Raw genomic sequence first — 142,924 nt, 5'->3', positions numbered from 1 at the left:
CGGGCACACAGTAGGTGCACACAGCAGGCTCTCACACAGCAGCCCAGGGCCGGGCACACAGTAGGTGCACACAGCAGGCTCTCACACAGCAGCCCAGGGCCGGGCACACAGTAGGTGCACACAGAGTACATGTCCACACAACAATCCAGGTCACCACCAGCGTTTCAGCGCCAGGCACACAGCAGGTGCTCACACAAAAACCCAGGCCCTGGCACACAGAGCATGCCCACGGCCTGGCACACAGCTGGTGCTCCCAGAAATCCAAGGAGGTGCCCACACAGCAGCCAGTCCCCAGCGCGCGACAGACAGCAGGTGCTCAGTAAGGAATGTGGTACAGAGGCTGCCCCAGAGCTGACCCGAAGTCACACCTGCATAAGGGGCCAGGGGGAGTGGCGGGTCGAGACGCTGGGAAGGAGACGGAAGGCTCTCGGCACCACAGTGCCTGGCCTGGGCCCCTGACCCCCCCCCCCCCGGAGGGCAGAGGCTGGACGGAGACTAGAGCCAGGATGGCGGCCCCTCAGACTGCGGGGCGCTGGGGGCAGGGCGAGCCGGAGGCCCGGGGAGGCACTCACTATTCCCGCGGCCTTGGCCAGGTCCGGGTTGTTGGGGGCGAAGCTCCCGCTGTGGCTGGTGGACACGGTGTTGGGCTTCTTGTTGCTGAGTCCCATGGCGTCCATGGACTGGCTGCGGCTCCGGATGACCCGCTGTGAGGGTGGGGTGGGGGTGGAGGAGGCACAGGTTTCTTAAACCCCGGAACCCGGGCCCCTGGTTCCTCCCCACCACTGCCACTCTGAGTGCCAGAAGTCCTTCCCCAGGAGGCCACGCAAGAGCCAGGCCCACATGGTGCCAAGGGGAGTTTGGGCCTTGGCTCTGCCACCAACTCACTGGGTGACCTAGTTCAAGCCACTCACCCCCTGAGCCTGGGAGCCTCTCGTGTGGCTGTGGTGAGCCTTAAAGAAAATGCTGCGGCCAAAACCGGTTTGGCTCAGTAGAGAAAGCGTCAGTCAGCCTGTGGACTGAAGGGTCCCGGGTTCGATGCCAGTCAAGGGCATATACCTTGGTTGCGAGCACAACCCCAGTGGGGGGTGTGCATGAGGCAGCAATGAGAGTTTCTCTCTCATCGATGTTTCTAACTCTTTCTCTCTCCCTTCCTCTCTGTAATAAAAACAATAAAAATATTTTTTTATTAAAAAAAAAAAAAAGAAAGAAAATACTGGGTCATGGCCCAGAGTGTGTAGAGAGCCCTCCCAAAACAGCTCTCTCCTGTTAGGAAGCCTTCCTAAAGCTTTTTAAAAAAAAAAATATATATATATATATATATATATATATGTGTGTGTGTGTGTGTGTGTGTGTGTGTGTGTGTGTGAGTGTGTGTGTGTATATGTATATATATATATATATATATATATATACATATATTATTGATTTTTTTTACAGAGAGGAAGGGAGAGGGATAGAGAGTTAAAAACATCGATCAGCTGACTCCTACACACCTCCTACTGGGGTTGTGCCCGCAACCAAGGTACATGCCCTTGACTGGAATCGAACCTGGGACCTTTCAGTCCACAGGCCAACACTCTATCCACTGAGCCAAACCAGTTAGGGCCTTCCTAAAGCTTCTGATCCTCCCTCCCTGCTCCTCTCAGCCAGTGCGTACCGAATGCTTACTGGGGGCCAGGCACTCGGCACTGGCTCTCTCACGCCATCGCCCTGCGAGGCAGGCACCACTCCCACGCTCACTTTCCACAGGCTGACAAGCGAGCCTGGAGCCCGTGTCAAACCCAAATCCTTACCTGTGGGCTCGGACCAGTCCAGGTCCGCCAGCTAACGCCCACAGGAGGTGGGGTCCCTGGAGGCCCCTCTCAGAGGAGACACTCACCCCACCCAGCCCCGTGTCCAGTGGGCAGAGGCAGGCTTTCTCCTGAGGCCTCTTTCTCAAAGACAGCCTGTTCCCGTCAGGCCAGGGCAGGCCTGGGCAGCGGGGCTCAGGCCCTAGGCGAGCCCAGGGCTCCAGCTTTGTGGCCTGCAGGGATGAGCTGGGGCCCGGCACGTGGGAGGATGGCATCCTCCTCCTGAGGGGGCAGGAGACAAGGGCAAGGAAGCCACCAGCTGGGGACCTGCAGCTGGCAGAGGGGAGAGCATGGGGGGTGGGGGGGTCCGGGCACTATCCAAGGAGAAAAGGAACTCCCTCTGCCTCTCCCTTTGGACAACAGTTGCTGAGGTAGCTGGACAGAATTCTGCATTCTGCTCATTAACATTTATTGTACTGATCTAACTGCTTTACAAATGTCAACAACTGTATAAGCTGTCATTACCCTAGCGGACAAAGGAACGGAGGCTCAGAGAAGGACCAAGCTAGCGACAGAGCTGGGGTCTTAACACGGAGCCTGCGCTCTTAACACGGACCGAAACCAGAGACAGCCAGGGTGGGTCACACAAGCTGAAGGTCACCCAGGCCAGGTTCCTCTCTGATGGCCCCTTGGCTCACGCCCCATTGCCGCCCAGACACTCCAGCCTTCAGCCTAACCCTCAGGGAGCCTGGGCCACCACGCCTGGGCCCCGCCTCCAACCATGAATTCCTCCCTGGGCTGCGCGCCCGCCCGCCCGGCTTTACTGTCCCAACTGCAAATTCCACCTCACTAATCTGGGCCCACCCTCAAGCCCAAATCCACCGAGAACCACTCCCCCACCCAACTGCACCCCTGGGTGAGCCCGCCTCTAGCCACGCCCCCCAGGCGTCCATACCCCCAGAACCATGCCCCTCGGTGGGCCCGCCTCTAGCCACTCCACATAGGTGTCCATAACCCCCAAACCACGCCTCCACAGGTGTCCATACCCCAGAACCACGCCCCCTCGGTTCTAGCCACACCCACACACGTGTCCATATCCCCGACCACGCCCCCACCAACTCTGCCCCCAAGATGACCAGATCGTCCTGCTTTTGGCGGGACAGTCCAGATTTCTTTTTTCTTCTTTTTTTTCATAATGATATTGTTTATTTAAAAAAATTTTGTATTTTGTTTCTGAATGATAAGAGAAAAGAAAGAAGATTTGATCCATTTTCTTTGATAGTAACACATTGCAAGTACGAATAGCCCTATTTCCCACAAAATATGGATATAATTAGTCATAATATTACTAAAAGCAATAACAATTTAAAACTGGGTGTCACAATTCACACAGCAGTTATATTCTTCAGGATGATTGAGTATGGTTTTCTGATCTCCGTTAACTGCCAAGCATATCAGTCTTAGTGCATTTGCAGGCTCTCATAGTATTCTGTTTCTAAAAGAAACATATTACATTTTTTAGCTTTTAAGCCTATTTTAACCTCAATGTGTTTTGTTTTTGTTTTTTGTTTTTCAGATGGTACTTTTTTTTTTTGCCATTTTTTTTTTTTAACAACAGACTTCTAACAATTTTTCCCCGCATCCCGCGGCGTTTGAAAAAAAGTCCTGATCGGGACGCGGGACAAATTTTGAAAATCGGGACTGTCCCGCCAAACGCGGGACGTCTGGTCACCTTACTGGAGCCACGTGTCCATACCCCGGGTCACACCCGCCCGGTCCCCGGCCCCGGGAGCGCCGGCAGACCCGCCTTCACCTTGAAAGACTCGAAGAAGCCGCCGCCGCCGCCGCCGCCGTTCTCCAGCTTGTCGTCGTCGCCGCCCAGGCCCAGCATGGACTGGCTGTGCACGTGCAGCTCCTCGTGCAGCGTCTCCAGGAGGGCGGCGCGCGTGCGCTCCTGGGGGCCGGCCGGTCAGGAGGGGCCAAGGGCTGGTCACCTTCTCTGGGAGCGTGGGGAGTGGGCCTGCGCCCCCCGCAAGCCTAAGCTCCGCTCCGCTGCCCTCAGGCCCCAACATCTGGCCGCCTGTCCCCGCCCCCACGGAGCCCTCTGCCGGCCTGCCCCCTCCCAGCCCCGCCTGCCAGGGCATTCCCCTCGCATCCCCAGAAATGCCCCGCATCCTCTCCCCTGACCCAGCCGTGCACAGCCCTTCCTCCTGCTCCCCCTGGCAGCCATCCCCAAGGCCAAGATTGCCGAGGCGGGAGGGGCAGGTCTGAAATTTCAAGCTGCGGGGAGGGACTCGGACCCAGCAGCCCATCCTCACCTCCAGCTTGGCAAACTTCTCTGCCTTGTAGCAGGCATATTCCGCATTGATCAGTTTTGTCAGCAGAAATTCCTGGAACTCGGGCCCCTGAGAGCCCCCAGAGTGGAGAAAAGAAAGGGGGGGGGGGGATTCAGGGGAACAGAAACAGAAGCTGTGCCCTGTGTCCCGGGCTGGAGTCCCCTGAGCCCCCAACTGCTGGAGCCCAGAAGTTGCCCTCTTCACTCCAGGGCCCCTCCCTGGCTCAGCTCCCCAGCCCAGGGCCCTTCATGGCTGCCCGCCCCTCAGGAGAGCAAACCCACAGAAGTGAGGGGCTGGCTGGATCCGGGTTTCTGACTGCCGCAGCCTGCGGGGGACTGAAGCCAGGGCTCCAAGGGTGGAGGAGAGAGAGCTGTGCCCCTCCCGCCCCTCCCCCCCGCCCTCCGCAAGACATTTTAGACGAAAGAAGACTGTCAGGAAGATAACAGAAATGAGGAAGGCCCACAGAGTCTGACATGAAACATGTGAAAAATGTAAAACCATGACATTAGTCTGCTCTGTGACTTGGTAAAGAAAGGCCAGTTTTTATCAAGATGATCGGAAAAGCCAGGCCCCAGGCGCACGGGGAGGGGAGGCCCGCTGCCCTGGCACCCAGTGGGGCTTCGGGACCTAGTGTGGCAGAATGTGGGTCCCCCGCTCGGCCCCCACCAATGTGGTCCTGCCCGTGACGGGGCTGGGCAGCCTCTCACCTTCCGGAACACGGCAGGGTCCGGCAGCGGGGGCCCAAAGAAGGGCACGTCGTCTCTGGCCGTGACGGAGACCTGCGAGGGCGGGAGGGACCGGTCCCTGTGGGGCCCCACGCCCCGTCCCATCCCGCGCTGGGCACAGGCCTGCTCCCGGGTGGGGGGTGTTCAGTGGCTGAACCCCCGGATCCAGCACCACCGTGCTGGGCCCTGGATCTGAGTGGCGGGAAGGGGTCTCGGAGCCATCGGGGATGATGAAGGGGGAAGAGGCTCACGGGTCTCTCTGAGAGGGGAACTATGGGGAGCAGAGAGGGCAGGAGGGGAAGCCTCCATCACTGGAGCAAGAGCGGGACTGAGAGCCCTCAGGACAGTCCCCCTATTTACAGCTGGGAAAACCGAGGCCTCATCCCGGCAGGCTCTGCGGTCACTCACCTTATAGAGGGGGCCGTCGGGGCCCCCACCCTCGGCCTGCACCACCACGTAGGCGTGCAGGAAGTTGGACGCGATCATGTCGGGCACGAAGGGCGTGTTCTCGTCCTGGAAGACCACGGCGACAATGTCGTTCCCGATGTGCCGCTTTCGCTGCAACTGAGCACAGGGCACGGCCTTCAGCACCTGGCCAGCAGGGGGGGGCGGGGGGCGGGCCACGGGGCGAGGGGGTGCAGGGGTGTGGGATAGGCAGGGGACACGGCTAAGGATTCGCTTCTCCCTCCCAAAAACGTGGTGAGGAACTTGTCTTCAAATTATTTTCCTTTTTCTTAGAATCTCTGTGACAGATGAGGAAACCGAGGCCAAGAGAGACAGGACTTGCAAGGCCCTACAGTGAGTGAGGGGACTCGAACCCAGGGCTCCTGGTCCCTAGGCCCTACCTCTCAGCCCTTCTTCTTCTAAATGCCCCAAACCTGGCCCCCCCACCCACCCCGAACAAACAAGTTCCACCCATAAATTCATGTGGCTAAAATGGACAGAAAATCTTCTTAAAAGAAAAGAGAATGAGAGTAAAAGTAATAAATAAATGTTTTCATTTGTTTCTCACATGACCGTTTTCTCCCCCTGGGCTGGGGGTGGAGTGGGGGAAGGCAGAGAGTCCTGCAGGCTGCTCAGGGCAGAGTGACAAATCTTTAAATTCAGCTCCCAGACCGCGCCCTGCCCTCCTCAGCTCCGGGCCTCACAGAAGCTGCTCTCTCCACCTGGAACGGGGACCCCCTCACTGCTCCTGGCTGCTTCACAGCCTAAAAGGCACTTTATCTGGAAAGCTTTTCCTGACTCTCACCTCTGCCAAGTCTAACTCCCACATGACCCCGCAATGCCCTTCACTCCCAGGAAAAATACTCCGATTTGCTGAGCTTTTGCTATGCCAGACACTCTTCTAGCCATTGTATGTGTATCCTTCATGTACGCTCACCTATGAGGTAAGTGTCATTACTACCCCATTTCACAGATGGGGAAACTGAGCCCCTAAGGAGGGGGGACTGGATCACTTCCATCTTCTACATCCCAGGGCCCCCTGAGCCGGATGTGGTGGACACCGGACAGACAGGGAGTGGGGGACAGGAGGACAGGGGGGGGAAGCGGGTGGGCGGGTGCCCAGGCTACCTGCTGGGCGTCCCCTTCGGTGTAGGGCAGCTTGGTGGACACGTGGAACATGATCTCCTTGTTGCGGAAGTTGCAGTACACGGACTCGGTCCCCGTCTGCCCGTGGGTCACGTCCAGGCCTCCGCGGAACCTGCCCGGGCCCCCCAGGCCACGGCTCAGTCTCCAGCCCAGCCAGGCCTCCTGGGGGCCAGGGCAGAGGCTCCCTCCCTGCCCCAGAGTATAGCCTGCTTATCCCCCCTAATGCTCACCCCTTAAAGTCCTGCAGCTTGACCTTCTGGCCAAGAAACTCGAGGAACTCCACGAAGGCAGGGCTTTCCTCGTTGGTGCTGAAGAGCTCCTCCTCGGAGGTCTGGGGACACAGAGGGCAGAGGTCATGGGGCTGCAACACCTGGGCCGCCCCCACCGCCCCCACCCCCACCCCCACCCCCACCCCCACCCCGGAGAAGGCTGGAAGGAGGACCTCTGGCAGCCCCGGGAAACTGAGTCCCTGGGCAGGTGCTCTCCCCGCAAAGGGCTGAGGTCCCAGGTACAGGGCCAGGTGGGTGGGGGAGCAGGGATGAGGAGGAGAAAGAAGAGGAGGAGGAGGAGGAGGGGGAAGAGGAGGAGGAGGAGCAGGAGGAAGAGGAGGAGGAGCAGGAGGAAGAGGAGGAGGAGCAGGAGGAGGAGGAAGAGGAGAACGCACCTGCCCAAGCTTCTGATAAATGACTCCAAACTTGAAGTTGTTGCTGATTACGTGTTCGTCAAAGGTGACGATGAGCCGGGAAGCCTGGGGAGAGGACAGGGGGTGAGCAGCCCGCTTTTCCCAGTTGTCACTTCCTGCTCTTACTTTGTGCCAAGCCCTGTGGCTGGCACACCACGAGCATCCTCTCCTTTAATCCTCAGAACAAACTCATGAGGAAGACCTTTCTGCCGCTCCCATGTTACAGACGAAGAAACCAAGGCCCAGAGCTGGTCTAAGGCCAACAGCTTGCTGCACAGCAGAGCTGGGACTGGAACTCCGGCCTGCTGGACTCCAAAGCCCAAGCTCATTGCTCCTGAGTTTTGCCAATAACCCCCCATCCCTACTCGATGCCCCAACACCCAGCTCCCTCCTGGGCTCCTCTGTAGACCCACCTCCTCGATCTACAACAGGCCAAGACCACCCCCTCGCTGTGGGCCCTCGAGCTCCTTCGTTCCCTCCTCACTTTGGGCCTCAGTTTCCCCTGGTGTAACTGAGATAGAATCTAATTTCTGAGCCCCTTCCTTCGGGGACACTTCCTGGACCACAGGACCCCTCGGGCACCACATCTTGCTCCAGAATCCGGTCAGAGCTACAGGGTCCACCTGTCTTCCAAGGCCCGCCTCTTCCCGGAAGCCCCTGGCTCGCTGAAGACAGAAGTCCTGCCCTTTTCCCACATGTGACAGCGCCTGGGAGTGCGGCTGCTGTCTGCGAGCAGCACTGAGGACGGTGCCTGTGCTATTCTCCCTCACCAGGTGCCCCCTAAGGTCGGAAGGCAAGGCCAAGGAAGCCCCTGGCTGGGAACACCAGTTGCTCTTGGGAGGGTCCCCAAATTACACGGAGCGTTTCCAGAGAGAAGGCATGCCCCTCCCTCCCCTCCCCACCCCTCAGGCCACCAATGCTAGGTTTAAACGCAGACCTTTATTATCTGCTGTGCAGCTCTGGGTAAGACACAGAGCCTTTCTGAGCTCTAGTTCCTCTTCCATAAACTGGCTTTGCAGGGTTATTGTGAGGATTAACTGAGACACTTAAGAAGAATGCCCTGCACACTGCAGGTGCCCATGAAGGCTCAGTGCCCGTGTTACCCACCCCCCTTCAGTGAGCAGCGCCCGGGGCCCGCCGTACCTTGGGGTACAGCACAGGATAGAATCGATCCACATTCACGTCTTCGCACACCAGCTGCAGGAGGAGACATGGGGTAGAGGTAGGGACAGGCCAAGGGGGGAGGAGGGGGAAGACACGGTGCAGAAAGGAGAGAAAACAACCAAGGCGGAAGCAATACTGTGGGCTCCCTGCTGCTCGGAATGGGGCGTGGAGAACGGGGGACCCCGTTTCTGAAAGTGCTCTGAAATAGCGCCAACACCACAGGCAGGGGACGGCCCAGCATGGGGCAGGTGAGCGGCAGAACCTCAGGGACGGCCGCAGCACACGGGGCTAGGCCCTGAGCTGAAGAGGAGAGCACGCTGAGGCTTGGCCACAGCCCTCACGCTGGGTGCCCGCCCCCCAGGGGGGTGCAGAGGGGCCCCCCCCCCCGGGGGGGTGCAGAGGGGCCCCGCCCCCCAGGGGGTGCAGAGGGGACCCCGCCCCCCAGGGGGGTGCAGAGGGGGCCCCGCCCCCCCGGGGGGTGCAGAGGGGGCCCCGCCCCCCAGGGGGTGCAGAGGGGACCCCGCCCCCCCGGGGGGGTGCAGAGGGGACCTCGCCCCCCAGGGGGGTGCAGAGGGGGCCCCGCCCCCCAGGGGGGTGCAGAGGGGGCCCCGCCCCCCAGGGGGGTGCAGAGGGGGCCCCGCCCCCCAGGGGGGTGCAGAGGGGGCCCCGCCCCCCCGGGGGTGCAGAGGGGGCCCCGCCCCCCAGGGGGTGCAGAGGGGGCCCCCCTCACGGAGCAGAGGCCTCACCTTTGCCATCTGGACCACGTTGGGGAACTCGGTGAGGCAGGAGATGGGGATGACATCGTGGTATGTCCGGCACTTGGTCCTGGAGGAGAAAGCCCCTGGTGAAAGGCTGGGCTGCGGGAAGGGAGACCGGAGCCCCTCCACCCGGAGGAAGAGCCCAGGGAGGGCCAGGCCTGGCCTGGGCACTGACGTGCTGTGCCGCCTCAGGCAAATCCCTGGCCCTCTCTGGGCCTCCATTAGGAGAGTGGGTGACATGAGATGAATTCTCAGATTACAAGACCTCCGCCCACCCTGCTGCCACAGGGCCCCTCCCCTCACCCCTCTCACCGGAGCAGCAGCCGCAGGTGCTCCTGGTCCCCGATGACGTCGTATTTGAGTGAGAAGACCAGGTGGCCCAGGGCAGCGTCCAGGGAGTAGTAATTGAAATGCTCCTGTGGGGGGCGGTAGAGGCCAGGGGAGTGGGTGAGGCTGAGCGTGGATATGAACCAAACGAGAACGCCAGCTGGCTCCTAGCTGGGGTCCTTCACCAGGCAGCCGGTGACCCGGCAACAGCACCAGACGGACCTGCATTCAAGCCTCACTCGGCCACCTGCCAGCTGGGGAGCCTGAGGAGGTCACCTCACCTTCTGTGCCTCAGTTTCCCAGTCTACGAACTGGGAGAGAGGCCTCCTCCCTGTGGAATGGCGGCAGGGACTGACAGAGATAAAGTGCCTGGCACAGAGCAGCTGTTTAAGGAACACTTATAGGAACCCCTCTCTGGATTCTCACCAGTTCCAGGACCCCGTCTGGCATCTCCACAGCTGTGTCCCAGCCCTGCCTTTCTTGGCGCTGAGCACACAGTAGGGGTGCACATGAAAATACGCTGACGGACTGATTGCTCAACCTGTGGCCCCTGGAGCCAGGGCCCGTGGGAAACAGGAAGTGAAACATCTCATGAACACCCTGGGCGGCTGACCGGGCAGGTTCCCGCCCTCCTGCCTCACCGGAAGAAGCTGCAGGTGGGGAGGAATGGGAGAAATATCCCAGCGGCCACAGGGGAAGCTGCTGCAGGGACGGTTCCCCCGGAGAGGAGCCCAGGCTGGTCCCTCCGGGGGGAAGTCCCAAAGCCCTGGGCAGGGAGAGCTGGCAGATCACACCCCAGCCTGGCTGGGCTCCCCCTGGCAGCCCCGGCCCTGGGAGCCTGCAGGCTCCCCAGCCACACCCGCCCCAGGAGTCATCCTGGAAGTCAGTCCTGTTTGAACATGAACGCCTGTGCTCAGAGGGCAGGCAGAGGAGGAGGCAGGGGCCGGCGATGTGCTCAGGGAGAGTCTGAGCGCACCTGGGGCAGAGTCCCCCTCAGCCCGCCTGGGCACAGAGCGATGGAAAACCCCAAGGGCTTGGCGCCATCTGCGGAGAGGGAGCGGCAGGCACTTGGCAGGGAGGGAGGGCTGCGCCCGGTCCTCAGGGTGCGGAGTTTCCCCGAGCCTGAGCCCAAGGAGCCCCAGGGGTGCAGTGGGAAAGTGGGCTCCGGGTCCCAGAAAGTCAGTCTCCAAAGTTAACCTGACCTCCGCCCTCTGCCAGGACAGGCCCCGGTGCTTCCCCAGTCACCCACCTGGAGGCAGGAGGTGGCGCTGGCTCTCTCTCAGCCCCGGGGTCCCCTCCGCTCTGGCCATCATGCCCAACGTGTACCTCCTCAGGTCCTTCTGTGCTCAGGGCACTCGCTCTGTCCCTTGTCACTCCTTGGCAAACTTTTCCGAGTGCCAACTATGTGCTAAGCTGGCCCAGTCCCCCAGATCCCACCAGCTGCCAGACCCCGCTAAGAGCCTCCGGACAGTGGTGCCAGGATGCAGGTCTCTCGGCTGGAGGTAGAATCCCATGCCCAAGGAATCGCCCCTCCTCCAAACACACGTGTGTGCACACGTGCATACACACGCCTAGCAACAGGACCCTTCCCAAAGCATGTCCTTTTAAAAATAGGACACATAGCTATAAATTTAAGGTGTATAACGGGTTACTTTGACACGTTCGTGTACTGTGATAAGATTGTCACTGTAGCCGCATTCATCACATTACATAACTAGAGGACAATATTGTTGTCTATTTTCATAGCGTGTCTTGATGGAAGGTCAGCCAAAGCTAAGTCGATTCTTAGCCCAGTACTTGTGTGAACTTGACCACGTCACTTTCCCTCTCTGAGCCCCCGTTTCCTCTTCTGAACGACTAGGCAATCCTGATCTCACGGACTCGTTAAAATGTGATAACAACAGCTAGCATTTGCCAAGTACTCGCTGTGGGTCAGGTATGGTTTTCTATGCTTTAGTGTGCTTTTATTGCCTGGTTTTTATAGGTAAGGCAACAGGCCCAGGAAGGCCCAATAGCTTGCCCGAGGCCACCCCATTAATGAACGGAAGAGCCCAGGTTCCCGCCCAGGCCCTGAGATCCTGGAGCCACGCTACCACCTGTCACCTCAGAGACAAGCGACGCAGAGGCGGCACCTGGGCACATACAGGGTCCCAGCGAGGGACCTCCCTCCCACGCCCACAGACTGGCCCAATAACTCTGGCCTGGAACACCGCTGGGGGACCCTCTGGCAAGTTGGGACCGGGCAGGGCCCCTGCACTGGGGGCTGGTGATGGGGTGAGGGTTGCATCCACCCAGGTCACACCATGAAATGACTGTGTCTTCCCACCTCCACCTCAAGCTGCCTGAGGGCAGGACCTGGGTCTGCCGCTCCACACCATGTGCCTTGAACAGGACCAGGCACACTGGCTAGAAGCCATTCTAAACTCCACAAGCACCCTGTCAGGAAAGCCTTGCAGCAGCCTTCTGAGGCGGTACCGCCATCACCTCCGTTTCCACAGCTGAGGTCAGCCACCGGCCTGCAGTCCCAGGCAGAGAGTGGCAGAGCCGGGACGCAGGCCCCGGTAGCATCCCTGCCATTGGCCATTCCGCCCTAAGACTGCTTTTTGCAACAGTTGTTTGTTGAATGAATGAGTGAACCCACTAGGCATGCTCCCTGAGACTCCGGGCTCTGGGGCCGTGTCACCCAGCCCCCGCCCGAGGGCTCTCTCCCCCCCAGGCCCGGACCCAATCCCGGCGGGCCACCCACCTTGCCGAGAAAGTGCTTCCGGTAGATGCGGGCGGTGGGGTTGCACTCCAGCTTCACCTTGGCAGTGGGGGACTGTAGCGGCTCTGCCTCTGGGATGCTGGTGATTTCGTGGTTGGTGCCTTCAATCCAGTAGCCCCCAAACTGGGGCAGCAGGATGAGGGGGAAAGGCCCCTCTCGCCCCAGGACCTGAAGGGGGACTCGGTTGAGAGCCACCCACACTACATCCCACCGTGCCTCAGGACAACTCCCCAAGGCAGACCTCCGGACAACCCAGAGTCCACGGGGGTCCCACACCACAGGGAGCCCAAGTCCCGTTCGAAGGGTAGGAGGGGACGGGTAGAGCCAGGAGCAGGACCTTGGCAGAGGCTGAAACGTTTGGCTCAGAGGCCTGGGGTTCAGATGCGCTCAGAAGTCCTTGGCCTGTAAACGGGGTCTCTCACGGGGGTTCGACTCCTGAGAGGGAGGAGAAGGGGCCTCCCGACTCCCTGTGGGAGTGCCTTCCGGCTGGGGGTGAGGGTGGGCTCAGGGGGCTCCCGGGGGTTACCTCGTGGACACTTGGGTAGGGAATGTAGTCCTCCTCCGTCTGCAAAACACAAGCAGGGCCGAGGCTCGGCGCGTTGGGTCCATGCCCCTTCCTCCCAGCCTCCCACAATGCTCCTTGTTTGGCCAGCAGCAGGCTGGGAGCATCTCCCCATCTCACAGGTTGGGCAGGGCTGGCTTTGGGGTGACCCCATGAGGCTGGGCTGAAGCAGGCTTAGCTCACTGAGTGCTGGCGGCCTCCTCTGGGCCTGGGCCTGCTGGGGGAGGAGGCGGCTCGTTGCTCCCCCCCCCCCCCCTCCCCGCCAAGGAACCTCCAGACCAGGGATTCTCAGTGCATCAGAACAGCCTGGGGGCTCAATTAAACCCAGGTGGCTACAAGCCACCCCAGAGTTTCTGATGCCCTAGGTCTGGGGGGCGGGGGGGCCAAGAATTCACATTCTCGCAGCTCCCAGGTGGTGCTGATGGGGCTGGTCTGAGGACCACGCTTCGAAAACCCCAGCCCTGGATGAAAATCAGGCTTACGCCCATGCAGCCCCTTTAATTCTCACCCCTGCACCCTGAGCCCATGCCCCTAGGCCCAGCTGCCAGTTTCTTGGATGGTTGGAGTCCCAGATCACCAACCCCAGAACCATATGTCTACCTGGAGAGGCCACATGCAGTCCCCCTGCCCCCCAAGAAAGATGTGAGACTAAGCCAGAGCCTCCTTCCCTCCCCTTCAGTCCCCCGCTTCCCGTCTGGCTCCTCAGGGGAGGAGGGGGGGGGGGAGGGCAAGCTGGCTACCCCTCCTCAAATCCCCTCCCCCTCAGCCTTTCAGGTAAGAGCTTCAGGGAGCAGGAGTTTGAGTGAGTCTTTCCACAACTGCTTGTCATAACTGGCCTCCAGGAAAACCGTGTACGCAGGCCATCGTGTGAGGGATGGGGCTTGAACTCTGGGCAGGGCAGCCTGGAGAGGCAGGGTGAGTTTGCAGCAAGATGGCAGGGAGGAGCTGGAATGAAGGCCCCAGGCCTACAGCCCAGGAGGGGGGCTCCACGCATCTCAGAACTCCCAGAGGGCAGGATGCAGGTGGGCGCCCCAGCACCCAGCCCACAGGAGGACTACTTCATGAAAGGGGTGGGTTCTCCTGGGCTGGCTCCTGGGTGGGCAGCTGTGGTGAGACTTCCCAGGCCCACCCCGACCCGAGGGAGGGAGTCTGCACGCTCTTCCCAGCCCCGGTCCCCAAGCCCTTCGGGGCGGCCGCTGAGGAAGCCCAAGGGCGGGTAGTGGCTCAGACCTACTTTGAGGGGTGGTGGGAAGGAGCATCGCTGTTCATCCATCCTGCTTCCCTGCAAAGAGAGGGCAGCACCTCCTGTTACGCCCCTCCCACCCTCCACACCCCTCCCCTGCTTGCTGCAGGGCCCCCCCCCCCCTTCCTGTGTGGAAGGGGGAAGCCCACCCCCGGGCAGGGTGCTGCTCCCTCAGGCCTCTGCAGGCCCGGCGGGTGGCTGGTAAGTCACCTGGGCTGTGGGAGGCGGCGGCGGCAGGGAGGGGCCGGGGGCTCAGTGCGGGAATGCCTGCCGCTGGGAGTGGGGGCAGGGTGGTGAGCGCGTGCCTGTGTGAGTGTGGGGAGCCGGGAGGGAAGCTACTGCATCTACACAGATACGTGTTGTTGAGAGAGGGAGAGGGAGTGAGGGAGAGGCCGGAGAGGGGTAGGGAGAGAGGGGGAGAGAAAGAAACAGAGAGAGGAGGAGGAGGGGAGAGATGGACACAGAGGACTAAAGAAGGGAGGCAGAAAGGGGGCAGGAGAGAGGGTGTAGGGGGTGGACTGACATTAGGGAAGCTCCTGCGGTCTTTCCAGCTCATCCCAGCCCCTGACCACCTCCCAGCACAGACCCTTGAACAAATAGACAAGGGCTTGGAAGCCGGGAGCTGGGCAGGGGAGGGTGGGCAGGGGTCAGGCAGCGGGGGCGGGGCCACCTAGCTCACCGGCACCTCCCCCGCCCTGGGCACAGCGCTGGCTGCCCTGAGCCCTGGAACCCACCCTCCTCCCACTGTGCAGGAGGGTCCTGCCGAGTCTGTCATACCCCCTGCAGGACTGAAGCGGAGACCCCAGTTCTGAGAGAGGAGGGGGACGGGGGGGGGGGGGGGTAGGGAGGCACACAGGTGGAACCTGGGCCCCCAGGGTCAGACAGGGAGTTGGGCCCTACTGGTCCCCATCCTCTACTCTGGACAGAGAGCTTTGGACAACACACTGCCCCCAGCTCCGCCCGGCATGGCCTGTCTTCAGAGAGGTGTGGCCGGCCCCCCTCCCCAGCCCGGCCCCCAGGGAGGGGCAATGGGTCCAGCCTCACCTGCATCTTCTCAATCATCTCAAACAGATCTGTGTTCTGCAACAGAGAGGGGGAGAGAGCGGGTCCGGGCCTCAGGGTGGTCCGGCTGATCCTGCTGAGCCCCAAGGTGTCTGCACCGATCCATCCGGTCCCTCTAACTCTGACCAGCCCCACCCTGGGCCTGTCCACCCAGAGCCTGGGCCCCGCAGGGCAGCCCTCCCCACTCAGTCCCCTTCCCCAAAGGAGGAGGCTTTCGCCTGGACAGAGGGGCGTGACCCTTGGGGAGAGACACAGCGTCCCGGTGTCGCTACCAGGCTGGCAGTGCGAGGACAGGCCCATGCACCCGAGAAGAGCTCAGGTGCCAGCTCCAGAGAGGAGCTTTGCTGGGACCCTCAGGAGGGTCTGGGGTTCCTCCCTCACCCTCCAGCAGTGCGGACCGGGGGCTGTTGGGGGAGAGGAAGCTGGGGTGTCCCATTGGCCCGACACGCGTGTGTGCGAGTGCCCATGCAGCCCTCGCAGACTGCCTCTCCTGGCCAGGGCGCACGCAGGGTTAATCGGGCATCTGCCAGCGGCCTTGGCAGCTTCAGCCTCTCCAGCGCCAACTCCCCGTGAGCCTTCCTGGAAGGCGCACCGTGAAGGCCAGTAGGGCAGGGGCTGGGCCTGGGAAGCCCCCAGAGTCTCCGGGAGGGCGCCCCTCCCCCCAGCCCCTCCCAGCTCCTGCGGCCCCGTGAGCATCAGGCTTATGCACACATGTGCTGCGGGGCTGGGCACCAGGAAACGCATACTCCCTCTCTCTCTTCTCTCCTCTCTCTCTCTTGCTCGCTCAAACACACACGCACAGGCCTACACACCAATATTGAAACATCTCACTGTACCAAAGAAAGCAAACATCCCCCGGGGTCTCTGCACACCCACTCTGAGGCTCAGAGTTATACACTAGCCCGCAAACACCCGTGCCGGTGTCCTAAGTTACACAACAGCACACCCCCTCCTACACGGGTCTGTGTACAAGAACCACACACACACACACACACACACACATACACACATGCACGCAAACCCACCCCTGTGCAGACCTGCATGCCAGCAATGGCACACGAAGCTACACAAACACCAGGTCTGCGTGTGGAGACACAGCAACAGGCACTCACGACACAGGCGGGTACATTCATGGAAACTCCACTACAGAGCCCCACTCCCACGCACCTCCCGCCGGAGTCACACACCCTGCGGAGCGAGCATGGAGGGCCTGATCCCACCACGTTCGGTGAGTTTTGAAAAAAAGGAAAACCACATGGCAACTGCGGAGTGGTTATCACCAAGGGTGAGGGTCACGGCATGGCCCTCACACCCAGTTGAGTACACACCACTCATATTTCTCCCCCCCCCCTCTCTCTCTCACACACACACACACACACACACACACACCCCATGTGTACACCCTGAGGCCTGACCCCAGGGACAAAATCCACCCCATGTGACACTGACCCATGGCCACCTGTGGCCACACCCAGCGCTTCCGAGCTGGGACGATACAGTCCCGCAGGCTGTTCGAGCAGAGACCACACACACACCTGCAGGGCAGGTAGGCAGACACGCCTGTCCACCCAGCACCCTGTACCTACACAACTCCAGCCCAGCAGCGATGGGGTGCACTGATGTCCCCCACCTCCTGGTGACCTAACAGGGCCAGGAACAATGCAGCGGGAGTCACATCAACACTGACACATGGCGGTGTCACCAGCGTGTTCACACAGCAACAAGTGACACCCACAGCCACAGCCTCCCGGGAGCCACAGATGCCCGGACACATGGGGGGCTGTGAGCCAAGTGCCCAGCGCGCCACGCAAAGTTACACGGACACACACACCTGGAAGGGGCAGGGGATGGAGGAATGGTCCCCAAGCTGGAGCGTGCGTGCTTGCACGCACATACACACACACACACACACACACACATACACACGCACGCACACACTCACGCACACACACACTCACAGCCACGGTCCCACCACCTGCGCCTGGGCAGTGGCCGGAGAGCCCCAAGCCCGGCCCTCGGGCAGGGGTGTGCCCGCGGCCGCCGTGGCACGGAGTCAGCCCGGAGCGAGCTCACACCCCCTCCAGGACGCGCCCGGGCCGGGGCAGCGCTGCCGGCTCCAGGGAAGTCGGGCTGACCCGGCGAGAGCCCCTGGGCAGGGCCACCTCGCCCCGATCCTCACCTGCCAGCCGGCCCCAGCGGGCAGCGAGCCCCTCCGCGGGCGGCCGGGGGGCGCCGGGGGCCGCAGCTGTGCCATCCCGAGCCCGGCCCGCCCGCAGCCCCGCCCCGGGGGCGCTCCGGTTGGCCCCGCGGCTCCGGCCCGCGCGCGCCCCGGCCCGGTCCGCGGCGCCCCGCTCCGGCTCCGGCTCCGGCTCCGGCTCCGGCTCCGGCTCCAGCTCCCGGAGGCGCTGCCTGCGCTGGGCTCGCCGGGCGGCCGGGCCGGAGGGGGCGGGGCGCCAGGTACGGGCGGCGCGGGGCGGGGGCGGGGCTGCGGGGATCCGGGGCGGGGACACCGAGACCCCGCCCCCGCCCGCCCCCCTCCCCCCACAGCGGCCCGACCGCGGCCCCGGACACTGCGCCTGCGCGCACTAGCCGGAGAGTTGGAAGATTTGAGCGCACGGGGTCTCCGGCACCCCCAGGCTCGCCCGGGCGCACCCCACCCCGCCTTCTCTGTCTTCCCAGACTTTGGGCACCCGGCCTCAGGGCCTCCGGGATGGGACGCGGTTCTTGGGACTGGCTGGGAAGCCAGGCAGGTTAAGAAGGGGGTTACCTTGGAGACTTTTCTTGAGGACCTACTGAATGCTGGACCCTTAACTAATCTCATCCTCTCCCACCGCCCGGGAGCTGCGGGTGTCATTCCCACTTTACAGGAAAGAAAACTGACTCTAAAGGTGAAATGTCACGCTCAAGATCACAAAGCTAGCGCCTGGCTGGTGTGGCCCAGTGGTTGAGCATCCATCTGTGAACCAGGAGGTCACAGTTTGATTCCTATCAGGGCACATGCCCGGGTTGAGGGCTCGATCCCCAATGTGGGGCATACAGGAGGCAGCTGATTGATGATTTTTTTCTCTCTCTCTCTCCTTCTCCCTTCCTCTCTGAAGTCAATAAAATAAAATAATAAAATAAAATAAAAATATATATAGGTAATCACATAGCTAGGAAAGGCAGAACTAGAAATCCAGGGAAAGGTCTGGAGTTGCTCTCCCCTCCCTCCTCCTCTCCTCCTGTTCCCCAGTGCCAGACAGTGGCTGGCCTGTTCTCTCCCTTCCCCAGGCCCCAGACCATACCTGGCTCTAACTAGCCCCTCCTCTGCCCTAACTGCCCCTGACCCTAGGGGAGACACCACAATGCCTGGGGAGGGCCTGCCAAGGTGCCGCCATATGGAGCAGACTTCAGGACATACATACGGGTTCCATCTCTGCCCTTGCTACAACTTGCTGGGTGAACCTGAGTGAGAACCGGCCATCTCCGTAACCCTCAGTTTCCCCGCCTATAAAATAGGCTGACCCTGCATTGTGTCTCCCCTGCACCTCGGGGGCAGGGCCGGGGCCTCAGCAGCCCCTTCCCAGACAGATGCTGGGAAAGCAGCGATTCCTTCCTGAGCTGTGGTCACGTCTATACCAGCTGCTCTGGACCCTGCAGGCGCAGGGCTGCCCACCAGCTCAGGGACCAACCTGGCATCCTGAAGGAGCTGCTGGCACCTCCATCTCCAAACCACGGCCCCCTGGAAGGAAGGCACTCTGCCTTCCTTTCCCCCAGACCTGGCCCCGGGTCAGGCTGGAGCCCGGGGAGCCAGTGGGAACTCCAGAGATGTGTGTTCCAGACATGGTGTAGCTTTGTTTTTAATAATTAACAGCAGCAAATATTGATTTATGCAGGCACTTCCAGGCCTGAGCACTTCCGGGCACCCAGCAAAAAGCTACCAGAGAAACATCCATTCCCACACTGGGAGGAGGCGAGACCTGCTCCTATCGCCGCCGGAGATGCCTGTGTGCCAGGTGGAGCGGAGAGGGTGGGGGCAGGGGTGCAGCAGCTGTATATGTGTGTGTGACTGGGACAGGGTGTAACTGTGTGTGCCTGGACATCCTGGCTGTGTGTGTTTGTACACATGTATCTGTACATACTTGCATGTGTATGCATGTGAGTTTCAGCACACATGTGCAGACACGATTGTGTCCGCGTGCATACATATGTCTGTGCAGACTTCAGAATCCCCACGTGAAGAAACCCCTCTGAGGGGGCAGGGTAGGAAGGTCCTGGGTATCTCAAGGGGCTTCTCAATGAAGGGAGTCCCTCCTGGGTGTCCTGTCCTACCCCAGGGATGTAATCCTGGTAATAGTTCAGCTTCCTGATTTCTACTTTCCAAAATTACTTTCAGGATTATCTCTCAATTGCAAGCTGGCAAGATGGGTAGGGAAGCAAGTGTCCCCTCTATTTTACAGATGAGGAAACCGAGGCCCCGAGAGGGGCAGGGAGGTGCCCGCTGGCACAGGGAGACCTCCTGCCCCTCACACTGGCTCCATCACCTTACACACGTGTACAGAGTTAGGGAAGCTGGGTGAGGCGGTGGACAGTGCGTCGCAGGCCTGGTTCCCTCAGCTCCACCGCTGGCTTGCTGGGGGTCCAGCGGACTCGCTCAATCTCTCTGGCCCCTGGCTCCCTCCTGTTGAAGGAGGGTGATCCACAGACTGCGGTCCACTTGGTTCTGGGGGAGGGTGGGTTGTCTGGAGCTTCCCACCTGGGCTGTGTTGGCACAAATGGAGGTTGCTAGGCAGACTGGGTGGAGGCCAGGAGCCCAAGGGGAGGCATCTCAGAACTTATCCAGGAAGGGCAGCCTCAGGCTGGCTGGGCACCAGGACTCGGGGTGACGGGCTGGTCCAACCCTCATTCTCCGGATGGAAGACTGAGGCCAGGAAGAGAAGGGACAGTCCAAGGGCATGCAGCACTGGTGCGAACACAGGCCTCCGCCCAGATGCTCACTCACAAACCCGAGTCAATCCCTTCCTGCCGAGCCCCAGGGCTCACATGGCCCGTCTTGAGCTGATGCCCAGACACAGAAAGTAGGCCAGGATCCCCTGATCCTGTCCACAGGACCCCCACATGGGACCCCCTTGGTGGTGGTGGTCCCCCACGAGGACACCATTCCTTGGCCGTCTGCTCTCCCAGCCCAGGAGAGGACCAAGGCCTTGTTCCAGGCCAGCATGCTTAGAGAGGAGCTTGGCAGCTCCTGCCTCTGCTACATTTCTGCTGTGTGACCTTGGGAAAATCACTGCACTTCTCTGAGCATCTGCATCCTCACCTGGATAATGCCTGCCACCCAGAGTTTAATGACAGGACCAAGAGGCATGATGCGTGTGGACACGCTTTAGAACCGTACAGGGTACTGCAGTACAGGCCTGTGGTCCTTGGCATCAGAGAGGCCACCAGACCAGGCCCTCTGGGCAGACAGCTTGAGTTACAGTCCTGACGCCGTAACATCCTACTGTGTGTCTTTGAATGAGAAACTTAACCTCTCTGAGCCTTCATTTTCTCATCTGCAAAATGGGACTGATAGTAGAAGCTATTATTTAAGGATGAAATGAAATGCTGTATGTAGAGCATTAAGTGTCCACGGGGCCCACGGTAAATCTCAATCAATGCTAGCCTTTATTCCTGGCACGTGACACTCTGCAGAAGTTTAATTCTCTCTCTCTAATTTGGACTCCGGTTCCTCGAGGGCAGGGTCTGTGCCTGGCTGGTTACTGGCCACTTGGCACCAAGCACAACGTCTGTCACAAATCAGGTTCCGGGTGAACATTTGATTTCCATGATAACAAAAACAGCCTCGTTCACAGGGCTTTTCCTCCGGCCCAGGCATTGCGTGTGAAACGCGTTATTGGCACTTGTCCATGTAATCCTCACCGCAGCCCCGGGAAGCGGGAACTGCCATTACCCCCGGTTTACAGACGAGGAAACTCATGGTGGTGATGATGATGAAGGAGAAAATGAAGAATAGTTGTGCCCTGGCCAGTGTTGCTCAGTTGGTTGGAGCGTCAACCCATACACCAAAACGTGGTGGGTTCCGTTCCTGGTCAGGACACACACCCAGGCTGTGGGTTCGATCCCCCCATCGGGGCGCGCGCAGGACAGATGTTTCTCTCTCCCTTCCTCTCTCTAAAATCAATTTTTTTTTAAAAAAAAAGAATACTTGAGCCAGTTTATTCCCGGCTGTTCTCCCCCACCCCCAGCCGTGCCACAGAACCCCCCCTTTCAACCTCCTAGCCTGGGCCAGGCCCACCCAGGGGTGAGGAACATTTTACCTCTGCCCGGTGCTCATTTGGGGCATCTCCAGACCAGGGCAGCGGGGAGCGGGCACTCACCTTTGGGGAGAGGGAAGCAGCGGGTGGGGAGACTGAGTCCACTCTCGGCAGATCTAGTGCCTGAGGGAAGCGCTGGTTCTGCCCATCACTCCTCCTGGGAGAGAAAGAGTCTGAGGTCAGGGAGAGCCTCAGTGGGGAGATTTGTGAACTTGGGGAGGAAGAGTCAACCGCCCGAGTTGGGGGACGCGAGGGGACACAGATTCCACGGAGGAGTGGGTCCGGGGCTGCCCAGGAGGAGGAAGAGGAGGAGCTTGCTGAGTGGGGCCGCTAACCACGCTCTCCTTCCCCAGAGACCAGAGATGTGCACAGGGTCTCTCCTCACACGCTCCACGGGCCCTCCCTCCCGCATACTCCAGCCAAGAGGGTGTCCACAGCCCGTTTTGAAGATGGGCAGACTGAGGCAGCGAGGGTTGCTGTAGATGGCCGAGCCCAAGCCTCTGGTTTAAGCAGGATGCTCCAGCCTCTATGGACCTCTTCCTGAGCCTCAGGGAGGCAGCGGCCTTCGGACTGACAGGCCGCCGGCTGTTGTTGTTGACAATAGAATTACCCGACTCTCACTGGGCCTACTGGGTGCCGGGCTCTGTGCCAAGCCCCGCGCTCTGGCCCGAAGGCACAGACTGCTCACCACACTGGTATTCCCACCGGACAGACAAGGACCCAGAAGTATGTGGAGGTCACACAGCTGGTCAGCAGCCGAGCCAGCATCTGAGGCCCAGCCGACGGCAAGCCCGAACCCTGTGCCCACACCACGCCCTTCCCCGAGGAGAGGAAACTGGTCCGGTGAGGGTGAAGTCAACGCCGTCATCCTAGAAAGCCTGCTGAGGAGGCCACCTCCAGGGACAGTGCTTCCCGGGACCCAGGGAGCCCAGGGCTGGGGAGCAGCCTGGCTTCTGCCGGCTGCCTAGGGCCACCCTGAGGTGGCTGTATCCACGCCCACCCGCCAAGAGGCTGTGTCACTCAGCCGCCAGGTGATCCTCGGCAGCAACCGCCGCTTGAGTCAGGTGAAGCTGGCACTGCCACACCCCGGGAGGGGGCGAGCCTGCAGGAACCTGGCCCAGGAGGGAGACCCTGAGGGGCTCTGGGCCCCCCTGCTGACTCCCCTCAGCCCACCTCTGGCCCCTGCTGACTCCCCTCAGCCCACCTCTGGCCCCTGCTGACTCCCCTCAGCCCACCTCTGCCCCCTGCTGACTCCCCTCAGCCCACCTCTGACCCCTGCTGACTCCCCTCAGCCCACCTCTGCCCCCTGCTGACTCCCCTCAGCCCACCTCTGCCCCCTGCTGACTCCCCTCAGCCCACCTCTGCCCCCTGCTGACTCCCCTCAGCCCACCTCGTCTAGTAGGAGAAGCGGCCCGAGGAACCGGCCCCAGCCCTGTTGCAGCCTCCTCTTCACCTCCCGGGGTACGTCCTAAAAGGAAGGCCTTGACCCAGAAGGATGGACATGGGGACAGTGGCACCGGGTGGGGGAGGTATGTGTGACCATAATTGACACTCCTATCGGCCTCAGTTTCAAAAAAAAAATTCACATAGAGCCTGGGCAGCTACTATCCACCCAACAAATTCTTCGCTATTCATTCCTTCATGGTGACCTCTGGCTCCCCGAGTTAGGGTCTTGGATCTCATTACGTATTTGTTGAGGAGCTGAATGTCTCAATGAAGGTTGGCAATAGGGAGATACTGGAGGTTTGGGGGCGGGGAAACAGCCCAAACACAGGTTCCTATAGATTCCAAGACCCGGGGAGAGACTGGAGATGAGGAGCTAGAGCAGGGGTCTTCAAACTACGGCCCGCGGGCCACATGCGGCCCGCAGAGGAGTCTGATCCGGCCCGCCAGGTTTTTTGGGCAGTGAGCGCAGCCGAGGTGTTACAGTAGGAATTAGTATTGGGTCGGCAACTAAGTAATTGCGGGTTTTTTAAAGAAAATCAAAGACAATTTTTTCATGGAACTGATTAACAGCTGAATAGCCAACTATCAAATAACAAAATGTGTTTTACATTTGTACTACGTCTGCAAACCTAAAAATTCAACTGAAGCCATATATGTGTGATATCCGCAATTACTTAGTTGCCGACCCAATACTATAGTCCAGCCCTCCAGTTCATATAGTCCGGCCCTCCAGCTCTCTGAGGGACCGTGATCTGGCCCCCACTTTAAAAAGTTTGAGGACCCCTGGGCTAGAGAGAGGCCTATACAAATGGCCCAGGCATGTCACACTGTGGCTGCACGGGGACTCTTCATTGAGACCTACTGTGTGCAGTAACTGTGTCAAGCACATTACACCCTCACTACAGTGCCACAAGATTGGCATCATGTATCCCCATCTTTACAGATGGGGGGAAACGAGGCTCAGAGAGGTGAAGCTACTTCTCCTAGCAGGTGGGTGACAGAGCCAGCATTTAAAGCTCACGTCCTTGATGGAGCAGGGCCAGTGCCAGTGGGACAGAGAGCAGAGGGTGTGCAGGGGCCGAGCTGGCCCCCTTGGTGGTAGGGACCACCGTCTTGGCGTGGCCTGGCTGCTGGGTGGAGGCTGTTGCCCATGATGGAGCTGCTTGGGTAGTGTCCTCCGGTCTGACCCCCGCTGTGCCACTGTAGGTCAGCCTGGCAGCAGCTCCCTAACATGGTCCCCTCCCAGAACCCTCTCAGCTTCAGTTTCCCCGTGCCCGGGTGCCCATCTCAGTCAGGACTGTTCGTGTGGGCACAGGACTAGGGAGCTCTGCAAAGACAAGGGGGCTCAGGCTGCCATCCAGGGCCCAGCCTCCAGGCCCTCGGCTCTCCAGGGCTTGGCTGGCCAGAGTCCCGCTCCTCACGAGAAATGCCCAGCCCCCCTCCCCCTCCCCCAGGTAATTCCACCTAAAAGGTCATGCTTAGGCCCTAAAGGGCAGGGGAGGGAAAGGAATCCAGGATGAGGGCAGCAGGAAGTGGGAGGCCCTGGGCCCTGCCCGTGCCCACCAGCCTAGCTGAGCGCTAGCAGGGAGACAAGAACAAAAGCCACGGCTGACCTGTGTCTCCCATGACCTTATTCAATCCTCAGAGCTTCCCCAGGAGTCAGGCACTCCAAGGCGGCTGGCCTCACACGTGAGGAAACTGAGCCTGGGGAAGGGGATGCTGACTCGCCCAAGGTCACACTGTCCATGAGGCAGAGCGGGCATTGGAGCCCAGATCTGTCAGGGCAGAGCCCAGGTTCTGGACATCACAGAACGGGAGGCCGGCCCTGTGGGCCCAGCATGGCAGCCGGGAGAGGTAGTAGTCACGTGACAACAGCAATGGCAGCCAGCGCTGCTTCTCTCGTATTAACTCATCTAGTCCTCACCGTCCAGAGGCGGCAACTGAGACACAGGGAGGTTAGGCTATTTGTCCAAGGTCACGCTGTGAATGTGAGGGAGATACGGAGGATTTGAACCCCTGACCATCAGGTCTAGGTACTGTGCCTGTACACTATGCTGCCTCTTAGTAAATAGCAATTTCTTGATGCTTTTGAAGGAATGAATGCACTTAGCCTCTCGCCTCCCTCCCCACCCCTCTGGCCTCCGCTGCTGCCTCCTCCTCCTCTCAGCCTTCCTACCTCTCACCTTCTCTCCCCCACCTTTCTGGCCCTTCCCTCCCTCCCCTCCGCCTCTGGCCTTTGCAGACCTCCCCCAGTTTGGTCCATGTCCTCCCTCCTCCTGAACTAGAACCTCTCTCTCTCTCTCTCTTTATCCCACCCTTGACTCCTGGTCTCCACCATTCCATTCACATAAGGTCCCCAGGCCTCCGCCCCTCCCCACTCCTCTGACAACCTTCTTGACGCTGTGGCTTGGCCCAGCTTAAAATGCTTTGCATTCTTCCTGCACATGTAGCATCTGGAAGGTGCCTGGAGCATGCCTTCCCTGCCATGCCCATCTCCACAGCACTCTGCAGTTTCCACGGGCGTTGTCTCATGTGATCACCACAGCAGCTTAGTGAGGTTGGATTATTACCAACCTTTTTCCAAATAAGAAAACAAAACAAAACTGAGGTTCAGAGAGGCTCAGTGACAAGCCCCAGGTCATACCAAGGAAAGGGCAGTACCGAGGTCTGACTCCAGCCCAGAGTTCTTTTAAGACATGCATCACAGATGCTCTTGGCCCAGGCCCTCCGTCCTGCTGCCCAGCCCTGGCCCCCAGCGGCCTCCCGCCGCAGGTCCTGGCCCTGCAGCCACCACCAGGAATCCTGCCCTGTTTGGCCTGGACTCCTGCCTGCAGGTACACAACACCTGGACACAGAGAGGTGGCAGCCAGAGAGGAGGTGACTTGCTCAAGGTCACAGGGAAAGCTGGAGCCGTCCCGGAGTTCAGGGCAGGCACACTCCTGGGTGACCTTCAGGCCCCGCAGATACATGGCCACCAGCCAGCTGGCCCCAGCTCCCTTCCCTCTCAGAGCACCCATCTCTCCCAGCGAAAGGGTGCGACGGGGGTGTGGGGGAGAGGGGCCCAGCTCCTGAGTGGGATGGGCCGGGCCGGAAGCCGCTGCTGACAGCTCCAGGGTTTCTTGGCAACTGTCACTGCACCTCCTCCCCCTCCCTTATCTCCACATCAAGGTAACAATAATAATCTCACCGCGGTGAGTACAGCTCTTTGTACTTCTCAAATGCCCTCTTCATCTGCTCACCCCTGGGAGACTCCCCGGAACTGGATCCGGAGATAAGGCGGTCGCTAGAATCCCCAATTCCCAGGAGGTAAACTGAGGCTCGGAGAAGTTAAAGCACCATGTCAAGGCCGCCCGGCAAGGTGGGGGCAGACTGGGGGCCAGAACCCAGGCCTTCCATCAGCCCAGGGCTTCACAGGCCACACTGGGGTGGGGGGCACCGTCACTCTGCAAAACGCAGGTCAGACCCAGATTGGGTGGGGAGATATGGGAGAGGGAGGACAGGTAACCAGAGGCCTCCCTGGGCGGCTTCCTACCTGCTGACCTGGAGGAGGAAGGGGAGGAGGACAGTGGGTAGGAAGGTCCTCTCACCTGCAAAAGGAGAGGTGAGGTGCCCACCCTTGGGCTGCTGTGAGCCATGGAGTAGAGTGAGCGCTGTTATTGTGAGCCATTCTCCTGGAGACCCCCCGAGGGGGGACTGGACTGTCCTGGGGGTAGGACTTGGCCCTTTGCCCATCCACAATTTGCTGCCCGATGGAGGCCCCAGGTGGGCCTGGCTGCTGCTGGCTCTCCCAGCCTCACCCCCACACACACCAGCCCCTCTCTGTGCCGCCCCAGTCGCCTTGCCGGGCTGCAGGCCATTTCCAACCAAAGCACGTGTCTCACACAGCAGGCCCCTCCCTGCACAGGCTGCTGCCCGGTGACCTATTCCGTGCTTGAAAACCCAACTTACACAGGTGAGATGGTGCCAGAGCAGGTGACACAGGACCCCTGAGGCCAGGAGCCTGTGATGGGGAGCAGGGGAGCCGGACAGCACCCATGCATGCTGGGAAACCAGACCTGGGTGGTCGGGGGCGGTGAAAGTAGGGGTGAGAAGGACGTGGGGGGACCAGCCCAGGACAGGGGCCTGAGGGGCCCAGCCCAGCCCAGCGCTCCTCACCAGAGGCCACGAGACCAGCTGGTTCTGTGGTGATTCCCGTCAGGGGCGGGGCAGGGACCACCAAGTGAGAAGAGCAGGCGAAGGGCTACTCCTGTCGCCCCTGAGCGAAGCCCCTTTGGGTGGGGCCTGGGCGCTCCCCGTCTCCCCGTCCTGGTGCCAGGTCTGAGGGAACGCTAATCTCCTGAAACCAGAGACAGACACTGCCCGGGAACGGCCCCTTGCCCAGGGGCCACAGAGGCCCATTGTCTCCGGAGCTTAACCGTCGGGCACTGCCCCCCTGCTTGCCCCCAGCCTTGCCAAGGTGTCAGGATGGTAGCCAGGGGCAGCCCGGTGAGGGAATTTTTGAAGTGAGGCCAGAGAGCCTGACCCCCTCCTACAGAGCCTATGGGGAGGGGCTGAGGGTGGACCACAGGCATGGCGGCCCCTGACTCTCTTTGTCCAGGCACCTTTGACCTCTGCCAGGACTGAAGGGGGAGCGTGGGGTCGAGGGGTGGGGGGGAGTCAAGCACCGTGATATCCTGTAATCCTTACAACCACCACCCTGACTGAGGGCGCTGCCACCTTCACCCCGCTTCCGAGATAAGGAGGTGGAGGCTCGTGGAGGCTGCAAGATGGGCCCTCAGTCTCACAGCCACTTGAGGGGGACAGCTGGCAGGGTCCCCCGCAGGTGGGGGGAGAGGGCCTCAGGGCTCCAGGCCGGGCAGAGGGGTGAGCTGGGAGGTGACACGCGGGGGCCGCCACCCTCACCCCGCCCTGGCTGTGCGCCGAGACACCCGGATCCCGGAGCTGGGCCAGGCAGCAGCCTCCTGAGCAAACAACAGGTTGGCAGCCCTGAGCGGAGGTCATGGGACCGGCCCCCACCCGGGGACACGGCACCTGGGGCCTCCCTCCACCTGCTCCTGCCCAGGTGGCCTGGGCCCCGCGGTGGCACCAGCCTCCCCTCCCTGCCTCCCAGGGATGGCCTCCTCCCCGCACGGGGGCCCGGGGGGAGGAGTGACACTGAGTGACCTAGCCGTGGGGCCTCTGCTCGGTAATAACATGTTTTTCCAGCCTGGCACTTGACGGCTTACAAACCGCCTTCCCTCGGGACTCTGTCAACAGCCCCTCACGGAACCTGAGTCCGGTAACGTTACCTCCATTCTGCCCGAAGAAAACTGTGAAGACGGGGGATTTGCCCAAGGTACCAGGCCTGAAGCTCAAACCCAGCTGCTCTACCCCTTGCACCATCCAGGCAGGACAACCCCCAGTGATGGGCCTGCAATGTGCTGCCCCTCCTTAGTGCCCATGACAGAGGACCGCCCAGCACTCACTGGCTGGGCCCGATGCTCACTAACCTATTGTCCTTCCCCCCCCCAACCCCCTACCCCTGCCTCACAGCCCCCTTCATCCCCCCCAGCCAGCGGTCTCCCTCCTCTGAACGCCATGCATTCCTTCACTCACTCGCCCCACCATCCACCCACTCCCCCATTTGCCCTTCATTCCTACGCTCAGTCACGCATCTAGGACACATGTCCCGCCGCCTGCTCTCGGCTGGACAATGGGGCCGGGTGTTGGCAGCCAAGCTGGGCAAGCCAGGCCTCCCCCACCTCAACGCCAAGCCCCGGCGGTACAGGCCCGGACTGTTCTCCCATTGTTCCTGGCACTGCTTGGGCCTTGCTAACCCAGACACCGAACCCTCCCATGCTGAGGCCTTGCTTAATCCATCCCTCTCCCGCCCTGGCCAGTGGGATTGCCCCGTGGGCCCCGGGCCAGGCTGGTGACAGAAGATCCTGCCAGGCCAAGGTGAAAAACCCCCTGGGAGAGGGACAAGGTCACCGTTTCCTAACCAAAGGCAGCGGCGGCGTTCCAGATTAAGTCACCGCCACCTCTTCCAACAGTTCCCACTGGTAACGGGGACTGAGACGAGATGACGCTGAGATCTGGCTCAGACACTGTGCAGGAGGGTGAATGGGCGGCTGGGAAATGGGGCGTGGAGGCTGCCAGACACTGGATGAAACTGGAACCCTAGCGGGTGGTGGAGGTGCCTCCTCGCCAAGCTGCTTCTCTTCTATGGACCTCAGCTTCCTCATCTGCAAAATGGGACAGTCACACCCACCTCAGGGGTTGTTGTGTGAGTAAATTAGATATTGTGTGTGCAGTCCGGCGAGCCCAGGGCTGAGGTCAGACGTGCTGCCTCATGACGTTTCAGTCAATGAGGGACTGCAGGACGGAGGCCCCGTCATATTAGAACGGAGCCGAGAAATTCCTGTGACCTGGTGTCGCTGGAGGCGTCTTTATGTTGCCACGCAACACATGACTCACATATTTGTGGCGGTGCCGGTGTAAACAAGCCTCCGGCCCCGCCAGTCACATAAAAGCACAGCACATGCAATTATGCACAGTACACGGCACCGGATAATGATGCTGAACGACCATGTACTTACTGTACTGTGCTTTTCATTGTTATTTCAGAGTGCCTTCTTGCTACTGCCAGGAAGGGAAGTTTGCTGTGTTATGCCAGCAACAGCCGCACACACCTCGTGTGCACCGAGTCTCCTGATTGCATCCTTTTCTCCTGAGCTTGATTTAATCTCCTGTTGTTTTGAAGATTGAGTGCCACCTAAACGTACATGTTTATAACGTCTGCAGCAGTGTCCAGCGGTGCCCCAGGCCTCACACTCACCCACTCACTCACCCACTCACCCACCCACTCACCCAGAGCCACGCCCAGTCCTGCAAACTCCATTCGTGGTGAGTGCCCTACACAGGTGTCCTTGTTTACCTTTTAAAATTTTTTTTTTAATTGACTTCAGAGAGGAAGGAAGAGGGAGAGAGAGATGGAGACATCAATGATGAGCGAGAATCATTGATCAGCTGCCTCCTTGCATGCCCCTTTCTGGGGATTGAGCCTGCAAACTGAGCATGTGCCCTTGACCGGAATCAAACCTGGAACCCTCCAGTCCACAGTCCAAAGCTCTATCCACTGAGCCAAACCAGCCAGGGCTGTTTATCTTTTATACTGCATTTTTCCTGTGCTTTTCCTAGGTTTAGATATACTTTGATACACAAAGTCTTACCATTGCTTACACTGCAGTGTTTCCCAAACTTTTGACATATGTGTGCCCCTTCTATAATTTTCGTAACGCTGAGTACCCCTCGTACTCATGAGAACGTAGAATTAGGCGCAGTTAAGCACGGTGCAGTGCATATCCCCGCCAAACTCCGGTGCAACGCGTACCCCCACCAAACTCTTCCCGTACCCCTGGGGGTACGCGTACCACACTTTGGGAAACACTGGCCTACAGTATTCATAGAGTAACATGCTGTACAGGTGTGTAACCTTGGAGCAACAGGCTGTACCCTACAGCCTAGCTGTGCAGCAGACTATTCCACTGAGGTTTGTGAACGTGCACCCCATGATGTTTGCGTAACGATGAAATCCCCTTCACAATGCCTCTCTCAGAATGTACGCCTATGGCTAAGTGGCACATAACTGTATACATCAGGTGCTCAATAAATCATAGGCTCCTGCCTGGAGAGGTAGAACACCAGAGGTGTGGGCTCTGGAGCCAGGCTGCCTACGCTTGTATCCTAGCTCTGCCCCCTAACAGCTGTGTGACCTGGGGCAGGTTACTTAACCTCTCTGAGTCTCAGGGTCCTCATCTCTAAAGCGGGATAGCAGTGCCTGCCTCCAAGGGTTGTCCTGAGGACTAAATGACTGCATGTAAAGTTTGAGCATTTCCTGGCCTTCCCTTCTCTCTCTTCCTTTCTTCCTTCTTTCCTTCTCGGCCAGGTTGCTAAGAAGCAAGGCAGGATTCCAGGTGAGAGGGGTGAGAACCAGTGTGCTAGCGCTGCTCAAGAGTAAAACCGCTACCGTGTGAGGTACCGAGCTCCCTGTCGTGCACGGCAGGCAGGGCCTCTCCAGGGTATAGCGGTGAGAGACAGACGTGCAGGAACAGGAGGAGTCAATGAAGCCGGGCGTGACTAGGTGGCTTCCCGGGAGCTGCCACGTGGTTTCTATGCCTCTCGATGACTAGGCCCCTGGGATTGAGGCCCGAGGCGGTGGGTCACTCCCATTATTTTGAGGACGTGGCCTTTCTTGGTTTGACTGGGGCACACAGGCTGCTACTACTTCTCTGCAGGGCTATCCGGCCATCCCTGTCGAAGATGAAAACGTGCACTGGCCCAGCAACTCCACTCCTAGACATTTCTCCCCCAGAAATATTTACACAAATGCACAAAAATACATGGACGAAGAACATTCACTGCAGCGGGGTACGCAATAAAGTCTGGAAGCCACCCCCCACATTCATTCAAAGGAGGCTGGTTAAATAACTAAATCAAAGTACATGCAAACTATGAAATACCATGATGCCCTAACCGGTTTGGCTCAGTGGATAGAGCATGGGCCTGCGGACTGAAGGGTCCCAGGTTTGATTCCAGTCAAGGGCATGTACCTTGGTTGCAGGCACATCCCCAGTAGGGGGTGTGAAGGAGGCAGCTGATCAATGTTTCTAACTCTCTATCCCTCTCCCTTCCTCTCTGTAAAAAATCAATAAAATATATTTAAAAAAAGAAAAAGAAAAAACAAACAAACCATGAAATGCCACAGACTCAGTGGTGGCGAAGAAGGTCTCTAGTCCTGGCAGGAAGAGGGGCTGGAGGCCTGGTGCTTACTAGGAAGTGGACACAGCAGGTTGCACAGCAGGTTGCACAGCAGGTTGCACAGCAAGCATCTTACTGGTAAAAACTTAAAATTCCATGTAAAAGTTCACATAGCTTATCCCTGGATAAGAACTCTGCCTTCTCCAGGATTTAGTTGTCTGCATGGTTTGGATTTTTACAATGAGCAGTTGTTATTTTTGTGACCAGAAAAAAAAAAAAAAAAATATATATATATATATATATATATATATATATATATATATTTCTTAAAAGTGAACATTCACTATGAGTTAGATCTCTGAGGACTCCCTCATCGTTTTCAATCATCTTGAGGAGGCAGTCTTCACTCTTAATTCCAAGGAGGAGACTCTGACACGAGGGACCACATGGCCACGGTCCCCCAGCCAGGAGAGACAGAGCTGGGCTGTAAGCCTGGCCCGGCAGACTCCAAAGCTCACACTCTTCAGGCAACCTGCTCTGAGGGGCAGGGAAGAGAAAAGGCAGGAGAGAAGCAGCCTGGGTACGGGGCACAGGGCTGTGCCGGGGGACCTTGGGAGCCAGGCCAGCTGAGGCCAGATGTCCGGGGCCAGCGCTGTCTGTCTGATTTGCAAATGCAAATGCAGGCCCCGGCTCCAGGCTTCAACTCCATGCCCTGAGCTGCCCTGGGCTGGCGGGCTGGCAGGTACCCAGCCCCAGCCCTGGCACTCCCCTCAAGGCCACAGGGTTACTAGGCAGGTGGGCATGAGCTGGGACTCTAAATAACTTTCCATGTTGATCAACCTGTTTCTGGAACAATCTGGTGCTGAAGGTCACTTGCCACCTTCCCAGCAAGAGCCTGGAAAGAGGACAACCATGGCTGGATGGGCCAGCGAACACACTGAGAAGTCAGATGGGCTGAGTTCGAATCCTGGCTCCCGCTGCAGAGCGAGGCAAGCCCCTTCGCCTCTCCACACCTCCACGACTCCGTTCCCCCTCCCCGCCGTGAAATGGGGCTGATCACCGTCTCTGCAGGGCTGCTGGGAGAATTCAGTGAGATCCCCTGAGTGAGGGGCCACCTGCCACGGGCAGGGGAGTGTCACGATCCTGCACACGTGTGCCTGAGGCATGTGCACGCCTGTGCAAACATGGAGCGCACACAGGTCGCTCCCGGATGGAGTGGAGGACCCTGTCCCACAGTCAGCAGGCCGGTGGGATACTGTCTGACACTGCTGCTGGCAGCCAGCACCAGGCTTTCCACAGCCCTGCCTGGCGGAGAGAGGGGGTGTGGCTCCGCGGGGGAGCGTGCGGATGGCAGGGCTGGCAGGAACGTAACATGTGGGTGGCACAGAAAGTGCTCTGTCTGGGGCGTGCGTGGGTTTGGACGAGCGCGTGTTGTTTATCATCACCTACCTGCCTGAAGCCCCCAGCGGCTTCCCGCTGCTGCACGCGGCCCACTCGGCCCTGCGTGTCTGCCCCACCTCCAGGCTTCTGCACACACTGTTCTCTCCACCTGTCACCCTCGGCCCCAGGCTCCCCACCGCACAGCTGTGCTAAGCCAGGGCTTCACCCTATCGCCTCACTGCTCTCACTCACCCCGAGGCGGGGACTGCTAATACCTCCACCTGCTGCGCAAAGGAAGGAACCGGTGCCACCGCTCAGCCAGGGACGTGCTGCCCAAGGTCACCCAGCCAGGACACACGCAGCACCAGCCTGCTTGGCTGCATGGCCGGTGTTCTCCAGGCCGGTGTCAAGGTCAGCGCCCAAGGACAGAAGGCACGCTCACGTCTACGGCCATACCACCCTGAACGCGCCCGATCTCGTCTGATCTCGGAAGCTAAGCAGGGTCGGGCCTGGTTAGTACTTGGATGGGAGAAAGCACGCTCACCTGTAAGCAGGACTCACCTCCAGGCAGGTGGTGAGCTTCCAGAGGGCAGAGTCCACACGCGGAGTCATCCCACCCCTTTCCCAGGGCCCAGCACAGAAGATGATCCGCAGTAACTGCGTTCCCGGCATTGCTCTGTGCCGGGCCCTGGTTTTAGCCCTTGGCACAAATTACCTCATTGAATCCCACAACCATCTACGAGGCTGGTGCTTTTAGTGTCTGTATTCCACAGGTGAAGAGACCAATACCCAGAGCAGTTACCCTACACGCCTGGACTGACAGGAAGTCAGGTCTGCCCGGACCAGAACCCAGATCTTTCTATGCCTGAGCCTGAGCACGGCCGGGAGGTAGAGGCAAACAGGGCCATCAGGCTGGGGACCTCAGAGCTGCAAGAGACCCGAGGAGCCTCCTGTGCCTCTTCATTGTGCCAACGATGGGCCTGGGGAAACTGCCCGGAGAGGGGGGCTCACTTCCATGGTCACACGGGAAAATGATGGCAGCCCCAGGACCAAAACCCACCTGGAGGGGATCTTCCCGACTCCTTACGTCAGAGGGGCGTTTTCGTGCAAGGGCTGAGCTGACTAGAGGATGAAAAGGAGGGCAGGCCCGGACCAGTGGCCGATCAGACCAGAAACAGCCGACTTGGGGAGATACATGTAACCCCCATCCTTATCTCACCTAAGAGCCCGAGTGGGGGATGGGAGACCCAGGGGGTGCATGTAGGCTCAGGCAGCTGATTCTAAATAAGGAAGAACTTTGATATCCATCTGAGCTGCCCAACAATGGAACAGGCCACTGTGAGCAAGGAAGGGCTGGTCAAGGAGCTGGGAAGCGGTCACGATGGTCTCAACCAGGGATGACGGGTTTCAAGAGGTTCCTGAAGCCGCTGAAGATAAAGCTGCATGTTTCTCAGGAGACCACAAACGTTTCTTCCAACACTCAAAGGGGTCACGGACCGAAGGAGGGGTTCCTTGCTAAGCGGGCGGCCACAGGAGGGTATGTCAAAGGTCTCTTCCATCTCCAAGGATTCTAGGAGACCCAGACTTCCTGATTCTAATATTTATAAAGCCGGAAGTCTAAGATTCAGTGGTTCTGCGTATCAGTCACTGACATTGCATCCACACTCCTACACTGCCTGCAAGACCCTGATCCATCTGGCCCCTCCGCTCTCTCCAAACCCACCCCTGCCCTCACTCTCCCTCCTCCCTCTGGCCACGCTGGCCTCCTCCCTGCTCCCAGACACACAAAGCTTGTTCCTGCCTCGGGGCCATGGCCCCTCCTGTCCCCCCTCTGCCAGGACGGCCCCCTGGCTCCTGTCAAGTCTTCCCATGGCCAATGCCTCCCATTCTTCAGGTTTGGGTTCAAATGCTACCTCCTCACAAAGGCCTTCTATGGCTTCCTCCGTCATTCTCCATCCCTGTAGCTTAGGGGAATGTGAAAACGGGAGCCAACTGCTTAGATTCAAATCCCAGCCTTGCTAAGAGGCCTTACACAGGCTGTGTAACCCCTCCACACCTCCGTCTCCTCAGCTCTCAAGCAGGGGTAATAACAGCACCTGCCCCGTGAGGCGGCTGTGAGGAGTAAGTCCATCCTTACATGCAACAGCTTTGGGACACAGCCCAGCACCCAGCAGGCTCTAGGTGAGGGTCAGCTCTCCATAGTGTGTACCCTGCTTCAAAATTCAGCACAACCACACAGTTTGCTTTCTTGCCTACTGATAGGCCATGTTCTTTACTCCCCATTTTGTAGATGAGGAAACTGAGGCTCAAAGATGGGAAGCACTGGCCACACCAAGCTCTCCAGAGAGAGGGGCTGGGCCTGCCTCACTTTCCACTGAGTTTGCAGGGTGGCATACAGCAGGTGCTCAGCAATAACCTGTGGCCGAATGAATGATTGAATGAATGATGGGTTAATGACTGTGGCTCTATCACTCCGAGGCACGGTACAGACAGGAAGCTATGCACTTAAGATTCTATTTTAGCCGAAACCGGTTTGGCTCAGCGGATAGAGCATCGGCCTGCGGACTGAAAGGTTCCAGGTTCGATTCCGGTCAAGGGCATGTACCTTGGTTGCGGGCACATCCCCAGTAGGGGGTGTGCAAGAGGCAGCTGATAGATGTTTCTCTCGCATCGATGTTTCTAACTCTCTATCCCTCTCCCTTCCTCTCTGTAAAAAATAAATAAAATATATATTTTAAAAATATTGTCTTTATAAAGAAGAAAAAAAAAGATTCTATTTTAGCCCACCTCTTCCCACCCTGGTCCCAAATGACCCCCAGACATTCTTAGAAGTGGCCAGTGGAACAGGCAGGCTCATGAGTTAGGGACCAGCATCCGTGCCTCTGTCCCCAATGGGACCCCCTTAGCCCAGCTGGACCAAGCAGATGCCTTGGCATTTGCCTTGGGGATCCCTGCCCGGAGGTATGGTGGCAGGTGTGGGCTCAGGAAGCAGCTGCTCGCTCCCTCATCCTGTGCTCTGCCAGCTACCCGCCGGGGGCCTGCCCACCAGATGCATAATAGATGAGGAGGCCCAGCGGGCTGTGCCTGCCTGGCATTTCGGAGCCACTAATGAGGCCAGCCTCGTGCTTCCTGCAGTGGCACACAGACCCCCAGGCCTACGGCTCAGTCCTTACAGGGAGAAGCCACCTGAGGACAGAAGCTGCCCACCCAAGCCCCGCATTCATCACAGGCAGGGTGCAGGAGAGCAAGGGTTAAAGGGCTGGGCTCAGGCTGGCCACCGTGCCTCTCCCAGACTGGCCCTGTCTACACCAGACAGGTCCCTTCCCTGAGCCTCAGTTTCCTCATCTATAAAATGGGGGAGACAGATGGGGAAGAAGCTGTTTAAAGATGGAATGAAATAATGCAGATGACGTGCTCAGCCCAGATCGTGGGACCCAGGAAATGCCTCTTATGGGGAGCAACTGGGAGCATCGCTGTCAAAGGGAAAACCTTAGGGACCAGATGGGCCCTTCCAGTGGGGCGCCTGGGGCTGGGCAGTGACTGCCGCTCTGGAGGTATTGCGGGCCATCTCCCTCTCCTTACCCCTGGACCAGGACTCCCCTCATTGCTGTGGCCTCCTCACCCCGGGCCAAGTCCCTTGCTTGGCAAGAGGAAAATCTGGACTCACCTCCAGCCCTCACCAGCTCTGTGACTTTGGGCCGGAGCCTCCCTTCGCCATCCTCAGTTTTGGGTTTTGGCCTCTACAATGGGGACACTAAGCCAACTTGCAGGACTGCCATCACGACTGAAGGAGACGACCGTTGTGAAATGCCCGGCACACGGTGGGCACTTGATCCTTTCTGGGTCCCGCCTCTTCCTTCTCCGAGGCTCCCAGCTTTATGGTCAAAGCTGACTCTTCCCTTCCAGAACCCCCTTCCCTGGACAAGTGCACCAGCCATTCCCCCACCCCAGGGTCACGCCTTCCTCTCCCCACCATTCAAATCCTCCCTCCGTGCCCGGCCCCCTGATTACTCAATGTCGCCGCAATAAATTCCATAAAAAAGAAAAAACATGTCCAGCCCTCATTCCAGCTACAGAACCAGAGTTACCCACTCCCACTGGCTCCCAAGCCTCACACTGGGCCTCTGGCCTCATCCCTCTGACACCTGCACACTTGCTCTGAGCTCCTCCACTGCAAATAAGCTGCTGACGAGGTGCAGGGGTGGGGAATTCAGTCATGACCACATCTGGCCCCTACCAGCCCTCACTGCTCCCCGGATGCAAGCCCCAATCTCTAATCCCTTCTTTAAAGGAGTTGGGGAAGCTATACCTCCTCCTCCTCCTCCAGGAAGCCTCTCCAGCCTACTTGACAAAGTCTTACCCGTCCCACTCTCTGGACACATTTCGGTTCAATTCCACAAACATCCATTAAGCATTTGCTGGGTTTGGACAGCTGGGCCGGACCGTGTGGGGGACAGAAAGATCAGAAGAGCACAGCCCAACTTGTATGGAACCAGAGCTGGAAAGTGGGCCTAAGTCAAAAGTAACTTCCTAGCCGGTTTGGCTCAGTGGATAGAGCGTCGGCCTGTGGACTGAAGGGTCCTGGGTTCAATTCCGATCCAGGGCACATGCCTGGGTTGTAGCCTCAATCCCCAGTAGGGGGCAGCCAATCAATGATTCTCTATCATCACTGATATTCCTATCTCTCTCTCCCTCTCCCTTCCTCTCTGAAATCAATAATTTATATAATATATATATATATATATATATATATATATATATATATATATATATATATAACTTCTGCTTCCAAGGACTTTAGAGCCTGCTCTGCACTGCAGTATAATGTAGATTCATTCAACTCAGCTGAGGTCAGCTCCCTGAAGATTCAACTCAACAAGTACGTATTGAGCACCAAGTGGCTCAGAGAGGGGAAATGACCTGCCCAAGATCATGTCACTAACATGTGGCAGAGGCCACTTCTAATCTATGTCCATCCGACTCTGAAGGCCATGACTCCCCACTGCCCCAGGAAAGAGGCTAATGTGCGCTCGACAGGCATGATAAGGAGAGGTGTTCTAAGGAGAGAAAGATGGGGTGCAGGGATCAGGAAAGAAAACACTCGACAAACAGTGACAAAGGTGGGCTGGAGGCGAAGGATTGTGGAAATGGGAAGGGAGGGCATGGTGAGGGGAGGGGAGAATGTGAGCAAAGCACAGAGACCGTGATCATAGGGGCCATGTTCCCGCTGATGAGAAATGGGGGGAAGGGAGACGTGAGTCCCGGGCTGGAAAAGGAGGGGGAGACAGGCCTTGAATGCCAGGAATCATAACAAATAGTCAAAATGACCCCCAATGTACACTAACAATATGCCAGGCACAGGGTGGGGGCTAAGTAATTGGCTTCCAGAAGTGGGAGTGAAGAGGGGGGGAGGGAGGATCTAGGTGTTAGCACCTTGGACAGCAACTCCAGCAAGGAGGTTGTGGGTCATGGACAAATCCTGATTTCAGAATCTTCCGTTGCAGGTGTAAATTGATGCTCAGGGAGGAAAGGAGACTTGCCCAACATCACAGAGAAGGTTAGTTCCTATCACTTCTGGGCCCTTATCTCTGACTCTTCACTCAGGGCTTCCTCGAGTGGACTCTCTGGGTCACCCTCCATCTTCAAATCTTCCCCAAGTGCATCTTTCACTCAGACCGCTCTGTGGCCTGGAGGCCTGGACAGAGCGGGTGAGACTCCGGGCTCTGCAGAGTCTAGAAGATCTGGGTTTAAACCCCAGCTCTGCCACTGACCAGCTGTGTGGACCCGGGAAAGTCCATGCCCCCCTCTGAGCATCACGGTTTCATCCGTAATCAGAGGTAACGGTCCCTAACTCGGGGATGTGGGAAAGGTTCTGGGAGGTGATGTAGTTCAAGCACCTGGCAGTACCCGGTCACAGCAGGTGCTTGACAGGTGGCCATTGTGGGGGTGCTGTTACTGAACCCCTTGAGGAGAAGACGGCGTCTCCCTCCCCTCCCTCCGTCCTCTGCTCTGGGCCCAGCACAGCCTTGCACAGAGCAGAAGCTCAAAGGGCACAGCAGCAGGGTCTAAGCCCAGAGAGGGAGAGGAACTGGCCCCAGGTTACAGAGCGCATCAAAGGAAAAGAAAAGGGCAGACCCCAGAGCCCAGCCTGGGCACCTCATGTGCCTCCCACCCCAGAGAGGGCTTCCTGGGGGCAGTGCTGCCAGATAGGAGTCGCCCAGCAGCTGGGGGCCCTGCAGGGCCCGGGGACCCTGGGAAGCCCTCAGCGGGGGGTGGGAAGCAGGAGCCAGAGCCCTCGGGGGCTGCCTGATGGAGCTGAGGTGGCAGCAGGAGCAGCCAGCTGGGCCCGGGGGGAGCTGGTGCCAGGGAAGCCAGGCAGCGCCAGGGGTGCTGTGAACCCCGGGGGGAGGCTGTACCTCCACCCACTGCTCAGTGCTGGGGAGGCTGCAGGCACCACCGCCTCCTGCCCTCCTCCCCCACAGGAGGGCCGCTCCCTCCGAGCACACGGGCTGGAGGGGAGGCATCAGAGGGTTATGCATGAGGTGGAACTAGAGGGCGTGGGGGTCAGCCCAGAGGCTAAGGGCCCCCCCCCCCAGCCCAGCCGGGAGCCGCCACGAGGTGGAAGGAATGGAGGAGAGAGAGGAAGGACAGCCTTTCAGCGAGGGCCTCAGTATGCCGGGCTGTTTGTTTTGTTTTTACAACTTCCACTGTCACCCAGGCACTCCTGTCTCCACCGCACAGAGGAGAGCCCTGAGCTGTGGAGAGGTTAGCGCCGTGGTCGGCAAACTGCGGCTCGGGAGCCACCTGCGGCTCTCTGGCCCCTTGAGTGTGGCTCTTCCACAAAATACCACGGCCCGGGCGAGTCTAGGTTGAAGAAGTGGCGTTAGAAGAAGTTTAAGATTTAAACATGTGGCTCTCCAGAGAAATGTCAATCGTTTGTCCTGCTGCTATGTGGCTCTGTGGACGAGTGAGTTTGCCGACTCCTGGGTTAGCGGGTTGCTGAGGGTCGCACAGGCAGTGGCAGAGCTGACACATGGCCTGACTTGCCTGACCCCCCGGCAGAGAGCTCTGGAAGGAAACCTGGGGGGACCATACGTGGGGGGCATCGCCTGGAGAGAGTGTCCAGAGTTCGGCGGGGTCTGGACTGGCGTTATCGGGGGTGGCAATGAATAGCTCAAGACTGCCCCGCCCAGCAGCTCGCCCCGGCACTTACCACACACTCCGGCGAGGGGTGAAGGACTTGTCCACCCTGAAACACAGCAAGAGGGGCAACAGGTGAGGGAGCAGCCCCTTCTGACCCGGACTTGCCCACCCTCCACCCACTCACCCCCACCAGAGGCGGCCGGAGGAGGTGCTCTGTGCCATGTCACTGTCCCCCACCGGCTACAGGGGCCCCAATGCCAGATGAGGTGTGGGGTAAGGGGTAAGGAAAGAGGCAGGATTGGGGACCCAGGGGTAGGGAGCAGGGGCCCGAGGCCAGGCTATGTGGGGGTCAGCATGGGAGGTCCTGGAGCAGGTAGAGAGGAACAGTGGCCACAGCATGTGGGGCCAGAGCAAAGACGTGGGGTGTGGCTGAGGCCCCCCCACAGTGTTTGCAGACGGGACTAAACACGTGGGGGTTGAGGAAGAACCCTCCACACACACTTCCCCCACCCCCCGGCCTTGATCTTGGAGCTGGAGCTACGGTACTCACAGCCAGCGGGGGACAGAAGCCAGGGAATGTGGGAGCAGGAGGCCCCCAGCACACACACGCTGCCCCCAGAGCAGAGCAGAGCAGAGCAGAGCAGAGCAGGCCCTCAAGCTCCCAGAGCTCAGCGGTACCCCCAGGCTTTATCCCCCTCACCCCTCCGGGTCCCCCTTCAGAGGGAGATTCTCCCCCGACCCACTCTGAGGGCACCTTGGGGCTGGGCGGGCTGGAGAGCGCTCACCCTCCTGCCCAGCGGGGGGCCTAGGGCGCAGCAGCTGTTGGGACAACAAACAGCTCTTGCCTCCTGCCAGAACCCAGAGGAGGAGAATGGCAAAGGGGCACCAAGCCAGACTCCGCCGGCGAGGGGGCACCCTCTGGGGGGACAGGACCAGGGTCTCCCGGGGGTCCGCTGGGGTGGACTCTGCAGACTGGGAAAGTGAGGCCAGAGAAGCCAGGACTTGCGCAAGGTCACACAGCAGAGCCTGTCCTGCCTGTCGGAGTCCGCTGACCAGAACCCCGGCTCCTCTCCTCACCTGCGGCCTCGAAAGAGGCAGCCCGGAGGCTGGGTGTCCAGAGAGGGCAGGCACGCGGGACACAGTGCCCACAGCTCAGAGAGCACCTCGCCTGTACCAGCAGCGTGACAGGCGTGAACCCCACCTGCTGCACACCCCAAAGGCGAGTGTCCCTCCAACTGCAGGGAGGCAGGGCCTGGTGACGCTTATGCAACTACCTGTCCAGCCAGGAAAGGGGCTCTGGCCCCAGGCTTCCTACCCATCTCCCTTCCCATTTACCAAATCTCTGCCTGAGGCCAGAACCCCACCCCCCTGGCATGCCTCTGCACCCCTCTGAGCTGGGCACTTGAAGTCAAGAAGGATGGTGACCTCAAGATGTACAGTCACCACTCCAACTACCTCCACCCAGGTCTCCAGATCTCCAGGCCCTGGCAGCCAATAGCCCTGGGGAGAGGGGGTCCCTGAGAGAGGGGGCATGGCATAGGGGCAGCCCAAGGGGTGGGGTGAACGGGACGGGGCGGGGGGGGGGGGCTGCAAATGGCTTCTAGGTTCCCTTCTTCCAAAGGCTCAGTGCAGGGCCCCAGCTGATCAGAGACCAAGTGGGGGCCCCTGCAGGGCCTCCCTGACCTGCCCCCGCCCACCCCACTATGCATGCAGCCAGGAGGGCACACACACAGGCCCGGCCTCCGACCACACACCAGGCTCGTGCCTTAGAGCCCGCGCGAACTTGGGACACAAACACGGGAAGTTCCGACCCCACACGTGCCCGTGGACACCCAACCGCAGCGCGCAGGGACGCACACACCGACGGAGCTGACCTCCCGGCGCTCACCCCCCACCAGCTCACAACTCACAGCCACACTCACCACCGGGCACCGGGCACCGGGCACCCGGACCCGAGCCGCGCGCCCGCGGGCGCCCCCGCCCGGCGCACCTACCCGCCGTACGCCCCGAAGGTGAAGCTGCGCTTCCGGCAGCTCATGGCGCCCCCGCGGCCGCCCGCCCCTCTGGCCGCAGCGGCCGGAGCCGCCTTCCCCGCCGCCCGGTCACCCTGGCAACCCGGCCGCCCGCCCCGCCCGGCCCGTCCGCCCCGCGGGCCGCGGGCCAGCTCCGCCGCAGAAAGGGCCGCTTGTTCCCGCGCTCCGGGGGGGGGCTTCGCGGGGCTCTCCCAGCTGGACCGGGGGCGGGGGCGGGGGACGGCGGGGAAGGAGGAGGGAGGGGGTAGATGAGACCCACCCTTCACCCCCAGACGGGGGTGGGGGAACGCACCGGACCGCAGACCCTCCTGGGGCGGCGCCTCTCCATCCCCCGCAAGCAACGTGGGTGGACCTGCCCCGTCGTCACAGCGAGCTGCGAGCTGCTCGGGTCAAGAACTTGGACTCCAGGGTCAAGGGTCGCAGTGTGGGCAGTCTGCGGCCTCCCGGTGCGTTCCTCACATTTCTGGTCTGTGAAATGGGACTCACCTCCTCCCCCGCCCGCTCCCCGCCCCTGCGGTAATGGAATGAGTTGATACAATAACGGAATGAGTTAATACAATAATGCTGCATGAATAGCAGCTCCAGGAGTCCCGCACTAGGTAGGAGCTCTGCTCAGGCCAGTGAGAGAATGAAGGAATACCCCCCTTCTTTGGGGCGCACTGGCCCTGCCCCCCAGGGCTCCCCTCCCCCTTCCAGATGCCCACCCAGGGAAGCCACCAGAGCTCTCAGGTTTTCCACGGAGTTTTCCACGGGTTAAAAGGACTACAGGGAGCCGAAACCGGTTTGGCTCAGCGGATAGAGCGTCAGCCTGGGGACTGGAAGGTCCTGGGTTCGATTCTGGTCAAAGGCATGTACGTTGGTTGCGGGCACATCCGTGGTTGGGAGGGGTGGGGGGTGAAGGAGGCAGATGATCGATGTTTCTCTCTCATCGATGTTTCTGTCTATCTCTCCAACTCTCTCCTCCTTTCTGTAAGAAATCAATAAAATATATTTTAGAAAAAGAAAAAGAAAAGGACTACAGGAAGCAGATGCAGTGGGGGGACACGGAAGGAAGGACGGACAGCCAGGGGCAGGATGACAGGGTGAGAGGGATGCTTCAAAAGCCTTTCAGGAACCGTGTAGCCAAGCCCTGGGCCAGGGCACAGCGCCATCTTCCCTGGTCTGGGTACAGGCTTCACCGTTTCCTCACCCAGGCAGGGGGAGGCGGTGCAGAGCGTGAAAGAAGGAACGGACCCGTGTTACCCAAGAAAAAGGAAACAATAAAACAAAAAGTGTTAAAAAACATTTCAGATGAAGACCCCAGACCAGAGCAATCACTGCTCTCTTGGGGGGTCCACCCCCAGCCTCTTCTCTGCCCCCACCCTGGACCATCTCCTCGCTACCGGCTCTGGGAGGCAGAGGAGCCCTCGAAGCCCCTCGCAGCGTTCAGACCCCCAGCAGGGCAGCCCGACCTCCTTGCCCTTAGAACTGCCCGCTGGGTTTGGCTCTCGGCGGCAGGTCTGGCTCCCTCTCGGCAGGGTGCTCCGGAACCAGGGCAGATTCCTGGGCGGAGGGATGTCCTGGGCAGTGAGGGATGCCCACTTCTCACAGGGCAATCCAATATGGCCCCGAGGGGCACCGAGGTTGGCCTGAGAAGGGAGGACATCTCTCCCTCCTGAGTGGTGGCAGTGGGGAAGGGAGGCAGAGAGCCGGAGGGAGGGAAGACCAGGAGCCAGGCCTGGGCTTGGGGGCGTGCTCAGTGCCAGGGCTGGGACCCAGGACTCCAGCCACATCCAGGCTGCCGCACCCACCCCCTAGGACAGGGCCCTCTGTCTCGGGTCTGTCTTGTCCGTAGGAATGACTCATAAGTGGGCTCTGCGTGTCCACTTGGCAGGCTGGCCAAGGGCCTCCATGTGCCAAGTTTCCCAGCCGGGCCGGCCCCTGCGAGGTCCTGCTGGTGCTGGGACAGTGGGCCCTTGAGAAGGGCCGTGGGGGCCACAGGGTTCCCACCGAGGACAAAGAGCCCAGTGTGGGCGCCCGCCTCTTGGGTTCCGACCAGCTGCAGCTGCCTCACTGGCAGGAGTTGGGGGAGGGGAGGCGAGCGGGGAGGTCACGTTCCCTCCGCCAGGAAAGCACCTACATTCCCTGGCCGGCTCCTGGCCCCTCAGGCAACAGCATAACTGAAAAGCACCTTCTTAACCTGCAAGGTCACTTTCAAGAATGCAGCCTCTACTTCGGGGCATGTGCGCCTGGAGATAAAGGCCAAGGACAAGGGACAGAGAACCACAAGTCTATGTCCTCATGCCTGTGAAATGTCCACCTCACCCTGCTTGAATCCCAGCCCTCCCGCTGGTCCGTGGGGTGACTTTGGGCAAGTCGCTTCGATCTTTCTGCGCCTCGGTTTCTGCATCTGCAAAGCGGGGTTGATGATGAAGAGAACAGTACTTCCTTCGAAGGGTTTTGCCGAGGACTGGCTTTAAATGGATACTTATAAAGCACGAGAATAGTATTTGAATAGCATGTGCTTATTATTAGAGAAAGCACTTGCTGTAGCATCCTCTGTATTGGGCTAAACTGTATGAAATCACCGTTTTTGTAGTTAGCAAAGATTTATAGTAAGAATTCCAAAACAAACGAATGGCCATCCAGAGGGCGTCAGACAAATAAATCAAGATCCGTTTACACCATGCAATGCCATCCAGCTGTTGGAAGGAATGGGCCAGGTCTAGGTGTGGACATATGGACCAACCTACAAGGCAGACACACGCACACACACAATGGACAAGGCTTTGACACTTCCTAGCTCTGAGATCTCAAACACATTAGTTAATAGCGCCCTGAAAGCCGGCCTCACACTGTGACCCAGAGTCAGCACAGAGCCTGTGCTCGCCAATGGCACCAGGAGGTCATGCCATCTCTGGGATGGGACAGAGCTCCCTTCTCCCTTTCCCTCCAGCCTCTCACCTAGAAAGCAGAGCCGGGCTGCCCTCCAGGGGCCAGGCCCTCCTCCTGGAGCAGGCAGCCTCCTCTGCTGGGCCTCCTAGGATTGCACCTGAGCCTGACAGGCGCCAGACTCTGTGCGAAGGAAGGGAGGGGACAGCATGGCGTGCTCAGAGCTCTCTTCCCAAGGTCCCCCTGGGTTCAGCTCTGGGAGTCCCACCCACTTGCCTCCAGCTCCCACTTCCCAGCCCGCAGCAGGGAATGTGATGGAGGCGCAGATTCCTGGGCTCCAGGTGGGACTGCTGGGTCAGTTCTTACCAGGGTCCCCGACAACCTCTCCTGCCCCAGTCATTCCCATTCAGGGAATCTGTCTCAGCTGCCTGGCCAGCAGCCCACTGTGTGGCTCTGCAATAATCCGTCTTCCTCCCCGGACCTCAGTTTGCTCATCTGATGAACACCCTCTCTCACCTTGCTGGGTTCGAGACAAAATAATGGAAACATGCATTTGCCTTAGGAGGATTCCATTATCCGCTCTCCATTATCGAAATATCATTACCCGTAGCCATGGTCTTTGTAGCCAAGCCACACCCACCCAATCACATGCTGTACACCCTGAGCTCCTGGAGAAGGAGTCTGGGGGTGGGGGGGACCTCAGGCCCTGGGGAGGGAGGGAGAAGTGGGTGTAGCTTGGCTCACACCATTTCCCCAGCAACTGTCCAGTGAGGTTCACAACCCAGCCATCCCCTGTCCTGTTTCTCAAACTCCTACTTTACTCAATGGGTTCCTGTTCATCGTGTCCCCTTCAGGGGCCAGGACAATGTGGCCCGGACACAATGGTCAGAATAAATGCCTCCACTCAGGCCAACACCCTACGGACGTGCTCTGGTCCCCATAGGGGCCAGGTGCCTCCATAGGTCGCTGAGAGCAAAGCGCTTTTGGAAACACAGACACCAAAGGGCATGTCTTTCTTCCTTCCTCAACCGTTCAACTAACGCCTGATGAGCATCCACTGTGCCCCTGGCACTGCTCAGGCTCTCGTGACAGAGGATAACAAGGCGTCGAGTCTGGGAGGGTCTGTGTGCACACCTGCGACACACATGCACCTGCCCTTGTATGGTGCACAGAGGCATCTAACTCATGCCCTCAGAGGTCAGAGCAGATCAAATTCATGCAGATCTGCCCGCACTAACATCAGTCCCTACACTGCAACCCCACATGCACATATACATGCAAAAGTCACATCAAGCTCACACCCATACGTTCCAAAACCAGCATGTTCACTTCCTGACTGTGGCTAGGTTTGTACACACATGTGAACACACACCAATGACAACAGATTCATGCACAGAAGTCACAGACCTACACACCCTTAGATCACATTATGCTCACATGTACGTAATATACAAACACACTGGGCGCGCACACACACACATGCACACACACACACATGCACACACAAATGCACATACACATGCACACACACACAGTGCCCAGATAACTACTGGGAAGAAATAAAGGTAGGAGAGAGATGGCTCTTTGGGGGTTGAGGGCTGTGCAATGACTGCACCCCAATGAGAGGGAAGCCAGGGCCCTTATCACACATTGTAGGCGGAGTCCAGCCAGCCTTCCTCTGTACCCCCTGCTAAGGGCAGCCCCAACCCCCACCCACCGCCCATTTTCAGGGGCATGTAGGCTGAGCTAGAAGGGAGACTGCTTGAAGCCCAAAGCTCTACCCAGTGCAACTAGGCTTACTGAGCCCGTACCAGGGGGCAGGAGACCTGGGTGGGGGCCCCAGATCTGCTCGTCACTCATTGTTTTCTAGCACAGACTTCCCACTTTGCCTCTGTTGGTCCATCTGTAAGATGGGTGATGGGGTGCCCTGACAATGCCTTAAGTTTCCACCCTCCCATTCAGCCAGTCCAGGATTCTGTGAGCCCCTCTCCACTCAGCCAAGGTCCCCCTCCTTGACAGTCATTCTCAATGGGGGCGTCACTGCTTCCTAGAGGGCACTAAGAAAATACATGAGGCCCTAACCAGTTTGGCTCAGTGGATAGAGCATCAGCCTGTGGACTGAAGGGTCCCGGGTTCAATTCCAGTCAAAGGCATGTACCTTGGTTGTGGGCACATCCCCAGTGGGGGGTGTGCAGGAGGCAGCTGATCGATGATTCTCTCTCATCGATCCTCTCCCTTCCTCTCTGTAAAAAAAATCAATAAAATACATTTTTTTAAAAAAGAGGCTGAGACTGGTTTGGCTCAGTGGATAGAGTGTCGGCCTGCGGACTGAAAGGTCCCAGGCTCGATTCTGGTCAAGGGCAGGTACTTTGGTTGCGGGCACATCCCCAGTAGGGGGTGTGCAGGAGGCAGCTGATTTTCTCTCATCGATGTTTCTAACTCTCTATCCCTTTCTCTTCCTCTCTGTAAAAAATCAATAAAATGTATTTTTAAAAAATAATAATAAAATAAAATAAATGAGGATGGTTTTTGTCCTTGGCAATTACTGGGGACGCCCACTATCATTCAGTGGGTGGGGGCCAGGAAAGCTAAACTGGGAAAGGGTCCACCCAAGGAAGATTTGCCCTGCATCAAATATCCCCCAGATGTTCATGTGGGCGAAGAGCCCATTGATCCCATTCTAGAACCTAATTGGTTTATATATGTACTAGGAAATTAATTTAAAAAATCTTTTAATATCGCTATTCGCCCTTTCTCTATAATAGAAGTATCAACCAAATTCACAATCAACAATGACAAATGGAAACACGTGTGCGATTGGTGTACAAAGGGTAAAATATTTAATTGCAGCAGTATTTGACTATATTCTGTGCAGTGAGAAAACCTGAAGTCATTTTCAAGGTCCACCATTTCTTACATCTTTTCAGTATATGGTATTTTGTGGAAGAGCCACACTCAAGGGGCCAAAGAGCCGCATGTGGCTCACAAGCTGCAGTTTGCCGACCACAGGGTTAAAGTATAAAATGTTTCCACCTGTGTTCCTGCATTGAATGTCTGCCCCCTGGTGGTCAGTGTGCATCATAGCCACCAGACGGAAGGTGGGAAGGACACTTAGCATATTAGCCTTTTACATTCAAAATGCTTGATTACTGGGGTGTGATCATGCTAGAATATCTATGGGAAAGAGGGCTTTTACTTTTTGTTGTTGTTAATCCTCCCAGAGGATATTTTTTCCCATTGATTTTTAGAGAGAGTGGAAATGAGAACAAGAGAGAGAGAGAGAGAGAGAGAGAGAGAGAGAAACATTGATGTGAGAGAGATACATCAATTGGTTGTCTTCTCCATGCACCCCAACTGGGGCTGGAGATTGAACCTGCAACCAAGGTATATGCCCTTGACCGGGAATCAAACCTGCAACCCTTTGGTCTGCGAGGCAACGCTCTAATCACTGAGCCACACCACCCAGGGCGAGGGCTTTTACTCTCTCAGGGCGGGATATCTTTCGGTTTTTGAAATTAGGAGTGTAGGTATAGCATTACAGGAAAAGGAATGCTCCTTAAAAAAAAAAAAAAAAAAAAAAAAAAAAAAAAGTGTTCTAACAGGGCCTGCGAGTCCGCCGCGGTCCCTGGCGACCTCCAATGGCCATCACGGGAACTGCAGGGAAGGGGCGGGCGGGCTCCAGGACCAGGGACAGCGCTCCGGGCAGCGTCTCCGCAGAGGAGGGTGGGAGCGCGGGGGGCGCCCGGAGGCAGCGCCCTGCTTTCCCCTTACTTCTCACTCCTCCCCTGGTGCGGGGGCGGCCCCCAAAGCCTGCCCCCCGCCGGATGCGAACTGCCGCTTCTCCGGGGGCACAATGAGGCCACCACGTGCCGCCGCCCCCTCGCCCTGTGCGCCGATCACGAACCGCACCTACGCGCCCTGGGGCCTCTGTGATCCCAACGACAGGCCCGTGAGGCAGATCCTACAACAGTTACGTGACAACCATGGCTGATGGGGAAACTGAGGCCTGAGAACAAGCAGATCCTGCCTTTCTGATGCCTCCTCCAGACCTCAGGCCCCTTCCCCTCCCCCCCCCCACACACACACACCCCCGCCTCCCCACCTCTGCACCCCCGTCAGACCTGCACCCCGGCTCAGGAGAGAAACCCTAGTTCCGAGGCCCTGTGCCAAGCCCGCTTGTTGGTTCCATCCTCATAACCACCCGATGAGTTAGGTGCTGTGATCATCTCCTGTTCAGACCAGGAACCGGCCTGCTGGGCTGGTGGCCGCTCAAGGACAGGTGAGCGTAGAAGGGGCTGTAAAGACCTCAGAGGCCTTACCTCTGCTGAGTCCCTCTGGGGGGCACTCCTGCCAAGAGGAAGCCCTTCAGCCAGCTCACACTGCCCTGCCCCGACACCCCTGGAGGCCTGGCAGCCTCTCCCACCTCAGGGCACGGGTGGGAGGGTGGCACGGGGCCCCTCATGCCTCACGCGTTTTAGCTCCAGGAAGCACTTCCCGGCCCCGGGCAGGTGCTCACAGAGTGCTTGCTGCCTGGCTGCAGCCCTGCCTGCAGGAACCAGGGCTCCAAACGCATAACCACCGAGCCTGGGCCCAGAGCGTGGCCGAGGGAGCCACCCCGGGCGGAAACAGGAAACGGAGGTGAGGCCAGGCAACACAGGTCTCACGTCTGGAAAAGGGAGCTATGCCAGCTCTCAGCCTCTGAGCCCAGATCAGCCCCCCGGTCTCCTCAGCATGGGAGGCCCTCCGTAAATACCCCATGAATGAATGACGTCCTAGGCTGGCCCAGGAACAAGGAGAAAGACGGCATCAGGCCTATTTCTGTCATGTTACATACGCACGGGTTTACATGAGTCAGATGGCCATGTGTTTGAATCTTTGCCTCTGTCACTTCCTGGTTTGTGACTTTGGGGCCTTTTCAGAACCACTCAAAGCCTCAGTTTGTTCATCTGTAAAAGGGGATGGTAATGATAAGAACAGTACTTGTTGTTCTTAGGACTCAGTGTAACGTGCTCAGCCCTGGCAACTCTAAACAGGGACTGTCTTTACTCCTGCTGCTGGGCACGTGCTGGCACAGCCACACGTTCAGTCAGGAGACCCGGGTCCTGGGTCCAGCTCTGCCACTGGCTCACTGCGGGCAGGTCCCTACCCCTCTAGCCCAGTTTCCGTCTCTATAATGAGGGCCCTCCAAGGTGCCTTCTAAGTCTGATTTTCTGGGGCAGCCTGGTCCCCATGGGTGTAAGGGGGGGGGCTGGTCCCCATGATTTTAGTTGGGGCGGGGGGGCCTGGTCCCCATGGGTTTAGTGGGGGTGGGGGCCTCCAGAGAACAGGTCTGCCCCTCAGTCTGTCCCTCTTGTCATGGAGAAGGGGACTGTATTCTCACAACAAGGGGAAAGGTGGACAGCGCTGGGGGTCACAGAGCTTCACCGGATACCGCCCTGTTCCCCTGCTGACCTCTCAGCGCTCATGCGCGATGTAGTCCTGAGCCACATCTGGTGGGCTCTGGGCCTCAGGGGCCCAAGATGGTGGGAGGAGCTCAGGGGACAGAGAGAGCTGGGTTTGGAGCCTACAGTAAGTACCAAAGCCAGATGTGTGCCCGAGACCCATCTCCTGGCCGCTAAGCCGTGGCTTCCTCCGTCACAAAGCGGGGAGGGGCGTACACACCAGCACAGCAGCTCCGCCAGCCCCAGGAGCTCTGGCGCGCACAGAGGCAGCCCAGATGTGAAAGCCCTTTGTGAATTGCCACCATCGAGCGTAATCATGGTAATTATTATCTGTAAAACGAGGGGGCTGGACCAGCTGATCTCCACGGGCTCTGCTCCAGCTCTGATGCTGAGGATTTCCCGGGTTCGCAGCTCGGAGCTCATGCAGACAGAGGGGCCGGGAGAAGCCAGGGTCTGTGGGATTGTCCGTCCCTGGGACGTCTGCCAACAGATCTCCCCATTCATCCTCTTTCCCCAAGTCCTGGCCTCTGAGCCCCAAGGACAGACCATGGGAAGGGAAAAGGGAAGGAGGAGGATCTGGAGGCTTAGGGCCAGCTCCGGAAAGGGTGGGGACCGCCCCAGAGTTTTAGCTGCCCCCATTCGTGCCCCCAACTGCCCCCATTCCTAGGACACAGCCCATTCTTCTCTCTTGCTCACTCCCCTCCCCACCTGATTCTGCATGCAGTGCACGGAGTGATTGACAGTGGGATCAGACAGCCCTTAATTCAATCTCAGCCCCAGCCACACAGCAGCTGGGTGACCTTGGGCAGCTAATGAAGATTGCTCTGAGAGTTAAATGAGATAGATCCGTGAAAAGTGGTTAGCGCGGGGCCCGGCGTGCTGTAAGCACTCGATGCATGCCCCCACCTGCGTCCCATCACCAGCCTCCCTTCTGCTCTCCCTGCCAGAAGCCAGTTCTCACCAGGCAGACTCAGCGCAGGCCCCAATGGTGTCGTGTGGGAGCAAGGGCAGGGGTTGGAGGGCAGGCCCCAGCTTTCTTTGCCCCTCTGAGGACCCCTGAGGGCCGTCCCTCTCTAGCCAGCCAGGGAAGTCTGCCTGGTGACTGGGCCAGGGGATGGCTCTTCCCAGTCCTGCCTCTGGGGACTCGGAGCCCTGGGGAAGGGACTAGAAGGGACCCCTTTGTGCCTGGCAAAGCTCCCCTGTCTCCGGTGAGGCGAATGGGGCAAGGCTGGAGCCACCGACTCAGAGCCTTCAACCGAGTGGCATCCACAGCCTGCTGCCCGGCTGGCCCAAGGGCCTGCAGCAGTCTGCCAGGGTGGGTGCCCCCCCCCCCGGGGACCTCCGAGGTGAGGAAAAGCCTCTCCCATCGTCAGCCTGGGCCTCGTCCCAGCAGCCCCTCGAAGGTCAATGACACGCTCCACTTACGAGAACGAAGGACCAGGGCTGCCCCCGCGGTGCTGACGGAGCTTGCGAGCAGAGAGGAGTCCCCAAGGTCCCCCTCCGTCGGCCGCCTCCTCCCACCTCGAAGACCCCCACTCAGAGGAGCGGGGCCTCGGAGAGGGCTGTCCTCTGAGCTGGGGCGGGAAGTCCCTCTTGCAGAGACTCAGGGCCGAGGACTCAGGAGCAGAGCGGAAGGCTGGCCCCACTCCCTCCAGCAGCCTGGCTGTGGCAGGCACGCGGCTCCTGTGGCCTTGAGAAGGTCACGGCCTCTCTGGTGTCTAAGGAGTCTGTCCTCACCTGCTGTCCCCCCCAACCCCAGCCCCAGCAGCCCCGATGTCTCAGAGGAGCCTGGGGAAGACATCATTATAAGAAACAGCACGCGTCCCCCGGAGACATGGCCCACCTGAGGCTCATCTAACGCGGTCACCAGCGCGGTCTCATTAGTGTCACACGGCAACGCAGACGCTGTAAACACCCACTGCACAGACGGAAGGGGGACGGGAAGAGGCGGGTGGCTTGGCCAAGGTCACCCGGAGGAGGAATAGGAGCCTCAGCACAGAGGACAGCCCCGTCCTGCCCTGATGGGTTGGGGCCAGGCCGCCTCGCCTGCCCCTGGATGGAACATGCTGGAGGCTTCCCAGGGAAACAGCCACACGGACCCAGCAGAAACGGGGCAGAGAACGGTGCTGGCTATTCCCTCATTCCTAGCTGGTGAGCCTGGCCAAGCACCCAAGGCCTGCCCACAGGAGGCTCAGCCAATCCCTCCGTTGGTTCGCCCAATGGCTTCCAGGAAAATGCAAACTCCTTAGCCGGGCATCCAAGGTCCTAACAAATTTGTCCCAGCTCAACCCTACACAGACCTTCCACGGAAGCAAAGCCAGAGTCCTGGTCACCATGCAGCAGCAGTCACAACCAGAAACACCGCAGCCCCGTTCACTACGGAACTTAGGCCACTTGGCGCCGTCATGACCATTTACTGACCACCTACTATGTGCCCGACACTGACTCCTCAGGGGAACACTACCCGTCTCACATGATGACAGCAAGGCCAACTGCCCTGTAAATGTGAAATTATGGAAAAGCTGCCCACTACCCCCAAAAAACTGAAGGAAAGGCTTTTTTTTTTTTTCTTGCTGTAAAAAAATATCTGAAGGTTTTTAAAAATACTTCTTCTCCACATTATTCTGGCGTTTGCTTTTCCTCTGCGCTCTCCTATCTCTGGGTGCAGCTCTGTTTTTCACAGCAGCTCCCGGCCATCACGTCTGATCTGCACACACAGCACCCCCAGGTGGGCAGCGAGTATTGTCACTCCTTCCTATGGAGGAGGGAACGAGGCACAGAGAGAGCGAGTGACTTGTCCGAAGTCACACAGCAGAGATCGGACTTGGATTTCTGACAAGCCCCAGCCCATATCCTCTTAGTCCACAAGTGCCCAGGAAGAGGTGGGCATGACCCCTGGAAGCAACCCCATCAGGTGCATGCAGTGGGTGAGCCCCACCCTACAGATAAAGAAACAGAGGCTCGCCTGAGCCGGTTTGGCTCACTGGATCAGTGGATAGAGCGTCAGCCTGCGAACTGAAGGGTCCCAGTTCGATTCCTGTCAAGGGCACATGCCCAGGTTGTGGGCTCGATCCCCAGTGGGGGACTTGCAGAAGGCAGCCGATCCGTCATGATTCTCTCTCATCATGGATGTTTCTCTCTCTCTCCCTCTCTCCCTCTTCCTTCCTCTCTGAAATCAATAAAAATATATTTTTTTAAAAGAAAAAAGAAAAGAAAAGAAGCAGCAGCAGCAGAGGCTCAAAGAGATGCAGTAACTTGCCCCACGTTGTGCAGCTAGTCAGTGGCAATGTCAGAATTGGAACTCAGGTCTCCTTCTTCAAAGAGGAGGCGCGAGGGAAGGTGGCTCACGCTGGCACAGTGTGGTGCAGTGTGGGCAGGGCGCTTCACCTCGTTGAGCCTTTCCTCCTCATCGGAGATGTGACCACATAAAACCACCCTGGGCCTGGTGGGACCCACAGATGCCGCACCCAGCGGCTCTCCGTGTCCCTGGGACACACCACACACTCAGCGTCCTTAGTGGGTGTGCAAGCGAGGTCCCGCCCCGGTGCCCGCACACAGCAGGAGCTCCAGGGGTCTGGCTCCTTCCTTCCCATGGGGAAGGCCGGGGTCGCATGGGACTCCCCAGTTTTGGGATATTTCTCCACCAGCACCTTCCCCCTCCTCCCTTCGCCCTCTCTGAGTCACTGTCTGCAAGTACTAGCCTTCAGCCCTAAAAATAGAGCACATTTGGGGGCCCCAAACACCCATAGATGAACTATACCTGCAGCCCCCTGCTCTCAGGTCCCCCAGAGTGGCCACCCACCCCAGGAAGTCCCAGACTGGCAACCCCTGTCTGACCCGGTGTGGGCCTAGAGTTTCCAATCTGCCCACACGGCCCAGCTGAGCCAAACTTCCTTCCTCATTAGCACAGGGCTGCCACCTCCCACCTCACACTCCCCACACAGGTGGGGCTGCCGCCCAGAGCCGGAGATGGCTGCCAGAGATGGGAAAAGATTTGCAAGGGCCACACAGCCAGCGGGAGGCACAGCCAGGCCTGGACCCAGAACCACGCTCTGGCAAGCCTAGGGTGAGTGCCCAAGTGAGAGCGGCCAAGCTCCGAGCCCCTCCCCGCTCCCCGCCCAGCACCAGCCTGCCCCGGGGGTCATCTGAGCCCACAGGAGCGCCTCTCAGCAGCTGCTCCCAGCGGTGCCAGAGGCCCAGGCTGCAGCGCTTCTGCCAGGCGAGGAGGTAGCAGAGGGGAGCTCGGAGGACTCCCCTCCCTTCACAGCAGCTGGCCCCTAGAAAGACTTGGCAAGGCCTCCTGGCAAAAGTGGCAAAGGAAATGGAACCCAGGCTGTGGAGTCTGGGCTGAGACTGTTCTGATTTGTGGGGGGGGGGGGGGGGGGAAGCTCTGGCAGGGGCAGCCAGGGGGAGCCTGGTGGGAGGGGCAGGTGTAGGTGTGTGTGGGAGGGGAGGAGGGGGGAGGAGGGTCCATCAGGGGAAGCACAGGCAGGCTCCCAGTTCTCTGAGCCAAGCTGGCTTCGCACGAGGCAGAAAAGAAGGAAGCGGGTGAGCTTTTGCTGGGGTGGCCAGAGGGAGGGGCCTGTGCCCCCTCTGCCGGGTGATGAGTTCACGTCCCACACGCAGGAAGCTGATGTCACTCACGGGTGTGCACACCCCCGGGGCCCGGGCGTGAGTGGGTGCATGAGCAGGTCTGCCATGCTCATTTCTGAGGGCACGGGGCTTTCATGTGTGTGTGTGTGTCATGTGTGCGCCCTGGAGGAGATCATGGGAACAGACGTCAGCGGTGGAGGGCTTCAGAGGAAGCTCCTCTTGCCGACCACCACCTCCGATCTGTGTGCACACGTCTGGGTGGTGTGTCTCGTGTTTGTGCTCAGAGTGGGAGGCAGGGGGCCCGGCCTGGACGTGCCTGCGGGGGTCCTGTGTCTGGGGCTCAGATATTTGTGAGTTGAATCCTGTTTGCGTTTGCGTCTGGCTGTGCGGGGGTCTCGGTGTTTGAGCAGCACATGAGGCTGCTGGGCAGCCTCTGACAGCCAGGACAAAGGCCTCTGCAGACAGACAGGTGGCGCCTGAGACAGACCTGCCCCAGGAGTCCTCCAAGGGCATGGGGGGGGGGGGGGGGCAGGGCCAGCTGAGAGAGAGGGCTCCGGGCTGCCTAACCCCAGGCCTGTGCAGATCCTGCTGAAGGCTGAGGCCCACGCGGCAGCAACCCCCAAGCCAAAAGGAGACCCTCTGCATTCCAAGAGGCCAAAGGAGGAATCCTCTTGTCCCCGCGGGGCAGCTGGGTAGAGCCAGGAGAGAGACCTCCTGAGACCCCCGCCGTGGGGCAGAGAGACGAGAAGAGGGCTTTGCCCAAGGGTGGTAGTGAGCAGGGAAGGTCCCAGGGCGGGAACAGCATCCTGGCTGTGAGACGGGGTGGCCAAGCATGCACGGGGCTCCGAAGGGGGAGAAGATCTGAGTTCTGGGCCCTGGGGAAGGTGGAGGGGTTCTCCTCAGCCGGTGCCAGCTTCTCCGCCTCCATCCAGACGCACCCCCACATGGCACAGGGGAGCAGGCCCACTGTGGACACTCCATCCCGTCCATGACCTTCCCCCCACCCCGCCGCGGTGGAGATCCACAGGACCAGGCAGAGGGCGGCTCTGTGACCTTGGGCAGTGTATTCAGCCTCTCCGAGCCTCTGTTTCCACATCTGTGCAATGGGCGCATGAGCCCTGGCCTGGAAGCCTGCTGTGGGCGGGGAGGCGCTCCCGCCACTTGAGGATCAATCATTCCTCTGGAATTCTCTTCCAGGCCGTGAGGATGCCCCCTCCCCTGCCCAGGCCCTCTAACAGCCAGGGGTCCCAGAGCAAGGCTGAGGCGCGACCACCGCCTCCCACCCACCCCCACCCCAACCCCAGAGGCTGCCCTCCTGCTATGCCGGACTCCATGTCCTTCAGCCTTTGAACTGAGTTCCTTCTCATTCGCTAGAAAACTCAGGGCTGTTCCCCATCCTCATCTCTTCCCCCAAACCCCTGGGGAAGGAGGGACCGCTGTCCTGTGGGTGGGCTGGGAGCCCAAGCCTGCTCCGCCCGTCTGGTCTGGGAGGAAAAGCCGCCTCCTGGCTTCATGTCCCCGCTCCTTCCTCCTGCTCCCTCCTGGCCCGGCTCCTCTCAGTGCCTCCTGCGGCCGCTGGCTGGGGAGGGAGGGGAGGGCGGCCAGGAGACAGATGCCCAGGTGCCCTGTGTGCGGGGTGGCCTCCACCCCAGGCCTGGGTATGACCCTGAGGAGCCTGGGGGTCACGCACAGGTCAGGGTCTGGCGACCACGGAGGGCGCTAGTTGTGCGTGTGTGTGCGTGTGTGTATGTGTGTGTGTGTGTGTGTGTCCAGCCCAGGCGCCCCACGACCGGCACCAGGGCGCCTGCGGGGCGCGGGGGCCCCCCCTGTGGACTCCCTCCCCCAGCCTTCAGACCCTGGGGGCCGGGAGGGGCGCCCCGCTGTGTGATGCCGAGTCCACGGCGGCGGGTCGGGGCGGGAGGCGGGGGACGGCTCCGTCCTGAGGACGCAAGGGCATCGCCAGCCTCTCCAGCCTCCCCGCTGGGGGCGCTGGCCTGGGAGCCCCCACTTCCCGCCGGGCTCCGGGCGCCTCATCCTGGGCGGTGCTGGCCCCCTGCCCCGGGGACCGGGCACCGGGGGGCGCCCATTTCTGCCCTCTCCTCCCCGTCCCCTTCTCTGAGCCCAGGCGCCTCGGCGGGGGGAGCAGGAGGCGCCCCCACCCACCCGGCGGGCGGGACCCGAGCCCCCGCGGCGGCCTGGCCGCACCCCGCAGGCGGGGGGCTCGCCGCTCCGCCCGGGCCTGGCCCCCACGCCCCGCGGCAGCCCGCACCCCCGGCCCCCGGGACCGGGTCCCCGCGTCCCCTCCCTCCCCGGGCGGCGCGGCGGGCGCACTCACCGGGCCGGGCCGGGCCGGGGCCGGGGCCGGGGGCCGGGTCCTGCGCTCGGGTGCGGCGCCGCGGCGGCCGCTGCAGCTCTGCCGGGAGCGCTCCGCCGCCGCCGCCGCCGCCGCAGCTGGGGGGGGGGGGGGGTCACGTGACGCCGAGCGCTCCCGCCCGCGGCCCCCCCTCCGCGGAGCCGGCCGCGCCGAGCGCCCGGCCCCCGCCGCCGCCCCACGGCAGGTCCCCGCGGCGCCTGGCCCCTCGCACAGGTGGGGAAACTGAGAGCCAGAGGGCGAGGGCTGCTCAAGGTTACCGGCTGGACCCTGGCCGGGCTCCCCCTCCCTTCACCCCCATCCCCCCCGCAACAGCCAGAGAGCCAGCCTGTGCCCAGCGGGAGAGAACCGTCATGGGCGACAGGAGAGGTGGGCCAGGCGCCCCAGCCCCCCTGGGCTCCGTCCGGGTAGAGGCGCGGGGCGAGCTGGGCGAGCGGGGCCGAGCGGGGCTCAGGGGCTCGGTGACGCCCCCCAGCAGGTTAGCTGCTCTGACATCCTCCCTGCACCGGCAGCTGGCTCCCCACTCCCATCTAACCGGAAGGCGAAAGGTGCCCTCAGGACAAGAGCTGAAAACCCAGGCAGGAAGGGGTCCCAGAGATCCCCTTGCTTAGCCCGACCTCCGAGGCCCACAGAGGGGAAGAGACGTGACCATGGTCACGTGCAAGTGAGCAGCAGCAGCAGCCACGCTGACACTGTGGCCCCTGGGCCCCGCTCCCCACCTCCCTCTGTCTCCATGGGCGCCCCTCCAAGGGGCAGCCCTAGCTGCATCCAAGAAGCAGGCCGTGTGTCTGCAAGGTCCGGGCGGCGGGGGACAGTGGGCGAGGGCGTGCGTGGTGGCCCCAAGATCATGCCTGAGTCAGGACGCTGTTAGAGGGAGAACCTTGGAGACCCCTGAATCGCACCCCCGTGTTCTAATCACAGGGGACACTGAGGTCAGAGGGGACAGAGACAAACCTCCGTTTCATTTGTAACCATTTATAATAAATAGTATGTCAAACAGACGCGACCCTCAAGGCCCCCTCCACAGGGAGGGCTTAGGGAGGACTCCAGTCTTCATCTGTTTACGTGTTTATTGGGCACCTGCTGTGTACTTAACAAATGACTGTCAGCCCACCTCCCCCTCTGTCTTCCCAGCCACAGGGACTGCATTTCCTTAAGAAAAAGCTCTGGCCCTTCAGCAACCCTGGCATCAGCCCCTGGAAGACCTGAGGCATGCAGGGCTGCGTGTTCAGTCCCACCGCAGCTGTTCCCCCCCGAGGATCTCACCCCCTCCAAGAGATTAGCATTAAGAGGGAGTGACAGGACCTGTCTCGTCCTCATCCCATCCTCCAGCAAATGGGAAAAGGCAGAAGGGACGTGGAACTGGGCCCTTATTTTCCAGTCCCTCTCCGTCCAGTTCCCCCTCCTCAAGCTCCCCCAAGCCATGGATGAGAACGGAGGCCCAGCCCCAGCCTCTCGTACTTCCAGGAGTGGCCTGATCCCAATGCACATACGGATCCGGGGGGACCTGGGGCCTGTGTTCCGGCATTTCTACTAAAGCCGAGCAGCGTTGCTGGTGCCAGGGGCCACAGACACTGTGAGTTGCTGGTGGAACAAGGTTAAGGTCAGGGCAGGAGGCAGACAGCTGCTCTCTGGACTCCTGGAGCATCACCTGCCAACCATCCCCCCCATCGAGGCCCTTTGATTCCTCGCCTGGCATGTGACCTGGGCCTGGGTCCCGGACCCTTCTCAGCAAGCACCGTGGCTACAGAGCTGGTTTGGAGTAGTCATACGAGGGAGAAGCTGAACCAGCACGGCCGAGGCACCGCTGACGGTGCAGAAGGGATTTCCCTGCGTAGCCGTCGCCCCAGCCAGGCATGTCCCGCAGGCACCGGCTCTGGAAGATGCTCAGTGAGAACAGATCCTGTTTGGGAAGGGCCCGCTGAAAGCCTCCAGACCTGGGGCTAGGCCCACCCATCTCAGGGAGGGCACGTGAATTCAGGGTCCTCTGAAGCATATCTCCATATTTTTGGGCATATATATATATATTGATTTTTTACAGAGACAAAGGGAGAGGGATAGGGAGTTAGAAACATTGATGAGAGGGAAACATCAATCAACTGCCTCCTACATACCCCCTACTGGGGATGTGCCCGCAACCAAGGTACATGCCCTTGACCAGAATCGAACCTGGGACCCTTCAATCCGCAGGCAGACGCTCTATCCACTGAGCCAAACTGGTCAGGGCTCCTTTGGCTTATTTTTGTATGCCCTGCCAGATGTATCCTTAATCCTGGTCACAATCCCAGTGCTTCTTCCTGCTTCTCTAACGACTTCCCCAAGGAGCCCCCCACCCCCGCCTCCCTTCATGCTGAGACTCCCACGTCTGGCCAGGAAGGCGGTGCTGAGATACGGCTGCAGGCTGCGAGCGAGACGAAGGCGCCCCACCTGAGCTGGAGCGAGGGGCAGACGGCGGCCGTGGGGATGTGGACATGCACTTCCTGAGAAGCTGCAGTGACCTTTCATGGTTTGGGCCCGGCAGACTCCCAGGATTCCCAAGGGCCTGAGGTCTGTTGGCACCGGGGGACCAGGGACTAAACGTGCCCAACCCTGGCCAGGCAGGCCAACGAGTGAAAGCTCCTCTGTGCCAGGCCTCTCCGTTTCTTCTTTATAATCAAGGAGCTTTTCAATTACAGCATTTCCCTCTTTCCAGAAAACCTCAGTGCAAGAGCCTTCTAATCTCCAGCCGGTCCCGGGGTGGGGGCAGCATTCTGAGACTGGCAGGGCCCCTGGGGAGAAGGCAACATGTGCCGTGCTGGGGGGGGGCTGGGCACAGGGCCTGGCACGGAGCCCGGGCATGGCAGCGAAGGCTGGACAAAGGCCCCGCAGCTTTGCTCTCCTTGCCCTACTTCAATCCAAACCACTCAGGGCTGACCAGTCATGCATGGCTGCCTTCTGGCACCAGCCTTTGCTTTTCCACTTAATACCGGTACACTGCGACCTCGCCACAACCCCTGCTCGCCAAGTCCTCGAAATGAAAGCTGGCTTCAGAACGGCTGACATCTAAGACTGGAGGGTAAAAAGGTGGAAGGCACAATGAACTCAGAATAATGCACGATGCAGTCCTGCAACGGGAAGGAGGGAAATAACTGCCCCCTCGATGCCCACCCCTCCCTGGCTGGATCAAAGGGGAGGAAGGTGGGGCCAGAGACTGCCCAGCAGGAAAAGCAAGGGGAGAAAACACAAGAGCGATGGGTCCCCAAGGTGCGTTGTCTGTGCAACAGTAAGATCTAGGAGGGGCCCTCACTGGTTTGGCTCAGTGGATAGAGTGTCCCTCGGTCTGCGGACTGAAAGGTCCCGGGTTCGATTCCGGTCAAGGGCATGTACCTTGGTTGCGGGCACATCCCCAGTGGGAGGTGTGCAGGAGGCAGCTGAATCGGTGTCTCTCTCACCGATGTTTCTAACTCTCTATTTCTCTCTGTAAAAAATCAACAACAACAACAACAACAAAATATATATATATATATTATTTTTTTAATATATTTTATTGATCTTTTACAGAGAGGAAGGGAGAGAGATAGAGAGCCAGAAACGTCGATGAGAGAGAAACATCGACCAGCCGCCTCCTGCAACACCCCCCACTGGGGATGTGCCCGCAACCAAGGTACATGCCCTTGACCGGAATCGAACCCGGGACCTTTCAGTCCGCAGGCCAACGCTCTACCACTGAGCCAAACCGGTTTCGGCGAAAACATATATATATTTTTAAAAAGATCTAGGAGGGGCTGGTAAAGGAGAGAGGGGGGTGCTGTCTGCAGGGCTGACTGACTGGGAGAAGGCAGAGCCACTCCAGTGAGCATGACAGGATGAGGGGTGGGAGGTGGCACCAGGAACTTGTGTCTGGCTGCCTTGGGCCTTGTGTCTGGCTGCCCCGCTGACGCTGGAGATGGCACAGAGGATGCCCCCTGGGGGCCCCCTCTAGCACACAGCTAGAAACCCCCCCTGTGAGGGTGGAAAAGATAAGCCCCCACGTGGTTAGACCGAAGGAAGAGAAGCTCTCCCCCTGAGGTCTTGCTGTCACAGAAAAAAAGGAGTGTCTAGTGGACCCTGAAGGATCATTTATTTTCTTGGCTGAGAACAGGTCATGTGGCTCCCGGTGGGATGTGGCGAGGAAGCCGGCTGAGCCCCTGCCCTCGGGCACAAGAACAGTCTCATAATTAGGTTGATTCATTTCTGGGATCGGAGTGGCTTTAGGGGCAGACATAAGATCCAGGCCAGCCCTAACTCCGGCTCCCAGGAAGACAAAATAAAATAAAAGAAACAGTTCCCTCTAGTTCCAGAATTCTAAACGGTCTAGCACTGCTAGGAGCCTCTCACCCCGAGTCAGAGCCTGCTCCAGCTGAGAGAAGATGCAGCGAAAAGGCCAGACTGAAGCCAATGCAGAAACCACTCACGGGCTGATGCAGAGAAGTCCCCAGAGGCCGTCCAGTTGGGCGACTTCCCAAGCGCACTCCCTGGAGCTCCGAGGGCGTGGGTGGGTGCGGGCGAGGAGCTGAGGAGCGGAGGCCACGGTCTCCTTCCACCTAGTCCATGTTTGACAACTTCCACCCCTCCAGCTTCCCTTCAGAGAACACTGCGGCCCAGAGGGAAACACACTTGTCCCGGATCGTAAAGACCGGGTAGCCGTTGAGTGTTCCCTAGGTTACAAACACAAATACAGCAGAGACCGAGGGGGGCGGGGGAGGGGGCAGGGGAGCCAAGATTCGAGTGCGCAAAGGCCAGCGTGCCGGCCGGCAACCACTCAGCCCTGGACAGAAAGCCCAGGCTTTCTGTCTCCCCTGGGGCGGGTCCCCACTTCCTGTGGCCCAGGCCGGCCTGCTGGCAGCACTGACAGATCTGGGGTTCCAGCTGCTGTCACGAGGCTGGCTCCCTTCCGGACAGAGAGCAGTTCCACTTCAAAGGGCCTAGCCTCCCGGGTCTTAGCCAAGTCCTTGAAAGCAGGGTGCTTTTTCCCGTTAGCATGTTGGGGCAAACAGACAATGGCCTCTATTTGAGATCCACACGGTAGTTACGCTGGACATGGACTTCACAGAGGATTCAGAGCCTCATGGGTGAAAGTGTGAAACTGTATGAGAGCCACGTGCCACCTGCGCTTGTAGGATGGAGGACCCTCGACAACAGAATCCCCATCACCAGAGACCATGGTCTTTGCTTCCCCTGGGACATGAGGAAGGCTCGGTCCAGCAATGAGTGCGTGCAGATCCCAAATCCAAGAGCAGTCCAAGGTCAGCCAGAAGAGATCGTACCCTCCTAGACAAGTCACAGGATGAACTCTGCAACCTCCTTCTTCCTAAAATTTGATGAGGCTCAGGAATGAAGAAATATCACCAACTTGTCCAAAACATGCATTAAAAAAAAAAGTGCCAAGTCCTGGCCGGATGGATGGCTCAGTTCGTTAAGAGCATCAACCTGATACCCCAAGGCTGTGGGTTTGACCCCCCAGTCAGGGAACATACAGAAATCAACCAATGAATGTCTGAAAAAAAGCCAACATTGCCCTAGCCGGTTTTGTTCAGTGGATAGAGCGTCAGCCTGCGGACTGAAGGGTCTCAGGTTTTATTCTGGTCAGGGGCACATACCCTGGTTGTGGGCTCGACCCCCTATGAGGGGGCGTGCAGGAGGCAGCCTATCCATGATTCTCTCATCATTGATGTTTCTCTTCCTCTGAAATCAATAAAAGTATATATATATATATATATATATATATATATATATATTTAAGAAAATCATTTCTCTCCCTCCCCCCACCTCTAAATCCAATTATTTTTTTAAAATGTAAGTGCTGTGATATGGTTAACAGTATGCTGTATTAATTTGATAAAAAACTGGTTCTGTGGCTTATTTGTTGGGGGAAAGCACAAGAAATACCTGTTCTGTGCACTGTAGTCAGGAACATTATTCATGTCTCAAGAGGTGAATGACAAGCGTGAGGCCCGGGCCATGGAAGTAGCCTAGGCTCTGGCCAGTCTTGTGCTGCCCGGTGCCTCCGCGGCTCACGGCACCTGTTCCTGATGTTCTTGGCAACACATGGGAAGCTGCCCATCGGACATAAACCTCCTGGGAAAGGACCTGCCCATCGGACATAAACCTCCAGAGCCCATTCTGTGTCCTGAGTATCTTTCAATATAACCCCGCAAATAAAGAACCAATGAGGCTTGTGTTTGACCATTAGCTTCGTGTTCCTTAAGGGACAAAAGGAAACATTCCTGTCACAGGACAACCAGACACCTTTGCAGGCATTTTAGCTCCCAGGGGCCACCAGGGCAGGGGGTCCAGGTAGCTTGGCTTTGTTTATTCTTCTTGAAGACTCGCAGAGGACTCCAAAGCGTTTTCTCACAAAAGTAGAATCTAATTACAGAGTAACACAAAGTACTTCACCCCAATAATTTTACTGTTTAACTTCAGCGCGCAGGGTAAACAAGGCAGCAAATATTGCCTTGTTCTCTGCACTAAGAAAACTTAAGACAGAGCAAATGAACTTCTGTCATAACATAAATGGCAAAATTATCTGGAACACAGGTGACCCAACTTCTCACGTACGTGTGGTACCTGGAACAGCTCGCAGGCTTCTAAGCCCAACGGAATAGTAACATTTGAAAACACCCAAAGGCTCCGGATGTGAGGTTTGCCGTCTCTCTAGACTTCCCCACACTCAGGACTCTGCACAAGGCTGTTCATTCAGTGAAACGTGTCAAAGGGGTAGTGTATCTAACTTTATTTTAATGAATAAAGGATGCAAATGTTGATCAAATCCCGTTAATATCAGTGTCCATAAAAAATAAGGTTTTGGAGGTCGTCAGCTCTTGGTCTCTAGGATCAGAGATGCAGCGGGTCATGGTGGAACCTGCGCCGTGGGAAGAGGTGCTCACAGGTGCGTGGAGTGAGAACCGAACATCGGAAACACTGGCTTTCCACCTGCCTGCACTCTGCTCCCAGCCCTGTAGCACGGACCAGGCTGCACAGGGAGAGGGGACGAGGCCCCTCCCTGATCCTGGAACAGGAAGGACAGGCTCCCATGCCCTTTCACTCCAGCAGTCACATCAGCGGTAAACCATCCCTCGGGTATTTAAAACAGGTTTTTCAAACCCAGCATTCGCTTTACATACTCACCGGGGTCTGACCACATAGCCTAAACCAACGGGACACTTAGAGGAACAACAAAAATTCATCTGGACGAGGATTCCATAGAAATAAAAGGACACTCGTTTCTTTTTAATTTGGCAGAAAGATAACAGTGATTCCAAACAACAAAGTCCTTCGATACACAGGAAGATACTTATTCCCGCAGGGAATGAAGACGTCCCAACGGCAACCTCTGTTTCAGGTCTGACGTGTTGCACACCTCAGCGCGGGACTGAGGAAGGGCCGACAGGGGAAGGGCGGCAGGAGGACTCCAGCTTTAGGAACCTTCTACCAAGGACTGGCCTGACGTTTGGAAAAAAAAAACCACGTGCGTGTTAAAAGCCCGAGGGAAAGTCTCCGCACTGAAATGTGGTCACAGCCAACTGGTCTCCATCTATTTGTCACTACAAAGCAAGAACTGGGCCTTCGGTTAAAGCGTGGACCTGCTTTCCCCTACTAAGTGGGGAGGGTGGCACTGCAAGGGCACTACTGCAGGTGGGAAAGAAGTCCCAGCCTGATCCCAACAGCTCGGAGCAGCCCATGGGGACAGATCCCACCTCACCGGGTCTCGGACCCAAGTTCTTGCGTCCCTGACACAGCGCTGTGGTGCTGCGGTGCACAGCCAACACCTGAGCAGTGCTGACGGGACAGGGGAAGACCACTGCTGGGGCTACGAGGACAGGCTTGGGGAACACCCCCTGCTCCCTGGGCCCAGCCGACCCCCAGCCCTGGGGAGCGTTGCTAAAGGAGTTATTAAAATGAGATTGGGTCACCTGCCCGGAAGACGCACACAAGGCCGCTATTTTGTGCCACTGCTTGAGAGCGAGGCTCAAGTAGCATAATTTAAAACTACTAACAGCAGGCTGGGAGAAATAGATTGGGTTTCGGGGAGCTACTGACAGGTTGATGTCAACCCCCAGGAAGAATGTGCTCTGGCAAACAGCTGTTGACGAGGAAAAGGCAGCTGCTCTCTCCAGCCCTAGGCAAACCTCTGCACAAGTCTTTGCCTTGGGAAAGAATAAGTCGCTTGGCATGTTATTCCTCTTATGCGCCAGCTCCATTGGGAGCAAAATAAAAGAGCGAGATCTAAAAAGGAGGATCAGACCCGGCTGGCGTGGGCCGGTGGTGGAGCATCGACTTGTAAGCCAGGTCATGATTGGGATTCCCAGTTCAGGCACCTGCCAGGGTGGCAAGCCCCATCCTCTGTGTGGGGCGTACACATCTCTCATCATTGTTTCTCTTTGCCTCTCTGAAATCAATAAAAAAATATTTTTAGAAAGATGATCAGCTCTCTGTGGCCTTAACTGAGTCCTTCCCTGTGCTGACCCCAGGTGGGAACTACTGGCTCCTGGGATGGCTCGAGGCTCCTGGGTGCCGCTCTCCCACACAGTGTCTTCAGGGGGCAAAGACCGAAGGCATTGCAAACACAAGGGGGATACTCAGGAAGCTATAATTTTGCCCAAAAGCCATGGCTATTCTGATAAAAAGAGGGGTGCTGCCACCAGGGCGCCTAGCCCTCCGAGTGAAACCCGTCTCCCCCTCTGTTGAGTTTCAACGTTTAGAAAAGGGGGAGCAGGAACCCCAGCACAAACCTAGAGGGGAAATGTTAGCAAGAGAGACCCCAGAGATGTACATACATGCTCAACAAAGGAAACAGGTAAACACACTCCCGCCATAAACTCTTATTTGAAAGTCCTTCAGTGTTCTTAGGAGTATTGCTTCGGTTGCATGTCGCTCATGACAATAATCCTGAATTGGGTAAAATGGCCACTCTCCCCCGTTTCAAACAGAGTGATGTAAAGATGCTTTCTGGCCATTCCGGAAGAATGTTTTCAGAGAGAGAGGTGAGAGATGCGAAGGATGGTGGACTTGAGAGACAGGAAGACATTTTACAAAAGCCTGTGTTGTCCACGCTGCTCTTCCGAGGTCGGATTGTTCGAAAGTGCGAGACGGGTCTGATTTTCTGCTCCTGAGTAAGCAGAACCGGAGGGAGATGCCTCCACACGGTCTAACATTCGTCGTCCTTTCCGGAAGGCTTGAAAGCAAAAAGCCTTTGAAGTCAGAAGCGAGGCAGGGTCCCTCGGTCACTGCAGGTGCCCCCTCCTGTGCCCGACACCGAGAGACAGATCGCCGGGCAGCGTGAGGCGGGCGTGCTGCAGCCGACGCGGAGAGGCGTCTAGTCTGAAGATACTTTCCCACAATCATGGCAAGTTCTTCACTTCCATGCTTTATTGAAAGTAAAATAGGAATCAAAGACAGGTACTGGTAAGCAGATTATGTCTCTATATAAAAGAGTTACGGTTAGCTCAGAGCAGAATGCTGTCCCGTTTACTGTGATACAAATTCCTATGGACCAGTGCATCTGGCACGAAACTCGAGCAAGGAAATAGGACAGAATTTCACTCCCTCCCGTGACTATAAATCTCGTATGTAAACATGATTTCCTGTTACTGCTACTAAACTGGTTTGATCTTTATTCGCCTTTCCCCCACCCCCGCCCCTTAAATAGAAAACCTGAAACATTTCCTTCAAGTCTGAGGCCCTTCAGTGCAATCGGCTTTATTTGACACAAGGCATTTGGGACGGTCACTTTTGAAATGGTTTTCTGCCTTTTGGAAGAGTCACGTAATGATTCGATTCTTAAATCCAGCTTTTCGTTAATGCCCTAACATGTCGATCTCCTCTTCCCTTCTGGTCATTTCTCAGCGGTTGGGAAAGGTCCGAGAGATTAATGTCCAAGGAGACCAGTACCTGGGGAAAGAAACACGTGGAAGTATGGTTACGAACCGAATATGCAGAGTCCACGCATAACCTTCGCCCAGAACACACCACCCCCTGGGACCATCCACCTTAATCATCGAGTGCGGTGGACCCTCGGTGCTGAAGGGCAGGAAAAAATACCAGCCACGCCCTGGCTGGTTTGGCTCAGTAGATAGAGCATCGGCCTGCGGACCGAGGAGTCTACGGTTCGGTTCTGGTCAAAAGCACACGCCCGGGTTGCAGTCTCGATCCCCAGGAGGGAGCAGGCAGGAGGCAGCCGATCAATGATGCTCTCTCATCATTGATGTCTCTCTCTTCTGCTCCTTCCTCTCTGGAATCAATGCATATATTTTTAAAAATCAGCCAACAGTAGGTTTTCAGCTAAATCCCATTTCTGTTCAAAGCCATGTGTTTGTTGTCTTCATGCAGTTAATGAGATTTGACTGACACATCTGAAGGCCATTTTTCATAAAAATGTCTTCTCTGCTTTGGCTGTGACATCAAGGGTTTCTTTGCAGTCATGATGCGCAGACAACAAAGGGGCCCGGGGAGGAAGGCTTTCCACGGGCCAGTGGTTCTGTCACTCATTTCCTTTAGCAAAGGCACCCTGACATCCGATTCAAACTGACTCCTGGGCAAAATCACAGCCTGCCTAAACCTCTAGAGCCGGCCACAGCCAGTGAGAATGGCAGCAGTAAATGCCAGAGGTCTGTATTCGGTGGATTAGTGACTAATACTGGTGTCTACAACTGTAGCAGCCAAGATGTAGAATAAGGCACTGCTGTGTCTCCATCTAAAGTAATAACCCAAGACATGCCTTAACTCTAAATAGATTAATGAAACCTTTTCACTGAACCTCATGTAGTTCAGCAAATTCTTCTCCTCTAATTCTTATCGGTTGCATACAAACTGTTTTGCTCGCAGATGCGACTGACAGGGTGAACTGGAAACAGGTTAAATATAAACCTCGAAATGCCACTAGCTAATTCCCCCACCCCACGCCACGCCCCCGTCAGACAAAGAGAAAGCAGAATGGACATGTGCTAGCAGATACTGTGACCACACAGGCCCCATCTGAAGCCGAGTGCTGAAAAAGGTAATGAAGAAGCTCAAATAAAAAATGCATTTAACTAAAATTAATTTCAGTCATGAGACTCAGATTGAATTAAATTTTAAAATCAAATTATAGCCTTCACTTTTATAGAAAATTACAGTATGACTCTGACATTCACGAACAGAACATGACAAATGTAACTTACCTTTAAACCCTTCTTCTGGCATACACACTGTGGGGAGGAGGGGGGGGAATCCAAATTAGAAAGACTGTCGTGACAGATAGTAAGGAACAAGATCATGTCAATGCCCAAAGATGAGGTTTAAAATAACTTTTAATTACTACACCCATAATCATTACTTTTGAAGTTATGGGTGATGATAATCAGATGACATTCTTCGTTTTTACATTCTGTGCAGCTCCTGGGAAGTCTGGAGACAACCCTGGGACTGACCTCGGAGCCAGACCCCCCTCCCTTCACCCCCCACCCTCCCACCAAATCCCTCTACGCCAGAAGGAACCACTTCTGACTCTAGCAGCCATTTCTTACGGTGTGCAACCTTTTCCCCCTAAATCACATGCTTCTGTTGCCATTTCACTATTTTAGACAATTCCTCAAGGAAAGAGACTGGCTGCACATCCTCCTGCCGACACTGTGATACTTTGTTGTTAGGCCGATCTCCGGTGCTCACATCACTGGCATTTTTAAACGTTATTAACACTGCCTGCAGTTGGACCCTTCGGTGTACTGTGGCTGCACTGCTTGTCTGGTTATGATTTTTTCGTTTTTCTGAGTTGGTGGCTCTGCACTATTTACGTGTTCCATCTTCTCTACACCATCTCCAACTCAAGGGCAAGCTCTCAAAGACCCGTGAGCCTCAGGACAGTCCAGTTTCCTGAAGCCTGCACACATCCTGTGGCTCCTCCCGCGCTGGGTGAGCTGAAGGGGCGGGCCTCAGCCTCACCCTCTGGTTTTATTTCCTCACTGAGCTGAGACACACACTCCAGCTGCCCTCTGAGGTGCGGGGAAAGGCAGCGTGACATGGAGGGAAAGCAACGGGCTGGGAGGGGCTGGGGTACAGCGAGGTGTCTCCTGCTTCTTACACAGTTTCCTGTTCTCAGGCTCATACCTCACTCCCACTTCCAGGGGCGCCTGGGCCTCCCATTCCTGTGTGCCTGACTGAATTAGCCTTGCTTCTTGGTGACCTCTTCCATCTCTAGGCTGACATTTCTTGTTTGTTTTTTCCCGGGTCAGCTAAATAATTACTACTCTTTTCTCTGCTTCCCATTTTCAGCATGTGGAACCCTTTTTTAAGGTTAATAGTATTATATTATAGATGAAAGCTTAAATACCTATAACTCCACGTCCTTCTAACAAGTTAATCAACAAATTCCTATAGTAGATTCGTCTTTACCTTGCATGACATCATCCATTGCAGCATAATCAGCGATTGGTTCATCAGCCTAGACAACAAAGAAGACGATTCAAAACATAAGGGAGAGGCAGCCAGGAGGAAGTCTGGCCCAGGAGTGGACTATGTGGCCACAGGACACAGATCTAACCACTGTCCAGTACAGAACTGGGTTCGAGCCGCAGCCGACAAGGTTGAGGATTAATGGAAGGGTGGCCTGCCTTGTAATGGGTCTAAACTCATCACCCACAGAAGTGCACATGTATGTGGCATGTTTTCCAGCTCCTAAAAACACCTCTATATGTAGAGAGGTTTAGATACCAAGGTTACTAAACGGATTTAATTAATGTGAATTCACATGCTGGTGGTGGCCAAGTTAGGTAGGAATAAAAAGCCAGACTGGTCCTCTTAAAAATACTAACTAGGTTAAAATACATTTTTGTCCTGCCTCACTAACAAGAACAAAATACCCTGATCCTTGTTAGGGCAGAAGCCAACACAGAGCCCGAGCTTCTGGTGGGATTAGCTGGAAGGACTAGGGCCAGTGACCAGCGGGGAATCTAACTGCCCATGGGAAGTACAAACCCGTTAACAGTACTGCTGTTTCTAGGATTTCAGACAGGCCTCCTAGGACTCAGCAAGTCAACAGGCTTTCACAGTAATACCACAGAACCTCCAGTTCCAAGAAAGTAGAAAGTGATCAGCAGGAGGGGTGGGTGGCAGGGTGAGGGTGCGTTTATGTGTGGGGCAGATAGGGGTCTGCTCCATCATGTCAGGGCCTAGCTTATCTCCCCAGAACTGAGGCGCCTATGTCACAGTTCAAACACCCTACGAACACTTTTAGCACAGTGGGGATGCTTCTGGCCACATACAAACAAAAGCAGCAAATGAATGTGTTGAGTAGGTACCTCTACACACGAGAACCATTGGGCAAATAAGGCTGGTTCAATGATTCACTTTCTTCGATGATTCTACCTAAAGCCAGTGTCCATGAGCTGGACAAGAGGGCAAACAAAAGTGCTTTGACTGTTGAGGCCAAGCCTCGGGTCCGTGTGATTCCGAACACGACAAGCTGCTGTTTTTGAGCCGCGAGGAAATGAGCGAATGCTTTAATAGCAGAAGTATTGTTGATTCTGCTGATCCAGAAGTTAGGGAGGAGGCGCAATCTAGATCCATTATTTTTAACAAAATTATGAAAACTTCAATGATGCCGTGACCTCCTCTAAGTCCCCGCAGATCGGCCAGAGCTGGTGAACCGAGAAGCCAGCACGAATTCGTGGCAGTCACCTGGTACCACAGCCTGCTGGGGACCCAAGCAGCTGTAACCTCCACCGTAGCAGTTCACACGTGGGTGTGCAGCATTAGAACGTTGCAGGGAAAGAGAAGGAAAAAACCTAGAGATCCTCAGGGAAGAAGCCGTCACTCACCTTTAACAAAATGACAGACTCGGGAATGACTCCAAGGGTGCCGAGGGTGGCGCTGTCATCAGTTAAAACCTTTCCATCGATGGAGAGATTCTGGTCAAAAGGAGCCACTGAAAATGCATGCATGATCTGAGAAAAGAAAAAGAAAAGAAAGTTGATATAAAGTAAAATGCGGAGACTTATATCTTATTTGGGTAGATTCCTTAAAAGATAAAAAGAACTGGAGTACAAAAGACATTACTGTGTGCAGGTAGCCAGCCCACCTGCTACCTACGGATGGAAGTTATAATCCCGCCTCATCTGGGACCTGCCCTAGGAAGGCTGGAAGAGGAACAGTTACACCCACAGATCCGCTAGTCCTGCGCCCGTCACCTCTTCGAGGGCGGGGGTGGGGAATGAAAGGAGCAGAAGGGGCTGAGCTGACGGCTTCTCTGGTCATGAGGCTTGAACAGGGCCACTACTGTCACTCAGCCCAAGTCCCACGGCCTTGTAATCACCAAGTCTTTAAATTAGCCCGCAGGCACCGAAGCCGGTTTGGCTCAGTGGTAGAGCGTCAGTCTGCAGACTGAAAGGTCCCAGGTTCAATTCCGGTCAAGGGCATGTGCCTTGGTTGTGGGCACATCCCCGGTAGGAGATGTGCAGGAGGTGGCTGGTCAATGTTTCTCTCTCATCGACATTTCTAGCTCTCTATCTCTCTCCCTTTCTCTCTGTTAAAAAATCAATAAAATATATTTAATAAATAAATAAATAAGCCCGCAGGCGATTTGGACTCTTCTTCCTTCTGCTTGGATTCCTTTAGCAAGCAGCCTGGACTACACAGTTCAGTCCTTGGAACACATATTCTTAGACCGAGTCCTTCGTCTAGGAACCAAAATTGGAATTCCTTAAAGGTGAAGGACCCTAGTTCTAGCCTAGTGTTAAATTAAATACATTCAGAAAGACTACTAGGTATAACACTTACACATTTTCAAACTCAGAAAAAAAATGTTTTCATTTTTATTACATCCGGTGTGCACTGTATCATGCTTCATAACTTAGTTACATCCTCATGGAGTGCGTTCTATTACATGTATTTTCCATGACTCCGATACCCATGTTAGAGGAAAACAATCCTACCTTTCCATGTACTCTCTTCCTCTACCCTTTGAAGCTGTGAAGACAAAACGAGCCTAGCAAAGCAGCCTGAACCAACTGTGTATAACAGGGACAGGAGATTCTCATGCTGGGACAGCTGGGGCCAGAAAAGTGGTTTAACGGCACACAAATAAGAACCTCAACGGGACTTCTCAAAAGGACATCAGCCCCCGAGAAACTAGCAGGGATTGATCAAACAGGGATGGGAGGCTACAGTGCACGGACATCATCCAACAGCTGCCTACGAAGCAACAAGCCTGTTTCTGGGAAGAAGAATCCACAGGGCAGTTCTCCCAAAGCCAGCCGAGCACGGGCCCCGGGACCTGTGAAGAAGGTAGTCACACGGAGGCATCTGAGACAATGACTGTGGGTCAGCTGCTTGGCTGTAGGAATGCTGGTTCAGATCCCTGAATGCTCATTGTCTTTGCACCACGCTATGGACTAACAACAAATACTATGGAACACGAGACACAAGTACGATGGATGAGGGGCTGATGCTCAGACTTTATTATTTTGAGCACACAGACAAGGACATTAAAATTCACTCAAGAACTAATGAAACATTTACTAAGAAGCTACCTGACAGATACTGTGCTAAGTGCAAGAAAGATCAAAGTGACTGACGCCGCGATGGAGTTCACAGGAGGGAGAGCAACACAATGTGAAGGTGGCAGCAGCGGGAGGTACCTGTAAGATCCAGGGGGAAAATGGGGGAGAGAGAACAGCCAGCTCTACAGCCAGAGGCCAAGAAAGGTTTTGCAGAAGAGGTTCAGTGACAAATGAAAAGTGTGTACTAATGAGGAGAAAATGATTTTAGAACAAGGGAACAGGCTAATTAAAGACATGGAGGTCTTTGGTATGATAGCTCATAAACCATAAGTACTAGGAGAATGCCTGAGTAGAACTACTATAAGCCTCTTTAAAAAGTAGATACAGCTTTCTTGATCTATAGAGAAATAGGGAACAATGTTTTCCTAACAGTGAGTGGCTCCCTGCTGCTTGTTGGTGTGTGTGTGTGTGTGTGTGTGTGTGTGAGAGAGAGAGAGAGAGAGAGAGAGAGAGAGAGAGAGAGAGAGAGAGAGAAATAAGGAAATGTACAAGCAATGGCTTCCACTGCCAGCCATTTAACCTGTGCCAACATTTCCTCCTTTCTAAGGCAGGCAATACCACCCACTCAAAACCTATTCTTGGGAAAATGAAATAACACAATAAAATACTGTGCATCCTTTGAGAAAGGAGATGAATAAATTATACTTCATTTACTTTATGGCATCATAGGTGGATGAATTAGTAATTTGGCCAAGCAAGTTTCTTCAGGTTTTAGAGAGCTGCAAATGAGTATGTCTGGGCTAAGCCACTGACAGTTTTACGAAGCTTGCCGTCCTATTAACTTGGAATTGTAGTATTTCCTGGAGGAAAGGCTCCATCAAACACACACAAAAAAAACATGCTGTTCAAAAAACCACCCACCGTAAACGCGGAAGCTGTCCAGGCTGCTGAGGTAAAGGGGTCGCATCCAGCTGCAGCTTTCAAAGCTGCCACACTGAGCAGCGGGAAGAGATGACATTTCGTTGCCCTTTGTCTGGGCCCTGCTTGGGTCACAGCGGTGCTCGAGCAGGTGGGAGATGAGGGGAAGGACCCTGTAAAGGAACCTCTGAGCAGCTGCTGCCTCCTAACAACCCATCGGTGCAGGTTACATGCTCTGAGATGGAGGTGATTTCTGCTGACTCTTCTGACTTAGTCTTCAAAAATGGCAGCCCACAATAGCAGCAGCACAGGCTTTTCAAAGGCCGCCACCACAGGGCCCTTTGTGTGCTGGGAAAGGGTTTCAATGTTCGAGGTTTACCACTGACAGGGAGAAAGCCGGTGACAGAAGCAAGCTTTCTCAGATGGAAAAGGTACAATAAACAGAGGGGAGAGACTGTGCCAACACGTTTATTTTCAGAGCCCTGGGTTCAACCGAGGGAAATACCGTTCCCCGGACAATCTGGAACACATAACACCCTCAAAGGAAGCCTGTACTTTTGCCTCAATTACGATGATAAATATCAGCAACAAGAAGAATGCGTAACCATTGAACTCTGCCACATGAAAGTAGCAGAGAGGGGAGTTTGGTCAGCTTTTTGGACATATAGCAGGGACTGAAGCAGATCAGGGGCCAGACTTTTTTCCTGGACATCTTGAACTTATCAGCCCCCTCTGCCTGTGTTTTGAGATATACCATTGGCACGCTCATTGACAGTGCTTCAGCGCAAGCACCGAGAAGTAACATGGGCGTGAAGCCTTTTCACAATGCCCACATTGCATTCGTTAAATCGATCTGTAAAGCAATGCATGCTTTTAGGGGGATAGAGAGAAAATGATCTAAAACGAACCTTTAAGAAAAAATATGAAAACACCAGTCTGAGAAGAGAGGTGAAGGTAATTTTAAAATTCTGCCCGACAGACTTATCTGACATAAAAAATATTATGATAAAAATAATTTCTGACTCATCCAATAAACAATTAAGCAGCTGCCTTTTACATCCCCTTAAATTTGACAGATCCTGGTAATAATCGGCTCAAATGCCCATTAAATGGTCAAAGAACAGCAAACAGCACAAACAAGTGAGAGACTAATTATTCTAGAACAACCCCAACATGGGAACAGACTGACACACAATTTTCTCATTGGAAAGCTCAAATTCCAGAAATCAAAAACACTTTCATCTTCATAGAAAGCTTCTTGTCTGTTCTAGAGAACTGTGGCCATTTTAAAGAAAGAGTTATTTTAATGTTGGGGCCCAGCAGGCATTACTCTAAAACCAATAAAACCCTCTCAGTGGCTTAATACATGACTAGAGATCAACCTAGAAAAACCCATTACACATATAAACATGGGTGGAAAGCAGGATTTATGAAGGTCCTTTGCATCTATAAAATGCTCAATGTTAGCTGTTCTCACCTGAATTTTCAATTCTTTCAATGTCTGATTAGCAGAAACAAGAAGTGCTTTCTCGCCGCGAACTTTCCTATGTCGCATACTCCGTCGAATAACTTGCTTTTGATAGGCAATGTAATTTTGATGCGATATCTTTTGCCTTTTTGTTCCTCCGTTGCTCTATAATAAAGATTCAAAACAAAGAAAGCAATGAAATGATCCACAGTATTACCTGTGCTCCACTTACGGGTTCCCTAAACATTGAAGTTCAATGTCAGAAATAAGTCAAGGTAATCAACCAAAGAACTTGTATGCACACATGCATAACCCATGGACACAGACAGTAGGGGGAGAGATGACATATGTAATACTTTCAACAATAAATTGTTGTTGTTTTTTAAATAATCTTTTCTTCCTATATTACTTTAAAAAATATGTAGAAACTCATTTTAAGCAGGCTCATAAAACTGAATAAAGAATGAAATGAGATATCCACAGTTGTTTTAAGAAGACTTTATTAAAAGGACATTTAAAAGCAAAATGATATGTCTGACCTTAAATCAGAATACATGTGATATGCTGGAAAACTCTTAAAAAAATTTTTTTAATCCTCACTGGAGAATATGTTTATTGATTTTAAAGAGACATAGAGCATGTATGGGCGTGGGGGGGGGGGGGGCGCAATGGAAAGATATGTACACATGTAATACCTTAATAAAAATAAATAAATAAAAAATAAAGAGACATAGAGAGGAAACATTGATTGGATGCTTCTTATATGTGCCCTACCAACAGGGATAGAACACACAGCCTAGGAATGTGCCTGGCTTGGAACTGAACTCACAACCTTTTGGTGTACAGGATGACTCTCTAAATGACTGAGCCACCCGGCCAAGGCTAAGATTATTAATTGAATTCATCATCCTAACTTATTTGCACTAAATATTTTCTTCTGTTCTTGAGAAAGTCATGGGAATTAAGTATAAACTACTGCCGAAACCGGTTTGGCTCAATGGATAGAGCGTCTGCTTGGGGACCGAAGGGACCCAGGTTCGATTCCGGTCAAGGGCATGTGCCTTGGTTGCGGGCATATCCCCAGTGGGGGGTGTGCAGGAGGCAGCTGATCGATGACTCTCATCGATGTTTCTAACTCTCTCTCTCTCTCTCCCTTCCTCTCTGTACAAAATCAATAAAATATATATTTTTAAAAAAATAATAAATAAATATAAACTACTGAGAACTTTAAACACTTCCTTGCAGGTTTAAGCATTTAGACGTGAAATGTCATAATGAACTTAAGGGCAATTCAGAAACAAAATAAAGGAATCCACATGAGCACGTAATACATTTTATACTAGTCTTAAAGGAAAAAAATAATAGGTAAGGACCAAATGTCATTCTACAAGACTCATCAAGAGCCTAACAAGCTCTGGCTGGTATGGGTCAGCGGTTAGAGCATCAACTTACATAACAAAGGGTCACAGGTTCAATTCCTGGCCCTGGTCAGGGCACAGGTGGGAGGCAAACAATCAATGTGTGTCACTCTCACATCAATGTTTCTCTCTCCTCCCCTTCCCTCCCTTCCACTCTCTCTACAAATTAATGGGGAAAATATCCTTGGAAGAGGATTAACAAAAACAAACAAAAAAGAATCCTTTCCCTGGTTTAATGAAATCTGAATGAGGTAACCACGAGGCACTGGAGTGTCAGCTGCACACGGCAGAGCGGTTTAGGGATCATTTATGGACACAGAAGCCACAGTCGTTACCATGGAAGCCCCAGAGATTTTTACAAGCGGAAGAGGCTCAGGATCAAACACAGAAGAACGTTTGTTTAGGATGATGCCCACAGGCTAGGAACTGCACCAGGCTAGCTTCAACGACTCTGACAGATGTAGGAAAGGTTAAGTAAACGTGGGAGTTCATAAATAGTCAAAGCTGGTGAAACATTCTCTTTAATCTCGGTCGACAATTGAAAGGAAAAGTAAAACTGGACCTTAATTACACAATTAGGAAAAGTATCTACAGCAATGTAAAATTTTACTTTAGAAATATAAAAACAACCAAATAACAAAGCCCTGAGCATTAAGCATGAAACATTTTTTAATGACTGGTTTTAAATGGGTCTAAAAGCTTTTCCCAGAATTACTTTAAAAGCAAACAAACAAAAAGCCATAGAATTTAAATCCAACTTATCTGACAAAAAGCAGCACGATGGTTTTAGATGGCTTTTAGTTACCTAAGTGATAACCAATACTGGGTTCATTATTAACCTAAATTGTAGATAAGGTCAGAGTCAAAGGAACTAGGTTGATCTAGCTTAAGAGAAAAGAGGAAGAGAGATTTGTTCATCTCCATTAAGGACAAGTAGAAATCATTTGCTATTATGGGGATTTACAACAGCAATTCTAAAAGCTATCTATGAACTGAGATACTGTAATGTACAGCTGACACTGAACAACACGGGTTTGAACTCTGCAGGTTCATTTTAACGTGGATTTTTCCTCCCAATAAATACAATCAGTATATTTTCTCTACCTTATGATTTCCTTTTATTAAAAAATATATATTTCCATTCATTTTTAGAGAGAGAGGAAGGGCGAGGGAGAGAGAAACAGCAATGCGAGGGTAAAACATCAAGCAGCTAGCTCCTGCACGCCCCCTACCGGCAACCCAGCATGGAACCTGACGGGAGGAGCCCAAGATGGCACCCAGCCAACTGAGCCCCTACGGCCAGAGTTCTTCCTCATGATTTTCCTAATAATGTTTTCCTTCCTCTAGCTTAATTTATTGTTAAGAATACAGTATACATTATGTATAGTATACAAGATTTGTTAACTGACTGCTTACGCTGTCGGTAAGGCTTCCAGCCAACAGTGGGCTATTAGGAAAGTTTCTGGGGAGTCAAAAGTTATACGTGGATTTTGACTATATGCAGGGTCGGCAGCCCGAACCCAGTGTTGCTCAAGGATCAACTCTGTTACAAAGAAAAGGTCTGAGGAGGCTGGCATTCTGAAACGTTGATATTCTGGGACTCCACTTTTTTCTAAAGAAGGAAGGTTACACTTGAGATTTTATTGTGGGACAAGAACTATTTAAAACATCTAGAGTATTACAACTTCCAAACAAGGAGAAGGAAGACAGAAGAAAATTACAAAGTATAAAGTGTAATTACAGCATAAAAAGCAATGTTTCCCAACATTCTCTATCATATTTGTACATGTGAAATCTGTTGTCATCCACAACGAAGAATTCCACATTCACTTTTGTAAATTGCTGTGGTTATGACCATAATGAATAAAACTACATATTCAAAAAAGTCAGATTCCCAAAAGCCTAAGTCACTTGAAAATGTAAAGAGTTTTCTAAATATTTCTTAGTTGGAAAAGCAAACCTTGAAATAACGGAAACTAAGAACAATAAGAACATACATGTCAAGTTTTCCAAATTAATTTAAAGTTTACCGGAAGGAACAGAAAGTGAGTTGGTGACCACAGGTAATAAACAATATAGAGAGAAGATGAGAGTCCCATACACCTGAGAGATAAAAATTAAAACAGTATGGTGTTGCCAGCCAAGCAAATAAAAAAAGAGAATGAAGCTGTAAATGAGGACGTACACACACACACACACACACACACACACACACACTCTCTCTCTCTTTTAGCATATCAACTAGGAAAGGAAACAGACTTGTTTGTAGATCTGTGAAGATCATGGGAGATGAACCGTATAAGAATTTGAAACATGAAAAAGTTGACAATAAACAGGTTACAAAGGCAGAAAGGTTTGCAAACTCCTACCAAGAGACATATTATTTGACTCTGTCATCTCTCAAAAATCATCCCAAGGAACAGAAGGGATATCTGCACATGGATTTTCATAGGAGGATTATTGCCATTATCCCCTGAGCTGTAAGCCTGCATTCCTGTAAAACGTATACATATAGCTCTGGCCAGTGTGACTGTTGGTTGAGGGTCATCATCCCATGCATAGATTTCCAGTCAGAGCAAAGCCCGGGTTGCTAGCTTGATCCCAAGTCAGGAGGGTGGCCTGCAGGAGGCAACTAACCAAGGTTTCTCTTTCTCATTAATGTCTCTCTCTCAAACCAGTGAAAACATATTTTGAAATGTACAGATCGGAACTGGCACTGAAGTTGAGGGCCCCCAATGCTGACTGACTGAAATACAAATTTGGTGGGACAACTTGAACAAGAGTGGCTGATGGTTGTCAGGAGGATGATGCACAGAAGACACGATTTTGTTCTCTCACAGGTGCCTTACAGTTAACGTTTATGAGATGCGACAGCACAGAAAGCAAATGCTGACGTTTCTCTCTACCAGCTGGGAAACCACAGTAACATGTAGCTCGGGGAGACCAAGATTCAAGTCGAAGAGGGCTTTTCTGACTTTCTCATCAATGCTAAAAATGAAATAGCAGGATCGGTGAGCACACACAGGACAAGCCCAGAGTTCCGCTCTCACAGATACAGCAGATGATCACTATACCACTTACTCCGTCAGGGAGAACGACGGCCATCATTTGACTACCCTGTATTTTGGCAGGAAAAAAATCTCTCATCTGTTAAAACTAACTCTAGGTAGAGTAGAAATTCCATGAATTAAGGTATCCATAAAATATCCTGGAATACAGTGGACTGACTTTTGGAAAAGACCAAGCTTACCTACATTGTACAGCAACCAAACTTATTCCTACGTTATTTCCTGTTCTTAAGACTATTTTCCCAATACAATGGACATACAGAATATAGTCAAGGAGGCAACTAACCAATGTTTCTCTTTCTCATTGACGTCTCTCTCTCAAACCAGTGGAAACATATTTTGAAATGTACAGATCGGAACTGATACTGAAGTCAACGATCCCCAATGCTGACAGAGGCCTCCTTGGTTAGTTGCCTCCTTGCCAACACAGCCAAAGGTATGACAAAAAAAAAGGAGAGGAGATAGAAAATCATAACAGAACCAGAAAAGACTAATGTTAATATGGTCATTTGTCTACTTACAGACCCAAATATCTCATCTATAAAGTCCATTATCAAATCCACTGTTTATTTATTATGAGGAAATCTAAGATAGCCTTTCATACTTGAAGATTCCATAATTCAGCAACAAACCAAGATGTGGGTCTTGTTTAGTCTTCTTTTCTAGCTAAAAATTTGTTACTGTAATCCTGTAATAATGCTGTCCACAGCTTCTCATGGGAAATCAGGACGGCTATTGCCCGCCACCAAAAACGAAGGAAACAAAGGGTGCTGAGGACCCACGGGTGCGGAGAGACGTCTGGGGCACGGAGAGGCTGCCTCCCTGCCAGCACACAGCCGAAGGTATGACAATGAAAAGCGGCTTCAACAAGTACCTGATTAAAATCTGGGTCCTTTTCTCCGTCTGGCTTAGCTTCTTCCTTATCCTCCTCTGTTTCGGAACTGCTCACATTCAGCTCCGGAGCGGAATCCTTCATCACCTGAATGTGTGAAGAAAGCAGAGACAGACGTAGGTCAGACCTAAGAAGATGAGCTACAGGCTTTGATTGCCCCCCGTTATCAAGAGGAGGAACACCTTTATCACCGTTGGGAATCACACACACACCAGAGCTTCAAGACTCAGGGGCTCTGTGTCCTCTTGTAACATGTTAGGTTTTTATCCTGTGGTTTATTCTTGCACTTAATGCATTCCCCATAAATGTAAAGTGATCTCTATAGAACATTCACTGTTGGCTTTAACAATGATGTTATCTTGCAGCAGTTCAAAAATGCTCTCCATTTCTGTCAGCACACTGACTGACTGTCGGGCTTTTACAAGGCTCGAGTGGTACAGACAGAGGAGTTCCAATGCTACTTATCTTCCTCAGGAGGCACAAATGGTCGTGAGGGCCAGGTCCTGTCTATCTTCTTCACCACTGGACCCCCAGCAGTGCAGCCATTCCACACACACAGGTGACATTCAATAAGTATTTGTGTGTCGAATATTCATTCCACCAACTCCACAAGCAACCACATAACTGTTCTTATTCAATTCCTGTCTAATTTTAATTCTTATACCAAAAAGCTCCATGGAAACAAAAATGTGATACTTTGCAATCCTCAGTGAAACTCCCAAGAGCAAGTAAAAAGAAAAAGAAAAAAAAAGGAAAAAAAGCTTTACCATTACCAACCAGGGCCACAAGAGGGACTGGTACCTTTTTATTATCCACGACTTTATGGACATAGATGGTGGCTTGAGTGTATTCACGCAGGTCCCTCTGCTGTTGACACAGTAAGCCCTCTCTGCATTCTGGGCAGAGTTCTAAAGAAAAGTGAAAGAGAAGTGGCTGAGGAATTACTATCGAAGACCCAAATAATTAAAAACATGTATCAAAGTTACCAGTGAGGATCCATTAAACAATTACTCATATTTTATATTAACTGTTGAATTGTTGTACTGTTATATGCAAATAACAATAATACAGAAACCCATTTACTATCCATAAATAAACGAACAAATCATGACATCATTGTATGATGGGCCCCCCCCGGGGAGTATTAGTTTGGACTGCCACGGGACCTTTACTTTTAAGGAGAGGACATAATACCCACGTGCTCTTACTTCCCTTACAATGTCAACTCTTCACTACGCAAACCAAAAGCAGCATGAAAACTTACTCGGCTCAGAAATATACTGTGTTTCTGAAGGATTTGCGTCTTCCACTTCAGTCCTTGTGATTTTAATTACATGATCCACAACAAACAGCTTTTGTATCATTTGCCACTCACTGGGCCATATGAGAGCTATACTGTGCAAAAAAACACAACATGCCTTAATCAGAGAACTGGCGAGATCACCACAGAGGAGTCAGAGGGGAAAGACACATCATCGGCAACGAGGGACAGTAGTTTGGGTGTTTGTTTCCACACAAACGAATGCTACCAAAGCAAAGAAACAAAATGAACTAAAATTACAAGAATCAACTTGGTTAAATCTCAGAAACCTAAATTGAGAAAGAACATAGTTGGATATGATTTTTTACTGATTTTAGAGAGAAGGAAAGGGAAGGGGTGAGAAAAAGAGGGGGTGGTAGGAGAGAATAAGAGGAGAAGAGAAACATCCACCTATTGCCTCCTTAGGCACCCCGAACTGGGACAACCACAGCCTAGGTATGTGCTCTGATCAGCAATGGAATTGGCAATCTTTCTAGTCACACTGGCCAAGGATAGAAAAAATTTTAACTGTGCAAAACATTACCGTGTGTGCCTGTCTGCGTGCATGTGTGTGTGTTTAAACAAATCCTTTCTGAGATGGATAACTCTAAAAAATTCAGGGTAATTTGACCCAGGGATCCCACTTCCAGGAATATATCCCAAGAAACTAGAAACACCAATCAAAAAGGACATATGCACCCCTATGTTCATAGCAGCACAATTTACAATAGCTAAGATTTGGAAACAGCCTAAATGTCCATTAGCAGATGAGTGGATTAAAAAAACTATAGTACACTTTTTAAAAATATATATATATATATATTATTGATTTTTTACAGAGAGGAGGAGAGAGGGATAGAGAGCTAGAAACGTCGATGAGAGAGAAACATTGACCAGCTGCCTCTTGCACACCCCCTACTCGAGTACATGCCCTTGACAGGAATCGAACCCGAGGCCTTTCAGTCTGCAGACCGACGCTCTACCATTGAGCCAAACCAGTTTCGACTATGGTACACTTTTAATTTTCAGATGTATATTATGTATGTTCACAATCAGTGCAGGTGCTACACAATGGAATACTGCACTGCTGTAAAAGGGAAGGAACTCCTCCCATTTGCAATAGCATGATGGACCTGAAGATGCTAAGTGAAATAAGCCAGTCACAATAAGATAAATATTGTGATCTCAGTCATGTGGGATATAATGAGCAACATAAATGATGAACAAAAACAGATCCAGAGACAGAGAAGCATCAATCAGGTTGTCAAACCTCAGAGGGAAGGCAGGAGAGGGTGGGGGTAAGGAGGGCGAGATCAACCAAAGGACTTGCATGCATGCACCGACACCAGGGGGGTGAGGGCATGAGCAGGGTGTGGGTGGAGATGGGGGGGGGTGGAGGTAAAGAGACATATATATTTCCTTAATCAATAAAAAAAATTTTCAGGACAGTGGTTACTGTGAGACAGTCGGGAATAAAAAGAGAAAAGGATGAATAAAAGGTTAAGTACTGAGGGCCCTTCAACTATATTTGAATTTAACTTTTAAATAATTGGTGTCCCACTTTTTTTTTTTTAATTATTATAGATATTTCCCGAACAGGGGAGAACCTAGAAGAAAATATATGTATACTCTAAGCTTCCTGAACTGATGTTAAAAGTATTGATATAGGAGTAATAAACTCCAAATTCTAGCTTTGTCCCATAGGAATATTAATTTTCAATTTTCTTTTCATGGTTTACAGGCAAGGTCAGAGGCATGTCTTATACTAGAGGCCCAGTGCACAAAATTCATGCATGGAGGGTGTGTGTCCCTCAGCTTAGTCTGAATCCTCTTCCAATCTGGGATCCCTCGAGGGTGTCCGATTAAATGGGCAGTCGGACATCCCTCTCACAATCCAGGACTGTTGGCTCCCAACCACTCACCTGCCTGCCTGCTTGATTGATTGCCCCTAGCTGTTTCTGTCTGCCAGCCTGATCACCCCCTAACCACTCCCCTGCCAGCCCAATTGCCCCTAATTGTCCTCCTCTGCAGGCCTGGGTTCCCCTCAACTACCCTCCTCTGCAGGCCTGTTTGCCCCCAACTGCCCTCTCCTACCAGCCTGGTTCCCCCCAACCATCCCCTGCAGACTTGGTCTCCCTCAAGTGCTCTCCTCTGCAGGCGTGATCTCCCCCAACTGTCCTCCTCTGCAGGCCTGACCTCCCCCAACTGCCCTCCCTTGCCCCCCACAACTGCACTCCCCTGCAGGCCATCTTGTGTCCACATGAGGGTGGACATCTTTGGCTCATGGGGGGCAGCCATATTTATGTTAGAATGATGGTCAATTTGCATATTACTCTTTTATTAGATAGGATAGTTATTTAAAATTATTTTAAAAGACAAACTGGTAGCCGAAACCAGTTTGGCTCAGTGGATACAGCTTCAGCCTGTGGACTGAAAGGTCCTGGGTTCGATTCCGGTCAAGGGCATGTACCTTGGTTGCGGGCACATCCCCAGTAGGGGATGTGCAGAAGGCAGCTGATCGATGTCTCTCTCTCATTGATGTTTCTAACTCTCTATCCCTCTCCCTTACTCTCTGTAAAAAAAAAAAAAAAAAAAAAAAAAAAAAAAAAAAAATCAATAAAATATACTTTAAGATTAAAAAAAAAAGTGCTCCTTCTAGTACAGTGAGTATATGAAAGAGGGAAAAACCCACAATTCAGCAAGGGACTAGATTCTTAAAGCGATAAGAAACTTGCTAATCGTTAGAAACCGACAAATGGCATGAAGAGAAGAAACTCACAGTTTAGAATCTTCTTTGGTCATGGAAGCGAATGTAAACATGAGTCCCCCGTGGGGACACAGAAGAGCGCTGTTTCCCACCGACGACACGGGGCTACATCGCGTGGGTTTCCTACTCAAAGAGACAAGGAGGATCAGCAGACCCCACACTGCAGGAGCACACAGATCCGTGCTCAGACAACTACTTCAAAATGAGATAGATTCAAAAAGATATTAGTAATGAAATGTTTCTCTGGATTATTCCTTTAACCTAAACGAAAGCTTTTTAAGCACATGCTAGAAAAAGTAAGTAAAAGGTATCATGACCAGAGTCTATGAATTCTTAAAACACCAAAAATCAACCCCCCAAAAAGAGAAATAGAAACATTTTGGATTCTACCTGACAAATTTCCGCCATTCTTCTACAAAGAACTGTGACACAATGTAGAGGACATCTGTATCCTAGAACAGGAAATCACATTAAAGCAGCCAGCACATCATCGCATTCTTAACCTGAATCCTTTAGGGGAAAATAGTTTTCCATGCACTAAGCTTTATGAATAAAATGGAAACACAGCCCGTCACCAAGAAACAGAGTTAGAGTAAAGCCCCCTGATTAGAAAAAAACTAGACAAAGAGAATCAGAGCAGCTCAGGGTTGTTTGGAAACAATTCAGCAGAAAAGCCTCTGACACACAAGACGAATTCTCTCCTTGGAGGGGACCCTTGTACCTCTGGCCAGTTACTAAGACAAGGTCTGCTTTTGTCCTGGAATAGATTCGGGAGCGAAGTCTTTTGCTCGTTTGCAATCATCTTATGTAAGGCTTCGTTTTCTTCCCCTTCTCTTTCTAAAATCTGGAAGAGAATGAAGCAATCAACCACCTCCTGCTGACAGCACGGACCTGCCTCCCCCCACCCTGGGCAGAAGAACCAGGCTCCTACTGGGAAGTGGGCGCAGGGAGGAGCCTTGTGCTCAATACCTTGCACTGCGAACAGCATTCTTTGTGACTGGGGAACTCGGGCGCCTTGGGGAAGTACTGCTGCAGTTTGCTCCAGGCCTCTGGAGAGACAAGCCTTCTGTCGTTTTCAGAGATGCACAACTCCCCTAACACACACCAAAAAAAAAAATTTTTTTTAACATTTAAACCAAAAACATCAATGTACAGCCTCCAAAGAGGATGTTTCCTATTTCTTAAACCTAAGAAATATATTCTCTCTTCTAAAGTGTTTAATTCTCTCTCTCTTTGGTTTCAGAAGTCTCTGATTTTATTTTCTCTCATTCTAAAGGAGCCGTTCCTTTGTGTCCTTCATTGTATCTGTGGTTGAAAAACCAGGCCATAAAGACAGATGCGTGAGACCAGCGCCATGCATGTTTCCTGTCTGTCTTCCTGCCGGAGGGGGCTCCCGGGATCCTGGGGGCTCTGTGTGAGGCAGGGCTGCGGAGCAGCACTTGGTCTCCGCCCACACTCCCTCACAGCTTCCTGCAGGCTGCACTTCCTCCCGTTTGGTCGCGCTGCTTCATTGAAATCGCCCTGAATTAAAGTGGTATTTTCAAGGTGGTGTCCAGTCTCTTAAGTTACGGATTCAGAGATAAATAATTATCGACTGTACAACTGATAAACTGTGTCCAGAGAAGATCCTGTTAGTTTCCTACTGTCATCACCCCACTCCCTGTGGATCTTTAAAAACCCACAGAGAAAAAAACAGGACTGGTCACCACCACCCTTCCTCTTCCCGGAAGGCCGTGGGAATGGCCAAAGGGCAGAAACCTGCAACCTCAGCAGCCCCTGCCTCTCCCCCAACTCTACCCCTCTCCACCTGTGGTTCTCATTTTCATTGATTCAGCTTCTCCTAACTGATGAATTAATCAACTGTCCCTATGTACTAAATGGGTCATTACCCAGAGAACCATCTGTAAGTTCCCAAGGCCATATGTTTTTCTATCCCCGTTTGCCAGGCACCTTCATGTTTGTTAAAATAAAGCTTTCTAAAAGCAATGATCATTCTGCCCTCGTCAGTTTGGCTCAATGGATGGAGCACTGGCCTGTGGACTGAAGGGTCCTGGGTTTGATTCCGGTAAAGGTTTGATACCTCCACTGCAGGCTCCCAGCCCAGGTCAGGGGACATGCAGGAGGCAACCAATCTATGTGTGTGTCTCTCACATTGGTGCTTCTCCCTGTCTCTCCCTTTCCCTTCTTTTCTCTCTGAAAGTCAAATATCCTTGAGTGAGGATTAAAAATAAATAAATAAAATAAAAGTATATATATAAAAAAAAATCTTGAGACACACACCAGTGAATATCACTGGTTTAAAAAAAAAGTTTTTACTAAAATAAAATAAGTATCTTCTTTGCTTCATGTGTTTTATATAATAATAAACAAATTGAGCATTAGAAAAATTAATATACCTAGGGATGCCACAGCTGATGAATAATGAAGTTGAACTATGAACCCAGGTATGTTCATTCAAACTCCATAATTTCTAATACTGATAAATATATCTTCATAATTGCCACCCTTCGCCTCTTATTGACCTTCGAATAATCCCAAGGAATTATCACTTTGCTTTAATAAACTTAATGCCAGAGAAAAATGGGTCACAATGTAAAATTTAACTTTCTTTCTGAATAGGCTATTAACTTAAATTTCCTCTGGGGCTATAAAAACTTACTCCAACATGCATACCCTAAGACACAATTAGGGAATATCTTTAAAAGATTAATTGATTATCCAAGCCTAGTATAGTACATCTTTATAGTGAAATATAATGCAGCCATAATAAGGAAAAGTATATTTGTATGACCTGATTTTCTAGAAAGCACTCCAAGGCAATTAAAAATAATTTTAAGTGGTTTTTTTTCTCCCTTCCTTCTTAAAGAAAAAAAAGAAAAAAAAGAAAAAAAAGGAAAAAAGTCTTCCTCTGTACATGAGTGGTATAACTCAATTTGTTTAAAAAAGGGGAATTCTGTTACAAAAAAATAAGAAAATTCAGCCAAAACCTGTTTGGCTCAGTGGTAGAGCGTCGGTCTGCGGACTGAAAGGTCCCGGGTTCGATTCCGGTTAAGGGCATGTACCTTGGTTGATGGCACATCCCTGGTAGGGGGTGCGCAAGAGGCAGCTGGTCGATGTTTCTCTCTCATCGACGTTTCTATCTCTCTCCTTTCCTCTCTGTAAAAAAAAATCAATAAAATATATTTTTAAATAATAAATAAATAAATAAGTAAATAAAAGAAAATTCAAAACAAGCACATCGGGGGTGGGGGGGGGGAAGAGATTCGGGGGCATGTGCCTTGGTTGCTGGCACATCCCCAGTGGGGGGTGTGCAGGAGACAGCTGATGGATGTTTCCCTCTCATCAATGTTTCTAGCTCTCTATCTCTCCCCCTTCCTCTCTGTAAAAAAATCAATATATTTAAAAAAACAAAAACAAAAAATTGCATTTACTTTCAGTTGCCTCTTGAACCACCACCAAACCACAGTAACGCGAGTTTTTAAAGAGATTTAAAATCATAATGATGGATGAACAGAACAAAGAGGGAACAACAGCAACAAAAATTTTAGAAGCTTAAAAGCAGACAAATGACCGAAACCGGTTTGGCTCAATGGATAGAGCGTCGGCTTGGGGACTGAAGGGTCCTGGGTTCGATTCCGGTCAAGGGCATGTACCTTGGTTGCGGGCACTTCCCCGGTGGGGGGTGTGCAAGAGGCAGCTGATCGATCTCTCATCGATGTTTCTAGCTCTCTCTCTGTAAAAAATTAGTATATTTATATTTAAAAAAAGCAGACAGATAAAACATGAAAAATGAATTTTAAATCGGCAAAAGTCAAGAAATAAGAAGATTTATTACACTGCACAACTGCCTAGAATTGTGGTCACCTGAAGTACAGGTGGAGCTAAAAACAAAACAAAACAAAACAAAACAAAACAAACACCCACAATGGATTAGAAGTCTATTGAAGAGGCAGTTACTATTTTCTGCATCCTCTAGATTCTACAGATAGCTGCCCCTCTACCCACAAGGAATACCTTCTCTGGGGACATATGAATCAGCCCTCTGCACCAGGGGCACAAAGCACAGAGAGGAGTGAGGCAATGCGCTGACAGAGGCAGCCTTCTAAGCCCTCTTCTCTCTACTCCAGAACAGGCACAGCCATGGCTGCACTTCCAGGCAGGAGAATGGATGCCTATGGAGAAATCTGAGCAGCCCAAGAGCAGATACTGACATCCGGAATTTCCCAGTGAGGCCCTCCTGGGTGCACCCGGCCTCCACAAGCATCTCACACATGAGGGAGGGAGGGAGGGCCTGCACCAGGACAGGCCAGGGTGAGATGCCAGTGAACACTGGGAATAAAAATCTTACAAGCTGCCAAAAGGGAATGAAAAGAATCAATTACGATAATGGACAAATGGCACAATGAAAGATAGTGCAAGTCCTTTAAATTTCTGAAGTAATTTGAGAAAATTATGCTCGTAGGTAAAACTATCCATTAAATGTGGTGATCTTGAGCAAATGACTCTTAAATCTCTAAGCCTCAGCTTATTTACTCATCAGTACAACTGATATGACAGTAATACTGAACTCTCGGCACTGTTTTATAGACGAGTTAATATCTACACACTTAGAAAACTACCAGCATGGGTATAAACATTCAGAAGATGACTACTATCATCATCTCACTAGTACTTGTATTCAGTACTACCATCACTACCACCATTACCATCACCATCACATTCTAGGAACAAATCTATGTATATAAAAGGCTAATATGCAAAGTGTCTGACTGTCCAACTGGTTGCTGTGATGTGCACTGATCAACAGGGGCAGATGCTCAAGGCAGGAGCGGCCAAGCTGCAGTGACTTGGCAGAGGCAGTTCTCGGATGAAACAGAGCTGGAATATCTCACGGGGCTGCAGAATTCTACCTCTGGCCTAGGGTTATGTTGTTGCTGCGGCACTGGTTTACTGCACACCTGTGTTTCTGTTCCACACCCTGTACAACAGCAACTTTGCAGAATGCCTTCTCGCACTCCGGGAATCCTCAGGGGACAGAAAGCAGGTTTTGACCTGATCCCTGCAGACCAAGCCAAGGGACCCTTCCTGCTGGAGGAACCCACTCATTCCACAGATGCCAGGGTGGGGGGGATCACAGGAGGTTGGCTCCAGGGCCTGCTCAACCCACCTTGCTCAGTCCCACCCCACCGGCCACCTTCTAATTAACTTCCTTTCAATATGCACGAATCCATGCACCAGGTCACTAGTTTTAATATAAACCTAATGAGTGAAGTTAATCTGATCTCAGAGACACAGTACATGGACAAGTGATGTCCACAAAAACAGTAGTTGAGAACTATCATTTAGCAAGAAAAGGCTAACAAGTACCAGATCAAGCTAAGGAACTAAAAAGCAGCTCAAGTACAATTTCTGCCGAGGAGTGCAGCACATGTCCTGAAATCACATTCAGCTCTGCCAGGCTTTCTAATCAAAACTGTAATACTGAAATGACAAGATGAGACAGGAGGTGGGAAGACAGAGCAAAAGTCAGTGGGCGAAGGAATGAGTTGACGATCTGAGTTCTGGCACTGTTTCAACAGTAGGACAGATCACAGATCAAGCATTCCTCAGCTCTCAAAAAAGGAAGGCACTCATCCTAGGTCCACATCATGCTGTGAAGGTAAAATAAGAGATGACAGAAAGCATTTCGAGAAAAACTCATCTACTTTTGGCTATTTACTCCGCCTCCCCCTATTTATTTATTCAATCTGTCTACCACCCAGGAAGCCACTTCTCTCACTTTTGTGCTCCTGCTGTGACTTCAAAGTATAAGGTGGACAAACTGGGCTGTAGGTGATGGGACGGGAAGGAGAGATGGGTTTGGGATGCAGAGACTTAAATCCAAATCCCAGGATGGCCTCCCTCACCACCTAGCAGTGTGGTAAATGAGAATGCCACTTAGCTAGTAAGCTAAAGTGCAGGGAGACAATATCCAGAAAGATTAGCCTGCAAGGACCATTCAGGGGAGAATTGTCACCACTGTCATCCAGGACCCTTGATATAAAAGGGCTACAGTGCACGAGGGTGAGATATTACGTATCGGTTCATGATGAACCAATGAAGTGAGAACCAGAATTAGGAATTTATTAGGACCAACAAGCATTCTGAGATTGGGCAACATTAACACACAACAAGAAACACACATGCCCTGGCTGACGTGTAGCTCGGTTGGGCTTTGACAGGTACACCAAAAGGTTGATCCTCAGTAGCGGGCAGGCAGAAGGCAGCAATTCAACGTTGTGCTCTTACATAGATGTTTCTCTCTCCCTCTCAAAAAAACAAAAAACAAAAACGAAAGAAATGCGAAGATGTGGATTAGAAGAAGAAATCAAGTTTTTAATAGGGGTGAGGGGTCCTTACATAGTAGAAGGCTTTGAAAAGCAGAGACCTGCTTGACTTTCAGAGTGCTAACAGAATAGATTATCATGTCTCATATATAAAGAAACCCTTGCAAAATATTACTTACTAGTAGTGAGCTCTAACTAGAACCAAATAAGAAATACATAAACAAATAAATAGGAGTGTCTAAGAAACTAAACCAAAAAATACCCATAATAATAATAATAACCCTATATATTAAAACCCAAATACGCAAATCGATACGCACTGACCACCAGGGTGCAGAAGCTCAACACAGGAGCTGCCCCCTGGTGGTCAATGTGCTCCCATAGAGGGAGCACCACTCAGTCAGAAGCAGGCTCATGGCTGGCGAGCACAGTGGCGGTGATAGGAACCTCTCCCACCTCCGCAGCAATACTAAGGAACAGCGAGCAGAGAAGTAAGGAGCAACAAGCAGGAAGGCATAAGAAGTGAGGGGTGAAGGGTCCCTAACAGCGAGAGGGCGCATACTGGGATGAGGCAACCCCCGCCGCACCAATTTCGTGCACCAGGCCTCTAGTAAGAAATAGATGAACACTGTTCTCAAAGTGTTCAAACTGGACAAAGACAGCCGTGGGAAACAACTAGAAGTCTTCCTTTCCACTCAGATAGCCCTTCAAGGAGACAAGTGACCAAAAAGTTCCCTCTCCACTAAATATAGGAAAAATCCTATTTTGTGTACATATACATATATTGCAAGGAGTGAAGAAAAGGTGTGTGAGGCACTGGCCTGAAATCAGGCAGTAGAATCTAACAGTTAAGAAGGATATGAGAATAGAAACATCAGAATCAAGTGCAGTTTAGAAAAACCATGGCTGCTGTATTATGGCCGAACTCTTAAGAGAAAGTACAGAACAGTTAACAAAATATTTACAATGTGCTCAAGTCTGACAACAGAAGATTTATGCTTCTAGCTTACCATGTGGACACAGAATGTCTTCATTAAAATTTAATTCCTCCTCTTCTTCTTTTCTTTCTTCCTTTGATTCATCTAATCAAAGGAAACACGGAGAGTAACTTGCTCTGGCTGTTGTATTTAAAGGTCAAAGTAGCAGAGATAATACTTGCACAATTTTGAACAAAGAAAACGTTAAATAAAACATTCTTAAAATTTGACCCAAGCAATTCCTACACAGTTCTGCTAAGTGTTATATTTCTTTCCTTGAAAAGAAAAGGGACTATCTGAATGGCAGTTTAACTTTTTAAAGAATTAGATTATGCAAGAAAATGTAGCTTTTTCCCCAAAAAAATTTAAAAGCAATTTACATATCCTTCCATTAATTCTAGTCAAGGTGTTCAAAATGGTGTCATAACCAAGTTAATAATCTGCATGTTATGTCGTTCTCTTATTTAAAGGGTTGAACAGAAAGCTTTAGAGGCCAATGAAATAAAAACCTAACCTTTAATGTCAAACACATATAATAAGAACTTTGCTTATCTTGTTAACATTTCTCTCCTACCTAGTATCTACTTTTCTTACTTGCCCACGCTGTATCAACATCAATTTTTAGTTTTATATACCAGGAACATGATCAAATAAGAGAAGTCTTAAGTATCAGGAGATCAGAATAGTTATGATATCCATGGGTTTTCCAAGTTAAGAACACAATACATTTTAAAAATTAATTAATAAAAGAATAATTTGTAAAATGTTAAGAAGTTCAAGTATAGAGAAATGAGCAAAGGAAGGACATAATCAGGTAACTCTGGCATCTGTCATATATGCACAAATAACAACTCAAATATATGAGGAGGGCTGACCTCAGTGATGGTTTTAAAAGATTTAAGCCTTGACACTGCTAAGTCATTTTTCATCTTCATTAGTCTGGGGGAAAAATGGATGTGACTGATGTACTCTTTACATTGATGAAAGCATGAGGAAATAACTTCTGGAGGAAATTTACCACTGTGTGTCAGTTATAGCAATTATATATGGAGATAATTCTCTGGTCCAGGAATTTCTACAAATTCATTTGAACTTCAAATTTAAGTGTTAAAAATCATAGTTTAAAACTAATAATGGCTTTGGTGTTTTTATTTTCTCAAAGGGGTATTGACACCAAGGCCACACCAAGCAAAATGGAATGATATATGGCTGAATGCAGAAAATGAAAGTATTTCAGTAAAATGGTTAAGACTATTAGAATGGTAAAAATACATGTAAATAATATTTGAAGATGAGAAAAATTAAATGAAATAATTGCTTATGGATCACTAATTTACCTCTGAACTGATCAAACCTCTAGTTTCCATTTTTAATCTAAAAATAGTTCCTATGCCTTAATCTTCCTTGGTATCTTATAAAACATGGATTATAAAATTAAGTTTAGTGGTTTGCTGAGACTAACATAATTTCCTATTTGAAAGCACAGCTTTAAAACAAAAACAACAAAAAAACTCAGCCCTATCTGGTTTTGCTTAGTGGATAAGGGTCCTTGGTTGCAGGCACATACCCAGTAGGGGGTGTGCAGGAGGCAGCTGATTGATGTTTTTAACTTTCTATTCCTCTCTGGAAAAAAAAAAAAAAAGCTATCCAAAAGCTGACCGCTCATCCGAAGCCCAGGCTTCTCTACTTGAGGAAGGCAGCCTGTCAGTGTGGCCGATAATCCACAACCAACACGTCCTGGCCTTGCAGCACACTCTGCAGCTTGCAGCAGCCCCCACTTCCTGAGCTGCTGGACCTTTGACCTTTGCTCGATGTCATTAGCTTAAACACTTTTCATTTGTTATGAGGCATTTTTTTAGAGCTGTAGGTTTAATAAAAATGTTCTTTAAAATCACACGGATTGGAATCAAACCAATTTTACTAAAAACAAATGTTTACAATTTTGTGGTAGAATTCAGGCCACAGACACAGGTTCTAGAAGGTACCTTTATTCAAGGTGTTGCCGTTCATTTTTCCGTTGCTTTGGTCTGCGTCACCATCTTGCTCATCGAGCTGCTCAAGAGCCAGCTGGCGCCAGCTGCGCAAGGACGATTTTCCCACCCAAAAGCCATCGCTGCTGGGAACAGAGAGAAAGTGAAATCATGCATGTCACGTTTCCTCACATCCTCCCCTCCCTTTTCTTCCTTCTAAAGGCCACAACTAAAAGGAATCTCAAATATTCAAAGTCTGCTGTTATGTACACAATTTCTCAAACCCACTTCCTCATTTAGGCCATTTTTACTCCTTATTACTGAACTGCAGGTACTGTTTTCCATCCTAAACCTTACCCTGCTTCTCCTAATCCTCATTTACATTTATTCCGGTCACATCAATCAACTGGCTGCTTTCTTTCACTTGATTACTATTCACAATCACATACAGCTGTGCCTCTAAGTATACAGAGACGCACTCACATATATACATCCATGTCTACACATAAACACACATTTAGGCTGTTTGTGGAATGACTAAAAACGGTCAACTAGATTAATCTTTGTTTGGGCAATACACAACTTAAAAAAAATCCAGACATAATAAATGCCATCTGACTCTATTGTATCTGAATCCACAGGTACTATAGGGAGTGTGTGTGTGTGTGTGTGTGTGTTGGGGGAGGGGGGTGCCCCGCTCAGCATACTCTAAAACATGGTGGCCAAACTTCCAGGCTCATGGACCACCAGTTGGCGACCACTGCTGTAAAGGATCCTGGATGTTCCTTTCCTTTCTTTCTCAATTGGATTGACTGGGCTGCATGTTTCTCACAAGGATGTCTGCTGGGTACCATTTGTTAACACACAAACTTCATTCTGTAGATCTAAGGCGGACACCACCAGACCAGACAGTATGAAGTTCCACCACGGCTTTCCATAATTCCATGCCTAAACACAGGCATGCACCCCTGCCTTGTTCTGACCTGGCCTCAGGTCCACATCTCTGCTTCTGTCTTTCTAATGATGGGATACTGTCGCAAAGGCCGTGTGACTCAGCTTTCTGTGTCTTTACCACACTGGCAGTCACAGCAAAACTTAACGTGGTTCTGCCATGCATATCATCACACTTCTCTCTTTAAAAAAAAAAAATCCAATTCCCTCTTATCTAAAAATAATCAGTTACCGGGTTAGTTCTTCTAATTGTTTTTTCTTAGTTTATCATAAAAAATATACACGGTGGAACATACCCCTTTATGGTTGTTTTTAGCAGATTAGTAACAGTCTTATAATCTTCATTTAGTTGGTTCTTCAGTCGCAGCACACGACAGCGCTCTACTACACACTCCTTGCACAGGGCTTTCACTAGGGCCAGAGAGAATGAAAGAAAATAGTTTACTCACGTACAGATTTCCTGTCAAGAAAATGTTCCACCATTTCAGGAAACACAAAAGAATTCTAAACCAAGGTCACAAATGCTGACAACACAGCAAATTGATATGTATCACCCTCGCTGGTTTCGCTCAGTGGATAGAGAGCGACAGCCTACGGACTCAAGGATCCTGGATTCAATCCCCAGTGGGGAGGTGTGCAGGAGGCAGCCAATCAATGATTCTCTTTCATCACTGATGTTTCTCTCCCCCTCTCCCTTCTTCTCTAAAATCAATAAAGATATATATATATATATATATATATATATATATATATATGTATGTATATATATATATGTGTGTGTGTGTGTGTATATATGTATGTATGTGTGTGTGTGTGTGTGTGTGTGTGTGTGTGTGTGTATATATATATATATATATTTTTTTTTTTTTTTTTTTTTTTTTTTTTTTTTTAAGCCGGGACCGGTTTAGCTCAGTGGATAGAGCGTCGGCTTGGGGACTGAAGGGACCCGGGTTCGATTCCGGTCAAGGGCATGTACCTTGGTTGCGGGCATATCCCCAGTAGGGGGTGTGCAAGAGGCAATTGATCGATGACTCTCTCTCATCGATGTTTCTAACTCTCTATCTCTCTCCCTTCCTCTCTGTACAAAATCAATAAAATATATTTTTTTTAAAAAGATATTTTTTTTTTAATTTTAAAAAGACAGTGGTTTCTAAACATTAAAAAAAAACAAAAAACCCTACAGCAGAAGGTACAGGTTGAGAAGGTAGGTGATTTCAATTATTAATACAATGAATTTAATTCACTCTACCTAAAATGTTTATATCTACTTATGAAATCAGTATTTTTAACGTTAGTGAAATATTCTACCTTTTTTTCCCTATCTTTCTTCCTCTCTCCCTTCTCTGAAATCAATAAAAATATTTTTAAAATTGCTATATATCCTAAATTATTTTGTAATGTTAATATCAACATAATAACACTGTTATAAGAGGTAAAATGCTATATGTCAAAACTATCTGTACCATGAAATGCAATTTTGGATGCCAATTTCACAAGACACCAATCAAATAATGGTGCGGTGGGAAGTCAGTGCATCTGACAACCATAAATGTAATGTTAATCGTTTTTAAGAGATTCATGGGAATACTTCAAAGCCCAGAACAGGAAAGGGAAAACAAAAAGCAAGGCCTGCTTTAAAGCACAGTGCCAGGAATCATAGAAATTTTACTTTTTGGAAGATCATCCCATTGCTATTTATTGATTGTGAATAAAAAAACAGAAAATTCCAGATGCGCACAAGCCCTGGAGCATATAGTTAAGTGCCAGTTTTTATGCAGAAGTGGTTCATGGTCAGAAAATAGCGTTTATTTTAGGGGGCGGGCGGGAAGGGGTAGTGGTTTTGTTTATTAAGAGTAGAATCACACAGATTCCATTCATAAGCTAAGTAACAATGTGCACATCACATACTGACAGAAGTCACTATAGCAGGGATGCGTAAGATCTATAATCAACTAGACCAGGCTTCAAGTACTTTGATTTAAAAAATAAATATATATTGCCGAAGCCGGTTTGGCTCAGTGGATAGAGCGTCTGTCTGTGGACTGAAAGGTTCCAGGTTCGATCCCGGTCAAGGGCATGTGCATTGGTTGCGGGCACATCCCCGGTATGGGGTGTGCAGGGGGCAGCTGGTCGATGTTTCTCTCTCATTGATGTTTCTGGCTCTCTATCTCTCTCCCTTCCTCCTCTCTGTGAAATATCAATAAAATATATTTAAAGAAAAAAAAATTATATATATATATATATATATATATATATTTACTATATATTTTTTAGAAACAGAAAGCATCGATTTGTTTTCCTATTTATTACATACATTCACTGGTTGATTCTTGTATGTGCCCTGACCATGGGTCAAACCTGCACTCCTGGTGTATCAGGTGATGCTCCAAATGACCTACCCAGCCAAGGCTCAAGCATAAAGCAACAAAATCCTACCAGATGATTTTCTCAAAAGTATCCTATTCCGTCTGCTTTGAAAAAGATAAAAGCCCATTGAGCAGTACCAGTTTCTTTCCTAACACCATAACTATACCATGTATAATGCTACTTCTGCTTTCTTTAGTAAATCCTTCTTGCAGTTTAAGGAACCTTTAGTTTGGGTCCAATGACCATGGAGACCACATGACGAGGACCTACAGCATCACTCTTTTTTAAGCAGAGAAGACATCGGAAATTACCAGTGAGTCTCGGTCCTCCTCCGTATCTACTGTAGAAAACGTCAGCTGCATATTCGGATATCCTCTTCATGATCGATATTTTATCGGGGTGCAGCTTGTCATGGGAACAAAGGCAGGCATGGTTATCAATAGGCTTGGTAGGTGTCGACTCATCCAGCCACTTCTGCAGCCACTCGAGAGAGACAAACTCATAGGGCTCTGAGAAGAGAGCAAGGGAAAGAGCCTATGTATTTTCACAGCTTTTAAACTACGTGATACATTCATTTTTCTCAAAAGACAATGCAAACTCTGTCCAAAGTTCGCAGAATCAGAATCATTGCTGAGGGGGAAATGTTGGATAAATATGACACAGAGCTCCGTTTAACTACCCTATCCTTCCTTCCTCTGGTTTCAAGCTGCTGTGTGACGGGGGTGAATCTGCTGAGTGCCTAGGGGATCGGCTGGTATTATTAACCACATTCTACAAAAGAGGTATCCACAGAGAGAAGTGTCTTGCTTGATAGCACAGCAGAGCTTTGATCAGGACACCGTGATTGTTGACAAGCCGCTCCATGCTGGCTCGCAAATCACATCACCTCATCCCCTACTGTGTATTCCATAAAACCCTTTTCATCAATCCTTTTCATCAATATATAACATACATCTGAAAAGTAAAAGAAGCCTGACTGAGTTCTAAGTCAGAGATTAACCCCATCGGCGATAACCGCACTTTAACGGGCCTGTTTCAGTCACTGAATTTTTTTTCATCCAAGATGATATGGGCACATGGAGGAAGAGGTAACTGATTTCCCCACCCAATCCATATCATCATCTATTTATTATTTGTTTCAAGGAAATAAGCGACTTTAAATGAATTCCAGGATGAAATGCACTAGAATTGAATTTCAATTTGAAGTAGTAAAAATTAAGAAAAAAACAAACACCTCAACCTGAGTTTTAATTTGGGAAAACAAGAGTCCCTGAGTTCCCTACAAGCCAAAATTAAAGGTAAAGGGCCAGCTTTGATTACTTACAAAGATCTCCAGTGAGTCCAAGCATAAAACATAGAAGAAAACATACAGAGGTTGAATTTATATATTTGTATTATATACTACTTCTGATGAGATCTGAGGGATGGACAGTTCACCTCAAAGCCCATTTTTGAGCAATTTTAGACTTCTCTTGAGTTACAAATCTAGAAAACTAACTCCCATCTTACGTTTAGCATAAAACATTTCAACATTTACAAAAACAAAGTTCAGGATTTCTGGATGCTTGTCTGTGCGAAAACTGTACTGATCAGCTCAGACACGGCTGCAGAGGAAGAACAGGTGACTGACTACAGGCCGAGACCAAGGTCTAATCCAAGTTCTGCCACCAAGAGACTGAACTTGAGCAAGTCACTTAAACTCTCTATGCTTCATGTCTTTTATTTGTAAAATGAAGGTAATAATACCTGCCTTCTACCTACCTCACAGGGATGTTGTTGAATATAAAAGATAAGATATGTGAAGCATTTTGAGCTTTTTGGAAGAAAAGAGATACAGAAAAGTTAATTATACAATTCATACAATATATAAAAGAGGAGACCTTAAGATTTAGTAGAGGTAACATGGCCATGGCATTTCACAACATATAATGATACGGTTAATGAAATTTAAAATACCTCTCGTTTTATTTGCCATTTATCAAGTTTAACTTGGCAGAGATCGAGTTAAGAAAGCGAAATCCCTCTCTAAGAAAGGAAAAATCAAAGTCTTAGCATGTCTGACTTTTCCCCCCCGCATATAGTCACTTCAATTAAAATTTAGTAATCTGAAGGCTGTCAAAGGCGGGAAAACAGGATTTCCACACAGGGCAACTTTCAAGGGTTCACCAGGTGTTCTTGTTTCCCCCACACCTGGGGAAGTATCTGCTGTTTATAAATGAAAAAACAAGCCATGAGAATCTTGACCTTTGTAAGAAATATAGGGAAACTAACAGAGCAAATAGCACTGCCTGCCAGGGGGTGTCTGCTGGGTCAAAGCCCAGAGCGCCTCAATCCCGGCCCATGCAATGGCAATGGGACTCAGAGGCGATCAGTTCCAGACATTTTCCAATCCCCATGCCAGAGTGAACTTCCCAGTGAAGCTTCCTGTTTGGGTTCAATGCACTACAGGAAGATTAGAAAAATCATGTGTGGTGTATAGTGTGGAACAGAGCGGAGACTGGGCCTAGAATTCTGGTGTAAATCCATAGTCCCCAGGTGTGCAGAGTTGGGCGCCAGTTTCAGTGTGCTGAGAAACCCATGGAAGGGAAGTGACTGAGCTCTTTCTTTCCACTTTCCATCCCCATCACATTAAAGTTGGATCAATCTCTGCCCAGAGCGTCCCTGGCAGTCAAGGCCTAGCATCCGTTTTAATGGTTAAGTCAGAATCCACTTATGGAGCACTTTTTTACACCACAAATGTTTCTGCCCGAAAGAAAGGCTCCTGGGAGGTTCTCAAAGACGTGCTCTGCTTCTGTGATTCGCAAACTAAGCACTGCCTTCCAGAGGCATGGGTAAGCCAACTCGCCAAATGGCGATAAACACTCTTTTTAATGATCAATCTGGAGATAACACACTGTATAAAATCTCAGCATTTGACAAACCAGCAAAGCTTATTGTTACAATATTTACCAAAGGGAAATGCACATTTGGATTCAAAGTTATAATATTTTAATGCCTGGATTTTGAACAAAATATTTTCTTTTGGAGCATTATTAAGTCTATAAAGATTGAGTCATTAAAAAATATTTAAAATACTTTATCTACAGATAATTTAATATTATTTGATTACAGCACAGTCCTTACAGACGGAATGAAAACAGCCAAGAGAAGCATAAGCATGTGCTGACTTGACATCTTTGGACCATGCGGATTTACAATATAAAGAGTGGTTCCAAAGAGCATTTTCCTTCAGACTCCGCAAATCCTTTTCTCTTGTCCAATGAATAATGAAAACGGACTAAAGTTCAATAAATTGACTCCCAGTTCCGAACTCCAATGACTGAATTTACAACTTTGAATCATAGGTTCATTTCCAAATCATTTCCAAGAAAATTAAGGTCAGTTTTTAATTCTTTAGGACAATCCCAACCCTTGAAACAGAGAGACAGTAATAGTTTACAAAGAAATCTCAGAATCAAATCATTTACGAAGAACTTTTAAGCCCTGCCCAGTGTGGCTCAGTTGGTTGGAGCATTGTCCAGTACACGGAAGATTTTGGGTTCAGTTCCCTATCAGGGCACATACCTACATTGCACGTTTGATCATCTGTCAGGACCTGTAGGCGAGGCAACCAACCCATGTTTCTCTCTCCTTTCCCTTCTCTCTAAAAATCAATGAATATATCCTCTGGTGAGGATTTAAAAATAAAGAACATTTAAGGGGTATTCCTCAGATTTAGTCATTTATATTCATCTTTTGTTTAAGGTTCTAACAGTAATGGATAATTAAGATTATAAAAAAGACAAAATACGTAAGTACAATTATGCTTTAGTGTTTATGTTCTAAAATTAGGATTAAATTGCCTCTCTTAAGCAGAAATTGGGTTTAGAGGAATTCATGTCTATGAAAGGACTAAGACAATATATTTCTACAAATGGCATACCAGCTTTAAAAAGTTGAGGTTTCCTTTTTATATTAAATTTCAATTTAACCTAAGAAATAGTACTCATATTAATAAGAATGCCCGTTAATACTGCAAGGGTACAAAGTACAAGGAAACCAAATAGCCTGAACTGCCTCCATAGTAACCCAATCCAATTTGTCCTCAAGTTACTATCTCACAAAATAGGAATATCTATTTTGTCTTATATAAAGAGTGCTGACCTAAACCTTATAATTAAGAGCTTCCCATTTTGAAAAGTACATGATAATGAAAATTATATGAAATGCTACACATCACATTAGTGCTGGTTTACATGGCAATTTTATAGCATACAAGGCTGGCATTAGTGAGTTATAAGACGGGGAAGGGAAAAGTTCGTACACATTTGTGAACACAGAACAAGGCACTCAATGGCAACAGTGCTGTCCCAGAATATCTTACAGACCAGCTCCAGCAGGTAACCTTTGGTACAGCTCCTTAACCTCTTCGTGCTTTGCTTTGCCTTTGTCCACACTTTGCTTACGCATCTCGGCCATTTCCACACACCACTCTTCAAACTTGGAATTATCCCGATCTACCAGCTCTTGAAGAAAGGCTGTTCAAAACAGAAAGAGAAAACAAAACCGCTTTATCCAGTTTCCAGACACCGAACCACGCTGGTCTCTAAATTACATAAAACACTGGCTCATATTTTGGAGGCAGTTTCCTACTGTGGTCTCCTTTTCTGTTAGAGACCCCCAAACTGCAGGCAAAAGTGAAACTGAACAGACACTAGAGTGAGTCCCCACCTGGCTATCCATGGTATTACAGAACCATGAGCCGGCTCGAAACACAACTTCAAGATACATGCTATGCCCTGGCCAGTGTGGCTCAGGTGGGTGCCATCCTGTGCACCGAAAGGTTGCCGGTTCGAATTCCGGCAAAGGCAGCACATACCCAGGTTTTGGTTCATTCCCCAGCTGGGGTTCATGTGGGAGACAGTGATGCTATTATCTGACATTAATGCTTCCCTCTCTCTCTCTCTCTCTCTCTCAAAACCGTAATAACATGTTTAAAAACACAACACACACACACACACACACACACACACACACACACACACACACACACACACGGTGCTACAGAGCACAGAACAGTATAGATAAAATGGCAACTCAAGAATTCTACAGGCCAGTAGCAACTCTTCTTTTTTGAAATCTAGAAAATGCTTACAAATTGAACAAAATAAAACAAAATTGTGGTTTTAAAGTGTTTTTATTTGATTTCAGAGAAAGAGTGAGAAAAATCAATGGTGAGATAGAATCACTGATCTACTGCTTCCTGTACTCTCCACACTGGGGATATCAAGGCATGTGCTCTGACCGGGAATCAAACCATGGCCTCCTGATTCATAGGCTGACGCTCAACCACGGAGCCACACCAACCAGGCCCAATCTGCTCATTAAATACTTCTGGATTGCCTATTGGATTTTTTTAAATTGCATTTTTTTGGGGGGAGGGGAGGAGATTGTTTTTTGTTTGTTTGTTTGTTTGTTTTTGTGAGAGGTTAGGGAGGTTCAATGGAATAGTTCTGTTAAAGGATTCCCTATTTTAAAAACTCACTACGTTAGAGTAAATTTGTAATGATTATATCTACTTTCACCAATACTAACAATATGCAATCAATCAACCTATATTAACAACAAAAAACAATCTGTTCCTGTCCCTGACCTTCCAGCATGGTGTTCTAAGATACTTGCCTGACACAATAATGGGAAGTGGCTTACCTGGTACCTGGACGGACGTATTGGGCTTTTCTTGAGTCTGAAGTCTATAAACCAACATGTATGCGTTCCGAGAGCAGTGAGTTCCTTTGCCACACTTCGGTTTACGTGTCTGGGACTTGGAAGGTTCTGCTGAGGGAAAGAAATCAAAGATGATTAAATCAGAATGCTTAGTTTGTTTATTCTTTCATGGGGTGGGGTGGACTTAAAAACAATTCCTATAATATATGATCAAGAAACTTATATATGATCTAAAACATTAAAATGCAGCACAAATTTAGCAGGCCCTACAGATGTATGAATCTTTAAAAATGTTTCCTCCCTCCACCCCCACTACCTTGCCTGCCATATTCCATTCTCAAAAAATGGTAAGTAGTGTTTTTCATGAGAACATACCTGGAACAACAATAAAAGTACTACTACTTGGGTTTTATTTTAATATTGGCCTTAAATTATAAAAATAAATCCAGACTTAATTCAATTGCCCAAAGAAATAAAATTAATACACTCTCCAAGACACTCTAATTAATAAAATTAATACACACACACACACACACACACACACTCTCCAAGACACTCTAACATGAAATGTTCTACCTGGCCTATAAATACCTACTATTCTTGTAAGAGTATTTTCTATATTTAAATCACAAGAATAGTCAGCACTTGGAGATCTATAGAAAGATTGTCCACATGCCTTGAAAGCCAGCCAAGCCAGCCAACTGCCATGCTCCACCGATTCTTTGGAAAAGTGGTTCTGATTCATTAAAAAACAGTGGCACAAAGACACACGCTCATTCCCATTCCTTTTCCCTTATTTAGATCCCGTCCAAATCTCATCGAAAAATGACAACTGGAAAACCTCAGCCAGAGTACTGGGAAAACCATGTACTCCCTTCAGGGAATAAATGCTTCAGGGAATAAACGGGTATTTTGGCCTAAGAAAACTATGTTGATGAGAGCTCCATACTAAGATACTATTTCAAGAAGTACTTTTTAAGGCAGACTCATCACTACAAAATGGCAAAAAGCTTCCTCCCCAGAGGTGCTGCTCCCCGCTCCATGGTTGGGATAAGACATTCAACAGGAAGGAGTAAGTACGGTCCTTGAAGCAAAGTTCCCTTGCTGTAATTAATGCCAAAAATAAATTTCCCGACCCAGAGAAAGGACTACAAATCCTACATATTAAATCTACTAGCCATCATGTTTAGTTTAATACTTACCATCGACTCCGTCTCTCCCAATTAACCTGATAACTGAAAACATTTAAATATTTGCCTTCAAACATGACATTATGGAAACCACCTCTAGAGCAAAATCTTTTTTTTTTTTTTTTAATTCAAGCATTGCTAATAAAAGATATTCAGAGATTATGTTTAATAAATACAAATATCCTTGACAGCCCATACAATCTTGGACCATAATAACTTATCACAAATATTTCTGGCAAAAAAATATTTATATTTTAAAAGGGCACTCACAACTTAAAGGTTTTACCTAGATCTTCCTCAATCCCTAGTTGTAATTTCTTCCCCTCCATCTTTTCTATGTCTTCATCGTTAAACTTATACCATTCGCCGGACTGTGGATCTTTCACGTGGGCGATGTAGTGGCCAGAATAAGCACTCACTCCTCTGTGTATGAGAACTGCACTGAGTTCATACACATAGGATCCACCTAGGAAAGAAGAAAGTGAAAATAAAATTTGGGGTAACAATATTTTTTCTTGTACTCTAAGCCTAAATAATAATGAATGCAATTCTTTATGCATCTGATAGAATGCTAAACATGTCACCTAAGATTAAAAGAAATTAAGACTTACATGATAATATAAGCTCACTATATTAATTCTCCATCCCTTCATAGACAGGAAAAGCTGTGGCATCCTGGGTACTCAGGGTTACAAAGCTACTCGGTATTATACTTTGCCTTTCCTGGGTAATTTGCCTGAGTGATATACTTAACAAAATTCTGTTCAAATTCTCCAACTTGTTACAAAAATCAATTACGCAAACTAATGAAAGATGACTGCAAAAGTAAAAATCTACTGCTTATGTAAAAGGACAATGTTTTCGGGGGGGGGGGGGGGGGGGGGGGGAAAGGAAGTCATTAAGAAAACCTGCCTTTCACAATAGGTATAGGTAAGACAAGAGAGAAAACATTAAAAATCTATACTGATTCTTCACTCAGATTTCTTCGTAAGCATTAAGTTCCTATTCTCCTTTAAATAAACAAGGCCTACACAGCCAATCAATGATTCTCTCATCACTGATATTTCTATCCCTCTCTACCTTTCCCTTCCTTTCTGAAATCAATAAAAAAATAATTTAAAAAATTAAAGCCTACACAAAACATCCTGTTGTGCCAGTGGTTTGGTAAGAAGGCTTTCTCCATACAGCAATATATCAGCAAATGAATATTTATATTTTAAGATACAACAAAGTATTTTAAAGTTAGAATATATACTTTAAAGATTCTAAACTTACCACATTATTTGTGTTGGAAAAAATCACTTCTACATTTTATTATTAAAAAAGGGAAAACAATTCATTAGCAATCTCACAGATAAAACTATTGATATTTATACCTGCAGGATTTTTCTAACAAATATCATTATCTTTCCATATCATTTAAATATTCTTCTAAAAATTATTTATAATGACTATGTACAAGTAACACACTATACTGGACAACTCCCATACTGTTCAATATTTAGGCTGGAAGCATTTTAGGGACATTACAAACAATAATTATTAGCTTTGTAGTAAAAATCTTTGCACGTTTCACCACTATAATTTCCTTAAAACTGTAACCAATCACTCATTCAACAAATACAAATGATGGACACGATTTAGGCACAGAGAACACAGGAAAGGACAGTCACAGCATTCTAGTAACTCAGTAGAAGACAGTGATGCAATTAATAGCTGTAGCAAAAAATACCTAACCCATCCCAATTGAAAATCATTTAGAATTTAAAATACTCAAATGCATTAACTCATTTACACCAGGAAACCTGTGTGTTTTTTAAACCAGGAATTCTTCATAGCATTTGCTTTTTTTAAATCATCACCTGAGGATATCTTTCCATTGCTTTTTTTTTTAAAGAGAATGGAAAGGATAGGGAGAGTCAGAGAGAAACATCGACATGTGAGACATGTTGATTGGTGGGATCAAGCCTGCAACCAAGGTGCGTGCCCTAGACCGGAACCAAAACTGGGATCTTTCAGCCTGCAGGCCAACACTCTATCCACTGAACCAGATAGGCTGGGGCAGTATTTCCTAAATTATTAATGATGACAATAAACCACATAAGTATTGGCATTAGCAATATTACCCTTGTATCCTATCACATTACCATTGTTGCTGATAAATTTTATACTCAATTTAAGATGATAATTTTTTTCTTTAAATCCTCACCCAAGGATATGTTTTTATTGATTTTAGAGAACAAGAGGGAGAGAGAAACATGGATCAGTTGCCTCCTGTATGCACCCTAACCTTGGATGGAAACTGCAACCTGGATGTCTGCCCCAACCTGCAACCAGGAATCAAACCCCGGACTTCCCGGTGTACAGGACCTCGCTTCAACCACTGCGCCACACGGCCAGGGTTAGAGCGAAGGTCACTTATTTGTTCGGCCAAATTTAACAGTGACACAGTCTGTGGTCAGCAGTTTCGTTCTTCCAGGGAAGATCCAATTTTTAAGCCACATTCCTGGCAAAGCAGCATACATTTTAAACCTCACATATTTACCACATGGCTTCCCACCCTCCCCACAATCATTTCTTTTCAATGTTTTGTTTTATGGCTTATTTCTGCTGTGATCTTTTTGTGTAAAGAGACAGAGTTTATTATGTAATTTTGACATCAAAAATTCAGTGGGGGGAGGTGTGCAGGAGGCAGCTGATCGATGTTTCTTTTCATTGATATTTCTGTCTATCCCTCTGTAAAAAATCAACCAATAAATAAAAAAAGTACAATCAATCTTAAAAGGGAAGTAAAACAGTCCTTCTAGTAAGAGCAAGATGTTGGTTTTCTCTGATAAGAATCACCCTGTTTGGTAAGGTCAAGGCTATCAAAAGAGAAAGTACAATAGTAAACTATTTCTTGTTGAAACTATCTCATAACATCCTAGAACTCTTCTCTCCAGTGGTCACAGATATGAATTACAATATACATATTAGAATTATGTCACCTAAAGTTTTTGATAAAAGGTTTTTAAATAAGTAAAAAATGTGGAGGTAGCTTGGAGACAATCTACTAAAAAAATTATACATACTGACACTTAAAAGGTAGAAAGCGTGGGTTCAGAAACAATGAAATATCTTTTTCATTTTTTATTATTTTACTAGAGGCCTGGTACATGAAATTTGTGTGTGTGTGTGTGTGTGTGTGTGTGTGTGTGTGTGGGCGGGCCCTGCAGGGTGTCCCCCAGCCCCGCATGCACCCTCTGGCAGTCCGGAAACCCACAGGGAAGCAGCCTAAGCCGGCAGTCAGACATCCCTCACAGTCCAGAGCCTCCCTTCTCCTTACCGCTCAGTTCACTGCTCCTTAGTGCTGATGCAGAGGCCAGAGAGGCTCCTGCCATCGCTGCTGCGCTCTCCAGCACAGCCATGGGCCTGGCTTCTGGCTGAGCAGGGCTAGCCCTGTAGGAGCACACTGACCACCAGGGAGCACCTTCTGCGTTGAGCATCTGCCCCCTGGTGGTCAGTGTGCATCATAGCAACCAGTCCTTCTGGTCATTCTGCCATAATGGTCACTTAGGCTTCTATTATATAGATATCCTTAATTATGCACATATTGCTGAACCATCTAATCTGTTGTGTGCCTAACTCATAGAAAATGAAGTAACATCTCAGCTCACCCAGAAAGCCTTTGTTCCCAGAGAGTAATATGTAGCAGTACTATTCTGTACTCATCATAGGCAGATCATAAGTTATGATCTCTGAGCACTATGATTATCACTGCTCAGTAAAAACATTACCTTTATGTTCCACATATGGCTCCATATCCAACAGCTCTGAGAAGCCTATGTAGGTATTCAGCTTTTTCTTATGTCCAGTTTGCCTAAGCAAGAGAAAAGCTAATTAGTTATATTTAAAATAATCATAAAACAATGCATAAGCTCTGTCAGCTATCTTAATCAACTCAACAGATTTCTTTCTTCAAGGACCCATATAAGCATACGTAATACTGTCTTTTGGGCAAAATAAACCAATCACTTAAGAGGTATGAATTTAAAGTGCTAATTCCAAACACAGCACTCTTTTCCAGAGCTTTGGATTTGATCACAAAAGGAAACCACAGATTCTCCTGCTTTTTCATGGAAGAAAAGACTGGTTTTAATGATAAAATAAAAGATATGTATTCTCATGGAGGTGAGGGTACCATAAGGAGCAGAAAATGTTACTCTAGTTCTTAATAATACAGAATGCCAAGGTAATTCAGTTTCTACCTAAATGTCTGCTTTTCCTTTGCACCTTAAAAATAATTACTTAGCCGAAACCGGTTTGGCTCAATGGATAGAGCGTCGGCTTGGGGACTGAAGGGTCCCGGGTTCGATTCCGGTCAAGGGCATGTACCTTGGTTGCGGGCATATCCCCAGTAGGGGGTGTGCAAGAGGCAGCTGATCGATGACTCTCTCTCATCGATGTTTCTAGCTCTCTATCTCTCTCCCTTCCTCTCTGTACAAAATCAATAAAATATATTTAAAATAATAATAATAATTACTTAGAATAAAAAGGAGTCTCCACTTTTTCTAGTTCTGAATTTTATGTCTAGCTTCTTTAAGAACTTTGTGATAAAATCATGAAATACGTGCATTTCAAATCAACAGGCTCCATCTATAACTTTCACCCTCAAAGCTAAATGACAAATTATAAGCATTTCATTGCCTGTCTACAGTAAAATCTGCACATTATGCCACAATGAGCTAACAACACTACCACTTGCACATACTTACCTGTCAAAGACAAAACGCATGAGCTGCAAGTTCAGAGTGCAAGGAAGGCTTAGCAGTCGGATTTTCCTCGTTGCATTCTGTTTACTTTGACAGTTTTCGCAGAAGTATCGATTGTCTCCTTCTAGTCTTTCTTCCTAATACGGAATAAGACATGTTTTAAAAACTAGAAGATAGAAAGATTTTTAAAACTGATCACAGAATTTCAGCTTAATTAATAGCTCCCATTCAGACTGTTTAAAACCAAGCTACTCTAAATAATGAAGGACTTATGTAAGATAAAAAGCACTGCTTTCGTCTTTTTAAAATTGATGTGCCTCTTTTCAAACTGTATGATTTTTAAAAAAATATTTGTGTTTGGGTCCTCTGTCCAGTTAATGCAGATTAGAAGATTATAAGGAAATGGGTTTTAGAAGCATAGAACAGACTGCAGAACCTCAGAAAGAAGGGGGAGGTGTGGGAGGGAGAGATCAAAGCACTTGTATGCATATATGCATAACCCATTTGACACAGACAGTAGGGTGGTGAAGGCCTAGGGCGGGTGGTGGGGCATAACAGAAGGGTTCAATGGGGGGGAGGGAGGAAGAAGGGGTCATCTGTAATACTTTCAACAATAAAGATTTAATTAAAAAAAAAAATAGCCATAACCGGTTTGGCTCAGTGGATAGAGCATTGGCCTGCGGACTGAAAGGTCCCGAGTTCGATTCCGGTCAAGGGCACGTACCTTGGTTGCAGGCACATCCCCAGTAGGGGGTGTGCAAGAGGCAGCTGATCGATGACTCTCTCTCATCAACGTTTCTAACTCTCTCTCTTAATTCCTCTCTGTGTAAAATCAATAAAATATATTTAAAAAAATATATAGGTATGCATTTTGATGCAGCTTAATTAATTTAAAAATATTGAATAGGTACAAACTACACTTGGGCACTACAATATAAAATTATTATATCTATCTATCTTTCTACACACACACATGTGCACACACTGTTAAAATTATTGAACCACATAAGAGAAAGATAAGAGTGCAGGAAAATCAATGTTATATATAGCTAAGGGAAGTCTCTTTCTACATTTTTCCTTTTGTTTCTATAAAAGCTTTGATACAGATTACTGTAAATAATACAAGACTGGCACCACCACTTTATTCACTTTTCTCCAGGATCTCACATTCACTTGTTTCCCTCTTAACTCACTGGCCAGTCCTCCTTCTCCTCAGCATCCTCTGCCCACTGCTCCTATCTCCCTGATTTCTTCATGCTTGAATGTCCCAGGTCTCAGTCCTTAGCCCTTGCCTCTTACCCCTGGGGATTTTTTAAAAATATATTTTTATTGATTTCAGAGAGAGGAAGGGAGAGGGAGAAAGAGAGATTGAAACAACAATGATGAGAGAGAATCATTGACTGGTGCCTCCTGCATGCCTCCTTCTGGAGATCGAGCCCACAACTCGAGCATGTGCCCTTGACCAGAATCGAACCTGGGATCCTTTAGTCCGCAGGCTGACACTCTATCCACTGAGCCAAACCAGATAGGGCATCCCCAGGGACTTTATCTAGCTTCAATTTATCCCTCAACTATGCCTCTCAAATGTAGCATGCCCCAGTGCAAACTCCTGATTCCTCTCCCAAACCTGCTCCTCCCACAATCCTCCACATCTGGGTTACGACAACCACATTCTTCCAGGTGCTCAGGCCAACCTTAGTAATCCTTGGTACCTCTTGCTCTCCATATCCAACCTGCAAATCTCATGAGCTCTACTCTGAAAATACACCTAAAATGCAAACACATCATCTCTTCAGCTAACCCTTGGTCCAAACCACCATCAGCCTCTGTCTGCCCTACCCACATCAGCCTCGTATCAAGACAGCACCCAGTTATCCTGTGAAAGAGGCCCCATCCCTCCCACGCTCACAACTCTCCAATGGCGTCTCATCTCACTCTAAGTAAAAGTCAAACTTCTGACAAAGGTGTACCAGGCCCTGTCAAAAACGGTCCTTGGTTGTCTCTACAACTTCATCTCCCGTCATTCTCCCCTTGTTTGTTTCACTTCAGTCACAAAATATCCCAAACACGCTCCTCCCTATTCTTGCATGGCTCACACCATCGCCTTCTGTCACTTTGTTTCTAACTGTAACCAACCTCATCCTCATCCCTGCTTTGCTTTTCTCAACAGCACACGTTATAGTAGACACTCTTTGTATTCTCCTTGTATTTATTGTACTGCCCCGCCCTGATCCCAACACCGTTACACTAGAAGCTGCTTAAAGGCAAAAATGTTTTGTCCGTTTTCCTCACTATGGTTATCCCTGACAGCTGAAACAGTGCCAGAACAGCGACCACTCAACACCTAGCTGAGTGGACTCAACAAATGAGTGTCTCCAGCATCTAATGGTTGTACTAAGGGAGTAGGAAACATACAAAAAAACAGTAAGTTCATCTATTATGTTATGTGTCCGTTCCTACTTGACAGCCAAGGTTTCCGCCTAGCAGCGCCCCCCGCACCCCAACAAAAGGAGACCACTTTCACATCAGTACGTAAATCTAAATATACAGGAAGTAGAACATCAAGGGGCGGACCTGATGAATAACCAGTGATGTAAACACTATTTACATTCAACACATTCTAGCTCTCATTAAATGAAAATGTAAATTAAACAAAGTAACAGCTTCAATTCCCTCAAACACTCTACCACCCCTGATCATACTGGAAGTTTTTATATACAAAAAATAGCCAAAAATTATTTGAAGATGCAGCCTGCTTCAATACTTTATAATTTACTAAGGTTCTTCTAGAATCTAGATCATTACATACCCAGAGACACTTCATATATAAAAAATGTTGAAATGATTTTATCCATTAAATAAAAACCCATTCAGAATAGTATTTAACTGTTAATGAGCAGAAACAATATATACACCAAAACTGAATACCTTCAAAAATTCCGAGATACAATCTGTTAACTGTTTGTGGCCTTGGATATTTAACTCCAGTTCATAAAACTTTGATAAAAGCTTAGATTCTCTGCCACACTGACTGCAACTGCAATAAAATAGTGATAAAATTAAGATCAGGGTGGGAAAAACAAAGTTCTATTGTTTTACATCCTAGAAATACGGATAGAAGCATTTATCCCCTTAGTCCTCTTTCACAGAAATTATTCACACTATCTATATACTTAGTAAATAAGTAAACACAGAAAGTGATTGGGGAGGTCATGTGTTTTATGATTAGGAAAGTTTCTAAGAGTTATTCTATATTTACTCTTAGTATTCTAGCTGACTTTAATCTTACTCTTTCAGCTCATGCCACAGCCATAAAATAAATGGCAAGTGCTAAACTAGACAAGCTTCCCAACACCTGGATGGGTTCAACTGTAACTATCAAGATAGCTGTTTACATGTTCCCATGGCAACGTCTATAAAAATACTTCAGGTCCCATGATAACCCACTAAAGCTATAATCTGGAACTGAACTAAAAATTAGATAACATATGAACGACTGTCTTAAAATCAAAGGTATCAAGGAAAGCCGAGAAACACACTTACACAGTTACATAAGCATATTCCCCACAGAACTGCTGTTGGACAATGTTCCGCACATCTGGATTCTTTTGTTTAGACAAAGTATCTTCCAAAAGCGACATAAAGAGCTTTGAAAATTCTTGGGCATCCTACAAGTTTGGGTTAATAAAAAGAAAAATCGTATCTTGCTTCTCAACTTCTGATACAAATAGAAATATGTTAAACATTCCCAAAACTATCTGTACTTTGAACTATCTGACATTTTCCAACAAGCACTAGAGCTATAATGAATCAGCTTGTGCCCAAAATAGGAATTTTCAGAAATAGGATCAAGAAAAATGTATAATAAATGGAACAGTAAATAAATGCTCTAATTCACGATAGAAAAAATAATTTATAAACTCATTCCCTTCTATAAACATTCCAAGGAATGCTTGGGTACCTGTTTATATTGAAAAAAATAAACACAAGGTTCTTACCTGCTGTTGCCCTGTGTCCAAGCCCAAGGCTTTAACAAATCCCGATGGATCGATGTATCGCCTATTACTGTTTTGCAACAAGGCAAACAAGTACTGGAGATGCTCACAAATTGTTTGAGGCTCATAATCTATTTTTGAAAAATGTTTATGTTTAAAAAACTGCTACTCTTTAAAATGTACTTCATCTTCACATGAGATATAATTAAACACCCTTACATTTAAGCTACACAGTATTTTATTACTGTTTTAAAACTTCAAAAGAAACAAATTCATAACCATGTCTTTTGGAAGTAATGAGGCAGCCAGAGCCGCCTATATACATCCCATGAAAGCAAGAGGCCATATGTACATTTCAACAATCACAGTCATGACTAGTTTCTACAATGTCAAATCACACTGAAAACATTGATTCCCGCAATAAAAACCATATTCCCCGTTCATAAAAGATAGCCAAACACTTTAATGAAATCTCATTAATGTGGACTTGCCATACTCAGAGCAAGTGACAGGAACCTCAAGCCTAGAGTTTCAGATTTGAAGGAAGATTTTGCTGTTAAAAATCTTACAGCAGAAACCGGTTTGGCTCAATGCATTAAGCATTGGTATGCGGACTGAAGGGTCCTAGGATCGATTACAGTCAAGGGCATGTACACTGGTTGCGGGCATATCCCCCGTAGGGGTGGTGGCAAGAGGCAGCTGATCGATGATTCTCTCTCATCGATGTTTCTAACTCTATCACTCTCTTCCTCTCTGTAAAAAATCAACCATATATATATATATATTAATCCTAGAACTTTTGAATAGCAAATTTTAATGAGTTGGGGAAGGTACGCAAACAGGAAGCATGAACCTCAAGGGCCCTAAAAGACGTTGAGTGTTACCTTCTGTGCCAGTTATTAATGTATTGCCATTCTTTGCCTGCTCTACAGTAACAGAGATGAGCTCTGCAAATATTTCTCCTTTGCCAGGAAGGGCAAGGTTAAGTCTTATTGGTAGGAGGCATTGAGAGTTAAGTTATGCCTGTCACCACGCTCCGGGAGGCGCAGCTTCTCAGACTCCGGGTTCCTGCAGCCTCCAGGTGGCCAGGAGCACCCCTCGGTAGCCCCTCTGGTAGCCAGTTTCACTGCAGCATGTGTCTGCTGAGACACTTCCTCCTAAATGACACCCAGTGGATGACCTTCAGGCACCTCTCAGGTGCCTTCAGAGGCTTTTGAGGCATCTCAGCTGTGTCAGGGCATCTAGTGACCATGGCAATGCTCTCTCCAAAGAGGTCGGATCTCCTCCCCAGACTTAATGGCTGATCCCTATGTCTGCTACTCCTGTATTGTTTCAAGTCCTGTTTAATTCTTACTAAACAATTCCCCATTACTTGAATTTCCTGTTAATAATCCCCTTTGCTTTCCCCGTTCAAGTTATTGTGCAGTTTGTCTTCTGATTAAACTGACAGTTTATCTCTTTTGTGACCTCCAGGAAATAAGTTATTTCATTTGCAAAATAAAGATAAAAATCTTACTTCCTGAGGAGCAAGGTCTTTGCACCCTGTTAAAAGCTATCAAGTAGGTCTCATCTATTCCAACTCTTATTTTACAGGCTATAGATACTCCATAAGATCTTCAACTGGTTTTCTGTCTATAAAATAACGGAGTAGCTGAGCTGTGCCTAGAACTCAGATCCCTCCATTCCCAACAGAAGCCTTTCTACTACATAGCTCTGTTGACTTAAGATAGCAGCAGAGCCCTAGTAGGTTTTGCTCGGTGGATAGAGCAGTCAACCTTCGGACTGAAGGGTCCTGGGTTCAATTCGTCATAAGCACATGCCTGGGTTGTGGGCTCAATTACCAGTACGGGGGTGTGCAAGAGGCAGCCGATCAATGATTTTCTCTCATCACTGATGTTTCAATCTCTCCCTTTCCCTTCTTCTCTTTATTTAAAAAATATATATTAAAAAAAAAAAAGATAACAGCAGAAATGTACATGCTTATGAAGAACGTTGGTGAAATATTACAATTTATGTGTTTAGAAAATATATTTAAATTTCATAAAGATACCTAAAGAATTCTGGCAATGGTACACCTTTATGTTTATTTATTTATATACACATATATATATATATTTATATACAAATATATATATATTTATTTATTTATTTTTTTTACAGAGAGAAAGGGATGTGCCCGTAACCAAGGTACATGCCCTTGACCAGAATCGAATCTGGGACCTTTCAGTCCGCAGGCTGAAGCTCTATCCACTGAGCCAAACCGGTTTTGGCTATGGTACATCATTCTATAAAATAAAAATTTAGTTTTCATTTGTTGTTTAACTATCTTCTCATTAGTAAATTTATGCTTCAGCAAAACAATGCTAAAAATTTTTAAATGATCCATTTTTATGATTTCATCCTTTACATACACTATTATCTTAAATATTTAACACACTATTGATCTAGATGTAAATATTCAGAACTATAGAAATAAAGCATTGAGGAAACAAACTTAAGGATTTTTAAACATTGTGTTGTGAAGCAAAGATTACCACTGACAAGCACAAAACCAAGACCCTCAAGTATCACCATTGTCTGAAGGGCTGCAAGATGTGGGGCTTACAAATCCTATCTTTTCCCACTTCTAGCAAAAGAGATTAGCATTGTGCCCTGGCTGGTTTGGCCCAGTGGATAGTGTGTGTGTGGGGGTGGGGGGGGGGGAACGACACGACACACAGGACACTGAAGGGTCCCAGGTTCAATTCCAGTCAAGGGCACATGACTGGGTTGCTGGCTCGCTCCCCAGTAGGGGGCATGCAGAAGGCAGATGATCAATGATTCTATCATTGATGCTTCAACCTCTCTCCCTTTCTTCTCTAAAATCAATAAAAATTAAAAAATACAATGAAGAGGTTAGCATTGTGCCCAAATCAATCATATAAAATACAGCATGAGGTTTACAGATGAACTACTAACTAGGGCCTTGCCCTGGGCTGTATATCGCCCTCATTAGAGTTGACGGTAGCTTCTTAGTGTTATTTGCTTACTTGGCGTTATACTGAACTATTTATTAATTAAAATACATCAAGGTAACAAGCTAGGCAAAAGAGTAACCTTGCCTGCTTTACTGACTGATTTTTATCAGTCATTAGAAATTAATGGACTACAATCACAGCCTATTACTTAGAGAAGTGTACCTGTAAACTACCTAAGAATAATAAAATGTAGCCCAGGTTGGGTAGCTCAGTTGGTTAGAGCATCATCCCGATGCATCCAGGTTGTGAGTTTGATCCTGGGTCTGGACACACACAAGAATCTGAACCAAACCTGGCCAGTTTGGCTCAGTGGATAGAGCATCGGCCGCAGACTCAACGGTCCCAGGTTCGATTCCAGTCAAGGACATGGACCTTGGTTGCGGCACATACCCAGTGGGGAGTGTGCAAGAGGCAGCTGCTTGATGTTTCTCTCATCAATATTTCTAACTCTCTATCCTTCTCTTCAAACAAATCAATTAAAAAATATATATATATATATATATATATATATATATATATATATATATATATAGTATATTCAGAACCAATCAATGAATGCATAAATAAGTGTAACAACATATATTTCTCTCTAAAAATCAATAAAAATTTTTTAAATGTTAAAATTTTTTTTAAAGAATCATCAAATATATTTTCTTCGCTTGAATATTAGCTTTTTTTTTTTTTTTTTTATTGGTTTTAGAGAGAGGAAGGGAGAGGGAGCAGAAGCAATGATGAGAGGGAATCACTGATTGGCTGCTTCCTGCACATCCCCTACTGGGGACCTAGAGATCGAGCCCACAACTCAGGCATGTGCCCTGACCTAGAATCAAACTGTGATCTCCTGGTTCACAGGTCGATGCTCAACTACCTAGCTATACTGGCTGGGCGAGTATTAGCCATTTTTTACATAAATGATAGATACAGAGAAAAAAAGGAAAATGATTTTGAACCCTGACAATGTTTATAGAGAACTACAACCATGCCTGGCATGGAAGGGACACTCGGAAGTAAGTTTCCTCTATTTGGCTGGTTCGGATGTGACTTCCTGGCATACTCATCCCACCCCATCCCATCCCACTGACCTTTCTCTTCCTGGATGCCATCTCCCATCATGTAGTCGCTACAGGTGCTTGGACATAAGTACAGCGCCTGCCGAAGCTCCAAGTTGAGAAACCAGACTTGGAGAAATGTGTTGACGTAACAAGTGGCTCCCAGGTTAGTGAGGCCCACAAATGAGTTCTATAAACATAGAAAATTTACAACTAAAAAAAAGTTATAGGAGGCATCACTTTTTAAATTTCAGGTAATTTTGTTAAAACTGTCTCAACCAACATGGTAGAACCACCTCCAGCCTCTTGGCCAAGGGTAGGACATGGTGTTGATGAAAGCCCTATTTCACACTCACCAGAAACCAATCATGGTTTCTGATCATAGGCAACAAACATAGGATACCATATGAAATCACTTAAAAATGATGGCTCACCTTTTTTCTCCTCTCACAATTGGGATCATCAATGTTATGAAAACTATTTTCATCTATTTCTCCTAACCAAATATGCTCACCAATCCCAACCAAGCAATTTGGGTTTCCTTTGCAGTTTCGTCTATGGAAAAGAAAAAGAAAAAAGTTTAATTTTAAAATACTATAGTTCCATGATAAGAAAAACTCAAATTAAAACTATAATGACATACAGTTTTTTAAAAATCTATTTGTTATCTGTAAGATTAACATAACTGAGAAAGTATTCCACCATACTTAACATTCAGTTTGTGAGTCTATGGAAAACAATGAATTTACTACTAATGAGAATACAAACTGGTAGGACTCTTACAGAGAAGAATTTTGTAGTCTCTTAACAAATCTACATTTATAGCTAACCATTTCATCTCTAAGAATTCACCCTGAAGATACAACTCCTTCAGTGCAAAAACACAAGCACTAGGTCTTTCCTTACAGAACTGTTTGAACTGCAAACTGCTGGAAACAAACTAATGACCAACCAGGGGATATGGTACAAACACATAAGAGTACTATGCAACCGACAGACAAAAGGCAGGAAGAAGCTCTGGAATTCCTAGGCTATATTAGTAAGTGAAAAAAGCAAAGTGCAAAAGAGTACCTACAGTATACTAGTGTGTGAGTGTGTGTGTGTGCGTGTGCGTATGCGTAGCAATAAGAAACACAAGGACAGCCCTGCCAGCGTGGCTCAGTGTTTGAGCGTTGACCTATGAATCAGGAGGTCACTGGTCAATTCTCAGTCAGGGCACATGCCCAAGTTGTGGGCTTGATCCCCAGTGTAGGAGGCAGCTGATCAATGAGTCTCTTATCATTGATATTTCTATCTCTTTCCCTATCTTAAATCAATAAAAATACATTAAAAAAAAAAAAGACAAAGCAGAAACCAATGAAATTGGTTACCTATTAGGATGAGGGTAAAAAAAAAGAGAGATGTGTGACACTTTTTGACTACACTGTTCCATACAGTGTTAAATTCTGACGCGCGTCTCTCTCTCTCTCTCTCTCTCTCTCTCTCTCTCTCTCTCTCTCTCTCTCTCTCTCTCTCTCTCTCTCTCTCTCTCTCTCTCACACACACACACACACACACACACACACAGTCAATAAGGATGGGGGAACCCTAAATTCAACACAAATATATTTTCATAAGAAACATATCCACACTGAAGGATGGGGGGACTAACTCCAGCAACCTGAACAGTGGTCAGCAATCTCAATCAGTAGTGTCTTTAGGGTAAAGACGAAAGGAATAAATTACAAACTCTCAATGGCTTCCTTTCCAGAGACATGGATGAACAATTCTGAAACAATTTCCTATATATTCTACAACTCAACAAAAAGTAAATTTACTGACAAAGGGAACCAAATTTTGGAGAGGAGAGCTAGGAAGGTATAGTATATAGCGAGAAGGCAGAATAGGTTGTCAGGTAAAATACTGGGCAGTACTTATGAGCACACCTAGCAACCAGATCTTTATTTCAAAGTAATCCCCACAAGAAGAACCCGGGGCTCCTTGGAGAAATGGCTGTTGTTAAGGCTGGGCATGGGAAATGGAAAACACAAGATAAACATGGAATATCTGCTGTGCCCAGAGAGTTAAAGATGCACTCAAAGCATGCTGGGACATGTTAAAATCTGGCTCCACTGCCAGATCAGGAACAATTTGATCCAACAAAATAGGTAACAATAGGATTATAAGCTACTGAATAAACTAGGTGTCTACAATGAGATGGGTGGGAAATCTCTAAAGAAAGCCAATTTACAAAGTAAAAGGGCAGAATTAGAAGATCACCATTTGGTGTCCACCAGATTAATTACAGAGTCAGGCAACAATCATCAAGGATGCTAGAATGAGCAAGAAGTTTGAGAAGTAACAGACTCAGCACAAGCTGTTTAGTAATTACAAAGGAAAAGTAGTAGCTTTGAGAGTACAAACGTGGCAGATACACTTGAACCAAGTGATCAAAGTGAAGGTAACCAGCATGCACCTTAACTGACAAATAGGTACTCTAATGCCGTGGGCTTTCTTGGTGTTCTGTTGCTTTCTTTTGCTGTGCAGAAGCTTTTTATCTCTGGGGATATGGCACACACACACCCACTGCGGGGGCTCCGCTCAGCCACAGGCTGGGCTGACAGCGAGCACAGTGGTGGCAGGAGCCTGTCCCACCTGAGGCAGCACATGTCCAGCTGTGGCCTAGGCCCGCTCCCTGTCAGCTGGACATCCTTCAAGGGCTCCCAGAGCAAGGTCTAACTGCCAGAGTCAAGTACCCACCCACCCACATGCACCTCAAAATCGACCCAGACCCAGACCCGGCCAGTCCCACCCTGTCAAGCCCTGCTGGGCAGGAGCCGTAGCCTCAGGTTCCCTGGCTTGGTGCCAGGATTGGGGGGGGGGAGGGGGGGCATGGTCTGAGGTCCCCCTGACCAGGAGGGGGGTGCATTGAGGTCCCCCGTCAAGCCCTGCTGGGTGGGGTCATGGGCTAAGGTTCCCTCTCAAGTGCAGCCTCGGTCCCCCCGGCCCAGCACCAGGAGCGGGGGCACAGCCTTGGCCTGCGTTCCCCGGACCCAGCACTGGGGATGCACCTTGAGGTCCCCCCACCAGCCCCACTGCGTGGGGGGCATAGTCTGAGGTCTCCTGTCAAGCCCTGCCAGGCGAGGGTGCATTCTGATGCCCCCGGCCTGGTGCTGGAGTGGGGGCGCCTGAAGGCCCCTGTAAAGCCCCACGTGGTGGGGGCACAGCCAGAGTTCCCCTATCAAGCCCCAAGGAGGTGGGGGAGGGCGTAGCCTCAGATCCCTGCTGATTGCTCATTAAGGCTCCTTATGGGAACTTGGCCTCTGCCTGTGGGTGACGGTCAGTTAGCATATTGCCTCTTTGTTAGATAGGACTAGAGACATGCACAGTAGGGCCCCTAGGCCTGACCGGTGATCACCCAGCGGGGTGATTTTTTTTTTTTTTTGGGGGGGGTGCCTGCTGGCATTGCCTTGAATGGCCTGGGGCCTGCAAACAGCTTCTGCATTGAGTATCTGCCCCCTGATGGTCAGTGCACACCACAGTGAATGGGTGTTCAACTGGTTGTTCTGCCTTCAGTCAATTTGCAAATTGGGCTTTTATTATGTAGACCTGGAGGCCTCGTGCATGAAATTCATGCACTGGGAGGGATGGAGGGGGGAAGAGGTGTCCCTTGGCCTGGCCTGCATCCTCTCACAGTCTGGGACCCTTCATGGGATGTCCATCTGCCAGCTTAGGCCCCGCTCCCCTGGAGATCAGGCTGATATAAGCCCAGCTGCTGTGGTTCAGTGGTTGAGCACTGACATATGACCCAGGTCATAGGTTAATTCCTGTTCAGAGCAAGCACATGCGTGGATTTGGGGCATGATCCCCAGCAGGGGACAGGAGACAGCTCTCTCTGAAATCAATAAATATATATATATTTTTTAATAAAAAAAAATAGGTGTAATAGGCCTTGTTTGTTTAGATAAAGGTAAATACACTCTAAAAAGGAAATCACCATCTCTGAAGCAGTTCACCGAGCACTTGCTAGCTGCAAATTCAGAGTAAAAAGCTATGCATGCTTCCCATGTTTTTCTACCTCTCAGACTTAGAACTATGGAGTATACCACATATTCCAAAATTAACTGTCTAAGGGTCCACTTAAATATACTGTCTTCCTGGCTTTAAAAAATAATGAAAACTGCAGAAACCGGTTTGGCTCAGCGGTTAAAATATATATAAAAATAAATTTAAAAAAATAAAATGAAAAAAAAAAAAAAGATTTGCAAGAGTCTTGTTTGGTTGATGTGTTAACTATTTGGTTAATTTTCCCCTATATATGCCTCTCTTTTCACTTAGACCTGTTACTTTCTCTAGCAGCAGAGATGTTTCCCATTAGCAGTCATCCAACCTTCTACCCAGCTATGGTGACAGAGTCCAGGAAATCTGTAACTTTTCCATGCCCCTACTTCCCAACTGACAAGGATAAGTAAGTAATTGATTCCAGGTGGACCTTAGATTTAACCACAAAAAATAAACCAATCAGCTTGCAGAAGATAACACAGGACAATACCTTTAGGATCTTGGGGAAAATAGCAATTTATTAAATGAGATACATGCAAAAAAAGCAATCGTCATAAAGAAAAATACTGATAAATTGGACTATACTGGAATTTGAACTTCTGCTAATCAAATATGCCATTTAAGTTAAAAGGCGACCAGTTGGAGTAGCTCTGGTTGAGCATCAACCTATGAACCAGGAGGTCATGGTTCATTTCCCAGTTAGGGCACATGACTGGGTTGTAGGTTCAATCTCTCTCTGAAATCAAATTTTTTAAAATTTTGTTTAAAAAAGAAAATTTAAAAGCTAGCAAGACTAGAAGATATTTTCGTTACAATATATCCAACAAACACTTGTATCAAAATAAACTCCTACAGATCAACAAAATAGCCCCGGCAGGCGTGCTGTTAGTTGAGCCATCATCCTGTGCACCAAAAGGTCACCAGTTCAATTCCTCATAAGAGCACAACCTGGAGTTTTTGGGTTCTATCCCAGTTGGATGGGTACAGGAGGCAACTGATCAATGTTTCTCTCTCACATCATGTTTCTTTCTTTTTTTTTTCTCTCTCTCTCTTCCCCTTCCTCTCTGAAATCAATAAAATTATATTTTAAAATGTATATATAGCATGCAAAGATATAAGAATTTTCATTGCAGCTTTATTCATAATAGCCAAAAACCGAAAAAAACACTAAATGGACCATCACCAGAAGGAAGAATAAAGTATAGAGTAACAAGGGAATACTGTACAGCTCTAACAAGGAACATACTACTGCTACCAACAGGCATGAATCTCACAATGCTGAGCACAAGCCAGACACAGGAGGAGCTACAATGTATACTTAAATGTATACACAAAGTTCAAAATTGGCAAAATCAATTCTATCCAAAATAAGGGCAGTGTTGCTTGTGAGGAGGTGTGGTTGAGTCAACCTCTGAACCAGTTAAGTCATGGTTGATTCTTGGTCAGGGCACATGCCCAGTAAGAGGTGTATGAGAGGCAGCCAATTCATGATTCTCTCATATTGATGCCTCCATCTCTCTCCTTCTCCCTTCGTCTTTGAAAATCAATAAAAACAAAAAATTTTAGAGAGAATCAACCAATGAATGCATAAATAAGTGTAACAATAAATCCTTGTCTGGGCATGGGAAATGGAAAACACAAGATAAACATGGAATATCTGCTGTGCCCAGAGACACAATATTTGCAGAATTCTGTGGGCAAAGAATTTAGTACAGATTGCTTTCCTCCTGTGATTGAACTTAAGCAGTTTCAGAAATATCAATAACGGCCCTGATTCGTCTAGTCTTTGAATGTGGTTAAACACTTCTGCAGCTCTGGCATCTCATAACAAAGTGTGTAAAGTATAAAAAAAAAAAAAAATAACTGATGAAACCTTTCATATGGATTATTTAATCTCTTCTTGCTAAGAGTCAAGAAAGGCTCAATCAGAAGGAAAGTGAACCCTGGCCAGTGTAGCTCAGCTGGGAGTTGTCCTGTGCATTGGAAAGTTGTGGGTTTGATTCTAGGTAAGGGCACATGACTGGGGTTTTGGGCTCAATCCTGGGTCAGGGGCATGAAGGAAGCAGCCAATGATTGTTCTGTTCTCATATCAATGTTTCTCTCTAATTACCCTGTTGGCCTGTGTGCCGGTTGCGTCAGCCCACACAACTAAGAGTCTCAACTAAGATCTCAGGTAAATTGATGTTTTTCTTTCTCTCTCTCCCCCACCCTCCCTCCGGTCCACTCTCTCTGAAAAGCATTAGGGAAAATATCCTCAGGTGAGGATTAATAAACAAAATTTTAAAAAATTAAAAACCTATATATATAAAAGGCTAATATGCAAAGTGTCCCCTTGGGAGTTCCACCAGGAGTTCAATTGCTTGCTATGATGTGTGCTGACCACCAGAAGGCAGCGCAAAACAAAGGAAGGCCCTGATCACCAGCCAGGCAGGCCTAGGGACTCTATCCATATACGACTTTCGTGCACCAGGCCTCTAATATTTCAATAAAGCCCTAGCTGGTTTGGTCCAGTGGCTAGCGTGTTGGACTGTGGACTGCAGAGTCCCAGGTTTGATTCCAATCAAGGGCACATGTTGTGGGCTCAATTCCCAGTGTGAGTGCGCTCTTTTTAAAAAATATTTTAGCCGGTGCTGAAACCAGTTTGGCTCAGCAGTGGATAGAGCGTCAGTCTGCGGACTGAAGGGTCCCAGGTTCTATTCCAGTCAAGGGCATGTACATTGGTTGTGAGCACCTCCCAGGTGGGGAGTGTGCAGGAGGCAGCTGGTCGATGTTTCTCTCTCATCGATGTTTCTAGCTCTCTATCCCTCTCCCTTCCTCTCTGTAAAAAAATCAATAAAATATATATTTAAAATATATATATACATTTTAATATGCCCTGGCCAGTTTGGTTCAGTGGATAGAGCGTCCACCTGTGGATTGAGGGGTCCTGGGTTTGATCTGGCCAAGGGCACATGCTTGAGTTGTGGGTTTGATCCCCAATGGGGGCATGCAGGAGGCAGCCGATGGATGGTTCTCTCTCATCACTGATGTTTCTATTTCTCTCTTTCTCCCTCTCTGAAATCAATAAATATATTTTTAAAAATACGTTAGTAAAAGTTATTAAAAAACTGGCCTGCATCAAAATTAAAAGCTTTTGTACTGCAAATGATTACCATCAAGAACATAAAAAACAACCCACAGAATGAAAGATGCAAATAAGAAACTGTATCCAATCCATAGTGATAAAAGCATAATATGCTAATTAGACCAGACAGCCAAATGAAGCTGGGGTGCGAGGGCCTGAGCCCCTTGCACAAATTTCCTGCATTGGGCCTCTAGTATAAATAAATAAATAAATGTCTCCTGAGGAGGGGTGGGGAGGTTCAGGGTGGAGGTGAATGAGGAGAAAAAGAGGGACATTTGTAATACTTTCAACAATAAAGATAAATTTTTAAAAATAATCCTCTTACAACTCAATAATAAAAGACAAATAATCCAATTTTTAAATGGGTAAAGCACTTGAATAGACATTTCTCCAAAGATATATGAATTAGCCAAAAAGCACAATACTCAACATTATTAGTCATCAGAGAAATGCAAACCAAAGTCATTTCACATTCACTAGATGGCCATAAGAAAAGATAAACCAAAAAAAAAGACAAACATCAGCTATAAAGATGGAGAAACTGGAATCCTTATACTTTGTATTAAAATAATGTAGCCACTTTGAAAAATAATTTGTCCATAATGTCCACACAAAAATCTATACACAAATGTGCACAGCAGTTTTATTCATAGTAGCTAACAAATAGAATGACCCAAATGTCCACCAACTGATGAATAAATATATATAAAATGTAGTAGGTGTATACACAAAATGGATTATTCAGAAAAAAAGAGAAAGAAATGATGCCCTGGCTGGTGTGTTCAGTGGTTAGAGCACCAGCCTACCCACCAAAGGGTCTTAGATTTGATTCCCAGGCAAGGGCTTGCTCGTACCTGGGTTGCACAGTCAATCCCCAGGGTCATGGCACATCCGGGAGGCAACCAATCGATGTGCTTCTCTCACATTGATGTTTCTCTCTCCTCCTCCCTTCCTTCTACTCTCTTTTAAAATAGAATAAAAATATCCTCAAGTGAGGATTTAAAAAAAAAGAAGAAAGAAAATAACCAAGGAGCACATGAAAAGATGCTCAATACATTAGTCATTAGGAAAATCAAAACCACAATGAAATGCCATTGAAAAAAAGAAAACATAGAAAGTAACAAATGTTGGCAAGGAAATTGGAACCTTTTACATTGTTGGTGGGAATGTAAAATAGCAGAGCAGCCATGGAAAACAGTGTAGCGGCTCCTCAACAAATTAAACATAATTACCACGTGACCCAGCAAGCCCACTCCTAGGTACAGTGTATCTCCAGAAGAACAGAAAACAGATGTCTTAACAAATGTTCTTAGCAATAGCCAAAAACTGGAAATTATCAAAATGTCCATCAGGTTTATTTATCTTGATCTTGGTAACTCATACCAAATACACACACAGACATGTAAAGTCAGCACCTTTACACACTTTAAATATAATACAATTTATTTGTCAATTATTCCTCAATAAAAGATTGGGATTTTTTTTAAATCCTCACCTGAGGATATTTTTCCCATTGCTTTTACGAAGTAAAAGGGAGGGGACACAGATTAGTTGCACGTGCCTTCTAATCACTGAGCCCTCCAGCCAAGGTAGGGAGAGCGTTTCTTAAGTCCATCAACTGATGGATAAAGGAAATGTGGTCAATTTAAACAATAAAATGTACTCAGCCAGAGAAAGGAACCAAGTACTGATACACACGACCACATGGATGACTCTTGAAAACATTATGCAAAGTGAAAGCCATACACCACCCCCCCGAAAAGGCCACATGTTTTTTATCATTATTATTTTATTGGTTTTTGGGGGGTTTTTTTTGTTTTTTTTTAGAGAGGAAGGGAGAGGGATAGAGTGTTAGAAACATTGATGAGAGAGAAACATTGACCAGCTGCCTCCAAGATACATGCCCCTAGCTGGAATCGAACCCGGGACCTTTCAGTCCACAGGCCCACTCTCTATCCACTGAGCCAAATCGGCCTCGGCAAGGCCACATGTTTTATAAGTCCATTTGATGAAATATCCATTCTAGAGAAATCCAGAGACAGAACAGTGGTTGCTGGGGGGTAGGGAGGGGGGAAATGGGAAGTGAACTTAATGAATATGAAGTTTCTTTTTAGGGTGATGGGACACAAGGACTAGAACAAGACAACCGTGATGTGTGCACAACCCTGTAAAAGTTGTACATGCTGAATTGGGTGCCTTACAATGACAAATGATGTTTTCTTACACAATGCTTTAGAAATACTGATACATGCTTCAACATGGATGATCCTTGAACATATTATACTACTAAGTTAAAGAAGCCAGTCACCAAAGCCCAAATATTGCATGATTCCATTTACACGAAATGTCCAAAGTAGGTAAATTTATAGTAGCGGCGGAAAATTGCCGGGAGCTTGGGCATGGGGTGGGGGGGGGGGGGACGGGGGAATGAGTGCCAATCTAACAGGGCTTCTTTCAGGGGGCCCTAAACCTAAATGTCTTAAAACCAGATTGTGATGATGGCTGGATAACCCTGTGTATACATAAGCAAAAAAACACTGGACTCTACATTTCAAAGTGAATCGTCTATGTGAATTATATCTCCATGTTTAAAAAAAAAACAAAAACAAAAACCCTGCTTGGGTGTGTAAAGTTTGCAGCTAAAAACTCATCCTCTCTCTGACATTCACCTTCTACTGATCTCAGCCAATTTCTACTCCTTTCCTCCCGGGAAAATCAGAACTACATGAAAGCGCTTACACTTTTTGGTTGCTCTGGAGCCTAATTCTGTTGAGAGGACGACCGAGCTTAATAAATTCTATTACACAGGCCCTTCTGGTGGTCCCAGCACTCACTGCTGGAGTCAGACCTGCCCTCCCTGTGAGGCCGGCGCCCAGAGCTGGGACGGCTTCCTGTTCCTTATGGAAGTTCCTAACTTTGGCTTCTCCAGCCAGACTGGGAGCTCCGGAGCGGAGACCTTGACTCCCATTCCTTCCGGATCCCGCCACCTAACGCAGAAACCAGAGAGCCCGCTGAAAGGCGGCTACTGAGCATGCCCGGCTCGGCCAAGTCAATGCAACAACATTCCGGAACAAAAACTATAGTTCCCGCGTGAAAAGGTGGAAAAGCAGAAGAGTCGGGCACAAAGCCCAAGGATTCGATCTAAAAAGAAAGGCAAGGTTCAGAGGCTGAGCAAAGGGAAGGACAAAACTTGCACAACTCAAACATCATACTTGGTAGAGAGAGTCTGAAAGACAAAAAAAAAAGGGGGGGGGGATACGCTAAAAAAATACTAGATTCACGAAAGAAGGGAGGTCACCAGGAGGACGAAGAGCACCGATGACAAGGGTAACCATACGTTTTTCCAAAGCAAGCCTACCCAAAAGTAACACTAAGATAACCAATGCTTCAGCATCAGCACTCACGCAGGATGCGCTGTAACGAGGGAGGTTCACTCCGAAGTAGTTCCCTTTTACAAACAAAAAGCCGAGCCGTGGCCAAGACATCCCACCAAGGTTAGCTGAGCTCTGGGCTCCTGCCTTTAACCATTTCCCCCGCCATCTTCTAGGGAAGAGCCCAGAACCCTGGCAGATGGGCTTTCAGCAGCATCACCGCCGCGCAGAGCCCGGGCAGGCTGCGCTTCCCAGGTCGCCCGGCCGGCGGACAGGAGGAAGCCTCCCCCCGCCAGCTCCTCTCCGCTCCTGCGGGATGCACGCGACGGGCCGCCGTCTTCCTTCCCCCAGCCCGACCCCCAGCCCTGTTTTTGCAAGGTCCGACGCGATGGAGGGGCGCGAGCCCGGTGCACGGGCCTCACCTGCACACGCCGCGGATGCACGGCTCCAGCCAGATGCGGTAGGCGGTCTCGATGTGCTCCTGCGACACCTCCTCGGGCCGCACCGTCTCCGCCCAGCGCCAGGCGGCCTTCTCCAGCTGCAGCCGCGGGGCCATGGCCTTGGCCAGAGGAGGAGCGCCTCCGGAGTCGGGCTCCCGCTGCTGCCTCCGCAGCCGCCCAACTGGGCTCCGCCACCTGCCAGCGATGAAGACCAGACGCTCCCTCAGCCAGCTGGCCAGTCAGTCACCTGCGCGCGCCACGGCCGCCGCGCCCGCCCGCGCCCGCCCGCGCACGACCGGCCGCAAAGCACCGCTGCAGACACGCGACACTGTCTCTCCCTCCCCCTCCTCCCGCGCGCCTCGCTCCCGCAGACGTTGGAAAGTACTCCCCACCCGGATGGGCGCATGCGCGTTCCCAGCAGCCTTTGCGCCTCCCGCGCCTCCGAGCTGACGGGCGGAGGGGAGGAGAGTGGTTGTCTGGGAAGAGTTCTGCCGCGTCCTCTTCAGCGCCGCTGGAGAAGCAGCGTCTCTGCCTGTGTGCAGGGAGGCGTCCTGTGTACCACTACCCTGACAAGTCGGCGCCGCGAGGGCCAAAGGCTGCCTATTCTTGCCTTCTGGTCCTCCCCCGTTTAACCGTGAAGGAATCACGCGAGAGGCTACTCAACGCACACCATAGGTCCGCTGTACTGTGGGGTGGGGCCTGACACCGGGTCACCAAAGAAACCAGGCTCTGCTCTCTAGAGGAAGATTTGACTTGAACCTGGACCGGTTCCGACTCCCTTTCCCGAGCCCTCCTGACGTCACGGGACGTTCGGGGCCTTTTCCTGAACTGGAACCGGACTACAGGTCCCGGCGTGCACTGCGGGCTGCCACTCATTGTATTCGAGGCATGCTGGGATTTGTAGTCTTGGAGGAAGAGCTTGATGTGCCTGGGATTTTGCAGAGGCGCACACCGAGGGCGGGGTCACCTTTATAGCACCTGACTCCCTATAAAGCTATCGTTGGTATAAGATAACTTATTTCTTGAAGCTCTTCTCTAGCCCCAGGGTTTAAAAACAGTCCCTTTTTTTAAACTTCTGCCTCAGGATATAAAGAGCCTTATCAGAATGTTTTGCAAACTAAAGGGCAATGCTTGAGTGAGGATTTTGAGAACATTACATCTGAATGAGAGCTTTATGGAGTCTAAGCACTAATTCCTGAATTTGACTGTATTCTAACCAGTGCTAATCAGTAGACATTCAGACATTCCCTGAAGGCAGGATGAAAATAAGACCTGGTCCCTGCCCTTGGAGATGGGTAAGGTGAGAGGAGTAGAAATACAAGGTCCTCTTCCCAGCTTCAGAAGGTTTGGAGTACTTGGGAGAACCGGGTTTCCCAGAAGAGGTAACTCTTAAACTCATCCTTAAAAGATGAGTAGGATTTAGCCAGGTAGGAGAAAAGCTCCTTTCCAGATAAAGGGAACAGCAAGGAGCCAGGAAGGCACAGAAGAGAGAAATTTCCTGGTGTGAGGCTACAAATGCTGAGACTTGGAGAGGTGAGAACTAAGGCTTGAGAGGCAGACCTAGACTGTCTTTATCTGAAGTACTCAGACATTGAAGTACTCAGACCAACGTCATCAAATTGTATCAATTTTTAAAAATATATTTTTATTGATTTTTTTACAGAGGAAGAGAGAGAGAAACATTGATCGGCTGCCTCTTGCACACCTCCTACTGGGGATGTGCCTGCAACCAAGGTACATGCCCTTGACCGGAATCGAACCTGGGACCTTTCAGTCTGCAGGCCGATGCTCTATCCTAGGGGTGTCAAACTCAATCAGAGAAGGGGCCAAAATCTAAAATCCAGCCTAAATCGCGGGCCGAATGGTTTACTGAACAGTCATAAACTGTCATTGTGATGGAACGCAGTGGAGTGCAGTGATGACAGCGCGGTGCGGGCCACATTGCAAGGCCTGGCGGGACGGATTTGGCCCGCGGGCCTTGTGTTTGACACATGTGCTCTATCCACTGAGCAAAACCGGTTTCGGCAAATTGTATCAATTATATGTTGTAAACATCTTTCAAAATTTTCTTCTCACACTTCCCCTTATATATAGCCTTGATCCAGAGGGAAGGAAGCTACACAAAAATGTAAATCTTCCATATATCATTCACCATCTTTAAATCTGAGTCCTGCCAAAACCGTTTTGGCTCAGTGGTAGAGCGTCGGTCTGCGGACTGAAGGGTCCCGGTTTCGATTCCGGTCGGGGCCGTGTACGTTGGTTGCGGGCACATCCCCAGTGGGGGGGGGTGCAGGAGGCAGCTGGTCGATGTTTCTCTCTCATCGACTTTCTGGCTCTCTATCTCTCTCCCTTCCTCTCTGTAAAAAACCAATAAAATATATTTAAAAAAAAAATCTGAGTCCTTCAAATAAACAATCTTGGCCTGCAGACTGAAGGGTCCCGAGTTTGATCCTGTCAAGGGCACATTGATATTTCTATCTCCCTCTCCCATCCTCTCTGAAAAAAAAAAAAAGTGTTTTTTTTTTTTTAAAGAAAAAGAAACAACACAGCCAAGATGGAGTCACTTAGGTAAGCCCCACCAACACTTAATACTGGCAGGCTTAGTTTTATTGCCGTTTCCTTTTTTGTTGTTATCCTCACCTGTGGATGTTTTTCCATTTATTTTTTGGGAGAGCCCCAGGCTGCAGGGAGGTGCCTGCAACCAAGGTATGTGACCTTGATGGGAATCAAACCCGGAACCCTTTAGTCCTCAGCAGGCCGATTCTCTATCTACTGAGTGAAACTGGCTAGGCCCTAGCAGCGAGGGTGAGCTTTGCTTTATTGCACTTTACAGATGTTGCTTTTTTTTTTAATAAATTGAAGGCAAGACCCTCCAGAAAAAAAGATTACACTAACTTTATTGCAGGGCTCTGGAACTGCACCCTCAATATCTCCAAGGTATGTCTGTACCTGCATTTCAGCCTCTTCCAGAAATTGATTTTTTTAAATTTTTTTTTTTAGAAAATTGATCTTAGAGAGAAAGAGGGAAAGAGAAAAAAAAGAAAGAGGGAGAGATGTGACAGAAACTTCAAAACTTCAATCAGTTGCCTTCTGCATTCACGCCTATGAGGAATTAAACCAGCCACACCTGCCCTTGGGAAATGGAATATTAAACCAATCAGTCTGGAATTAGCTGGTCAATCCTAGTGAGGATTACCTGTTAAAACCCCCGCGCCTTTCCCTCAGGGCAGGTAACCTTGCCGGAATGAATCCACTGAACTTCCTTGTCCCACCCTCTCTCTGCCTATACTGGTTTACCATTGTTTCACTTTATCCCATTTCCCAAATGTTGTTTTCTTACACATTGAAGGCAAGAACCTCCACTAGCAAGAAATTTACAATTTATTGTGATACTTGCTTTACTGGGGTAATCTTGGAACCAAACTTGTACTGCCTCTGAGGTGCACCTGTAAAACCTACCAATTCATGCAACTAGTCCCTTCTAGTTGTTAGGTGAGGTGCTGCCCAATTTATAAATGGTTTTCTAATGACAATTAGGTCTTCAGATCAGCTCAATTGAATTTTGTTTTTTAACAATGCCAAGTGAGGTAAATACTGCAACAAAGGCCCTGGCTGGTTTGGCTCAGTGGATAGAGCATCGGCCTGTGGACGAAAGGGCCCTGGGTTTAATTCCGTTCGAGGGCACATGGGCTTGATGCCCAGTATGGGGTGTGCTGGAGGCAGCCAATCAATGATACTCATCATTGATGTTTGTATCTCTCCCTCTCCCTTCTCTGAAATCAAAAATATTTTTTAAATGCAGTAGTTTCCAAACATTAAAAAAAAAAAAAAAGACTGTGCAGGTTTAGAAGGTAGATGATGATTTCAATTTTTTTAAATATATTTTATTTATTTTTCACAGAGAGGAAGAGAGAGGGATAGTTAGAAACACCAATGAGAGAATCATTAATCAGTTGCCTCTTGCACAGCCCCCACTGGGGATGTGCCCGCAATCAAGGTACATGCCCTTGACTGGAATTGAACCCGGGACCCTTCAGTCTGCAGGCCGATGCTCTATCCACTGAGCCAAACCAGTTTCAGCTCAATTTTTAATATATTGAATTTAACCCAATCTATCAAATATTTACATTTCTATATGAAATCAGCATTTTTACTAAGTTAATGAAATATTCTACCTTCTTTTTTTCACACTGCCCTTTGGAAATGTGGTGTGTGTTTTATACTTACAGCTCATCTCAATTCAGACTCACCACAGTCAAGTTCTCAATAGCCACATGGCGAGTGGCTACAATAGAGGACAGGGCAGGTCTATACTCTATTGAATTCCTCATCTATTCACCCTTCAAACTACTCCAATCTGGCCTGTGACCTTAGCACTCCTCTATAGCTGCTTTTTTCAAGGAGGTTCCCGTGACTTCCCTGTTACCAAAGCCAGTGGTCTCTGTCCTCAGCTCTCTGCAATCACCAACACCAATGACCTCTCTTGCTATCTAGAAATGTCTTCCCCTCGTTCTTGAGCAGCATCCCTCCCGGTTTTCCACTTCCCTCCGTGGCTGCTCCTCAGTCTTCTTGGCCACCTCCTCCTCTTCTATTGGTTTTCTCATCTACGTGATGGTGTAAAGCACATGTGTCAAACACAAGGCCCGCGGGCCAAATCCGTCCCGCCAGGCCTTGCAATGTGGCCCGCACCGCGCTGTCATCACTGCACTCCGCTGCGTTTCCATCACAATGACAGTTTATGACTGTTCAGTAAACCATTCGGCCCGCGATTTAGGCTGGATTTTAGATTTTGGCCCCTTCTCTGATTGAGTTTGACACCCCTAGTGTAAAGGAAAAACTCATTCCTATGTGTCTCCTGTATTCTCAATACTGCACTCATCAAGCAATTCTGTGATACCACGTGGTGCCCTACAATTTAACTCAATTCAGACACTACCTCCTGGAGATGGCATCCGATCACACCGGTTACACCCTTCAGATCTCACTTGTGCTTTTGACCAACTACCTGTAATTTGGAGGTTCCCACAGCCCCTCCCCACACACTTGGGTTAAATTAATTCGCTAGAGTGGCTTACAGAACTCAGAAACATTTTAACTACTAATTATCGATTTATTAGAAAAGGAACAAACTCAAGAGCAGCCAGTTGGAGGAGATGCATTGGGCAAGGCATGCGAAAAGGGGCACAGAGTTTCCACACCCTCTTTGGGTGCATCACCCACCCAGCACCTCCACAGTTTGCCAACCAGGAAGCTCTCGGAACCTTATCCTTTTGGGGTTTGGGGGTTTCATTACATAGGCATGACTGATTAAATAATTGGCCATTGGTGATGGGACTTGATTTCCAGCCCCTTAATCTCCCCTCCCCAGAGGTAGAGCTAGGCCTGCAAATTCCAGTCCTCTAATATGGTCAGTTCTAGAAACCAGCTCCCACATTCTCAGGTTCCCCAAGGGGGCTTTCCTGAAGTCAATGCATTAACATAAACTTGTGTGGTTGAAAGGGGCTTATTTATTTTATTTTATTTTATTAATATATTTTTTTATTGATTTTCCACAGAGAGGAAGGGAGAGGGATAGAGAGCTAGAAACGTCAATGAGAGAGAAACATCAACCAGCCGCCTCCTGCACACCCTCTACTGGGGATGTGCCCGCAACCAAGGTACATGCCCTTGACTGGGACCTTTCAGTATGCAGGCCGACGCTCTATCCACTGAGCTAAACCGGTTTCAGCATGAAAGGGGCTTATTATGAGCCTGGCCAGTGTGGCTAAGTGGTTGAGGTTTGATCTGTGAATCAGAAGGTCACGGCTCAATACTCAGCCAGGGCACATGGCCAGATTGCATATTCTATTCCCAGTAAGGTACGTACAGGAGGAGGCTGATCAATGATTCTCATCATTGATGCTTCTCTCTCTCTCTTCCTTTCTGAAATCAATAAAAATATATTTATAAAAGGGGTTTGTTCTGAATAGCAAAAGATACCTTTTGTCTAGTGCCATTTTGGGGCTGAGCCCATCTGATTTCTAGATGACCTAATAAATTTATAATTCTTTACAAAAAAAAACCCAAAACCCTCACCCTCATCTCTAATTGCTTCAGAAATTCCAAGGGTTTTAGGAGTTTTGTGGTAGGAATGGAGGAAGACCATTAAATATATTTTTTAAAAATTATATATATATATATATATATATATATTAATATATATTTTTAAAAATATATTTTATTGATTCTGTACAGAGAGGAAGGGAGAGAGATAGAGAGCTAGAAACATCAATGAGAGAGAGTCATCGATCAGCTGCCTCTTGCACAGCCCCCACTGGGGATATGCCCGCAACCAAGGCACATGCCCTTGACCGGAATCGAACCCGGGACCCTTCAGTCCCCAAGCCGACGCTCTATCCATTGAGCCAAACCGGTTTCGGCCAAATATATATTTCTTATAAATCACAATATCACAGCTCTATCCACTAAGCCAAACTGGCTAGGGCCACACACTTACTCTTACTTACTGGATTACTGCCCTGTGCCAGACACTGTGCTATGACCTGGTGTCAGGGGCAGAAATAGAATTTTGGGGGCTAGCTAAATATTAATCATGCTCTGTTAACCGTGATTGCTTTGTTCTGATGAAAGAAAGCACATTTCCCTGCCTGGGAGTTAGTTGTACATCCTCTCTCCCCCTTCCCCGCCCCCCCCCCCCCACTACCCTCCCATTCCCTCACCCCTGACCTGGGACCTAGGAGCAACCTAACCCCTGGGGGCCTGGGAGTTGACTTGCCCCTGGGAGACAACCTTGGAATGTGGTCCATTGTCATTCAAGTACTGTCTGTTATCATAGAAAGATTGATAACCTTACCGAATAATAGGGACTAACCCCAGCCAGCAACGCCTGTAATCTGTAATCATTATACCCATTTTTATTCCTTTTGCCTACTTCCCCATTCTATAATACCCATTCTTTTTTTTTTTTAAATAAATCTTTATTGTTCAGATTATTACAGTTGTTCCTCTTTTTACCCCCATAGGTCCCCTCCACCCGGTTCCCAGCCCACCCCACTTCCATATCTCCTCCCCATTGTCCTGGATACCCATTCTTTTTATTTATTTTTTAAATGCTGTCCATACATCTTTTTAAAAAATATATATTTTATTGATTTTTTTACAGAGAGGAAGAGAGACGGATAGAGTTAGAAACATCGATGAGAGAGAATCATCAATCAGCTGCCTCTTGCACACCCCCCACTGGGGATGTGCCCACAACCAAGGCACATGCCCTTGACTGGAATCGAACCTGGGACCTTTCAGTCCGAAGGCTGATATTCTATCCACTGAGCCAAACCGGTTTCAGCTTCATTGTGATTTTAATTTGCATCTCTCAGATGATTAGTGACTTCGAGCATTTTTTCATATGTCTCTTGGCCTTCGGTATGTTCACTTTGGAGAAGCATCTATTTAGGTCCTTTGCCCTCTTTAAAAAAACAACAACATATTTCTATTGATTTCAGAGGAAGGGGGAGAGTGCTAGAAACATCAATGATGAGAGGGACTCATTGACTGACAGCCTCCTGCACTCCCCCTCTTGAGGACTGAGCCAAAAGCTGGGCGTGTGCCCTAACCTGGAATCTAATCGTGACCACCTGGTCTGTAGTCCACACTCAACCACTGATCCATGCGCATCAGCCGGTCTCTTTGCCCAGTTTTTTTTTTTTTTTTAATATATTTTATTGATTTCCTACAGAGAGGAAGAGAGAGGGATACAGAGTTAGAAACATCGATGAGAGAGAATCATCGATCAGCTGCCTCCTGCACACCCCCCACCGGGGATGTGCCCGCAACCCATGTACATGCCCTTGACCGGAATCGAACCCGGGACCTTCCAGTCCCCAAGCCGACGCTCCATCCATTGAGCCAAACCGGTCTCAGCTCTTTGCCCAGTTTTTAATTGGGATGTTTGTCTTTCTCTTGTTAAGTTGTATGAGTTCCTTAGATATCTTGGAAGTTAACCCCTTATCAGATGTATCATTGGAAAATGTTACATAGATTGTATCATTGGCAAACCCTGTATCATTGTCCTACCCCATATAATAGATTCAATGTAACCCCGATTAAAATACCAATGACATATTTCCAGATCTAGAACAATCACTCCAAAAATTTATATGAAACCAAAAAATACCTCAAATAGCTGCAGCAATTTTTTTTTAACTGCAGCAATCTTGAGAAAGAACAAAGTTGGAGGAATCACAATACAAAATATCAAGTTATACTACAAAGCCACTGTGCTCTAAACAGCTTGGTACAAGGACAGGCATGTAGATCAATGGAACAGAACAGAGGCCCCAGAAAAACGACCCAAACCATGATGCTCAATATTTGAAAAGAAGTCAAAAACATCCGAAACCGGTTTGGCTCAGAGGATAGAGCGTCAGCCTGCGGATTGAAAGGTCCCAGGTTTGATTCCTGTCAAGGGCATGTACCTTGGTTGCGGGCACATCCCCAGTAGGAGGTGTGCAGGAGGCGGCTGATCGATGTTTCTCTCTCATCGATGTTTCTAACTCTCTATCTCTCTCCCCTCCTCTCTGTAAAAAAATCAATAAAATATTTTTTAAAAAAGAAGTCAAGAGCTACAATGGAGTAAAGACACTCTCTTCAAATAAATGTGTTGGGGAAATTGGACAGGTACATGCCAAAAAATGAAACTAGACCACCAACTTACACCACACACAAGGATAAACTCAAAGTGGATAAAAGACCTAAAGTAAGTTGCGAAACCATAAAAAATCTTAGAAGAAACCATAGGCAGCACAAACTCAAACATCTCAAATATACAGCAATATATTTGCTGATACATCTCCTAGGCCTAGGGCAAAGGAAACTGAAGAGAAAATAAACAAATGGGACTACATCAAAATAAAAAGCTGCTGCACAGCCAAAGAAGCCATCAACAAAGTGAATAGAGCCGAAACCGGTTTGGCTCAGTGGATAGAATGTCAGCCTGTGGACTGAAAGTTCCCAGGTTCGATTCCAGTCAAGTTCGATTCCGGTCAAGGGCATGTACCTTGGTTGTGGGCACATACCCAGTAGGAGGTGTGCAAGAAGCAGCTGATCGATGATTCTCATAGATCTTTCTTCCTTTCTTTCTTTTCTTTTTTTTTTTTTAAATATATTTTATTGATTTTTTACAGAGAGGAAGGGAGAGAGACAGAGCTAGAAACACTGATGAGAGAGAAACATCGACCAGCTACCTCCTGCACACCCCCCACTGGGGATGTGTCCGCAACCAAGGTACATGCCCCTGACCAGAATCGAACCCGGGACCCCTCAGTCCGCAGACCGACGCTCCACCACTGAGCCAAACCGGTTTCGGCTCTCATCAACGTTTCTAACTCTATCCCTCTCTCTTCCTCTCTGTAAAAAATCAATCAATAAATACACACACACACACACACACACACACACACATATATATGTGTATATATATACATGTCTATATATATATATGTGTATATATATATATATATATACATACATACATACATGTATGTATGTATATATATTTTTAAAGTGAAAAGAGAGCCTGCTTCATGGGAGAACATAACTTGCCAATGCATATCCATTCTTATTCCATTTGTCCGACCCCATATAAGCACCTGGTTTATCAGGGTTGCAGAGCAGATTGTGTAGGTGAGCTGCTGCTCTCCCAATTGACGGCATTATTGGAATAAATGCTCATATATGACTCAACCCTGTCTCTGCTTCATTGGCTCAAGTAGTGACAGGCAGCCCGGACCCATTGCTTGTCCAGTTTCTCTAGGGGTTCAGAGATCAACAAGACAGTTATGGAATGCAATGTTAGTGGGGGCCATCAGGCCATATATACAAGATAAAAATATGCAAAATAATTCCAGAGAGTGCAGACAGAATAAATTTGGGGAGATGTGATTGAGTGACAAGGAGGGAGAGGCTAATTCAGATTGAGAGGTGCTCAGGAAGTGTGGTCTGAGGTGACATGTGACCTGAATGACCCAAAGAAGCCAGCCATGGAGAGCTATGGAGCAAGAGCACTCCCGGTGGACGGAGCTGAGAGTGCAAAGGCCCTGAGGCAGGAATACTTTGTAATGGGGCTGACTCCTGGCCCAGTGCTCCTCCACCACTTGCTCTCTCTCTAGGCCAGCAGTGGGGAACGTCTGGCCAGGGGCCATATATAACCTGCAAAAGCATTTGGTCTGGCTCTGCCGAGGCATCGGGTGAGTTAATTAAATGTTTGACCAAATATAACAGGCTAATTTTCTTTAATATATTTTTATTGATTTCAGAGAGGAAGATAGAAATATCAATGATGAGAGAGAATCATTGATGGCTGCCTCCTGCACACCCTCTACCTAGGATGGAGCCTGCAATCCGGGCATGTGCCCTTGACCTGAATCGAACCTGGGACCCTTCAGTCCCAGGAATCGAACCTGGGACCCTTTGATCCCCAGGCTGCTGCTCTATCCACTGAGCCAAACCGGTTTTGGCCTGAGCCCCTCTTAAACTCGGTCCCTGCGGTGACGACCCACCCTGGAAGGCAGCAGCATTCTGGGGCTGTGGGTCCCCTTCCCAGCAGCCCTGTGGCTGACTAGGATCTGAGTTTCCTGGTTCCTGTCTGACAGAGGGTGAGTAGACATTTTCCCAGCCTCCTCTCCCCATGCCTGGACCCCAGCCCCAGCCCCAGTCCCAAATCTCCATGACAACCATAGACACAATCCTGATGTGAAGGAGCATCTGGAATGAAGAGCACAAAGATCGCTGTGAAGAGGAGCTGGCGGACTCGGCTCTCCTTGCCCCTTGTGTCCTGCAGGCCTCCCCACTAGCCTGACCAGGCCCCCAAACCCTGTTTTCCCCAAAGACCCCAAACCAGAGACTCTGCAGGTTTGCGCTGTTGCTGGGCTGGATGGAAGCCCATCTTCTGCAGCTCCCCCAAAGGCTGCTCATGCTGGGGGCAGCCACCCTGACTGGGTCTGCTCTGGAGACAGGTGAATACAGAGGGTCTCGGCTGGGCTGGGCTTCCACTGCTGAACAGGTTATTTACAAAAGAAAAGCAGCTGGCTGAGTGAAATTCAGCTTCCCAGGTCCCTGCACACTTCCCTCCTCAGTCACCTTGGCAGGTTCCTCGCTTCCGCCCTGTGGCCGTGCTCGGTGCCATCAGACCCAGTCCCTGTATCTGCTCCTCTCCCACCCCCCAGGCTCCTTCCCTCCGTGGTCTTCTTCATAATGGACACCAGCTGGCCTGTCTTTGACCTCTAGTTACAGAACCACCTCCCTGCTCATCTCCACACGGGTGTGTAAATTCAGTAACTCGGCCCAAAACTGAACTCCTGATCCACAGCTGTTGTGTGACTCTTTTTTAAATAAATACTTTTATTGATTTCAGAGAGGAAGGGAGAGGGAGAGAGAGATAGAAACATCAATGACAGAGAATCATTGATTGGTTGCCTCCTGCATGCTCCACACTGGGGATCACAATCCGGACATGTGCCCTAGACTAGAATGGAACCTGGGACCCTTCAGTCCGCAGCCCGACGCTCTATCCACTGAGCCACACCAGGTAGGGCCGTTGTGTGGCTGTTCCTTTTTGCAGCTCAAAGCCAAGCCATCCACATCAAGTTGTCTGATGTTTTTCTCACGATAAGACTGGAGTTAGGGGTTACTGGGAGAAAGACTACAGAGGTCAAGTGTCATTTTCATCCTATCAAAGGAACACACCAACAACCTGATTCAGGACTGTGGATGTTGGCCTTGAACCTGGTTGAGGTCGTGTTTGTCACGTTTCTCCACTGTTCCTCCTTCTGCCTCCTCTTTCCAGACTGTCCCCTTTGGGAGGAAGTCACTAGCACAGCTGACAGACGGAGTGGGGAGGTAAGCTCTCTGACCAGAGGAGCCACCTAAGACACCCCGTCAGTCATGCCACTGCCACTGCCACGCTCAGAACCCGCCCTGCTCCTCAAAGACAAAGCAAACCGCGCCCCCCCCCCCCCCCCCCCCCCGCCCTCCTGCTCCCTCAGCTCCTCCACACCGTCCCCGGACAACTCCTTCCACACCTGTCTGGTCCTGCCTCTGGTCTCAAGACTAGCTCTCCTGCACAGCCGCAGTGGCTCAGTGATTGAGCGTTGACCTATGAACCAGGAGGTTATGGTTCAGTTCCCGGTTAGGGCACATGCACGGGTTGCAGGCTTGATCCCCAGTGACAGCCAATCAATGATCCCTTCTCATCGTTGGTGCTTCTCTCTCTCTCCCGGTCCCTCTGCCTTCCTCTCTGAAATAAAATTAAAAGAGAAAAAATTTGCTCCCTCTGACTGAAAGGCATTTCCCTAGAGATTTTCATGCTCATCCCTTTGCCTCCTACACGGCTCTTCTTAACCCTCACCCTCTCCTGACCCCTGAATTTAAAAAAAGCAACGCTGTGCCCAGGGACAGGCGAGTGGATAAACACAATGTGATGTGGCCACACAACGGGCTATTATTCAGCCCTAAAAAGGACATTTCAACAAGTGTGAAACCATGGAGACACTCTGCTAACTGAAATAAGCTAAACACACCAATCAGAAAGGATATTTGCACCCCTATGTTCATAGCAGCACAATCTACAATAGCCAGAATTTGGAAACAGCTTAGGTGCCCGTCAGCAGATGATTGGATCCAAAAACTATGGTACATCTACACAATGGAATACTATGCTGCCATAAAAAAGAAGGAATTCTCATCATTTGAAGCAACCTGGATGGAATTGGAGAACATCATGCTGAGTGAAATAAGCCAATCAATGAAAGAGAAACACCACATGACCTCACTCATTTGTGGATAATAAAGAACATTATAAACTGATGAACCAAAAGATAGATATAGAGACAGTATATCAACAAGCAGACTGTCAAATTACAGCGGGGAGGGGAGGAAGATCTGGGGGAAATAATAGATCAACTGAAGGACTTTTATACATGCATATAAGTACAACCAATGGACATAAAACTCTGGGGAGGGAGGGGATGTGTGGGAGGGAAAAAGGGGAGCAAAAAAATAAATAAATAAAATATATTTTAAAAAAAGAAAAAAAAAGAATTTTATCATGAGTCAAGATCCTTAAATTAAAAAAATAATAATAAATTAAAAAAAGAAAAGAAATAAGCTAAACAGAAAAGGGTAAATGCTGTATGATTCCACGTCTACGAGACACCTAGAGTAGTCAGATTCAGAGACTGACAGTAGAAAGGTGGCTGCCAAGGGCGGGGGCAGTGGGGGCGGGAGAGAGAACAGGGAATTAGTATCTAATGGGGCCAGAGTTTTAGTTTTGCAGGAGGAAGAGTTCTGGAGATGGACGGTGGTGATGGTTGCACAGCAACGTGAATGTGCTGACCACCACTCAACGGTACACGTGCGGACTGGTTAACGGTTTATTGTGGCATACTTCCCAATTTTTATTTTTTATTTTTATTTTTTAAAAATATATTTTATTGATTTTTTTACAGACAGGAAGAGAGAGAGAGATAGTTAGGAACATTGATGAGAGAGAGTCATCAATCAGCTGCCTCTTGCAGGTCCCCCCTTGACCGGAATCGAACCTGGGACCCTTCAGTCTGCAGGCCGACGCTCTATCCACTGAGCCAAACCGGTTTCAGCCATACTACCCAATTTTTAAAAAAGCAGCCCCACTCCTAGCCAACATGCCTGTCCCTATCCTCTGCTTAATAGTCTCTCCATTTGACATAATTGCTTTTGTGTCTTCTAACACTGAACTGTCACTTCCATGAAGACATTTTTGTCTCTCTTAAAAAAAAAAATATATATATATATATATATACATATATATATATACACACACATATATATATATATATACATATATATATATATATATATTATTGATTTTTACATAGAGAGGAATTGAGAGGGATAGAGAGTTAGAAACATCGATGAGAGAGATACATGGACCAGCTGCCTCTTGCACACCCCACACTGGGGATGTGCCCACATCCAAGGTACGTGCCTTTGACCGGAATCGAACCTGGGACCTTTCAGTCCACAGGCCGACGCTCTATCCACTGAGCCAAACCGGTTTCGGCCATTTTTGTCTCTTTTGCTCAGCATTGTGTCCTCAGTCCTGAGGGCACAGTAGTAGACGCTGGAGAAATGTGAATCAAGTGAGGGGAAGAATGAACCTCCATGCCTCAAGCTTCCTTATCTGTAAAATGGGGTGATAAACCTAACTTTTCAGGTAAAGGGCCCAGCACTGAGCGCGGCGTTTGGTGCGCAGAGAACTCTAAATATGTGCACATCTTCCTTCCTGAGTAGCTCCATTCATACACTCCAGGCCCGGGAGCTGAGTGCAAGTCCTCCCCTATCACGCCAGAGGAGTGACCGGGGCCAATAACCGAGCCGTCCTTCCTAGATCTATTGTATATAATGGAAACACTAATTGAAACAGACACAGGTTTGGAAAGGATTGAAGGAGACACAGCCATGCCTTAGAGGCCCAGTTCTGCGTTAGCTCTGTTATTTCCCACTCAGGCCCCTCTCTGATGCCCAGCCAGGCCCCGACTGTCTCCCCAGCTCCCGGGTCAGCAGGCCCCTCCGGAGTGCAGCTGGGAGCAGTCCCCCAGCAGGCTGGGGCGCTGCACAACAGGAAGGCAGATGGACTTGTTACCACCTGCTCCCACTCCTCCCACCAAGACCGTACTGGTCCCTCTCCAGGTGTTGGGAACCGGGGGAGCAGGCCGAGGCCGAGACCTGAGTGGACTCTCCCTTTCTCCCTGCAGGTCCCCGGCTACAGAAGGCGGCGCTGGCCTCCTCGCTGCTCCTGGCCTCTGCTGTCCTCCACACTGGCCACCTCTGGTGCTGTTGCTCCTCCCGCCAGCTGGCCTGGAGGGCTGGTGCGTGGCCTCTGCTTTAGCTGCACCATCTGTCACACATGTCCTGGCCAGGTGGCTGCTGGTGGACTGCAGCCGAGTGGGACAGCCTTCCAGGTTAGGGAAGCCATG

At 50.1% G+C, this 142,924-nt stretch overlaps 2 protein-coding genes across 25 annotated transcripts in view; both read right to left on the bottom strand.

The window, feature by feature from the left end:
* LOC118722401 (RAP1 GTPase activating protein) overlaps window positions 1-42,120 on the bottom strand; it is a 50,946-nt gene extending 8,826 nt beyond the window's left edge. For 6 of the 17 annotated variants that reach the window (XR_006742242.1, XR_006742243.1, XM_045585062.1 and 3 more), the window contains exons 1-18: window positions 41,999-42,115; window positions 40,075-40,110; window positions 21,360-21,453; window positions 14,986-15,021; window positions 13,933-13,980; window positions 12,663-12,701; window positions 12,119-12,304; window positions 9,358-9,461; window positions 9,034-9,112; window positions 8,267-8,320; window positions 7,106-7,189; window positions 6,672-6,772; window positions 6,424-6,553; window positions 5,260-5,415; window positions 4,834-4,905; window positions 4,109-4,195; window positions 3,604-3,744; window positions 573-704 (exon numbers count right to left, since the gene is read on the bottom strand). Coding sequence is in view for 15 of the 17 variants with exons in the window: in XM_045585062.1 (XP_045441018.1) it covers window positions 573-704; window positions 3,604-3,744; window positions 4,109-4,195; window positions 4,834-4,905; window positions 5,260-5,415; window positions 6,424-6,553; window positions 6,672-6,772; window positions 7,106-7,189; window positions 8,267-8,320; window positions 9,034-9,112; window positions 9,358-9,461; window positions 12,119-12,304; window positions 12,663-12,701; window positions 13,933-13,980; window positions 14,986-15,021; window positions 21,360-21,453; window positions 40,075-40,110; window positions 41,999-42,042 (1,623 nt within the window). In the remaining 2 variants the exon portion in view is untranslated. Of the gene's footprint in view, window positions 1-572; window positions 705-3,603; window positions 3,745-4,108; window positions 4,196-4,833; window positions 4,906-5,259; window positions 5,416-6,423; window positions 6,554-6,671; window positions 6,773-7,105; window positions 7,190-8,266; window positions 8,321-9,033; window positions 9,113-9,357; window positions 9,462-12,118; window positions 12,305-12,662; window positions 12,702-13,932; window positions 13,981-14,985; window positions 15,022-17,182; window positions 17,393-21,359; window positions 21,454-40,074; window positions 40,111-41,994 lie in introns of those variants that run through there. The other 11 variants (XM_045585063.1, XM_045585065.1, XM_045585067.1 and 8 more) reach the window with 4 other exon arrangements.
* Window positions 42,121-64,532: 22,412 nt separating this feature from the next.
* USP48 (ubiquitin specific peptidase 48) lies at window positions 64,533-128,224 on the bottom strand. 8 transcript variants are annotated; one of them, XM_036443809.2, is made up of 27 exons: window positions 127,896-128,224; window positions 117,372-117,492; window positions 116,971-117,127; window positions 112,875-113,002; window positions 112,420-112,544; window positions 111,805-111,913; window positions 108,880-109,013; window positions 107,902-107,984; window positions 104,412-104,591; window positions 102,918-103,046; window positions 101,597-101,746; window positions 97,541-97,738; window positions 95,159-95,273; window positions 93,927-94,057; window positions 91,975-92,046; window positions 85,608-85,732; window positions 85,360-85,482; window positions 85,029-85,090; window positions 84,651-84,761; window positions 81,836-81,966; window positions 81,373-81,479; window positions 80,554-80,658; window positions 75,203-75,358; window positions 71,128-71,253; window positions 69,704-69,752; window positions 68,494-68,520; window positions 64,533-67,225 (listed from the first exon to the last, which is right to left on the bottom strand). In XM_036443809.2, exons 1-27 carry the CDS (start codon window positions 128,027-128,029, stop codon window positions 67,203-67,205), a joined length of 3,111 nt encoding a protein of 1,036 aa, XP_036299702.1. In that variant the 5' UTR covers window positions 128,030-128,224; the 3' UTR covers window positions 64,533-67,202. The 8 variants fall into 8 exon arrangements, with proteins under 8 accessions (XP_036299702.1, XP_036299704.1, XP_036299705.1 ...); XM_036443811.2 differs by having other exon boundaries at window positions 102,918-103,043; window positions 127,896-128,223; XM_036443812.2 differs by having other exon boundaries at window positions 93,927-94,054; window positions 102,918-103,043; window positions 127,896-128,223.
* Between the last annotated feature and the right edge of the window lie 14,700 nt (window positions 128,225-142,924).

The sequence above is a fragment of the Pipistrellus kuhlii genome, unplaced genomic scaffold (assembly GCF_014108245.1).
Source record: "Pipistrellus kuhlii isolate mPipKuh1 unplaced genomic scaffold, mPipKuh1.p scaffold_m20_p_2, whole genome shotgun sequence".
Classification (NCBI taxonomy): Eukaryota; Metazoa; Chordata; class Mammalia; order Chiroptera; family Vespertilionidae; genus Pipistrellus; species Pipistrellus kuhlii.
This window is presented reverse-complemented; position numbering and strand designations above follow the sequence as displayed.

Coding starts and splice junctions, on each gene's coding strand:
- USP48 (XM_036443809.2), bottom strand. CDS start 128,029: ATGGCCCCGCGGCTGCAGCTGGAGAAGGCCGCCTGGCGCTGGGCGGAG. Junction 84,762..85,028: donor GAATGGCGGAAATTTGTCAG/GTAGAATCCAAA, acceptor CTCTTTGAGTAG/GAAACCCACGCGATGTAGCC. Junction 80,659..81,372: donor AAGTCGTGGATAATAAAAAG/GTACCAGTCCCT, acceptor TCACACATTCAG/GTGATGAAGGATTCCGCTCC.